Source organism: Tasmannia lanceolata, unplaced genomic scaffold (assembly GCF_043159265.1).
Source record: "Tasmannia lanceolata isolate RefF3 unplaced genomic scaffold, GAP_Taslan_0.1 ptg000015l, whole genome shotgun sequence".
Classification (NCBI taxonomy): Eukaryota; Viridiplantae; Streptophyta; class Magnoliopsida; order Canellales; family Winteraceae; genus Tasmannia; species Tasmannia lanceolata.
Genome location: NW_027518692.1, coordinates 35275618 through 35419796, shown reverse-complemented (window position 1 = coordinate 35419796; position 144179 = coordinate 35275618). Strand labels below are relative to the sequence as shown.

At 38.6% G+C, this 144179-nt stretch overlaps 7 protein-coding genes across 13 annotated transcripts; 4 read left to right on the top strand and 3 right to left on the bottom strand.

Moving 5' to 3' along the window:
- Window positions 1–9092: 9092 nt before the first annotated feature.
- Window positions 9093–12158, bottom strand: LOC143846872 (Leucine-rich repeat protein kinase family protein). The gene is made up of 2 exons (XM_077355466.1): window positions 10609–12158; window positions 9093–9743 (listed from the first exon to the last, which is right to left on the bottom strand). Exons 1-2 carry the CDS (start codon window positions 12008–12010, stop codon window positions 9181–9183), a joined length of 1965 nt encoding a protein of 654 aa, XP_077211581.1. The 5' UTR covers window positions 12011–12158; the 3' UTR covers window positions 9093–9180.
- An 11327-nt stretch (window positions 12159–23485) lies between these two features.
- Window positions 23486–39032, top strand: LOC143846869 (uncharacterized). 6 transcript variants are annotated; one of them, XR_013234874.1, is made up of 4 exons: window positions 23486–23715; window positions 35370–35741; window positions 36567–36665; window positions 38248–39032. XR_013234874.1 is itself a non-coding variant. In XM_077355464.1 (3 exons), the coding sequence occupies exons 1-2, from the start codon at window positions 23590–23592 to the stop codon at window positions 35733–35735; spliced, it is 492 nt and encodes a 163-aa protein (XP_077211579.1). In that variant the 5' UTR covers window positions 23486–23589; the 3' UTR covers window positions 35736–35741; window positions 38248–39032. The 6 variants fall into 6 exon arrangements, 4 of the variants coding, with proteins under 4 accessions (XP_077211579.1, XP_077211578.1, XP_077211577.1 ...); XR_013234872.1 differs by having other exon boundaries at window positions 36567–36911; XM_077355464.1 differs by lacking the exon at window positions 36567–36665.
- A 10476-nt stretch (window positions 39033–49508) lies between these two features.
- LOC143846868 (RNA-binding (RRM/RBD/RNP motifs) family protein) lies at window positions 49509–69822 on the bottom strand. The gene is made up of 10 exons (XM_077355460.1): window positions 69435–69822; window positions 61690–61752; window positions 57714–57798; window positions 57517–57591; window positions 56514–56589; window positions 56241–56295; window positions 51833–51945; window positions 51664–51733; window positions 49825–49907; window positions 49509–49720 (listed from the first exon to the last, which is right to left on the bottom strand). Exons 1-10 carry the CDS (start codon window positions 69783–69785, stop codon window positions 49675–49677), a joined length of 1017 nt encoding a protein of 338 aa, XP_077211575.1. The 5' UTR covers window positions 69786–69822; the 3' UTR covers window positions 49509–49674.
- A 1678-nt stretch (window positions 69823–71500) lies between these two features.
- LOC143846867 (SUMO-conjugating enzyme SCE1-like) lies at window positions 71501–96633 on the top strand. Its single transcript, XM_077355459.1, has 5 exons — window positions 71501–71691; window positions 71802–71885; window positions 95880–96032; window positions 96177–96290; window positions 96387–96633. Exons 1-5 carry the CDS (start codon window positions 71620–71622, stop codon window positions 96447–96449), a joined length of 486 nt encoding a protein of 161 aa, XP_077211574.1. The 5' UTR covers window positions 71501–71619; the 3' UTR covers window positions 96450–96633.
- Window positions 96634–98936: 2303 nt separating this feature from the next.
- On the bottom strand, window positions 98937–111774 carry LOC143846860 (CBS domain-containing protein CBSX1, chloroplastic-like). Its single transcript, XM_077355454.1, has 8 exons — window positions 111407–111774; window positions 105233–105320; window positions 105078–105142; window positions 102219–102267; window positions 101182–101234; window positions 99607–99722; window positions 99446–99503; window positions 98937–99346 (listed from the first exon to the last, which is right to left on the bottom strand). Exons 1-8 carry the CDS (start codon window positions 111635–111637, stop codon window positions 99266–99268), a joined length of 741 nt encoding a protein of 246 aa, XP_077211569.1. The 5' UTR covers window positions 111638–111774; the 3' UTR covers window positions 98937–99265.
- A 5444-nt stretch (window positions 111775–117218) lies between these two features.
- Window positions 117219–130930, top strand: LOC143846859 (polyadenylate-binding protein 2-like). Of its 2 annotated transcripts, XM_077355453.1 has the most exons (10): window positions 117219–117434; window positions 117584–117835; window positions 121061–121179; window positions 121314–121970; window positions 122062–122139; window positions 122238–122327; window positions 127270–127407; window positions 129392–129568; window positions 129653–129832; window positions 130522–130930. In XM_077355453.1, exons 2-10 carry the CDS (start codon window positions 117586–117588, stop codon window positions 130765–130767), a joined length of 1935 nt encoding a protein of 644 aa, XP_077211568.1. In that variant the 5' UTR covers window positions 117219–117434; window positions 117584–117585; the 3' UTR covers window positions 130768–130930. The 2 variants fall into 2 exon arrangements, with proteins under 2 accessions (XP_077211568.1, XP_077211567.1); XM_077355452.1 differs by having other exon boundaries at window positions 117219–117835.
- A 6703-nt stretch (window positions 130931–137633) lies between these two features.
- Window positions 137634–141433, top strand: LOC143846858 (putative inactive receptor kinase At1g27190). Its single transcript, XM_077355451.1, has 2 exons — window positions 137634–138506; window positions 139804–141433. The coding sequence occupies exons 1-2, from the start codon at window positions 137846–137848 to the stop codon at window positions 141015–141017; spliced, it is 1875 nt and encodes a 624-aa protein (XP_077211566.1). The 5' UTR covers window positions 137634–137845; the 3' UTR covers window positions 141018–141433.
- The last annotated feature ends 2746 nt before the right edge of the window (window positions 141434–144179 follow it).

Genomic DNA, 144179 nt, shown 5'->3' with positions numbered 1-144179 from the left:
TACTTAAAGTAACCCCAAAAGAAGTTTTTAAGAGTTTTTAAGGCACTCTAATTTTTGTTTATGCATTTTGGCAGAAGAGAAACCGATGGATTTATATTTCTAAGCAACCCCAAAAAAACTATAATCACACTTGGGACTTGGGACCCACATCTGCCACTTGTATGTGATCGAGTCTGTTGATCTTGTCGTGCGTTGATCCTTTCTTGATCTGATGATCTACACCCTTTGATCTGTTAAGCCTTGATTAGCAGAATCATTGATTTTTATAAGCCCTTATTTTATGAATGGGTTGTTTTTTCTTAGCGTTTTATCTTAAATTAATAGCTAATGATGTTGGACACAGATCTTTGAAAATATTGCAGTCATGGTATCATCCATTTGAGAGCTGCGGTCAAACTCCTCTGTTTTTCTTTCTATGTTAAAAATAGTCCCACAGACATTTGAAGGTGGGATCAATCGATCTAATCATATGTGATAGTCATGGTTCCTATCCGTAAGATGAAGGCCTACAAAAATCAATGGTTTAGATTTTCTTTGCAAACCCCTAAATGAGGCTTGATGGATCAAGGGTGCATTTGGATTGCTGGAATCACGTGGTGGAATCAGTATCCTTTTCCGATTCTGATGTTGGGTTCAAAAAGAATCAACGAGCGGAAATGACACTAGGGTGGAATTAAGGGTGGGGAAATGTCGGAATCTTTTTATGCGGCCAGAGGTGAAATTCTGATTCTGCCCCGCTTAGAATGATTTTTTTTTTTTTGTTAAATCTTTTAAACCTTTTATTTTAATATCGTTTCATTCCATTTCCAAGATAATTTGAACAGGAATCAGAATAGGATACCTTCCTGATTCTTGATTCCCGCAATCCAAACTCACCCCAAAGGCAAATTTTCTGTAGGCCTATCGGATGGATTTTACTATCGTCGCAAACTCAAGCAGTCCAACGGATTCGATTATATTATTTTAAAATGGAAAAAAAATGGGTCTAGACACTAGTTTTAATTTGACGGATTCTTTATAGATCTATATTTCAAGATCCGATATGCATCCGAAAAATTAGGGTCCGATGAATTACAAAAATGTTGTAACTTTTATATGTGGTTTATTATAAGGGAATTGCTAGCGACCATCACAAAAGGCTTGTGGCTGGTCCGTTGAATATCAGACCACCCACCTCGTTAATGAAGACAACAGCTTTTATCTCTATTCACGAGGTGGCTGGTTTTACATGCAACACAGACCAGCCCTGAAAAGCCTTCTGCGATGGACCTTAGCAAATCCCTTATTATAAATTATAAGACTATTTTGTTAATTTTACATGTTTTGATAATTTCACTAACTCTTCTCATCTTTTCTTTTTAAATTGGCTTTTGAGAACTTATAATAACAGTTTGGGAGCTAGTTAAATGATTAAACACAAGGTGAGTTAGTGTAACTATTAAAACATGGCAGGGCCAACATCAGTATCCTTTTATTATAACATAGTTTAGTACATGGAAATGATATATTCATCCCTTTTTCTTCCTGTGGCCACCCACTGCAGCGTAAAAGAGTAGGCATAAATACGCTAGAGGGGGTGCCCAGTGAAGAAACAGGGGGCCTATATATCACTTTCCTTCAGTATTTGCTAGGGACCATACATTTTGCGGACCGGTCTGTTGCATGAGAGAGCAGCCACCTCTGCTGAATTAAATGGAAAAGACAAAATCTGTTGAAAAGTGAGAGTTGAAAAGTGAGCCTATGTGGCTGCGTATCATGCAACAGCCCTCCCACGAAATGTCTTCTGCAATTGTCCCTAGCAAATCCCTATATTATACGGGCATTTTATTAAGGGCGACGATATTTTCACCCACTTGTAGTACGCATGTGCCCCCTTACAACATGATTTGAAGTCAAAAAGTGTTAAAGTTGCCCACTTTTCACGGCATATCAAGTTATAAAGACCTTATAAAGGGGGCGCATGGAATGCAAGGGGAGTGAAAATATCATCTCCCTTGCTAATGATATTCCCACTACCAAGTTTTGTCAACAAGACAAACTCACATTGCGTCTTATAATGGGAAGTGATATATCCGCCCCTTTTGATTACCAGGAACACCCCCAGTCAGTGTTTGTGGCAATCAGGAGGCATTGAATTCTTCTGACACAAGTACAACAACCCCTCTTTAGTCATTGATACGCTGACAAGGGGTGTTCCTGGTGATCAAAAGGGGCGGATATATCACTGCCCTTTATAATTGGTCTGTGATAAACCGACCCCCTAATATCTCTCTCTCTCTCTCTCTCTCTCTCTCTCTCTCTCTCTCTCTCTCCATGGGGTCGATTTAAGATACATGGTAGTCTATTTATCACTGCCCATATTATTTAACCAGCTCTCAAAAGCTATTACAATTCCCAAGAACTCTGCCAATTGAAAAGAAAGGACGAGGTTATTTTTTGTCATTACCAAATCATGGTAGTGCAGATAAAGTATCCTTTAATAATGGGTAAATTACTGTTTCGTGTCGGAGAGTTGAATTGTTGACATAAAAATGTCGCTTGTTGAGAAAAAACATATAAATGCTGATTTATAAAAAAAAATCAAAATTTTAGGACCAAAATGCCCCTCAGTACATTTATTCTTCTTCCCTTCTTTTTACAGTTTTACTTTTACCGATTTTGTTCGAACCCTGTTTTTAACCTAGTTGAAGTACTTCTTCTTCTCCGACGAAACCTACTCTTTTCTCCGGTAATACGTAAGAAGGTAAGCCTGAAATCTCATTCTCCTTCTCTCTATATTTCTATATTTTTTTTCAAAACTCCATCTAACATCATCTCCTTCTCTCTCTCTCTCTCTCATTCATTTTTTAGGGTATTCAAAGGTTTTTTTTGCTTGAAATGCACAAAATTGGACACATCGGCCTTCTGATTCTTGAGGACCGAATATTACCAGTGATTGAGATTCGTCTTCTATCAACACCACATCAACCAAGCCTTTTCCTTTCCCATCTACGTCCATATAGGAGACTCCACACTTCTTCTTTAGGAGCTCCAATTCCATCTCCACCATCTATAATCGTGCTTCTGTTGCTTCTCTTCTTTCTTTTTCACGGTGCAGCTCCTCATAAACAAATAATACCAATGGGCCATGTTGCTCAGTAGACGTGTCAGCCAGATATTCCTAAGTAAAATCACAATTCAAGTTAGACACTATTATTCCTAACCCAAATAAATTGAGGAATATGATATCATAACAACCAACACATACTAGGGAAGGCTCTGGATGTGGAGTGGGCAGGTCCTCTACACCTTCAGTTGGAGGTAAATGGGCTACCTCCGTCGCTAGTGGTGCAAGCCTCTTCACCACCTGTAGAGTCATTTTTGAATTCGTTCAGCATAATGTGTTAACATTGTAATTTTTTAATCTAAATGATATATCATACATCACCTGAGAGGGCTTCAACTGCTTCTCCTTTTAAGGCCATAATCAAATCTGTTTGGACCTTTGTCTTCATTTTTAATTTGGTTGTCCGCTTAAACATACATGGAAGAGCAGTAGGGTCATTGCTGGTCCAAATTGTAGTATGCTCGAATACCCATGTCTGACATCAAGAAATTTTAAATAAGCATCAAATAATTCTACCAACTAAAAATATTATAAATAGATAATTACCTGTAGTACTATTGCGCATCCGGCTAAGTGACCTTTCAGATTCCTCAAAAGTGCATTCATATAATCTACGACATCGGAGTATATTCAACTGGCCCACGCAAAGTTGCTTATGTTATCGAGATTCTCGATGTAGGGGAAGAGGGAACAATGAACTTTATGTTCAGTTTGACTAAACAAAACTGTACTAAAGAGTAGCAACAATAACAACTTCATTGTCAACTCTGTCTTCTCATCCTCATCAATATCCACTAACTCGAGAATCTTCGCTATAATCTGTTCTTTTGAGGCTGAGGGTTTGTCGAACATCCAACCCGCTACCTGTTTAGTACGGCTTCTATTATAGGAAATTTTTGCCCCTCTCGCGCTTAGGGCCAAAGCTAGGGCCACGTCCGATGCATCAAAGGTTACTTCCTCTTCTCCCAAAGTAAAACAATTATTCTCAACGTCCCACAGATTAACTAGGCATGTCAAAACTATCCTGTACACTGTGATGCCTCCCAACTTATCAAATAAATGTCCAAAATGAGTCTTATTTAAAAGGTCCAAATGTCGAACATGTAGCTTTTTCTTCAAGTTATTCCATTCCTTGTTGAACTAGAATGGAGAACATCTCACCATAACATCTTCTATTTCCTGCAAATATAATTGGACATCAGTTACTAGAAGACGATTAGTTTATCAATAAACCGACAAATATGCGCTAAAAGATTGTATGCACCTTTATTTCCGTTCTACTTCCGTCGATAGTTGCTCCTTTAGTTGTTGCTCGAGGTTTGGGATGCTCCTTCTTTTTTGTTGTGCTTTCATCGACAGTTGCTCCTTTAGTTGTTGCTCGAGGGGTTGTATGCCCGCTCTTGGTTGTTGTGGTATGAGCGGCGGTTGTTCTTTTACTTGTTACTCGGTGGGCTTTAAGCTCTTTTTTTGTTGTTTTCGTACCATTTGTTGTTCTTTTTATTTTTGCTCAACGACCGGCCATTTTTCAAGTGAAGATAAATCAAGTGGGACTTATAACGTTGCTTCATTAAGAAAAGTATATCAATTGATTGAAACAACAACCTATCAAAAATAGTAGAGAAAGAGAGATAGAGGGAAATGTGTAAATCTATTAAAAGCAGAACAAAAACCAAAAGAGCCCTTCAATCCTTTGTTAGAGGAATTAGGTCAAGCAAGAGGTTGTTTGAAGCATTACACCCAAGGTATCTAATTTGGAATACCAAGTTTGTTGCCTCCAGCCCCTATATATAGATATACACTAGGTTAATGGGCTTTAGCCCAAATAGGCCCACTACACCGGTCCATTATCTTATTGGGCTTATATTAGAACATAATAGGGTTATATTATATACCCAACAATCTCCTCCTATGTTCTACATATAGCACAATCCAATAGATAGATAATGTGATGTTCAAACAAAATGTTGAATCATCCATAGCACCATATCAAAAAAGATCTGTAATCCAACTGAAAACAAGAATACTTTTAAGACTAACTAAGAGTTTTAGAAATAATCTAAACTCAAACGAAAGCAGTTTCACATGTAAGTGAACCCCACTGATCTTAGATGAATTCATTCATGGGTTATGATTCTCATCGAGATCCAAAATAAAGTTCCACAAAAAAGTGAACTCTATACATACTGAAATGAAAGCATAGTCTTTATGACTTTAGAAGATTTACTCATCAAGTAAGTCATCTTCATCAAAATCCAAATCAGGACAAGCTCCTCCTTTTTCGTCAATTCCTGTGAATTACCAAATATGGATTTCATGAAAATAAATCCAATCATTTGTGTAAAACACTAAAGTATCTTGTTCTACCTGAAGAAGAACTTAGTACAAATCCATAATTCACGAAAGTATCTAGTTCTACCTGAAGAAGAACTTAGTACAATCCAAAAATGGCTGAAAAAGTATCAGTATCACTCTCACCATAAGCATCATTGTCAAGTTTCAATAAAGAACAAGACCGAATGCGTACTGCAGAGGGGTGGAAATATCATCTCCCTTAGGGCCCGTTCGGATGCCGAGAAGATTTGGATTTGGATTTCTCATATTTGCAGCCCTTTTTGCATTGTAATTTAGATCGGATGAAATTCTTGGATTTCTAATTTAGCAGCTAACAGTGAAAAAAATTCAAATTTCTAAATTTGCCGTGCAAATAAGAAATTGGAAATCCACAGATGTGGCAGTTTCCTTCATCCTCTTTGGTCCTCAACCTCTCCCCTCCACTAGACCTCTCCCCTCCACTAGGAAGTACCCTCTTCCCTCTCTGTCTCCCTCTACATGAGCTGCCGAATCTATTCAATTTGTATTCAGAACTCAATTCCAAATCCAAATACAAAATGGGAGGTATCCAAACAGGCCCTTGCTTTATTGTTGAATCAGGGACGGTCAGACTAATGATCCAAATCCGAGTGGAGTTAGATTCAAACACTGAGGATATGATGTGTGGAATTCTACAATTATGATCCGAGAGAATCGTGACTTGGACATGATGGATCCTATCTAAATCATAACTTTTTATAGGCAGTGATAAATTCGCACCGCATGTAGGATAATTCGCACCAGTTTAACGTGAATTAACGTCAAAAGGCACTAAAGTCTGCCACATACCCTCCTTTAAAAGGGTGTGAATTATCCTACATGGGGTACGCGCGAATTTATCATCCCCCTTTTCTACTTTCTTGTTGAATCTTGGACGGTCCAACAATCTGAATCCAAATATCCAAATACAGTTAGATTCAAACACCGAGGATAGGATCCTAATAGATCATGACACTGGAAATGGGTGGGCCAGCTAGGATCCAAGCAGATCACGGCTTGGACATTGGTGGATCCTATCTAAATCCAGACCATTGATACACCTAGTTTTGGGCTGTCTCAACTTCAGCTTAAGTAGTTTTTTTTTTCTTCCTTTCTTTTTTTCTTCAATAAGGCTCTGTTTCTTTCGATGTAAAACTGGGCGTAAATTTTGTTGGAAAAATGAACATAAAACTCGATATATATATATATATAGAAAACGGTTCCTACACATATGTGTAGAGAGCTCTCTACACACTAGCTTAAAATACAGTGGGGGCCCACATTGTTTGGGTGATCCAAGCCATCCATTTTAAAGGCCCTCACATAGATAGGGTGTCTACAAAAAATCAGATCCATAGGATCATCCCAACCCTACGATTTGTGGAGGTAAAATGGATGTCTTTAAACCTTTACAAATTAGTCCAGTTTTTGCCTCCACAGTTCGAATGGTTAGGATGACCCTATGGATCTGATTTTTTGTGGACACCCTATCTATGTGAGGGCCTTAAAAATGAATGGTTTGGATCACCCAAATAATGTGGCCCCCACTGTATTTTAAGGTAGTGTGTAGATAACTTATCTACACATATGTGTAGGAACCGTTTCCTCATACATATATATATATATATATATATATATATATATATATATATATATATATATATCGAGAGAGAGAGAGAGAGAAAGAGAGGGAGAGAGAGGGAGAGAGTACTAATTAATGCAGGATGGTTTGGATCAACCCGTGATGTGGTCCATACAGTTCTTTGTCGGCCCGTGCATCGCACAGTGTTTTTTACTAGTATATATATATATATGAGAAAACGGTTCGTACACATATGTGTAGATAAGTTATCTACACACTAGCTTAAAATACAGTGGGGGCCACATTATTTGGGTGATCAAAACCATTCATTTTTAAGGCCCTCACATAGATAGGGTGTCCACAAAAAATCAGATCCATAGGATCATCCTAATCATTCGAACTGTGGAGGCAAAAAATGGACTAATTTGTGAAGGTTTAAAGACATCCATTTTACCTCCACAATTCGTAGGGTTAGGATGATCCTATGGATCTGATTTTTTGTAGACACACTATCTATGTGAGGATCTTTAAAATGGATGGGTTGGATCACCCAAACAATGTGGGCCCCCACTGTATTTTAAGCTAGTGTGCAGAGAACTCTCTACACATATGAGAGAGAGAGTACTACTTAATGCAGGGAAATGATTTATGTGCCCCTTTTTCTCACTTGGACCATCCCCTTGTAGTGTAGCCAAACAAGCCACACATCACAAGGGCAGTGAGTTTCTCCCCCCCCCCCCCCCCCCCCCCCCCCCCCCAAACAGAAATCGTTAGCTTTTATGCTATTGGAGTTAACGGCTGCTTCTCCACCCCTTCGTAAAAGCTAACGAAAACTGTTAAGGAGAGGGGGGTGGAATAGCCATCAGAGGGGGGGGGGAGAAATATCACTGCCCTAAAGATAACATGAAAATGTTTCTCCACTTAAAAGTTGACAGATTGCCACAATAATTCATATCCATGTATTTTCAGGAAGATCCAAATGCACCATAATAATTTCCTCTAAGGTGGGCCCACTTGTAATTCAGTGGCGTTACAAAATCCTAGTCTTATATAAAGTAATTAAAGGTAAAGAAACAAGGAGCTTCTCATAGTATCATTCTAGAAAAAGTAAAAAGCAAAAAACATGCTTTTTATGCCAAAAATGAAAGTGAGACCAATCAGATAATCGTAGTGGTATCTGCATTAGGGAATTGATATCAGCACTCCCTTGCATGAATAATTTAATGCAACATTCTTTATACATTGGGATTTGCTAGCATCCATCGCGAAAGGCATTTTGCAGATGGCCTGTTGCATGTGAGAGCAGCCACACAGGCTCACTCTTCAGCAGATTTTCTCTTCATCCGCGAGGTGGCTGCTCTCACATGCAACAGAATATCCACGAAATGCCTTCTGCGATTGACTCTAGCAAATCCATAAATCTAATCCTTAGATGTGCAGCTTTTGATATTGGCTATCCTGCTTGGATAAGTTTTTCTCTAAATTCTCTTTTGTCTTGACCAATTTTGTTCTAGTAAATATTTAATACATGAACAAAAGTAACAAAGGATAGCATATCCAAGAAGGATTAATAAAGTCAAGAGTGCTGTTACCAAAACAAGGGAGTGGAAATAATCAGAAATAATATTCACACTCCCTAATTATTTGACAAAGGCTACTGATACTGACACTACCAGATTTTGTCAATTGCACTAACTCACCTTGTTTTTTATTTTGAAATTGGCTTGTAATGACTTTTTAGGAATTGCAGTAACCTTCCACAGCTGGCTAAATAATAAGGGATTTGCTAGGGACATTGCTTAAGGCATTTCGCGGCTGGGCTGGTGCATGTGAGAACAGCCACGCATGCTCAGATTTTGTCATATTCATTTAAATCACCTGAGGTAGCTGCTCTCACATGCCCTGAAATGCCTTCTGCAATGGTCCCTAGCAGATCCCGTTAAATAATAAAAGACAAGGTGAGTTAATAATAGAGTTATCAAAACATGGTAGTGCCAATATCAGTATGCTTTGGTAATTGGGTTTTAAAGGTGTTACAATTCCCAAAGGTGATAATTAACATCCAATTAAGTAAGTAATTAACAAGGTGAGGAGTGCCATTACCAAAACATGGGTGTGCGAATATCATTTTATACAATGTGAATTATGATATCTCAGCGTTGTCTTCCACTTGGCTCTCCTTCACCTCTTGAATCATCTTCAAAACCTGCCAAGTAGTCGGCCTCTGCTCAGGAGACGACCGGATACAGCCGGTTGCAATATCCAAAAGCATAGCTAGCCGGTTCTGCTCGTTCCCTTGCTCATCCCTAGCCGAAGACAAAGCCCAGCTCGCCAAATCGGTGACCTGTACGGACGGAAGCTGCAACGGGGAACGGCCGGTCAGAATCTCTAACAAGAGCATGCCGAAGCTGAAGACGTCCGATTTCGTGGTGAGTCGTTCGCGAGTCGATTTCCGAGTTTCGGGAGCGGCGTAACCGGACGAGTCGGAATCGTAGGACTCGGACGAGTCGTTTAGGAGTGGGGTGAGGCAGTAATCAGTGAGGCAGGCTTCGAAATCGGGGCCGAGGAGGACGTTGGAGGATTTTATGTTGCCGTGGACGAGTCTAGCTGGAGACTGGTGGATGTGGGCCAGTCCTTGAGCTACGTCCTCTGCTATTTTCAGGCACGATGTCCAGTGAAGCGGTTTTGCCCGAGTCGATCGGGTACCTGAGTCACGACTCACGGGTCAAAGTTGATAATATAATATAAAACGATGGGTGGAGAATTTTAATGCAAAAATTCCCATTTATTTGATTTCTGTTTCTATTATAGGAGAATTTTTCAAAAAGTAGTGTACATATTATATCACTGTGTTATCCAAACCGTCCATTAGATTTTCCTCTGTAGATTGGAGGGTTGTGATCATCCTATGGAAATGATTTCTCGGGCATAACCTATTTAGGTTGTGGCCCATCAAATGGACGGTTTGGATTATCCTGAGGTAGGCCGTACAGTACTTTTTGAAAATTCGTAGTGTAGATAACATTAAAAAAAGCAATATGGGAGGATGGCGAATTGAATGCGCTTGCAAGATTTTGAAAATCCAAGCTAATTCAAAAAAAATGAAAGTTTTCAAAGTTCAAAAAACATGCATAAATTTCAGGGTTTTTTCAAGAAGTTTGAAATTTATAGGAGAATTTTGTAACTATGGAGTGAAGTGGGGTAAATGCAGTATGGATATCAATTCTCTGAATGAATATATTCAAACCTGTACTGATATTGGCACTACCATGTTTTAATATTTGCACTAACTCAGCTTGTCTTCTTTTTTTAATTGGCATCTAAGAGCTTTCTGGGAACTGTTATAACCTTCCACAGCTCTAAGTTGGTACAATTATCAAAACATAGTAGTGCTAATATCAGTGACTTAATAGCCTTTCAAATCGGGTAAAGAAAGGAGTGCCAATATCAAAGAACCAACTTAGACTTACGAGCCACTGAGTAGATATCTTTTACTTTTCGATCTCTGCCCACTGAGTAGATATCTTAACCGAGTGGAATCGGACGAGTCGAGAGTGAGTTTTGAGCTTACCATGAATGAGAGAGAAGAGACTGCCATTAGGTTGGTAATCATAAACGAGAAGCCGTTCTTCCTTGGCCTGAAAATAAGCTCTGAGAGGAACCAAATTAGGATGCCGGAGATTCCCCACCGTTTCAAGATGCATCTGAAACCCATCCCTCGTCATCGCCGGAGAAATCTTCCCGGCGTCCAAACGCTTCACGCCGACGATCAATTGATTATCCAGAACAGCCTTATAACTCGTCCCCATCGTCCCTCTCCCTAACATTTCCGCTGAAGCCCTCATCAATTGCTCCACCGTATAAATCTGAGGCTCCCCCGCACAAAAAACCAAACTCCCACTCTTCCCAACTTGCATTTTCCCAGCCTTTGTTTCGGCCGGAATTGATAGTGGCCCATCTAAAAATAAAGCATTATCATTATCTGTACCAGTTGGTTCAGTCTGATGTATGCGGTCCAATGAATCAGAAGTCTGTAACTGTAACGGTTTATGATTTTGCATTTTCTTGATTGATAGAGACACACCTAGAAGGAACCCAATTACGAGTAAGACCCCGACGGAGAACCCAATAACGACGGCCGTCCTTTTGGGTTTTTTCTTGGGAGAAGGAGGGGGCAAAAGAATTCCCTCCATTTCCTCTCCGCCCCGCGGTGGTGGGGGAATCAAAGAAGAAGCAAAGAAGGCGGAATGGGATTGACATTGCTTATGGATAACCTCTCCACAGAGAGCGGGATTGCCGGAAAATGCTGAGGTGTCAAAACCCAAGAAAAGAGGGGTGGCCGGAACGGCGCCGAAGAGATTATTTTCCGACACATTGAAAATTCGGAGAGTAGATTGGTTGAGAGGAGGAATTGTGCCATTAAATTGGTTCCTTTCGAGGCGGAGATAGTAAAGGCGGTCGAGGGCGGCTAGTTGGGTGGGGATTTTTCCGGAGAGATTGTTGTTAGAGAGATCTAGGGTTCGAATTCTATGAAGAGAGAAGATTGAATTTGGGAAATTTCCTTCAAAGGAGTTGTGATCGAGGAATAGGGTTTTGAGATTGAGGAGTTTGGAGAAGTCAGGAATGGGTCCGGAAAGGGAATTGCTTTGTAAACTGAGGACTCTTAACTGATCTAGGCGGGTTAGGGTTTTTTCCTCAAAGGTTCCTCTTAGACCTAAACCTTCTAATACGAGTCGAATCACTTTACCTTCTGCACATTTTACGCCATACCATTGGCAGTAATGGAAACTATTTTTCAGGGAAAAATTGAGTTTGTTGTCTAGGTCTGAGGAAGCTTTGAAAGCAAGAAGGGCAAGAGCGTCAGATGGGATTAATGAATTGAGAGGAGGGGGAGAAGAGAGCGTAATGGCAGAAACTAAAAGGGGAAGAGAGAGTAAAGTGAGTAAGAGGTTAGGGTATTTTCTTGTCTGCATTTTTAGTTGCAGACGAGAGAAGAATGGGTTTTTTTTCTTCTTCTTCTTCTCTGTTTTGATTTGGGTTTACGGAGAGAGGAAAAGGTTCCTGAGAAAATTTCCGTGCCACAGTGCAGAGTAGCTGTCAGTGTGCAAACTCAGCGTCACGTGAAAGAGAGAAGGTGGGGAAAATTGAAAATTAAAACGATTTGAAAGATCCAGTAACTATAGCGGGTAAAAATAATGGGAGTATTAGATAGAGGTAAATCTAAGGATAAAATTTTTTCACAGGAGACAATGGAAAAGACAATTTTTCTCAGTGAAGTCAGTGCTGTCTGAAGAAGCATATTTTACGTGGGAGCTAGTTAGAAAATAAGGAAAATTATTTAAAAAATGTAAAGTTTTGCTGAAATTGTGAATCAAGGGCAGACTTTTGAAAATCATGAGAGAGGAGTTGTCAGGTGCGCCAGATATGTTTTAGGACAAGAATACCCTTCTTGTTTTTCCCTTCACTTTAGGCACAAATCCAATGCCATTTCACCTACCATTTTCGGTGTTTATCTTCTTCTTCCCAAAGCCTTCCAAACAGTAAAACTCCATACCCATTGTCATTGCCATTAGCGAAAAAACTCCATTGGCTCTCTTTATTTTGCTTTGGATAATAAACCCGGTGAAATGTTATCAACACTACTATATTTTGATGAGGGCACTCCTCACTTTATTAAAAATATGGTATGGCCCGCACCATAGGATGATCCAAACTGTCCATTAGATGAGCCGCGGCCTAAATAGATTGTGCCCCAAGAATTATTTCCATATGTTAATCCTAACCCTCTAACACTATAACATTCAGATCAGAGGGTTAGGATCAACCTATGAAAATGATTTTTGGGGCACAACCTATTTAGGAACCACTCTTTTGATATTGGAACCACTCTTTTTATGATGAAAAAGCCACTATTTTCATACTAAAACCACTATTTGATATTGGAATCTCTTTTCATACTAGAACCACTCTTTTGATATTGGAACCACTCTTTTCATAATGGAATCACTTTTGATATTGGAACCACTCTTTTCATAATAGAACCACTTTTGATATTGGAATCACTCTTTTCATAATGGAACCACTTTTCATATTGGAACCACTCTTTTCATCATGGAACCATTCTTTTCATATTAGAACCACTTTGTTCGGGAGTCCGAATGACCTTTCGGACTTCCGATAGGAGTCCAGTAGTTTGTGATGGAAGTGGTACTCAATTGAGAGTCTGACGGAAACAATTGGAAGTCCGAGTCGGTCTGTTGCAAGTCAGACCAGCTACCTCTTGAATGAAGACCAAGGTTTTAAATTTCGACCGAAATCCAAAATTTCGGTCTAAAAGTTTGGGTTTCGGTGGAGAACAAAATCGAAATGTGGTAAACTCGAAACCATAGAAAATTTTGATTGAATTTCTTCCTGAAATTTCGGTCCAAAATTTCATGAAAATCCCAAAAAATCTGCAATTTTAAGATTAATTAATATTCTCTTAAAATTTCGGGCCCGAAATTTAGGGCGAAATTTCGATAATTTTGCCTTAAATTTTAGGAAGAGATAAATGACTTAATTTGTTTCGACTGATTTCGCCCAAAATTTCAAAATTTTGACAAAAATTTCAGTTTCGGTCAGGAACGAAACGCATTCCGAAACCGAAATTTAAAACCTTGATGAAGACAACAGTTTTTGTCTCCATTCACGAGGTGGCTGGTCTGACGTGCGACAAACCAGCCGCGAAATGCATTTTGTGATGGACGGTAGCAAATGAATGTTGCTTTTGTTTCAAAATTATCTTAACTACTGTAAAAAGGAATAAAATACTACATCCAATTACTATGGAATTGTGTTACACCTTGAATTCAAATTTTTCATGATGAATCACTGTTGATTGCAAATGGAGGAGTGCGGTTACAAAATCGGTTAGACAAAAACTACTAGAGCTAAAGTGTGTAAATAAAGGAGAGGAGCTAAAGTGTGTAAATAAAGGAGAGGAATTTCAAGTCTCTCTCCTAACATCCACATATAACTTGTATCCTTTTCTTTTATCTCGGAGAAATTATTAAGATAGAGATCTTCTTCTTCTCTTTATTCTTTCTTAAACATTTTGACTATACATTGAAGACATCAATGGACATTGTCTAGTCTCGTTCTTTGATAAGTTTCTTTTTCTTTAACACCAATCGAATTGCTGAAGTCCTTGTTCACAAGGCAATCGAACTAACAATTGACTGATCATAGTTCGTACATTACTCGAAAAATGAGTTACATCTTTAATTAATTGATAAGGCATTTAAAACCTTCGATCCAAGGACACATCTCTTCTTGTGTAGGATTTTTTGCACCAACATGAATAAGCGATAATACCCATTAGAATAAGTGGCAATATTTACCAGAGTAATAAACAATGTTGGAAAAGACTATTGGTAGTAGGAACCACTTTAATTATCATTAGAAAAGCACGATCTAAAAAAATAGATTTTTGCAAAAGACGTCTTCTACTTTGCTTTATTTCTAAAAAGGGTCTTCTGGTTTGACAATTTGCAAATACAGCTACTTTAAATCATGGGTGTAGGTAGGAATATCATTTCTATAGATACTAGCATTCTTGGCCCATTCTATGCATGGGTGTAAACAATGGGCCCACCCCATCAAAACACAAAACATGAGGTCTAAAATAGTGGGCCCTACGCTATATATGGGCTCGGATGGAGACCATGGGACCTACTCCATCAAAAGTGAGGTAAAATGGTGGGCCCCACCTGATGCATGGTTTTGAATTGAGTTAGTGGGACCCACCTTATCAAAGCATATCACTGAGCATGATGGGTATTTTGGTCTTTTTACAAGGTAATTTTATGTCTTTTAACATATAAGGTCATGTTGGCCATTTATGAGTACAACGGTCTAGGATGGGTATTTTGGTCACAAATTGATCGCATGACCAACATTCACTCAAACATGATTACTCTATTTGTAAATTGTCAAACTATTATACTAATTTTTTAAATTTAGCAAAGTAGAAGACTTCTTTTGCAAAAACCCCAACAGATAATTGCAAAAACCCACAATATAATTGTGTTTGAAATCATATATATGCTTTTGAATTTTGATAGTACAAGCTTTCTATTTAAGTAATGGAAGTTTCATTCTGAAGCAATTGTAATCACTATTGGGAATTAGTTGAAGTGGGACTGATTTGACTCATATCAATTAATACTATTTACTATAGTTCTACCACAAAAAAGAATATGAAGAATGAGTGCCAAAAAATGAAATTTTTTTCTGAAAGTCCAACAGAAAACGAAGAGAGATGAAGAAGAATATTTAAAAATGAAGATAGAAGAGAAGAAGTAGAAGCACCAGCAAGTTTTTAATAGGAAGATGTATGAATTTTCTACCTGGAGATTGAGATGTTTGATAGAAGGCCAAAATATTTAAGGTTGAACGAATAAACTTTATAACTGAAAATATCTCAGTTGCCTCCTCTCTTCACGTGACTACTGAAAAAATGGGCAAGAAATGCAGAAGGATATGATATCTCTAACCCCTTGTTTTGATATTCACACTGCTCTCCTTATTTTACAAACTTTGGTTCTTAAAGGGCACGTTTGGCTACCATGATTTGTTTTCATGATAAATCAATGTCTCCAAGTGGAGATTAGGGTGAAGTGGCTCAAGATCAGGAAACAAATAATAGGAAACTAGTGTGTCCGGTGATGAGAAGTGGTAAAAAATCAGGAAACAAAATACTCTACCCAAAATTCAATCTGTTGTTTTCTGATTTTTTGTATGTTTCCTGATTTTTTGCCGCTTCTGATCACCGGACACACTAGCTTCTTGTATTTTGTTTCCTGATTTTTAGCCACTTCACCCAGCCAAACCCTCTCTCACCACTAGGATACACTAGATAACTATGAAAAAAAAAAAAAAAATCATCGTATCCAAACGTGCCCTAAGTGTATGATGTGATAAACCAGGGTTCTTGTATGTGAGACAACGCCTAGTGCGGCACAATGGGTCTCACCATTGGACGATCCCAGCCCTCCATTTGATAGGCCTTGCATTTGATCTTGAATAGCATACAAATTCATGTGATACAACATCATAGTTTCCATTAAGAAATCTACAAGATCAACGGTTTTGATTTCAGAAGTGACTCTCCATTTGAATCTACACTATACAAAATCGGAAAAGTTGGATGACCTCAAGGTTAGATAAAACCTTCTAAAGGGAAGTGATATTTACACCCCTTTTGATCACTAGGAACACCCAGCACCAGTGTATCAATGACTAACGTGGGGCTAATGTACTTGATGTCAGAAAAACCCAGTGGGTTTGATTGCCCCGTACACTGGCGCCCCTGGTGATCAAAAGGGGCGTAAGTATCATTTCCCTCTAATAAATGTAAAGTTTCCTTTAACTATTAAGTGCCTACCTAAGCGTGTTCACATCTCACTTTTGAATGAGAGAACAACCACCTGAGATTAATTAAATGAATAAGACAAAATCTGCAAAAAGGTGAGCCACTGTGGCCTTTCTCACTTGCAAAAGTGAGCCGCAAAATGGCTTTCCACAGAGTTGTGTAGCAAATCCCACCTCATAAATATAAATTTCTTAAGAGTTAAGCTTATCTGAGCTTGAGCGTCAAAAACTCATATGGGCCCACATTTTTGGTGTGATCCAAAGCATTCATTTGGAATGCCCTTACAGAGATAGGATGTGTACCAAAAATCAGGTCCATACGATTATCCTAACCCATCCAAAAGTGGAGGGAAAAATAGACAGATACTGTTTCTCCACAGATTTGCCCATTTTTTCCCTCCACAAAATGTGGGCCCACATGAGTTTTTGAGCTCGAGCTCAGAAACACTTTCCTTATTGGGTTTTGCTAACGAGTGAGGAGCATTTAAAGCACCTATTTTCATGCACCCCACGCATATATCCTCAAACACATTTATTACTAGAGCAACGATTGTAGTCAAGATTTTATTTCCATAATTACAATTTCAACAAAAGAGGCTTGGGTTTGGTTTTTACAAAAATACCCCCACCATGACAAAATAACAAGAATACCCTTATCTCATAAAAGATAACGAAAATATCCCTACTTAAATCTCATGAAAAATGACAAAAATACTTATATCTCATAGAAAGTGTTAAATACACCTATCTCTTCGGGGAAAAAATAATAATCTCTCATATATCATGGAAAATAAAAAGACCCTATCTCATAGAAAATTATCATAGTACCACTCACTCATAAAAAATGACCAATACACTTATATGTCATAGAAAATAATAAAAAAGACCTATCTAATGCAAGACAATTTACATGGTGGACGGCGCTGCACTTATGTGCAACCCGAAAAAAATACTGGTGGCCGCATTTTTTTGGTGATCCAACCATTCATTTTGTTGGGCCCTGATTTTATTCTCTAATTCAGATCTAATTTTATTCTCTAATAAAATCTTCTCCATAGAATGATCTTAACCCTTTGATTTGAGAAGGTTTAAAATGGACACCGCAATATAAAAAAACTACATAGATCGGGGTTAGGATTGAAAAATATTTTATGGGCATATCCCCAACAAATGAAAAAAATACGTGTGCCGACATTGTTTGGGTGGGTGATCCAACCATTCATTTGTTGGGCCCTAATGTAGATAGTGTGGGCCCGTAAAATCTTCTCCATAGAATGATCTTAACCCTTTGATTTGAGGAAGTTTAAAATGGACACCACAATAAAAAAAATGCATAGATTGGAAGGTTAGGATCATCGATCCTATGAACAAAATACACTATCTCATAAAAATGACAAAATACACTATCTCATGAAAATGACAAAAATAAACTTATCTCATATAAAATAATAAAATATTTCAATCTCATGGAAAATGGGTTAAGGTACTTTGGCTATTATCTTTTATGACATAGGGGTATTCTTGTTATTTTCTCGTAATAGAAATGAAATTGTGGGAAACAGTTCTCTAATAATAAATGTGTTCTGAGGATAAAAGTGTGGGTACATGAAAATAGGTGCTTTAAATGCTCCTGAGGGCACTCGTTAGCAAAACCCTTTCATAGCTTTTAATTATATCTTATGCAAGTAAATTTCTCTATAGCTATTATACCTTACAAATGCAAAACAAACATGTTGGTCCAAGTGAACTCAGAGCTCGCCTGGAAAGGAGCCTTTGGTAGTTGGCTTATTCAATTATTCAACTGGATAATAAGATCAGTCAATAATGCTTTAAAAAATCCCACTCTGCCTCTGTTGCGTTGCAAATGGGACTCTACCCAATGAGTTGAATATTTAGGAAACTGGTATGGGAGTCGTGTTGATAATGGGACTCCTCACTTTCATCGAACACTTTTCTGATTGGCCAGTGGAATGCTAATATAAAGGGCACCCTTGCAAAAAACAAGCTATAAGGGCTATCCATTGGACCATCTAACTAAAGTGCATTTATTTTTCTTTTAATTTTATATTTTTCTATGCCATTATAAATGCTCTTCAGTGTGATTGTCCAAATAGGGGCACCCTTCTAGCTGTTCTTTTTTTGTTGCAAAGGCACCTTTCACTTTAGCATTCTTCTAGCACTTTTCGAATTAAGCCCAAGGATAATTTGATGAATAAATGCATGCTCTTAACGTTAATGGAAAGGATATGAGCACAATAGGTGCATCCTAATGGTGTCCATTGGGTCCATATCCTAAGGTCCAAAATTATTTCAATCGTGGCCAAGATAAAGCCTCAAAATCCAATGGAGTGTCCTATAAGTCTAGAACCGAATGAAGGGGGCAATTTCTCTCTATATGAAAATAACCTTTATGTTTTAGTTCATTTTTGTCTATTCATGACGGGTATTTTTGTAACATTTTTAAACCCTACTAAAAATGACAAAAAATATTTCATTTTTCCCACTTTTAATTCTCATGACAATTCTCTTCTCTCTTGGGTTTCATCCCTTTTCCCTCACTTAACCCGACACTCCCATGGATGATCCAATTTAAAATAGTCGTGTTGATAATGGGACTCGGATCGTGACCAAGATATAGGTGGATCCGAAGTGGATCTATGAGAAAAAGAAAGAGAGTGATTGAGAGAGACAGATCAGGAATTATTTTCCCTTTTTCTTGGGGAAGGGGGTGTGAGAGGGTTGATTTGTTCAGCCTTTGGAATCAAATAAGGTATAGTCATGTCCCACCAAAGTTTTGCTTCTTCTTATGGTAACCACATAATGATAAACTGGCCACTAGAAACAACTTTTGGTCGCGAAAAGTTTTTTTTTTCTTTTTTGGTAAGCTGGGATCGACCCCGCGACCTCAAGGTTGAGATACAAAGCTTCAACCATTGAGCTATAGGCTCAACCCCGTCGCGATAAGTGTTGTACTGAGGGCAATTCATGTAGAAAACTTCTTTTTGTCTGCCTTGCAAACCAAATCAGTGGGACCTTAATCAATCTCCGCCCTAATTGGACTAACAACAAGCTAGAAAATCACCAGAGATGATCTCTCATGTCCAATGGGCAATAAAGGATTGCATCTAATAATGTTCTTCTTGTACCCTGTCGGGGGTAGAAACGGTGGCGCCTAACTCCTAGCACTTGCCCTAAGTCCCAAGGATGAAGTCAGAGACAACAGGGTTATAGGAGGGGAGGGGTCTCCTCCCACCTCCTAATTAAGCAGCCATCCGATCTCCAACATGGCCCACAACCAAAGGCGTGATGAGCGGTCACCATCTATCAACCCCCTATGTCCACCTCCTTGCAGAGCCATAACGCATGATCTTGTCCACTACCTCACCGGCACACACCGCCCCATAAGAAATGGGTCACATCACCTAACCGCTAAAGAAGGCAGGAATCTTCTAATTGCCCTTAACCATTGTACTAGCAGCATCAGAGATCGTGCCTCAGTCCCAGGATGTCCAATCAACATGTACGACGACAATACACCATAGAAGGTCATTATCACCTTCCAACAAATAGCATCACGACACATCGCCATTACACTGAACTAGGTAACACGTCTTTTCCCTGGCTAAGTTCTCATTCTATTGATCTCTTTACGGACTTGAGCGTCGGAGAGTTCCTCTGGATTGAATGCATGCTTTGGGTGGACCAAACAAGAAATTTTTCCACATAGTGAAAAAATGGCAGCCGTGAAGACCTTGCACAGGCGACTTAAACATTCTAACAGAAGAGTCTTGTCTTTTTAGGTCATGTTTGGCAATCATGAATTTTTTTTTTACGATAAATTAGTTTCTCAAGTGGTGAGAGAGGGGTAAAGAGGGTGGGAGAAGGAGTGATAGGGTTTGGTGAGGCAATGACAGGGTCTGGTGAATTTTTGGTTATCAAATTCTGTGCCACCATCACATTGAAAAATTTTGGTCTTCATGCTAAATTGTGTTTCAAACGTAGTAAGAAAATTAGTAAAGCATTCCACCGTTTCATTCTTTCTAAACAAGGGAAACATCCATGAAAACCTTGAAAATCATCAACCAACAAAAGATAATATAAGTGTCCAGCTCTAGAAGTTACAGGAGTATGTCCCCACAAATCAACATGAATAACTTCAAAAGGTGAGACAGTCACATAAATAGATGAAGTAAAAGGTAACTTACGAGATTTGCCCTCTAAGCAACTAGGACAAATTTTATCGAAACATCAAGCGACTTCTACTAAATGGGAAACAATCCATTTCTACTCGGCCATGTGAGAAGGGTCTTCCCTGTCGGTCAATCCTTAATGCAAAAACCAGATGCATCAAGCTCAAAAACACAATCATTATCTCGAACAAATTGCGCCAGATAACAAGTTTTTCTTGATTTCAGGCACCTGCAGACATTATTCAATTTAAATGTATGAGAGGGTGTGACAAGTGTGGAGTTACTAGTTCCAATGATAGGTAGTTTCATACCATTTCCAATCATTATTTGGTCAATTCCTTTGTAGTTAGAATGATTTGCAAGACCTATTGCGTCAGCCATGATGTGGTTTCTAGCATCGATATCTTGATACCATGCACCATCACCTATGTTCATTGCAGCGAAGGATGACAGAACGTCATCCGCGTGATATGCTTGATTCCACTGATTATTATTTCTTGCATGACAGTTTTGGCAAATGGGACGACCAGAAGTGAATCCTCATCCTCCATAAGAGTTGAAGTGCCCACCTCGACCTCCACGGTTGTGGTGAAATCGTTGATATCTATTTCCTCCGCGATAATAGCCACGATTGGTGTTCAAGGAGTAATGGCCACCATGACCACGATTTTCACGACCTCTTCCTCGTAAGGTGAAAAAGGCCGTAGAATCAGATGAAGGTATGTTCTTTTTAGACATAGCTTCCAATTGCATTTCATGATTAACCATTAATTCAGATAAATCATAAAATGAGGGCAGGCCATCTGACCTGGTAGTGATGGAAGTATAAAAACTGAGATACTCTGGACAAAGTCCATCCAACATGGACCAAATCGTTTGAGGATACCAGCTGTATCGCAGAAGCCAATGCGCTAGACAAGCTCTTAGGACGATCAAGATATTCAATCATTGGCGAGTCTCTCTTGTTAAGCTTCACGATTTGTTGTTTCAGATTAAGCACGCGAGTTTCTGATGTAGAAGCCAGCATTCTTGACAACGATTCCCAAGCTTCCTTTGCTGTGTCCAAGCCAATAACTTGAGACAAGACTTCTTCCGTGAGAGTAGCATTTATCCAATTAAAGACAAGTTGGTATGTTCTTTTCCATGTTGTATACTCTGGATTGATGAGATGGCCTTCTTTATCATGGATGAATTTTGTTGGCGCGGGAAACGATCCACCTACAAAACGATACAGATCTTGTGCGTACAGAGCTAGAACTATCTGAGACTTCCACAACAGATAGTTACTTCGATTCAAACAGACAGACACCAAACTTGCAATTGATGAGATGGAAATGGATGTCATTGCAGGGGGTGCAGAGATCTTTGATGATGTATCCATGGCAGTCCTCTCGGAAACAATATACTCAATAACTAGAGGATCAGACTACTCATCAAGAGAGTCCTGAATCAAACAAGACAGAATGTTAATGCTACGATACCATGTGAAACTACCAATTACTCCAAGAGCTTAAGCTGTTGGAGTAACTTGTTGTCTCACAATGAGACTTGAAAGGGTACAAATGAGTAGAAGCTGAGTAAGTGGCTAAGAAATAAGGGAAAAATCAATCTTTTGGGTAGAGTTTTTTGTTTCCTTATGTTCTAGGCTTTTATGACCCTCTCCTCAGTCTCTCTCGCGTCTATCCCTCTCCCATCCTCCGTCACCGTTGGGGCTGGGCAGAAGGGGCAGCGGCCCTTGCGGATTAGTTTTTAAGAGATACACACATATGAGTGATGGGATTTTTGCATCAAGGAAATGATATATTCATACCTGTTTCTTATTTGGGCTGCACATTTGTTGTGTAAAAAGGTAGATCACTATATCATAGTTACCTCTCAACGCCACGTTTGAGGAAGAATATACATTCTCGTGATTTGTATCCAAAGGTAAATTATAATTTGAATAAGCAAATTGGATTATGGAATCGCGAAACATAATTTTTTTTTGGAGTTGGATCAACCGTTCCTTTTGAATAACTTGTGGACAACGAATATGAGTAATGTTATTCGATATTGATAGGACATTCAATATCCTTAGACTTGAGGAGACATATTGGTATATAGGTCCGCTCTATAGTTTCGGTCAACCCCACCATGATTCTCCAAGAAATTATATGGTGTAAGCCCTTGTAGCTAGTCACGTATTTTTCTAAACATACTGTAGGGCCTGCACCATAGGATGATCCAAACCGTCCATTTGATGGGCCATAACATAAGTAGGTTGTGCCCAAAAAATTATTTCCAAAGGATGATCACAGTTCCAATGTGCATGCCGTACGGTTCTTTTAGAAAAATACCGGACTATAAGGGCTTACACAAATAAAATCTCTGATTCTCCATCAGAAATCATATTCATCTAGCCATGGGGCTGTACCAACCATGGTTTTAAATTTCGACCGAAATCTGAAATTTCGGACCAAAATTTCGGATTTCGGACCAAAATTTCGGATTTCGGTGGAGACCGACACCGACACCACACAAAACCGAAATGGTCATTTATTTCAGCCGAAATTTCAGAATTTCGGTTTAAATTTCGATTTTTCCGAAATTTGACACAAAAAATCTGTTTTTTTTATATTAATTTAATATTCCACCGAAATTTCGGTCCAAATCTGGTACCGAAACCGAAATTTTAAACCTTGGTCCCAAGTCCCAAGGAGGACAAGGGGGTGAATATATCACTTTAACTTTTAAAAAATAGTAAAAACTAGGAGGCTTTCTTTACAAATAACCATGAGTAAGGGATGATTTTGTACATAAAACTTGAAAATAGGGGCCCTCTTGCAATTAAATTCCCTATATATTATGATATGAGAGCCTATAGAGAGGAGGAATCTGCTAGAAAGTAGAAACATCGCAAATGCGCGGCCATTAAAATTAGGGGTGTGCCATCGGAGAATTTAGTCGGAATCATGGATACGATGGAGATGGAGACTGCAAGAGGTGAAACGTCAAACCCTGACGAGAAAATTGCGGGTTTGCTCTCGTTGGCTCGGCAGCTCATAAGCCAGGGAAAGCCTTCTCTAGCTCTGCAAGCGGTAACCCAAAAAAAAAAAACCTATTTTTTCCTCTCTCATCTTATGCTTTTCTTACGATTTGGGAAATTCCAAGAATTGGGTTCTTTCTAAAACGTGATATCCTGCATTCTTATCTCCTGTTTTCATTCACAGCTCCCTGCATCTGAATTTGGTAATAGATTGTTTCCAAGATATTTTACTCTATGATTTCTTGATAGGATCTGTTCTTTGTTTATTCTTGGATATTTTTCATGCTAATGAAGGCATCGGTAGAATTACCCCTTTTGTTTGGCTGACAATCTAAGAATGACTATAAAATTATTGTCTATTGGCTTTCCTCAGACCTAAAGAGTTGGAGGTAACCCTTCCCTTTAATGTTTCTCAGCTGTTTGTAATTACATATGGGTTGGTGACAGTTCTTGAAGAAATTGCTGTGAAAACACCCACACGCAAATTACCACTGACATGTGAAAATTGTAGCATGTTGTGTGAGGAAATTCCGTTGTATGATATAAAGAAATGTAAATGAACACACAACAAATATCTAGCGCTAATGGAAGATTACTATATTTCATGAGTAATAGAAAAAGATCTCTGAATATTGTGTTGCAGCTAAATTCCAGCCGTCGTTGTCGTTGAAATGGCACTCGGGACGAAGGTCTGCAACCTGTGAGCACGAACGAACGTCAGAAAACCACCCGGAGTTTGGACTCCGAGGAGGCTCTTTGATGCTTAAGTCAACAACGGCAACATATACGGAGGCTGAGCTATCTAGAGGGTCAGCGAAAACAAGAGAATGGTTTTCGAATCCGTACCTTTGAGCCTTGATCCCCGTTATACAGAGCAAGTCCTGGTCAGTTACGAAAGTTTCCTCTTCGGGCTCTTTTCTAATTAGCCGACTTTCATGGACATCCAAGTTTCCAAGTTGATCTGTCACGACTGCGTTTCAGAGCTGCAGCTTTAGGCTTTCACTTAGGGTTTCTAGGGCTTCCACAAGAGCTGTGAAATTACCCATTTGCTCCTGCGCATTTGGGTCCGCATGTGCCACATGTCCGTCCTGATTGGGCACTGGTTTTTACCCCCAACACATGCCCCCCCCCCCCCCCTCCTACCCACTTCATTAGTATAGAACCTTGGCCGACTTGATGGAGTCGAGGTAGAGACCTTTCGGAAAGAAAAGCATCCCAATCAAAGTAATACGAGCTACTTTTGCTGACATGTACTGATGAAGAGATTTCGTAGAGCTACGTGAACCGAGGTGTTTGTATCCCAAACCTAGCGTCAGTGAGATACCTTGGCCAACCTGATGGAGTCGAGGTAGAGACCTTTCGGGAATAAGTTCTGAGCCAACCTACCAAGGCCGAACTGGAAGCTAGCTTCATTCACTAGCCAATTTCCATCATCAAGCCGACTTGCGGGGCCAAGGTGCACTATTACTTCCTTGGCCCAAACCGACCAAAGGAAGTGGGGGGCATGTGTTGGGGGTAAAAATCGGCACCCAATCAGAGATGGACATGTGTCATGCATGGCCCTGAGCAACCCAGAGACAGAAGGGTAATTTCACAGCTCTTGTGAAAGACCTAAAAACCCTAAAACTACGACTTCAAATCATAATCGCCATAGAATAATCTTGAAAATTGAGATTCCAAGAAAGCCAGTCAATTAGGAGAGTCCCAGAGAGGCAACTTTCATAATTGGCTAATGACTCAAAAACTCAATGGTACGGATCTCGAGAGCCATTATTTGATTTCGTTGAGCCTTCAAAGAGCTTAGCCTTTGTATTCGTTGCCGTTGCTGACTTAAGCATCAGAGAGCATCCCAGGAGTCCAAACTCCGGGGGTTTTCTGACGTTCGTTAGTGCGCACAGGTTGCAGATCTTCGTCCCGGGAGCCGTTTCTGCCTAAATTCAAAATTTCAGCGGAAACAATTGGTGATGTTATATCATAATTCTCCATGGTAAATTAGTTTCTGGTACGAGAATGAAGTTGCTCTCTCTAGGATATTGATGATGAAATATCTACAAAAGATTCCACACTATGTGTCATAGTGATCATAATGGCACAAGGAGGGTGACAAACCAATATAACGTGGGTGTCATATAGCCCTGCTAAAAAACGGGTTGGAGATCAGATGTTGATAGGAAAGTGACAAACATGGGCTAACTACGATGTTGATTTCACCATTTTTTCACAAATCCTGATGCTTTGATAATGGGTTTGATCATATTTCTCAACAAATCAAGGGGCCTCAATTTTTTGATAATAGATTCATTTTGATGAATGGAGTAGATTCTGAGGTCGTAAAGATCCACTCAAAAAATGGACCGGAGGTCCAATGTCTATGAGAAAATGACAAACACGGGCAAGCATGATGTCTGTTTCACCATTTCTCCACAAACGAGTGAGGCCCAACTGCTTCGATAGTGGATTTGATCATGGTCCTCAACAAATCGAGGGCCATATGTTTTGGCAATACTTTGATTTTGACGAACGGAGAAGTTCGAAACCGTAAAGCGCCGCTCAAAAAACGGACCAGTGGTCTGATGTTGATAGGAAAGTGAGAAGCATAGAATAACCATTATGTCAGTTTTATCATTTTTCGACAAACCGAAAGGACCCAGATGCTTTGATAATGGGTTTGATCATAACTTTTGACAAACTAAGGGGACCTGAATGACTTAATTATAGATCGATTTTGACGAACATAGTAAGCTATGATATTAAATTCTTCATAGTTCTGATGACCTAATAAGTTCTGATTTTATGGGCAAGGTTGATTGCATATCTTTGATGGTTAAAATGAAAGGTTGTGATGAAGCCTTGCATTTAGCAATTTTGGTTGATGAGGATGGGGGTTGCATGGTTCCCAGGGTATGTCATTGTTTACGTGAAATAGTTTTTATGTTATAAATTTCATGATTTTAAAAATTGAGAAAAAATAATTTTTTCGAATAAAAACTAATCATACATGTGTGAGTCTAATTTATTAGACTACTAATATCGGCAATACCATGTTTTGATAATTGTACAAACTCACCTTGCCTTTGAGAATTTAACCAGTTGTCAAAGGTTATCACAATTTCCAAGAAAGGTCCCAGAAGAAGAAAAGAAAAGGTGGGTTAGTGCAATTATCAAAACATTGCAGAGCCAATATCAGTTGCCATTTGTTATATGTAAGTTATTCCTACTTGATCTAATGAATGCCAAAGTCAATTTTTTCCATTTTAAAAATGAGTTATTTTAATTTCATAGAAAATCCTTTAAAACAATGGCTAAGCTATATTTGCAAAAAAATGGCAAATATATTTTCATGTATACAATATACATGTTAGCTTCAATTAATTTATATGTCATTATGGCCTAATTTTCCATTTCAAAAATTAGTTATTTTATTTATTTTTGTTAGATAGGGAATTGCACACCTTTTCTACAATGTTTTGATAATCGCACTAACTCACCTTTTCTTTTCTTCGTAATTCGCTTATGGGAGCTTTCTTGGAAATTTTGATAACCTTTCACAACTGGTTAAATAGTCAAAGACAAGGTGAGTTTGTGCAATTATCAAATCATAGTAATGCCCATAAATAGTAAAAAACTTATCATATTTTATTAACTTCAAAGATAGGTAAGCAGTCCCCGATGCATTAGAGGGGATTTCAACACTATCCGTTTTGGGGGAGAAAACGGGTCCGAATAGAGTTTCCATTAGTATGACAAGGTTCTCCGTCATTAACAAATTAAGGGTGATTGATCCTCTCTTGAAAGGCACGAATTGCACTTGGACTAACAATAGACCACGTCTTGTAATGGCCTTGATAGATTTTTCGTTTTTCATGGATCGGGAGGATCACTTTCCAAATCTGTTTCAAGGGGCTTATCCTTGGCCTATATCGGATCATTCCGTGATATGTCTTAATCAGTTTGTGGCTAGAGGCCTCCTAGCTCCTTTCAAATTTAACAATGTTTGGTTTCAAGGACTTGTGGCGAAAAAGTGACTTTCAAGGTTGGGAAGGATTAAGATTAGCCAAACATCTTCAATTTGTTGAAGGTAAATTTGAAGAGTGGAAGGTGTCTTCTTTTGGATCCATTAAAAAAAAAGACGTGCTTGAAACTAATTTAAAGGCCATGGATGAGGAAGCGGAAAGGGGGCAAGTCGTTGAAGCTCTTTTCGCTAGACATGCTAAGCTATGTGCGAAGTTTGACAAAGTTATTGTTTGGGAAGAAAAAAGCTGGAGGCAAATGCTTCAAAGCCTTGTGGCTCAAAGGAGGCATAAATACTTCTTTCTTTCATAGCTAGATAACAGGGGAATACTATTAGAGGAATTTGGGCAAATGGGCAAATTATTGAGAAAGAGACTAGAATGGAGCTAATCATTAATTTCTACAAATGGATGTCTCATATTGATAGTGGAGGACAGCCTTAATTAGTGGGCTTTCTTTTAAGTGCTTGTCTTTTGGGTGGTTTTCTATATAAAATGTGACAAAGTGCTAGGATTTGACTGTTTTACAATGGATTTCTTCGAGGATTTGTGGGCTCTCGTTAAGGATGACTTAATGAAGGTGATGGGGAAGTTTCATAGATGGGGTGAGCTCAATCTATGTCTAAAAGCTACTTTTTACTGCCTCGATTCCCAAGATTAATGGGGTTAATGGGGTGAAACACTTTAGACCTTCTAGTCTTCCTAATGGTGTGCATAAGATCATAGCCAAGACCTTAGCAGATCGCCTTAGGAAATTGACGAGCTCGATTATTTCACTTTTCCAAGGAACCTTTGTGAAAGATAGATTCTTGATGGCATGACCATTTCCAATGAATATTTGGAACCTTGGAATCGGGAAGGAATTTCTGGTGTGGTGTACAAAGTAGACACGGAGAAAGCTTATGATCATGTGGAGTTGAATTTAGTTGACTATTACTACGTTGAATTTCCACTTTGGCTATTCAAGTTTCTGAAAGCTGAAGATGTTTTAAGAGTTTGTTATTGTTTCAGACCTCTTCGGTTTCTGAAGTTTCAGTAACTCCCATTCCTGAATTAATTCCAGATTTGAGTTAAGCTTCTCTAATGGGCCTGCAGTGAACTCCAACAGTTTGGTAATTTCTTGTCTTAAGATCATAGCCAAGACCTTAGCAGGTCGCCTTAGGAAATTGATGAGCTCGATTATTTCACTTTTCCATGGACCCTTTGTGAAAGATAGATTCTTGATGGCATGACCATTTCCAATGAATATTTGGAACCTTGGAATCGGGAAGGGAATTTCTGGTGTGGTGTACAAAATAGACACGGAGAAAGCTTATCATCATGTGGAGTTGAATTTAGTTGACTATTACTACGTGGAATTTTCACTTTGGCTATTCAAGTTTCTGAAAGCTGAAGTCTCCTATGTTTTAAGAGTTTGTTATTGTTTCAGACCTCTTCGGTTTCTGAAGTTTCAGTAACTCCCATTACTGAATTAATTCCAGATTTGAGTTAAGCTTCTCTAATGGGCCTGCAGTGAACTCCAATAGTTTGGTAATTTCTTGTCTTAAGGAAGAGCCGGCCCACAAAATTTCTGCATCTGAGATTTTCTGTGTCAGAAATTTCTTCTGGAATTTTCCTCTCTGCAAGCTATCTGAGTTCTTGGGAAAATATTAATAGCGTAGATGTGAACTCTATGCATTGTGTAGAAGAGCAGTGTAGACCGGAGAACCTACCCATCTTTCCATTTACTGCTTGTATACTTGATGGTTTTGAGTAGGGGTGCAACTTGTGTCGGGTAAACCCCGACCCCCATCGACCCGACCTGAAAATAACATAGGTCGGGTTTAGAAATCATGGGTCTTTGGTATGGTCGGGTTTAAAGGAAAAAAACCCGAAACCCGACCCGACTCATATAGGTGTAGTGTAACTTTCTTGAATATCTCTTAAATAACATAGGGAAACAATCCATAGGGTCTTCCTTGGCATGTTTACAAATGATAGATTAATGAAAAAGATTGAGGAAATAAACTTCAGAATGAAGCAACACCAGAGGTAGACCAAATCTACCTTCTAAAGAAAGAGAAGGCCAAGAAACAAGAGGGATTAGAGCAAAGAACTAGCAATGTTCCTATGTAATTGTAAACAACTTTCTGTAAAAAAAAATCTCTTATATTCTAATCAAATTGATGTTTGTCTTAAAAAAAACCATAGCAAATTATTTCTCCAGTGATATAGTTGTTTTCATTAAGGTGATCATGTTTGTGATGTGAAAATATAGTTTCCTTAAATTTATACAATTTATGACTAAATTTTAGAGATTTTTGGTGTCAAAATTTATTTTCTTGGTATCATTCAAAAACAAAATTTGTTTTCTTGGTACAATCTTTAAAATTAGTCACTATCCTACGCTAAAAATAAAAACCAGACCCGGCCCGACCCAACCCAAGAAACTATCTTCGGTAGGGTCGGGTTGAGCGCCTTAAGGCGCATTTGGTTGCCAAAGGTTATACTCAAACCTTTGGCGTGGATTATGGTGAGACGTTCTATCTGGTTGCAAAAATTACATCTGCTCTTATTCTCCTCTCTCTTGCTGTCAATCATGGATGGGCCCTACACCAGTTAGATGTCAAGAATGCCTTCCTTCATGGTGAACTCACGGAGGAGGTGTACATGGAGCAACCTCCTGGCTATGTTGATCAGGGGGAGATGTCATCATCCGTATGCCGGTTGAAGAAATCCATCTACAGCCTGAAGCAGTCCCCTAGAGCATGGTTTGGGTCCTTTGGGACGTTTAGTGATGCTATTATGCGCTTTGGCATGAAGCAAAGTGCAATTGATCACTCTGTTTTCAGCCATCAGTCTGCAGCTGGTTGTGTGCTATTGATAGTCTACATTGATGACATTATCATTACTGGCAGTGATTCAGTGGGGATCAAGAAGTTGAAGTCTTTCTTGCAAAAAGAATTTTCTACCAAAGATTTGGGCTGTCTTTGGTACTTCCTTGGCATTGAGGTAGCGTATTCCACCAGGGGTATCTCCCTCTCATAGAGGAAATACGCCTTGGACTTGCTTGAAGAGAAAGGTTATCTTGGAGTGAAACTTGCCTCTGTCCCATGGACTCGAATGTGAGACTACTTCCTGAAGAGGGAGGCTTATTAGATGACCCTGGCAGATACAAAAGATTGGTCGGTAAACTTATATATATATATATATATATATATATATATATATATATATATATATATATATATATCTCACAGTCACTCACCCAGACATCTCCTTTGTTGTTGGCGTTGTCACCCAGTATATGAGCCCACCTCGTACTTCACATTGGGAGCTGTACTTCAAATTCTTCGATACTTAAAAAGTGCTCTAGGGAAAGGTTTGTTGTTTAAGAAGTGTGGGCATCAGAAGATATAAGGGTACAAAGATGCAAATTGGGGAGGATCTCCAACTAACAGGAGATCTACCCCAGGATATTGCACCTTTGTAGGAGGCAACCTTGTGTCATGGTGAAGTAAGACGCAGGATGTTATATATAAATCCAGTGCAGAGGCCGAATATAGAGCCACGGCCCACACAAGTGGAGAGCTTATTTGGTTATGCTCTCTTTTGTCAGAAATCGGTTTCCCCCCATCATTTCCTTCTCAGTTATATTGTGACAACAAGGCTGCGATCCACATTGTCACAAATCCAGTCTTCCATGAGAAGACCAAACACATTGAGGTCGATTGCTACTTTATCTGCCATGGGATTCAGAAAGAGGAGATATGCACAGTGTTTACTAGATCTGTGGACCAGTTAGCTGATATGTTGACCAGACCATTAGCCAAAGCAAAATTGAGTGACATTTGTAGCAAGCTAAGAATGTTTGACATTTACATTCTAACTTGAGGGGGAGTGTTAGATGTATGTTTATGTCATGTAGATGTCTAAGGGCATAGTGGTCATTTGTAATGTTCTCTCTTTATATAAATACATTAGTGAGGGGGAGTTTTCTTCCCTAACTCACTGCTTCTCCTCTCTCTCTCTCTCTCTCTCTCTCTCTCTCTCTCTCTCTCTCACACACACACACACACACACACACACACACATATAGAGAGTGGAGAGAGAGAGAGAGTGAGGAAAAGGATTGTGCGCTCAAGCGCACCAAGCTTAGGTGCGCTCGAGTGCCCCAAACTCATGTGGGCCCACTTTGTTAGGATGATCCAAAGCATTCATTTGAAAGGCCCTTACATAGATGGGGTATGTACCAAAAATTAGCTCCATAGGATCATCCTAACCCATTCATTTGTGGAGGTCAAAATGGACAGACTCTGTTTGTCCACAAATTTGCCCATTTTTTCCCTCCACTTTTGGAGGGGTTAGGACGATTCAATGGACCTGATTTTTGGTACACACCCTATCTACGATGGGGCCTTGCAAATGAATGGTTTGGATCAACACAAAAAATGTAGGACCCATGTGATTTGGCACTCGAGCGCACCTAAGCTTAGGGGCGCTCGAGCGCACAATCCTTTTCCTCATATATATATATATATATATATATATATATATATATATATATATATATATATATATATATATATATATATATATATGAGGAAAGTGTTGGTGAGCTTAAGCTCACCAAACTTATGGTGAGCTTAAGTGCCCCAATCACATGGGTCCCACATTTTCTGTGGTGATCCAAACCATTCATTTGCAAGGCCCTATCATAGATAGGGTGTGTACCAAAAATCAGCTCCATAGGATCATCCTAACCCCTCAATTTGTGGAGGACAAAAATTGGCAGATTTGTGGACAAATAATGTCTGTCCATTTTGAATTCCACAAATGGATGGGTTAGGATGATCCTATGGAGCTGATTTTTGGTACACACCCCATCTATGTAAGGGCCTTTCGAATGAATGCTTTGGATCATCCTAACAAAGTAGCCCCAATGTGATTGGGCGCTTAAGCTCACCATAAGTTTGGTGAGCTTAAGCTCACCAACACTTTCCTCTCTCTCTCTCTCTCTCTCTCTCTCTCTCTCTCTCTATATATATATATATATATATATAGAGAGAGAGAGAGAGAGAGAACATTTCCTACACACTTGTGTAGGTAAGTTACCTACACACTAGCTTAAAATACAGTGGGGGCCCACATTGTTTGGGTTATCCAAACCATTCATTTGAATGATCCTCACATAGATAGGGTGTCCACAAAAAATCAGATCCATAGGATCATCCTAACCATTCAAACTATGGAGGCAAAAAATGGACTAATTTGTGAAGGTTTATACACGTCCATTTTACCTCCACAAATCGTAGGGTTGGGATGATCCTATGGATCTGATTTTTTGTGGACACCCTATCTATGTGAGGACCATTCAAATGAATTGTTTGGATCACCCAAACAATGTGGGCCCCCACTGTATTTTAAGCTAGTGTGTAGGTAACTTACCTACACAAGTGTGTAGGAAATGTTCTCTCATATATATATATATATATATATATATATATATATATATATATATATTATTTTTAAATTTTTATTTTATTTAGAAATTACCGAATCCAAATCCTACTTTTGGGGTTTGCCGAATATGACACCTCGAATCTGTGTCGGATCCCGACACACGAATCCGAATCTATGCAACATAGAATGTAATCAAAATGAGCCACAAAGAGGAGCTTGGGTCCATGAGGGTTAGCATGGATATTATGGACATGATTTGGATTCTTGTGAGTGATATTGCTGTATCTTTTGTCATGCTATGTGTAAAGCCAATTATTTAACAAACACTTCAGCTAGACAAGTGTAGGTAGGCAAGTTATGTGGTGGACATCCTCTGTGCTTGGTATAATTTTACTTTTTTTTGTTTCATTAATAATATCCGTTTGTAAATATAAACAGTGTGACCATTCTTGTACTGAGTATAAAATAAATTGATTATAATGCATTGTTAACCCGATGATACTAAGGCATTTACACATCCAAGTTTACTATTGGCCTTGCCATGGAATTGGTTGCTTCATTTTGTGTTCAATTTCTATGTTTGGCATGCATGGGCATTTTACTCTTGTTATAGTGTGGGTTATACTTGTAATTTTTGCATATGTGGGCTTACATTAATAATATTGATTAAGGGCTGATTAGAATCATTAATCACTTTTCGCTTTCTCCTTAATACAGTAGTACTTTTTCTTTTCCTTCTTATATCCATTTTCCTATTTTCTTATTTCATCTCGATCCCATGTTTATTTTAGGCAGGTAAACTTTAGGTATTTGATAAGAACCAAACACAAGAATTAAGGGGCAATTTGGAGGTTGGTCAGTCAGATCATTCAATCTTCTTACTCACACTGTGTATCCTTTTGTCATCTTGTCTCAGATATGGAAGGAAATAGATGATGATCATTATTCCAAGATGATGGGGCACCAATAGGGAGGCTAAAAAAGTATAAGGTGCACGATTTTGCATGGGGCTGTGGTGAGAATGACACTTGGTGGAGTAAAATCTCATGCGATTATTTTTTTTGAAGATATATGGATTCCAAATTCAGAAACAATACAAAAACAGAACGTGGTGTCCTTGATATAAATAAAAGTGAAAACAGAAAAATATAAAAGCTGAAACAATAGGAAAGCCATTGCTGATGGTTATGAAATCTGAAGCAGGCTCGATTCCTTCCTTAGCCAAAAAAATCCGCCTCTCCCCGATCTCAGACGATGATGCAGGGAAGGGTTGCTCGCATTGCACAAATCTACAATTTTGAGAATAATTGGAGCTAGACGCCTGGCTTTTTCAGTAAGTGAAATCACGTTCCTTGAGTCGCCTTCCATGATGCAAGTGCCTCCGAGTTGTTCCTTAAAAATGTGTAAACCCATGAGAAGGGGCTGTGCTTCCGCTTCATTTGCATCCATCACATCACACGGTCAAGAGAAGCATTTTGAGTTCCTCTCCTGAATGGTTTCGAAAGATACCTTGAAGCTCTAGTGTATTATTTCTAGGAAGGTGGACCAAGAGAAAGTCCTTATGGAAGGTATCTAAAAATGTTCTATTAAGCTCAATTTCTGGAGTAAGGAGAGGTCATACTGCACTTCTCAGGTCTTGTTAGGGATCAAATATTATAATAAAGCAGAGTAGATCTCTAACAGAAGGTTGATGGCCTTTATCTTTATGTGATAGACTAGATGGGGCGTTACTATTGGCTTAATGAAAATATTCAAATGGGCCCCAAAGAGTAGATTGGGTCCATGGAGGGCAGCATGCATATTATGAACGCAATCTGAGACCTTGTGACTTGTGAGTGATTTCCGTTTCAATTTTTTGTCACACCACGTGTGAAATCAGTTACCCGAGAGCGTAGACAAGCTGTAAATAGGCAAGTAACTTATTTGGAACATTCTTTACCGTTAGTGTAATTTGTAATCTGTTTTTCTCATTAATAAAATCTTGTGATAACAAAAATTAAGGACACACTTTTGCCAAATACCACCTTCAAAAGGATTAGAAGCTGGCTGCAAGATTTCAAGTTGTCTCTCTATCAGTATCCTCTTTACATTATTTTCCACTTTATAGGACTTATGTAAGACGGAAATTCGTACTTTATAAATTGGCTATCTTTCAAAAAAAAAAAAAACAGTCCTTGTTAGAGGATATCTAATGCATTCGGATGCTTTGCTTTCAATTTCTCCTTGCTAATATTACTACTACCCATCTAAACAGGTGGTGATGGCTATGAGATCTAGTGGTGGAGATACTGCTGTTTTCCAAACCTTGCACCGCGCACGCGAGCTTTATAGAAACAAATTGCAAGCGAATGCTGGCGCCGATGAGCTAGCTTCCTTGTTTGCCGAGTGTGCCATTGCTGAAGCCCAGCCTGTAAATTCTGAAGTAGTGCCATTTGATACACGGGGCACATCTCCGATGCCTGATGCTGATGGAACCTCTATACTCGCAAAAAGTGGCAGACAACAAATAATGCTGGATGCTTTTTCGGATGGAAGCAGCTTCATATGCTTACAATGTGGTGGTCTTGTGAGTAATCAGCGCAAGGATGAGCACTTGGCATACTGGTGCTGCCAAATCTGATCACAGGTACATCCTCTACTTATTTGAATACTTATGTAAAATCACTCCTCTTTTTCTTTTTGAATAGTTAAGTAAAATTACTGTGAGAAGTCATATGTGATTATCATGTTGTTATAATGTGTTGCTTGACATGTTTAACAAAATAATAATGTTTTGCTTGAGTGGTTGTGTGGTCGATCACCAACATTGGTCGGTTATTTTGAGCTTAAGCATTACATGATGTTGGTTATTTTTATATCCAATCTGATAGCCGCAAATACATCTGATAAACGCCTTTCAGTGGGGGGATCATTTTTATCGGCATGGAATAGCATCTATAGTTTCAAAACTCCCGTATGTCATCGTTGACTCTCCCGAGTCAACTCCCTTTTACCTTGGCTGTGTTCTCTTCCGAATCTGTGTCTTGCACTCCAAAGTCCAAAGTCAATGGAAAATTATGACTCCTGAGTTTTGACCACATCAACTGATTACATGATCGTGCCACTCCGAGTTGACTAGGATTTGCTTTGGCCAGTTTTTGACCTGCACCTGCGTTTTGAAACAATTTGTGAAACAACCAGTTACTCGAAAAGCTTAACCTGTTGGAGAAGGCGTTATTTAGTCTTTTATACTTTAACACTCCCCCGCACGTGTGGCCCCTCTTTTTGGTTGGCCTACACGTGGCACATGGGGCCCCCTCTTTTGGGTTTGCATGTGGATTTCTGATACCACCACATGAAACAGCCAGTTACTCCAAAAGCTTAGCACCATATGATGGAGATTATAAAATGTTCAAAGTTTGATTCCAAGTTTCTCTGTCTGTTTCTGATGAGGTAATTTTATGTCCAGCAGAGATGATACATTTCTATTGCTCATGCCATCCTCACCATAGCATCCAATCTGGTGGGTCCCATTGTAGATGATTTACTGATCAAAATCTGCACCAATCAGGTGATGATTTCAATTTTTAACCACCCTTCTGATATCTGGACTGCAAAGAAATGAAAAATGTGCATAGTTCTGCATTTTCTGGTGCAATTTTGGGTTGTGGGTCATCCACAGTGGGACTGAGATGCTCTGGATAGCTACCTCTTGTGCTAGATACAAAACCCCCTCTTTAATGAATTGGGGTTTATCGCATTCATCCTCCGAAGAAAATCATGCAAATTTGGAGGGCACATCAATGGATTTCACAAGGTATGCCGGGCATATGTGGTGATCAAGGCAGATGATCTACTAATCTACTGTCTACCATTGACCTTGGTATCATGCTGAATAAAGACCCCTTCTACTTTTCTGGGTCATCAATGATATAGAAATTGGGCTCAACCTCTCGACTCGCAATTGGGTTGGACTCAAATTTTATAAAACTGTATGAAACACTTTAAAAAACTCCCTAAGTCAATCGTCAATTGTTCGTTGAGTTTAAAAGGCAAAGAACAATGTTAAATGAACCGTTCTGTGGAAACTTACCAAGCTTTCCAAAAGCTTAAGCTGTTGGAGAAAGGCAGTACTTAATCTTTTATACTTTAACACTCCCCCTCATGTGTGGCCCCACTTGTTGGGGGCATGTAGAGGCATGTGGATTTTTTATAACAAGGAGGTTTGAACTCGAGACCTTTGACTCTGATACCATGTGGAAACTTACCAATACCGTCAGAAACCATCAAGATCAATCAAGTCTCTTTTTTACCCTCTTGCCCGAGTCGACTCCGTCTTACCTGGGTTAAATTGAGAATGGTTGGATCTACTGGATATAAACAATGGAGGTTTGACTTGGAAAAGGGTATTTTGATCATTTTTTTTAAAGGAAAAGAAATTTTGATAACTTCTTAAAATAAAATAAAAAAGCCATCAGTTAGGTTGCTTCAAAAAGCAACATGACAATTGGCACCTTAAAAATCCGGAGTAGAGTTTTTTTTTTTCGCTGTTTTTTTAGACTCAAATTTAAGTTTGATTTTGATCTCAAAATCCAAAACAAACAGGGCCTTTGGATTTGGGGAACGGATTGAGTTCAAAACTTTCAATTTTGAGTCCAATAATCAGTTTTGGACTCACATTCATGGCCTAAAGGTTTTTTTTGTTCTGAATTTTGCTCATGAAATTTACAAATAATATATGAGAAACTTATAAATTATTCATCAAATTCACGTTTTGTTATACGTCTGTGATTGGATCGATTGGTTCCTATTAGGGCTGCAACTTGGGTCAGGTTTTACCCGACCTGAAAATAGTTTGGGTTGGGTTCATGTTTCTCGGGTTTGAAGGGGCCTGACCCGAGTTGCAGCCCTAGCTCCTATCATATATATATATATATATATATATATGTGCCGCATTGATGCAAAATCATGTGGGTCACCCAATGATCTCTAATAAAATTACCTAAATACCCTTACTTTGAGGGTAAATTTTGGGAAATGTTATCAACACAACCATAGATTTTGATATTTGAGCAAACCCAGCTGTCCTTTTCTGCTTTAATTAGCTGGTGAGAGCTTTTTGGGAAATTTAATAACCTTTTTCCATGGGACAGCCGACGGCCAATTCGTAATGTGCCAACTACAAGGGGTGGCCCTGGGAAGATAAGGGGCAAATGTATCATTTTTCCACTCTTCAAAATCCTAATCATTAGTCGACGCAGGTGGCATGTAGAAATAAGAGGACAAATAGACAATCACTAATAGCCCAACTTTGCCTATTCCACTTCTTCCTCTCTCTCTCTCTCTCTCTCTCTCTCAGAAACAAAATTCCAGTGTTTGGAAAAGACCCAGAAGAGAAAAAGATGGTGATGCATCTAGTAGCCATGGCAAAAGTACCCATAATCCATTTCTTGAAGTTTTGTCCACTCTTATGGCCATTCAATCTCTGCCTTCCTCTTCTACGCCACCTCCCAAGCACCTGCACCACCTGCACCCTCTTCTTCTTCCGACTTCGCCGGATCTTCTCCGTCTCCGACCACCTCCAGCGCCGGAACCCTAGATGGCAACGAGCTCTTCGCCTTCTCTACCGGGAACTTTTCGTCGGACCTCGCCCACTCAACAACCACTCCAACGAAACTCTTCTTCTCACACTTTCTCTATGATTGAAAGGTCTTAAATCCTGGTTTAATTCATGGCTCTCTTTTTTTTTTGTTGTTGTTGTTTTTGTGCGTGGACTATTTGGACGGTTGGATGAGGTTGTCGTGTGATTTGAGTAGAGATTATTATTACTCTAATGTTGCGCTCTTCTTCTTTATTCTATTCTACTCTTCTTGCGTGTGTATTTATTTCTCTGTAAATTTTCCAAGAGTGAAAGAAAACTCTCGGGTGCAGTTTTTTATTGGGATGTGTTATCAGCTCAACCATGTTTTGATATTTACCCTAACTAATCCTGTCTTTTCTTTCTTAATATGATTCGGTGAGCTTTTTTAGGGAATCGTACCTAAAAGACAAGTCGGGGTAGTGCAACTATCAGCAGCCTATCATTTTGTCATTTTGTTATGGGCTCGCCCCTACAGTGTATCTATGAGAATTGGCAAGGAGGGACACAGTTTTGAAAAATTCCCGTAATATCATCAGCCCGTAATATCATATAATACTCTTTTAACCACTTGTCAAAGGCTATTCTCATTACCAGAAAGCTATCACCAGCCAATCAAATCAAAATAAAAAAGGTGTAAATAGGGTAATGTGGACGTAGGTGACCTGTATATACGTGATGTCTGTCGTTGTCTGATATAACTTTCCAAAAGCTATTGACAGCCAATCAAATACGTACATAGAGTGAGTGGGTAGGGCTGCAACTTGGGTTGGGTTTTACCAAATTAGCATCAAGGTGGCAAACAGGCCGTGCACCATGCCACGGGCGTGCCAGTACGCCACTGATAGCTACAGTGACGCGGGCCATGCCGGGCTTGATTGGGAGGCTCGGTTCTCCACCTCCAAAAGTTATTTCAAACGGCTAGTTTGGGGGGTTAATGACTCCCCTACTTTATTCCTTACTCTCCAAGTCAATGTCGCACAACCAAACACTACCTACCACTACTCTCCAGGGTAATTCCTGGCAATTCAAATCCAATGCTCTTTTTTTTTGAAATAGTAATATTATAAATGATGGAAAAACAGGAGACCGAGATGGAACTCCCATATTTACAATAGAATACAAGAAGACAAAAGAGTCGAAAGATACAATCAACGGCACACCACTCCCTAGAAAATAGCCTCTTTTTTCCTTGACAAGACAGAATTCTGGTGTTCACTTCCTTTCCAGGGAAAATAGAATTACGCATGTGGAATTTCTACAATAAGTCAAAAAATGACATAGAAAAGCCCATTTCCCCCCCTTTAGGGATTTCATTTCCGACCAAAAACACTCGGATTTCGTTTCCCGGGAAAACTAGTGCAAATAGAAGGGCAAGCAGTTTCCCTGGAAACGTTTTCCTACGCAAGTGAACAGTCTCGAAACAGTCCAGGGAAACCTTTTCCTGCACAGATTCCCTGGATTTCTTTTCCTAATGCCACGTCAGATTCCCGGGAAACATTTTCTTTTCCTTTCCTGTGAAAACAAGTGACAGAGCCTAAAGGGTGGGAAAATGGGCTTTTCCTGTCATTTTTTGCTTTTTTGCAAATATTCCACGTGTGTAATTCTATTTTCCCTCGATAGTAAGTGAACACCAGAATTCTGTCTTATCAAGGTCTTGTGTGGGAAAAAATAAGCTGTTTTCCAGGGATTTGCTTTCCTGGGAACGCAAGTGAACAGAGCCCAAGGGTAAGTTAGTAAAAAGAAATAAGCAACAAGGATCACTTTTGCCAAATTTCCTTCATCCATGGGTGAGATCAATAACTTCACTAAAAAGCAAAATACAACTTCTATCGGGTAATGACTCCCCTACTTTATTCCTTACTCTCCAAGTCAATGTTGCGCAACCAATGAAAATCCAAAATACCCTCCAAAACTAGTTGGTGGGGGGGGGGGGGGGGGGTGTATTTTCATAAAATCCTAAAAAATACCCCCCAACAACTCTTTTTGGGGGTATTTTGAGAAGTTAAAAGCTTTTTACCAAATTACCACCCCCAACAACTAGTTTTGGGGGGTATTTTGGATTTTTATTGTTTAAATCTTTTACCTTCCCTAAATACCCTCCCAACAACTCTTTTTGGTGCATATTTAAGTCATTTCATGTCTTTTACTAAATTAACCCCTCCAACAACTAGTTTTGGGGGGTATTTTGGGAAGTCAAAAAATAACCCACCCAATCCTATAAATACAACTTTCCACCCCCTCCATTTCTCACCAAAGCTCACTCTCTATTATCCAAACTCTCCAATTAACCTCTCTCTCTCTCCCAATCAACTTCTCCCCCTCTCTCTCTCTCTCCCAATCAACTTCTCCCTCTCTCTCTTCAATCTACTTCTCTCTCTAGTTAGTAGCACTAACTACTCATCAAAAGGGCGGTGATTGGCGATCAACACGAGAGCGGTGATTGGCGATCAACAAGAGGGCGAGATTTTGCTCAAATAGGTTGAGGTTGGTACCCATTTAAATATTGAATTGTAATTCTCCTTTCACTAATTTTTTATACCTCTCTTAATGGCCGATTCGGAAGAAGTTTTCTACCCAACATTGGCCATGACAACAACCAAGTCATGAGCAATGATGAGTTAATGGAAGCTTGTTTTGGAGGTCAGTGAAATGAAGACGAGGTTGAATTTGAAGTCCAAAATGAACACAACCTTAGTGTTAGTGGGAGCCAAGCTCCGTCTCGCTCTAAAGTTAAAAGGGGTAGAACTTCAACTGTTTGGTCTACCGGCGATTGGCGATCAACACGAGGGCGGTGATTGGCGATCAACAAGAGGGCGAGATTTTGCTCAAATAGGTTGAGGTTGGTACCCATTTAAATATTTAATTGTAATTCTCCTTTCACTAATTTTTTTATACCTCTCTTAATGGCCGATTCGGAAGAAGTACAATCAAGTTATAAGCAATGATGAGTTAATGGAAGCTTGTTTTGGAGGTCAGTGAAGTGAAGACGAGGTTGAATTTAAAGTCCAAAATGAACCCAACCTTAGTGCTAGTGGGAGCCAAGCTCCGTCTCGCTCTAAAGTTAAAAAGGGTAGAACTTCAACTGTTTGGTCTACCTTCACTCGTGAAGAGATAAGACATCCCGATGGGAAAGTAGAAGTTAGGGCAATTTGTAAACATTGTAAAAGGGATCTTACTTGTAATGTTTCGAGTGGAAAGGGCCACTTAAAAAGGCATGCTGACGCTTGTGGTAAAAAGCATGGCCCGTTATACCCTAAGCAAACCTAACTAAGTCGCACGTCTAGTTCAATAGGAACATTTTCCTACTCACATGATAATAATAGAAGAGAACTAGCCGCATACGTTATACACTCCGAACAACCATTTGTTTTTTGAGAAGATAAACGTTTTGAAAAATATGTTAAACAAGCTTTAAATCCTGCTTTTAAAATGGTACCTAGAAACACTCTAAAATCAGACAGTTGTAAACTTTTTAATGAACGTAAATAACAACTGATTTCATGTTTTGAAGGATTTAATGGGAAAATTGCACTTACTTTCGATATTTGGAGTACCAAAAAGGGTTATTCATATATTTGTGTAACCGCACACTATTTCAACTCTAATTGGCTTATAGGAAAAAAAATTATTAGCTTTAGTCTTATTGATTACCCACATACTGGAAATATTATATCAACACATATTTTAAATACTGCTCGTGAATATAATATTACAAAAAAAAAAATTTATAACTCTAGATATGCTAGTAATAATACTTCCGCAGTAGAGTTATTAAAAAACTGAATTGAAACCTATTTTAAGTGAAAAACTTTTTCATATTAGATATGCATGCCATATTTTAAATTTGGCAGTGCGAGATGGTTTAGCTCTTATTTACCTACAAATAGAAAATATTAAAACTTATATTACATTTATCAATTCTTCAATGTTAGAAGACAAGAATTTGCAAAATTATGCAACAGCTATGGAAAAGAATTTTTTAAATTCAAATTAGATGTTAGACATAGGTGGAATTCGACTTATTTAATGTTGAAACATTGCCTCCCATATAAAAATTTAATTCAATCATTTGGTAATGAAAATATACCTCAACCTCTCCGTTACACTATAGGTCTCCCAGATTGGAACACTTGTGAGGGTTTTGATGAGTTTTCTTGAAATTTTGTGCGCTGCAACTAATGTTTTTTCTGCTGTTTACAAACCAACCTCAAACATAATTATGAGTAACTTATATAACATCACGCTTACTTTTAAAAAAAAATAGAACTGAAAGACATGAACAAATAATTGAAGTCATAGAGGCTAAATTTAAAAAATATTTTAATGAAATTCCACTTTTATATTCCTTCACTACAGTAATGGACCCTAGGTTTAAGTTACAAGGTTTAAAAGTCTTGTTAGAAAAGTGCAATAACAACCTCGGTAATGATCATGAAGATTCATGGAATATTACAAATGAAATTAAATCATTATTAAGGTCTATGTATCATATATATGAGGTGGAACATGGACAAAGAAGACCTAGTTCTTCTACGAGCTCGGAGCCTAAAAATAATCCAATTTTTACTTTAATAAACCTAAAAAGATCAAAACCTAGTAGTGTTGGTGAAGCATCTTGCAATGAGTTATCATTGTATTTGAAAAATAAACATTATATCAATCCCGAAAGAATGGGAAACTTTTGAAATTTTGCCTTGGTGGAAAGCAAATGAGAAAACATATCCAGTGATATCCGTCATGGCAAGTGATCTACTAACCCCTCCCCCCCCCCCGGTGTCTACAGTAACATTGGAGTCCGCTTTTAGTGCAAGTAATAGGATTTTAGAAGACAAAAGAACCAAAATGTCATAAAAAACAATGGAGGTATGTGTGTGCTTGAAGAACTGGCTTGATGCAGATGCTAGGATATAAGGAGTGGAAGGCTCAAGCTTATCATCTAAAGATTGCTGAAGACTTTTAATTTAGAAGTTATTGTAATTTCAAAGTTGTATTTATTTTTTCTCTTTTCTTTCCTTTAAAGCGTTAGAGGCAAGGTTCTATGCCCTCCTCTGCTCTTTTTTTCTTGTTATAATATTTGATATTAATAAAATTTAAAGGTCCCACCCGGGTTCCTGGATAAATATTCCGGGCACAATCGATCTTTGTTTCTAAATCACTATTATAAAGTAATTGTAAATGAAATTGACAAAAGAGGGACCAAGAAAATTGTAAACAAAAATTGAAAAAGGGGACCAAGAAAATTGTTCACAAAATTTGAAAAAAAAATTCTCAGAACCCACGGAGTTCCGAGCAATGTTTTAATTCAAAAAAAAAAAAAAAACACGGGCCAGCACGGTACGGCTGGCCTTGGGCCGCGGACAGTGCAATGCCGTGCCTCGAGGATTTCGGCCCGGCACAGCCCATGAACCCTTCCATGCCGTGCCCGGCCCGCGGGCCTATCCAGGCCTCATTTGGTAATGTCGTGCCGGCTCAGCACGGCACGTTTGCCACCTTGAGATTAGCATCGACCCACCTGGGTTGGGTTTAAAAAACATGGGTCTTGGGTAGTGTAGGATTTAAGGTTGAAAAACCCGACCCAATCTTGGGCCGGGTAGGGTTTAAAGGAAAAAAACCCAAAACTTTACCCGACTCTTATAGGTGTACTACGACTTTCTTGGATATCTCTGGCAAATTATTTTCTAATATGTTGATATAATTGTTTTTGTTGGGTTGATCATGTTTGTGATGTGAAAAAATAGTTTCTTTCTTAAATTTATACACATTATGATATAAATATAGAGATTTTTGGCGTGAAAATTTATCGTCTTCTACAATCTTTGAAATTAATCATTATCCTCCGCTAAATAATAAAAACCCGACCCGAAGCAACCCGAGAAACTATCTTGGGTAGGATTTATGAATATTAGGTTTTCTCAAAGAGAACCCAACCCGACCCCAGATAATTTCTCCGGCTGGGTAGGGTTCTAGAAAACCCGAGTTGCAGCCCTAGTGCTCTCTCTTGCAATCGGGTGATCAAGGTGTTTTGGACGCACATCTAATTATGTTTCCCGTTGGGAGCAGAAACGCGAAATCACTTCATTGAAACCCCTTTCGCCTTCTTTAGTAAGTATTGAATCCTTCTGTCTCGTTTCCAACATTGGTTTTTGTTTTCGCTCAGCAAAGATTCCTAGCATAAAAGTTCGCGGGTTTTGCTTGGTTTTGGATTTAGTAGGATCGATTTCGTTTACAACTGTTCTTCATTTTTGGTTGCTGCTACTTGTAGATTTTCTGGGGAAGAGGCGATTTCTCTGTTATTGTGACACTTTCTGTCAAAGGAAATGAGTTATGACGATTAGTTATGCTCTCTCTGTGAAGCAGTGGAGTTGAGTTCTCATGTTTTGCCCAGCTATTTTGGTTGTTGATTATGGCAACGTTGGAAGTGAATTAGTAATGAAACAGGGCCTAAAATTGCTTATGATTATTTGAAAATAATGGTTACAAGTGTTTCATAAATGATATAATCGATGACTTCTTGGGAAGCCTTAGGGCCTCTTTAGATACTTTTAAGAATGGTTATAATAATTTTAGAAATGATATAGTTAATGGCTTCCAAAGAGGTCTTAATTTCTCATGTGTAAATAAGATTAATATGTGCCAATTAGACCTAGTATTGGTAGCATCCAAAGATAATGTCCCATTCTCAAATAAGATTTAACTTTAAATAATGATATGTGCAAATAAGGATTGATTTTGATGGCATCCAAAGAGACAAAAGCTGCAGTTTGACCTTGTAACATTGGCGCCTACGTCGGCATTGGTGGTAGTAATGGGGGTAATCAGAGTTCTTGGACAAGTGTGTAGACAAGTTATCACACACTAGCTTAAAATACAGTGGGGGCCACATTGTTACTGTTTGGGTGATCCAAAACATTCATTTGATGGGCCCTCACATAGATAGGATGTGCCCAAAAAATCAGCTCCATAGGAGCATCCCAACCCTACAATTTGTGGAGGTAAAATGGACTTGTATAACCTCCACAGTTCGAATGGTTAAAATCATCCTCTGGAGCTGGTTTTTTGGGCACGACCTATCCATGTCATGGCCCATCAAATGTGCTTTGGATCATGCAAACAATGTGGCCCCCACAGTATTTTAAGCTAATGTGTGGATAACTTCTCTACACTAGTGTGTAGAAACTCTTTGACTCTCTCGAGTCATGACCACGTCAACCTCATTCTTGGCCGCATCCGTGACGAGTTGACAAGGCTTTTTCTTGGTCGCATTTTGATCCACATCCACGTTTTTAAATACCAAGTTACCCGTATCGTTAACAAAGCTAAAACTTCGGAAATCCAACCAAAAATGAAGGGTCGAGAGGGATTCAAGCAACACCACTCTTGTCAGTGTTGGTCAAAAGGGGAGCCTGTGTTCCAAACATAATGGATGACAGACTATGCACGATTGTGAAGTGACATTACTAGCGTGCTTAGGAGATTTAGAAGTGCTAAAAGAGTCAACTTTCTAGGGAATATATTTGCCACATGGATGTGATCAGATCCGTTGATAGGGTCTGATAACAGAAGTGTGGCCCATTGTCATTGACCGCATCTTGTTTGAATGATATGTGGCACTATTTTTGTAGTCGTTTATCTCTTGGATGAGATGCCCGTTCAACGTGAGAGTCGGACTGTGTTGGCCGACTCATGATGGATAAGAAGATTAACTGTCTTGATTTAGATATCCCATGTGAGGCCCAAAAATTGATGGCTAACATTGATTGATGGTATTGATTACTTTAGTGTCTTTGGATCATTTTTAGGAAAAGGGTGAAAATTAACATGTACTTAGGTCTTCTACTCTCTCGCAGGGTTTTAAATTTCGACCGAAATCCGAAATTACCGAAATTTTAATAATTTTAGCCAAAATTTTAGGACAAGATAAATTATCACTTTATTGATTTCTTCTGATTTCAGCCGATGCCTTTTGCGATTTACGCTAGCAATTCCCTAAAAAAATGGCTGTGTTTTTTTTTCTTAGTAAAAAAAATCTCAAGGTTTTAGACTGAGTAAGACTAAGACTAAGAATATATGAAATGCAACTTTAGTAATGTAAGGAGACGGGACGAGAATGTAGTAAATATGACTGGACAGGAGGTACTTAAGAGGTATATTTTTCGCTATCTTAGTTCAATTCTACATAAGGAATGAGAGATTGAAGAGGATGTTAACTATAGAATAAGAGCGGCTTGGTTGAAGTGGAAGCTTGCCTTAGGAGTTCTGTGCGACCGTAAAATCCCTACCACGTTGAAAGGAAAGTTTTATAAGATAACTGTGAGGCCAGCATGCAAGTTGTACGGTTCAGAATGTTGTGCCACCAAGAAGCAGCATATGCATAAGATAAGTGTAGCGACGAATGCTTAGATGGATGTGCAACCACACAAGGCTAAATAGAATTAAAAATGATGACAGTCGTAAAAAGGTGGGAGTGGCTCCAATTGAGGAGGAGATGAAAGACCATCGCTTAAGATGGTTTGGACATATCCAACATATGCCTTTGGATGCTCCGATGAGAAGAGGCGACTCGTGCCAAATTGATTAAGTAAAAAGAGGTAGGGACAGACCGAAAACAACTTAGATAGAAACGATGAGGAAATACTTAATAGCTAAGAACATAACAGAGAACATGATCTTGGATAGGATAGAATGAAAGAAAATGATCGACATAGAAGAACCCAAGTAGAACTAGGATTAGAGCCAGATAGATTCCATTTAGGGTAGATTCCTTTTACCTTCTTCATGAATTTTTCCTAAAGTATTCATTTAGCCGACCCTAACTAGTTTGGGACAAGGCTTTGTTGAGTTGAGTAAAAAAAATCTCACCTGTTCCAAAAAAAAAAATGATAGTCCAATAAGGTGATTTGCCGTTATGGATTATTATTGCTTAGCGATAGTTTTGACACTTCAAGTCTTCTTTTAGAAAAAACTAAGGCCCTGTTTGGATTGCAAGAACATTTTGGAAGAGTTTGTAAAGGAAAAGGGAGATGATATTTTCACTCCGCCTGCATGAGCTCCCCTTATAACGTGATCTAACGTGAAAAGTGGGCCAACTTTAACGCTTTTTGACATCAAATCAACGGGGGTATTTCCGTAATGCGCGCGGGGGGGGGGGGGGGGGGGGGTGAAAATATCAGCGCCCAAAGGAAAAATATCACTAAATTTTCTTACTTTTTACACATGAAAAATGATAACTTGAACCAAAACTATTCAATTTTTATAATATCCCTTTAAATTAACCATAATCAAATCATTTCCCTCTAAATCGTGAAAAGAAAAAAAAAATCCAATAAAGATTTTTGTTGTTAGAAATGTTTTTCTTGCCATCCAAACAGGCCTCAAGGAGCCAACCATCCGCCTCGATTGATTGATCAATCTTAATTGATCAATCTTAATGCCCCCAGTTTAAGAGATTCATAGATGTATGACATAAAATCCTCTTACGTACCTGTTTTTAGGAAAGCATTCTCCCCCTCCTTCGTCTCTCTCCAACCTCTCCTCTTTTGAGTTTTTTTATTATTATTATTTTGAAAAATGATATGAGAACCAATAGTTGCACACTATATGCCCTCAAAATTGAGATGTTATTGGGTAATTTCTTTGTTTAACTTGGTATAAGCAAATATTATCAGAACTTTCTCCAGAGGTGGTCACATAATATCATTTTGATTTTAGTACACCGTGAAGGTACTATTGGTGTACACTTGGATGAACAGTATGATAACACAGACCCACCATATGAATCACGCTGACATGGATGACGCAAGGTACAAGAAAGTAAACCTACCAAGCAATCTCAACTCACCACTCAATGGCCTTCCAATGGGCAGGTTCGATGGTCTAACTGATTTCTTTCTAGTGTTTTTGGGTTTTGAAGTAAGTCTGCCGATTGTATTTTTTGTTTTATATCACTAAAATATAAGGTGCATGCCCCGGTGTTCAAGATAAATTTCGGGTTACAAAAAACTTGGGTTCCATGGCTTGTTCATGGTATGATCTATCCAGCATTTTCCAAGGGTACCCGACTATAGAACTTCATATATCACTGCTAATGCAGCGATACCTTTGGACTCCTAAAAAGCGTGCCCTCTAATAAAGTGCTTCAGACATCAGAGAAAAATAGCAGCTACCTCGATGTATTGGCCAGCACTTAATCAATGATTAGGTTTGCAGCTCAGGCTAGGATGGGTCGGGTTAAGGCCAACCCTAGCCCAACCCAAGGTAGCATTCCCTCAACGCTAACCTAAGCCTCGGATCGAGGAGGGTCAACCCTAACCCGCCCTACCTCCAAATCTCTCAACCTTAACCCAACCCCGTCTAACCCCTTCTTCTTTTTCCCAAATCGGTTCAGGTTGAGTTGGGTTGAGACGAGGAACAAATAAAGAATAAAATAAATAAAATAAAATATAACCCCAAGATTTTGAAAATGCTAATGATATCGGCACTACCCTGTTTCAATAATTGCAAAAAATCAGCTAGTCTTTTATTTTTTAATTGGCTTGTGAGAGCTTTTTAGGAAGTATAACACAACCTTTGATATCTCTTTAAATAATAAAAGACGAGTTTAGTGTAATTATCAAAACATGGTTGTGCTGATATCATTTCCTTTTGAAAATCGCCATAAAATCAACAGACGGGGTCAGGTTTAGGTTGGATCGGGTCGCCCAAGTTCCCCAACCCTAATCCAACCCAACCCGAGCCGAAATTGGGAACTTGTCAGGTTCGGGTTCAGACCGGCCCTACAGAGCAAATGAAGAATACACTTCAATTATAAGTCATAATCACAACCATAATGGCAAAGTGCAGTTACCTTAAGTCAGAGAGAGCCCATAGACCATCCAGAATGGAGAGTTTAACAACCATGAACAATACAAGTTAAACAATGTTTCTCTTTTCAGCTGCATCTCTATGTCCTTTCACGTCTACGCAGACCCATCCTCGTCCGAGCATACCTGATTTTCTCGTTAAGACAACTTAACCATCACTTTGGATCAACCACCACAAAAATTCAAAGACAAAATTGAGGGAGTATATTGAGGTTTCTTAAAAAGGATACTCCAAACGCATGGGCTCACCGACAGATGAGTAGAGAAGGGAACCCTGCAGATGATTTAGAGCTCCAGTTGAACAGGTAACATCCTGCATTAGGCAACTTCTTGATAAAAAAAATGGTGGGTGGAAATCTATGAAAAACTCTAAAAAAAACATTAAAAAGAAGAAGAAACAGAACTCAACACCGGCCCTGTTTGGATTGTAAGAAATTTTTCAAAATGTTCGGAAAAGATTTTTTTTTTTTTACAAATTCCCTACTTGTACATTGTTTCATTGAACTACTGCAGTTCGAGTTTTATTTAGAGGGACCTTCAATTTATAATGATATCAATTTAAATAAGCCACAACCATATCATTTTCCTCTAAATCTTGGAAACGAAAAAAAATCTGCAAAAAAAATATTCCTGCAATCCAAACATGGCATCAGTGAATAACATTTTCCCATTGTTTAACTTACTTTTGGGCACATCATAGCACTCTATGAGAAAACAGGGCACCACTTGCAAACATTTAAAAAAAAAAAAAAACAGAGAGACAGAGAGAGAGAGAGAGACCACTACTCACTAGCCTACCAACACATTGGAAACTGTTAAATATCTTAATGGAAAAAGGGGCAGTATGTAAGCAGTCCCATACATTAGGATCAACCACATTCCCGTTCGTAACTGTTCCGATACCATGGCACAATGGAATGCTGGTTTATGTTTTCCCTAAACTAAAGTAAAAAAGAAGATGGAACCCTAGGGAACAGTAGGAGCACTGCAATGGTTTGGTGGTCCTATATACCAGCTTACCAGTTTTGATGTACCCAACGCCAGAAATGCCAAATCGGAAAGGGAAAGCTGGCCTAGTTCAGTGTTCCACAATTCTTTCAGGGTTTCCTCATTTTCCCCATAAAAAGGTAAAATAATAATTTCCAATTATGAAAGATTAAAAAAACTGGCTTTAGTTTTAACGTTAATAAGTTGAACACAATACTACATTTATTAAATGGTGTGTCGCTAGTTGGGACATATTGAAAAGTAACTTCAATATTACTTTGAACAATTTTAAACTTCAAATTTAGTGCAGCATAAACTATCTAAAGTACTCGCAATTGGAAGACAATTGTGGCACTTATTGTCAATATTGTAGCTTTGTAAAATTAGATGTGACGGACATGATGAATGCTTGGGAACTTTGATTCATGAAGTTGTGCAGATGCTGTCAACTTTTTATGTTATTTATATTCATTAATTGAAATGAATATTTTGTCACTCCATTCCGTATAAGTTTATTTATTCTATCAGTGAAATGTTAAGAAAATCAGAGTTCAAAACTACTTCTACACCAGCATACCATAGGAAGTTAAATTATTCAAAATTTGTCTAACACAAGATGGACATATTATATGGTATCATGCGTTAGACACTTTTCCTTGGGCCAGTGAACTAATGTAATCTTGTAGATATCAGGAATGCATGTGATCCGGGCCGTTCATCAAATGGACCTCATGGGTGAACAACACCCCAAAAATCACATTGACCCTAACCTTCCGATTGGAGGGCTTCTGAGGATTATAAATGTATGGAAAAACAAAGTAGACAAAGGATTTGTATTCAAGGAGGTAATCGGATGATTAAGACTGTCCATTCAATCAGAGATTTATGTTTTATCAAGCAACTAAATACTACGTATCACATCTTTGTACTAATTCAATGACTAATACATAATGAATTTATGGCATCCAAATAGTTTCTTTTTTGGATGGCATAAATTCATTATGCATTAGTCATTGACTTGGTACAAAAAAAATGAAGATACAATATGCTAATAAAAAGTAACAAAGCAGGAGATGATTAACCTGAAAGTCAACGAAGGCAACAGGAACTCCATGTTTATTCTGCATTTTAAGTTTCAAAAACCCTGGACATCTATACACAAAGGCAAGTAAACATAGAAACTGATAAAAAATTTGTAGCGGGCATTGCAAATTCAAAAATATAAAAAAAATACAAATAATTTCTCCAAACCTTGAAAATACTTGAGTTAGCTCTTCCTCAGAACATGTCGGACCCAGATTAGCCACGAAAAGTGTAGCACATGGAATAATATTTTTGGGAACATAAGGTTTTGAAGAACTATTCTGTCGATGTGAAGAAATGTGAGTTCCTTAACCATACAAGGAAGAAACAAAATGGTCAAATGCATCACATAATGAGCATGTAACCCTGTAAATTTAGCATAACAACGCATAAGTGGCTATGAAAAAAAGTGAATAGGTAAATCAAAATAAGTGAAGAAATAAATCAAAACTCTTGTATGTTCTAGTCCACACCATTCAGATATCAATCCTAGTGGGAACTCTCAAAGTCAAAAGCACAAAAACGGCCATATCTTTTGGTTCAGCGACGCATTACTAATTTTAGAAAAAATAAATGTCAACAGTACAGTAAGAGATAGTGCCAACTGCTCGCCAATCAGAAATTGTTTCTTGTGCATAATACAAAAGACAAATTAGAAGATAGAAAGAAATATAGATAAGATTGAATGAAAAAGAGAACGCAAAAAAGTTGAAAATATTTCCTTCTAGTTGCTAAGGCTTGACAAACAATGATGCCCATATACAGGTTCGAGTGCAGACCTTTTTTTAAAGATAACAGTTTTATTAAAAACAAAACAGCTACATACAACGGGGACATCCTATCCTCCCTGCTATGGTTAATCGTCACCATCTCTTCCAACTCCCCAGCTTCCTTGGCCAATATGTCTGCTTGTTCGTTTGCCGATCTCCTCATATTAAGCGACTCCGGGCGGAGCCACAAACAAAGGTCTCTCATCTCCAAGATGATATCCTACTAGCCCAATCAAGAGCATCTAATGAATCTCCTTCGACAATCAATGGGTTAAAGATTTGATGAATCTCCTTCAACAATCTCCTGCAACAACTTCATGCTTCTTACTTTTCGAAGAGATAAGAAGTCTCTAAGAAAAAAATAGAAGCAAACAGTAGATCATCTATTAGTGACATTACCAGCCAATCTACATTAGAGTAGCTCACAATTAAAAAAAGGTGGCCCAGTGCACGAGGCTCCCGCCATTGCGGGGTCTGGGGAGGGCTAGTTGTATGGAAAAAACTGAAAGGAAAGAATAATGATTAGGAAAGAAAACATTGCAAGCGTTGAATGAGTAGAGAGATGCTGCCATAGTGGAGACCGGAAAAGGAAACAAACTGACAAACATGCACGGCAAATGTGATAGACATTAGGAGAAGCTCGATAAACAAGAATGTAGACCATTTCTACAGATGATAAGATCAAGCAATGCTCATCATCGATAAGATGAAGCTTAACATTTAGCTTTAGACATGCGTCAGCAGTCTTTTCATTAGTTAGACGAGCATGGCTTTTGAGATTAGACCTAAATTAGCTGAGATAGAAAATCCTCGAGCAGAGTACATCATCCTAAGTCCAGGAGAACAGCAGAGATATTGCAAATCCTTATCTTGAATTGTAACTGGAGTTGTTTCGTGAGTAGCTTAAGTCTAATGGAATCATCACCAGTGACAATCGTATCATCAACATACAATGATAGAATAACTTGACCACAAGTACAGAACAAATATAGCTAAATCATGCTCCCTACAAGAGAACCACTATGCCTTAACAACTCTATTGAATTCTCAAACCAAGCTCCACGAGCCTGTTTGAGAGCATACAAGGCATGACAAAGGCAGCCCACTAGATGTGGAGAAAGAGTTAGGCAAATCTTCATTTAGGAAGAATTCTTCACATCTAATTAAAATATTGGCCAGACGAATGGAAGCTATTTGACATAGGAACATGCACAAATGTCATCTTTGCGAAACTAACAAATATTCCCTAGTAGTCAATCCCATACTCTTGTGTAAAGCCTTCAGTGACCAATTGGACTTTACAATGGTCACAAGATCAGAGTGATTTTTACCTTGTAAGCCCACCTGCACTCAATTGCAGTCTACGTCTCTAGAAGAGAAACAATATCCCATGTAAGCATCTGGTCTGACACTAATATTTCTTCTCCCATCGATCAAGAGTTTTCTTCCATTTGGATTTTTATGCTCCTAATGTTTCGGAGCATCCCGACAATTATATGCTTACCAATCCAATCCCGCCCTCATCCAGATCCTAATTGGCTATCTGTCTCAACTTTGTCGGGCGAATGTTCCAAGATGGGTCAGGTTCTGATAGCCATGGATTTAAATTTCGGTTTCGGTTTCGGTTTCGGCCTTAGCCAAAACCGAAATATCAGCCGATAACCCGAAATTTCGGCCGAAATCTGGTAATAAAAAAATTAGTATTTATTATTTTCGAAATTTAGGAATCATACTATATTTTTAAAAAATATATTTCAATTTGTCGAAATTTCTCTCTCTTATATGGATTGAAAGAAAGAAAGGTATAACTCTGCTTCTTTCTCTTCCCTCTTTTTATCCCTTCGATGAATTTTGGCTATGGACCAATTCCCCACCTGGCTGAATAGGCGTAGTAAAAGGCTCATGAAAGGAATGAAATGCTGCAAGGACATACATTATGGAAAAACATCATCACAGGATTGACAAAGTATGATCATTGCAGATGTCGATCGTCAACAAGGGAAGATGGATTTATATGCAGAGAAATATGATCGAAAGTTAGGAGGTCGGTATGCATGATTCAAGAGAGAGAGAGAGAGAGAGAGAGAGAGAGAGAGAGAGAGAGAGAGAGAGAGGTTGTTTTGAATATATATCAATTTTTATCAGTTCTCCTTGGACGGAATTTGTGATAGTGGACAAACAGTTTTAAAAAAATCAGTAACAGAAGGCTCACAATGGAGGTTTTAAATCTCAATTTTGATATGCATGTCAGGCACCGCATAAATGAAAATATGTCAGTTTCAGTTGTAGAATTCGGTGGAAATCCTATAAAATGACAGGATTTTATGAAAATGCATGCAAATGATGAAATTTTAGGATGAAAATTCAGTAAATGCTAGAATAAGCACAAATACACACTAACATAAGAAAAACAGCCACACAAAATGGTTTATACGTTCTTGCACGTGTATGTCAATTCTAAACTGGAAATATATACAACCACATATACATATGCTTCAAATAAACAAAAATGTAAGAAAAAAACACTCTACTGATCAATTTAAAAGAGAAGAAATGCACTAAAAAACACATATATATCATTGTTTTGAGACAACTGAATATAGAACGATCAAGGAAGTTGGATCTTCAGCACAACTGACAGTTTCGAGAATATTTGCATTTTCCTTATCCGATACTTGGGGACATGCAGTAACTTTTACACTATGGTTTGCCTCTACTTATGCTTAGATATCCAACTTAGACAAAATCTTCAGATTGAACGAGCCTCCATTGTTTTGACTTCTTTCATTTAATGATGGTGTTGTTGGAGTTGTTGTTCACGAACTTGAAGTTGTAAAGGATCGTGACGCTGTTGTTGGATTTCTTCAAAGTTTGAAATTTGATGTTGGGATTTTACTGAGTGCTCCCGCATTGCACATGACATCTTTTTTTAGACCTTTACGGAGTTTTTTTTTACTTCTAACATAGACTTGATATCAGTCAAATTGTTTTGTCATCTTTTCTTTTTTTGGTTTGGCTAGCGGAGAAATCATGTTTTACAATTGTTTGGGTTCTTGCAGGTAGCATTATGAGTCATTAGCTATTCCAGAACCAACAATTTGGAAATCAGAATTCCCATATTGATGGTATTTAATGTATTTAAAGGAGGGAATGATCTTCCCCTGTCATAAGGAAATAAAACTATCCTTCATTGAATAGAAATCATTGAAATGGATGAACTTTAATCCATATAGATTTAAAACTTCGAGAGATTGATGTGGGTCCCAGCCCTTTTAGCTTTTTTCTATCATATTTCAACTTTTATACACGCATTGTACAACTTATGTTTCCTCTATCCCTTTTTTAAGGATGGTTGAACAACCCTTGAAGTGAGAGAGTGATTCTGATGGGAAGTAGTCAAGTACACCATCACTCATGCAAGCAAAGTTAACATTGACCCCTATTAAGGTTTCTTCAAAAAGAAAACATGTCTCTCAAATTGTGTCAAAGCTTCTTATTTGGCTCCTAAGAGTATTTCTACATCTTCAAGAATCTTGAGGATGAATATGTCTTTAAATTTAGAAATCCCTATCATAACTTTAGTCATGGGTTTTGCAAACCACTTTTCCCCCTTTTGCTTTTCTCTTTTACTTTTCCTTGGATTTAGGAATTTCATTTTTTTTTATTCTTTTTTTTTTACTTTCTCGGGTTTTTGGTAAAAAAAATTTAGCTCAACACTGTCTTATGAAAGTACAGAAGATGAAGAAAAAACAGAGAAACGGACAAACATGGCCACGTCAAAGAAAGTCATGAGAAGGTAACCTCACCAATAAATTCTTAGGGTCCATAGCATTCAGAGCTTCATTACCAAAGTTTCCATGACTGAAAACATCAAAATAGGATGAAAATTAGAGATAATGAAACACAAGGAACAACCTAGAGCAATGCTCAATTGCACATTTATGAAACAAAGGCATGCATTAGCTGCTTTTATAGGGCCCTTAACCTTTGTGGGGGAGAAATTGAACAGGGAGATAATGATGCCATATGTGAAAATACTCAAATTCAAGAAAACTTGTGCACAAGTAGTGTGCATTGACCTTTGTGTAGATGAAGAACCATTTGTGTTGTAAGCAGAAATAACCATTCCAGGCATGTGAATATTGTTGCCAACACCTGTTAGTGTGAAAGTGTTCCAGACATGTGCAACATGAGCTTTTGAAGAAAAGTTATTTTCATGCAATTAACTAACTACTTGTTATCAATATGAAGTTATGAACAGAAAAACAAAGAGACAGAGAGAAAAAATAAGGCCAAATTAGTGAATTTTGACAAAAGTAACAACAGCAAATATCCAAATCTCACCGCCATTAACTCAAACTTGAGAAGCCATAAAAGCAATGGAAGCCATAAAAGCAATGATTCAGGGATGAGCTACCTTGAGCTATGTCACAAATGTTTTTCTCAGGAATTTCTCGGCAAGGGAAAATCTCGGGATACATTAAATTATTTTATTTTTTTCAGGTTTATATCAGAAAAAATGGGAAAATAAAATTATTAAAAATATTTTTTATTCAAAAAAATATTAAATTTAAGAAAAAATATAAAATAAAAATATCGTAAAAATACTGGGATAATATCGGGATATTTTATGATAAAAATGAAAATATCGCTATATTTTTTAGAGTTATGCTAGACTCACAGCAGCCTTTGCAAAAAAAGGGGGTAAAGGACTCGCCCATTGGACAGTTTTCATTTAAGATGGAACAAAAAATTACGATCATAACTGCCTTAAATGAAAACTGGCCAATGGGGGAGCCCTTTACCCTCGTTTTTGCAAGGGCTCCTGTGAGTCTAGAATTCCTCTATTTTTAAAACCTCGAGATTAGTTCAGGATTTTGTTGTTTTATCAAAATGTCGCGATAAAAACGTGATATTTTGATAATATCGGGGATATTTGTGAATAGACCATGAGCAGTATAAACTACTTAAGCTCTATACAGTCCTACAAGAAAATAGAGAATTTTATCCCACTGATATCAACCCCCGTCCCAGGAAACACTACAAGATGTCTTTGTCATTCTGTTGTGCAGATCATCTTACCAGAATCGGAAAGGATTCTCGAGAATGCAACAGATCCTCTGACTCTCTTATCTGAAGGACTATAACTTGTGTCATCTGATTGTCAAAAGTAACAAGTTAAATTTAAAAAAAAAAATTACGTAAGGCACCCAATGAGATAGGAATTGAAGATAAAAAGGAAAGATAGAGAAGAAAATTTTCATGTAGTTGCAACATACCCGTTCTTGAACGCTTGGACCATGAGTTGGACTTTGCAAGATCAATGTATAGAGTAGATTCCTTCTCGAAGTCAAACATGAGTCCCTGACAACAAGTTTTTCAATTTGAAAGAGATGAATACAGGGAAAAGGTAGTCAAAAGGCAAGGTAACTTAAATTGCAGGAGAAATAGTTGCCTGAGTTTATTTTAGCGTTGAAATTCTGTAACGACAGAACACAGTTCCATGCCTGGTAAACAGAACAGTGAAATTTCAGGAAATGATCCTTTTGTTTTAAAACTGCAAACGGAAAATGGTTTCATCAATCAGAAGTGTGTTTTCCTAATGAGGGACCCACAATCCTCCCTTAAATTCTCCTCTATTATTCTGCTAAATCAGTCTAGCCTATTAATAGTGTCACTATGCTCTAGAAGGATTTAAAAACTATGAAAGAGGAACAAATCCCAAATTACGCCAAACAATCAATTTTGCACCATTTCCCTGCGTTTCCAGTCTCTCTGCATTCTCATTTCTCTTCAAATTGTACTGTTTCTAGTTTCCCGCGAAATGGCATACATTCAACACAAAAAGGTACTGTACAACGCGTCATATTGGAGCTGAATAGTACACACCCCCATATCACCTTTAATTAGTATTTTTCATCTGAGACACTTGGCAAATACACAAGCCAAAACAGTATGATGGGCCATGTGCATATGACGCATATCTCAGACGGTGCGAAAGCATGTTTGGAAACCCCATTTATCCAGTATTTTTTGTGCTTCAAAGGAGGGAAGCTTTGCAATTGACTTTTGAGCACTCTTTTCTCAAATCATTGAAAGAGGAATCCACAGATCAACTCAGAGTTTTACTTGGCTGACATATTTAGCAAGGCTATTGCTTATTAGGGGCAATAAATTGTGCATTATTGTTGGCAAGCAGGGAATGACTGGATTCCATGCTCCAACTTTAGAGGTAAGTTTGTGATTATGTGTTTTATTTAATAAAAAATTCTACAATCTTTGTTGATAGGGAGGGGGAGGTGTTGGTCATAATGGACTGAATCTGAACTATGGAAAGATTTTTTGCAAGCAAATGTTTTGAAAAATCTGAATCAAATCGTAAATTGCAATAGGGGCTGAATCGTATCAGATCTGTGTGTGCGTGCGAGCGTGCATGCGTGCGCGTGTGTGAAATAAATCAAAGAATAATAAAATAACTAATTATTTATTTTCACTCAAATCCATTAATTTAAATAGAAACTACCATGATTAGTTATTCAATATCATAATATGATTTATTTGCTGCCGTACTTATCATATATTAATCATCTATTTCTCATCCAAACTCATGCATATTGGATAATAATCTTAAAAATAATAAAATACACAAGTTCACATCAATCATCAAAGTCTCAAACACCAAATGACAAATACCAATTATAAACAAGCAAGTCACAGACATTGTTCCCGTTATAGCCATCACCCTCTTCAATGTAAGTAATGCCCTCGAGCACGTGCACTGTGCATGAATAGTTCAAGCTGATTTGATTCATTTGAACTCCTCCTCCTAATTATAAACAAGCAAGTCACCGACGTTGTTCCCGTTATAGTCATCACCCTCCTCTATGTAAGTAATGCCCTCGAGCACGTGCACTGTGCATGAATAGTTCAAACTGATTTGATTCATTTGAACTCCTCCTCCTCTGTCTTCTTCCTTCTCACAAAAAGGTTTACAAAGGCTTCTTCTAACACAGAATGGGAAGGAGATATTTCAAAAGAAATTCCTATTTTCTGTTATACAAATTTTAATTAGGATAAATCACATGAATCATATGTGTTAACTTACCAACTTCTCCAAAAGCTAAAGCTGTTGGAGAAAGGCGTTGTTTATCTTTTATACTTTAACACTCCCCCGCACGTGTGGCCCACTTGGCAAACACGTGGCACATGTGGTCCCACTTTGGGCCGACCATCGCATGTGGATTTTTGCTATCCGGGAGGTTTGAACTCAAGACCTTTGGCTCTGATACCATGTTAACTTACCAACTTCTCCAAAAGCTTAAGCTGTTGGAGAAAGGCGTTATTTATCTTTTATACTTTAACAATATGGATGATCGAGTAATATTTAATCAAAAATCACACGATTCATATAAATTACGAATCAATCATGGGATTCAAATCGAAATCCATAACACTTGATTTGAATAGTATATCATAAGATTTTCAAAACAATGTTTGCAATCACTCGATCTTCAACCTGCTACGGTCCTGCCTGGATGGTTATCTCCCGGTGGCGGCATCGCCTTCAAGCACAGCCCCTCTATCGACAGACATAGCTTGGTTGCTTTGATCTCTCAGCGAGCGATATAGACTATAGTGCATCACTGATTCCTATCATTTGAAGGAGCTTTGGGGGCGCTGGAATGTGGAGATTAACCCTTTTCTGTTTCATATAAGTTGAGATCTGAAAGTTACAATGTATCCGAAATGGGGCATCAGGGGTCAACCATTATTGGGTAGTTGAGAGTCTTGAGACTGACTGTTGAAAGAGGTAATATCGTAGGGGTTGGATTGTGCTGTATGAAGTTTGTATCGATGGGAGGCCTTGTCCCCGTGTATGTAACCTAGATTACAGCGTTAATATAGTTGTTACCTTTCAAAAAATCTGGAAGTGACAATACTAGGGTGTGTTCGGCAAGGCTCACTATATGGGCTTCTTCCGATATGATTGGTGCAGAGAATGAAAAACGGAAAGAATCTTAGATAATCACGTTCGGTTACGCGACCCAGCAAAGCCCGTTTCTTTATTTACACTTTTTTCACCGCCTAAATAGAAGGATTCTTCGAAGCAACTACGAGTCGCTTCCGAGATTCTCATCACTCCGTTTTTGTCCGGATTTTTGGGAAAGAATGGGAAGCCTAGCCGAACACGCCCTTACACTCTTAGAAACTATTCCACATTCTTCCTTCATCTCGGCTAACAGTACAAAACCATTTACAATTTCCCATGTTTTAACTGTCTATGTTTTCTGTTTGCACTTTGCTGACAATTTCCAATAGCCATGTCATTCATTTGTAGAACCTAAACTAACTCATAGTTTGAAAACTCCCCCGCATTCACGTCGACTCCGCCGAGTCAACTCCCTTTTACCTTGGCCGTGTTCTGCAGTTTACCGCCACCGCGTTCAGCGTTTTGCCACAGAGTCAATAAAAACTCATTTGACTCTCCTGAATTATGGACGCGTTAACCGAGTACTTAACTGCATCAACCAAGTCCTCGACCGCGTTGTGCCAAGTCAACTAGGATTTTCTTCGGCAGCATTCCGCGCCGCATCCGCATTTTTAAACACTGAACTAACTAATACATAATAAAACATCAACATTGAAAGGTTTTCCTAGGTATCTGTGAATTGAGAAATACTCTCATCAGCTCTAGAAAACTAGGAAACAACAAAGTCATAATTTCAGTCCTATGAGAAGCATAATGGCTAACCATGGTCCTCTCTACGCCTCCAAAAAACACAATCTTCGAAGCTTTCTCGATCCAATCGGAAGACAAGAAATGTATTTGTCTGGATTATAGCTTTACATTTATAATAAACAATTTAAGCATCCATTAAAAAAAAAACAGGTTAAGCATGATTACTAAATGAATGATAAGTGTTTATCCTTTAGCATTTCTTAAGCATCAAGTTCCAGAGCCAAAAATCAATTTCATTATTATGAGGCACTTCTTCAGGCTCAAAAACATATTCATTGCATGCGATATCACTTTAATAAATTGAAATCACATGATCCAAGAGTTTTGTCTTATGTTATGATCAAGACCTTCTGTATATATCTGCATTTAATAAAAGAGAACAATTTGTCTCTCTAACATTAAGCATGTAAACAAAAGAATATAGATGAGTTAATAAATGTCAATATTAATAAGATCAAGATCTTCAAATAGCGATATGTGTGTGTGTGTGCGCGCGCGTGCATGAAAGTTCATACATTCAGTGCATGCATGGCAGCGATCGCAGACTGTTGATCTGAGAAGACAGCAAATGCAAATCCCTGTACAAGCACAAGAACAAGTTAGAATGCAGCAAGTGAAATAGGCAATGAGAATGAACATAGGCAATCGATATCAGCAAAGCTCTAAGCTGAAGTTTCATAAATAGAATATATTCCGAGTTATGTGGAGTAAAAATAATTATCCCGTTGAAACAATGGACCTAACAGACCTCATTCATTAATCAGAAAAAGTTGATTAGCATTATTGTCAAGTCAACTGAAGTGGACAAAAAGAAAAGAAAAGAAAAGATTAATGCCAAACAAATAGCAAACAGAAGAAAGATGAGCATTGCTTCCAAGCCACATCAAGGTTGAAAAGATGTTGTATTGCTCAATATGGTTATTGCATGGTTCAGAATAATAGGTGACATGTGTCATATCCACCAATACATGCCTAAAATTACGGGATCTGATTATTTAAAACCCATTTACCATACCTGACAAAAATAACAGGTATTTCGAGTTCATGTCAAGTATCAACTGTAATGCCCCTATATGGTTCTATATCCTGTATCAGCTGATATGGCACCAGTATGGGTGGTATTTGTGTTGTGAATACGTAAGTTTCCTGGATCCCTAGGTCTGCAGAATAATGCAACCTGTTGAATGACCATATCCCACTAATATTTGCTCAAATCAAACATTAAAAGTCGAACTTCAGCGTGAATCAAAGAAATTGGAGCCTAATCAATAGATATAAGAATTTCTTTTTGATGCAAACGGTCAAATTTTTCACTTTTTTGTTAGGTATTAGTTGTAGATCATCAAAGACACACATGACTCATTGAATATGAATGCTTTTTTGGTGAGATTCAATGAGATTTGCTGTTTATTTGTGTATTTCACTATTTTCTAATATTTCATCTTTTAAAAAAAAAAAATTCTTCATTGTCATACATGTTTTTGAGGATTTGATTTTCAATGAGATTTGGTAGTTATTTGTGTATTTTACTTTTTTTCTAATATTTTAAAGTAGTTTTGATTTTTTCTTCATTGTCGTACATGTTGATGATGATCAATCTGCATATTTTTCTTCTCTCTATTTACTTTTTCATTTTCTTATATTTTAGTTTTATTTTCCATTTTCATTTAGTGGATGTGAAATTTTCACTCTCCTTGAGTTAGATCATTATGTCTTCGAGTTTGATCCATGCATCTATGAGTCAATGCACCCATTTAGCAGCTTCTTTCTTTTGCATTTTTCATGATATTTTCATTTTCTCATATATATATATATGAGGAAACTGTTGGTGAGCTTAAGCTCACCAAACTTATGGTGAGCTAGCTTGCCCAATCACATGGGTCCCACATTTTGGGGAGTGATCCAAACCATTCATTTGCAAGGCCTTATCATAGATAGGGGGTGTACCAAAAATCAGCTCCATAGGATCATCCTAACCCCTCCATTTGTGGAGGACAAAAATGGGGCAGATTTGTGTCTGTCCATTTTTGTCCTCCACAAATGGAGGGGTTAGGATGATCCTATGGAGCTGATTTTTGGTACACCCCCCATCTATGTAAGGGACTTTCAAATGAATGGTTTGGATCATCCTAACAAAGTGAGCCCCCATGTGATTGGGCAAGCTAGCTCACCATAAGTTTGGTGAGCTTAAGCTCACAAACAGTTTCCTCTCTCTCTCTCTCTCTCTCTCTCTCTCTCTCTCTCTCTCTATATATATATATATATATATATATATATATATATATATATTTTATTTTATTTTTTGAAAATTGACATTTTATTGAATAGTGGCTGGACAAGTTGTCCCTGCCATATTACAAAAGTGGATCCAAGTCCAAGTACAATCCTTGAAAGGATTACAAAGATGTAAGAAATATCGTTTCCTCCTTTAGGACTCCTGCTTTGGCTAAAACATCCGCCTCTTCATTCGTCGATCTTATCTGGTGCTCAATTCTAGGGTGAAGCGCCCTTATGAGATCAACGACTTCCGCTATCACATTCTGAAGACGCCAGGGCCCTTTTGAAGTACCCGAAGCCCAACCCACTGCATTAGTCGAGTTCCCTTCCATTATTAAAGGTCGCAAGTTGTTCTCATAAGCCCATCGTAGGCCAAAAAGAAGAGCCTTGACTTCTGCCTCATTCGCATCACAAATTCTTGCTGGACTCGAGAAGGACATAATGATCGATTGTTTATCAACCCTGATTAGACCGCCAATCGCAACCCTCCCCGGATTTCCTACCAAGCTTCCATCAAAATTAAGTTTGAGCCACCCACTTGGCGGGGCCATCCATTTAGGTTTAGGTTTAATTCGGATCGCTCTATCCCAGATGATCGCCCACCAGTTCCTTATCAAGTCCCCCACACCATAAGGTAATTTCTTTTTATTCTTAGCCCATGTAATAAGTTCTACCTTAATATCAGTCGCCAAATGTCCCAAGGTACTACTTTGATCATCAAAGATACGCCTATTTCGCTCCTTCCAGATGTTCCATACGATTGCATATATACACATACATACATCCAGACATTTAATGTGTGTACTAGTAAAAAAACCCGTGCGATGCACGGGCCGACAAAGAACTGCGTTGTTGTCCGTAATTTCCCTACAAAACTTTACAACATAATGAATATTATTGCTAGCTTCTTTCGGTACTTATTATTGCTAACCACCTTTCAAGAAATAGTATTTACGTGCAGTTTTTCACCACGTCTAATAAGACAAATCTCTGAACATATACAATTGCAAAGGATGGGCGAGACGTAGCCTTTGGAGAAGGTGGCTAGCAAATAATGATTTGTTTTTTCAAATAATTTCGAAAATGGGTAGGATTGAAATTATGTGGCTTTAATGGGTGCCTTTGTTAAAAAGCATAAAAAAGGGGTAGGATTGAAAATATGTGGGTTGAATGGGTGCCTTTGTTAAAAAAAGTCAAAAAAAGTGATGTGTAATTCTCATAGGTTTTTGGGAAAAATTCAAATAATTCTCTCATTTTCTCTTCTGCTATATAGTATATAGATATATGAGGAAATGGTTTCTGCGCTCGAGCACAGAAACAGGGTAGGGCCACATTTTGGGTGGGATCCAAAGCATTCATTTGATGGCCCTTTCATGGGTAGGGTGTCCACCAAAAATCAGCTCCATTGGATCACCTTGGGGTGTCCATTTGGGGGGCCAAAAATGGACAGATTTGTGGACAAACAGTATCTGTCCATTTTTTGCCCCACAAATGGACACACATTGGTGATCCAATGGAGCTGATTTTTGGTAGGCCCCCCATCCATGATGGGGCCTTCCAAATGAATGGTTAGGATCACCCCCCCAAGGGCCCCACCCCCCTGTTTCTGTGCTCGAGCGCAGATAAGCGTATCTTATCTGCGCTCGAGTGCAGAAACCCTTCTCTCTCTCTCTCTCTCTCTCTCTCTCTCTCTCTCTCTATATATATATATATATATATATATATATATATATAGAGAGAGAGAGAAAAGGATTGTACGCTCGAGTGTACCTAACCTTAGGTACGCTCGAGTGCCAAATCACATGGGTCCCACATTTTTTTTGGTCATCTAAACCATTCATTTGCAAGGCCCCATCATAGATAGGGTGTGTACCAAAAATCAGCACCATTAAATCATCCTAACCCCTCCAAAACTGGAGTGCAAAATGGGCAGATTTGTGGACAAACAGTGTCTGTCCATTTTGACCTCCACAAATGGATGGGTTAGGATGATCCTATGGAGCTGATTTTTGGTATGCACCCTATCTATGATGGGGCCTTGCAAATGAATGGTTTAGATGACCAAAAAAAATGTGGGACCCATGTGATTTGGCACTCGAGCATACCTAAGGTTAGGTACACTCGAGCGTACAATCCTTTTCCTCTCTCTCTCTCTCTCTCTCTCTCTCTCTCTCTCTCTCTATATATATATATATATATATATATATATATATATATATATAACTGAAGTTGAAAATAACACATCATGACACATTGAAGATTAAACAACAAAGAAAAAGAAAATTAAAGGTGTGAAAGCAACAAAAAACAAGAAATGTGTCATTGAGAAAATTACAAATGCATGCAACAAAAGAAAAACAAGAAGATAAAACACAATTAAAAGGAGGGAAAACAAAGGGAAAAGGAAACAGAAAATTAAACAAGCAAAATTATAGACGCATAGATCAATGTTATAGAATGCCCAAATATATTGTGGCAAGTTTCCTTTCTTACTACGGTGTGGGTGCTTTGGAAAGACAGAAATGCTAGAACTTTCAAGGGATCCTCTAAGGGGGCTTATTTCATCTTTAATAAAATGATTGCCTTAACCATTTCTTGGATGAAAACATTACAAGATTCTAGATTTGTATCAGCATATGATTTATGGCATGGTTGGAAAGAGATATGTGATGGAGCTAGTAATCAACCTAGAGTAATTCAAGCACGGTCGCCTCCCTGTCGTGGGATCCTAAAGTCGGATTTCGATGGATCAAGTTTGGGGGATCCCAGGCCTTCTGGCATTGGAGGTCTCTTGAGGAGTGAAGAGGGAGAGGTGATTTGGGCATTTAGAGGTCATCCCAGCCTACATCAGGTCCGATTGGGGTAGCAGCTGCTAATGAGGCGGAAGTTAGGGCCGCTCACCATGGGATAAAGCTAATTCAAAACGTGGACTTGAACAAGGTGGTGGTGGAAGGGGATTCTCTTAACGTTGTTAGATGGCTAAGAGAATCAAAAGCGGTTCCTTGGAGGTTTGCCTCATTATGTGATGATATCCATAACAGAATTGGTGTGGCATCCATATCTTTTAGCCACATTAAGCGATTGACAAATGGTGAGGCGGATAGGTTAGCTAGAGAGGGGGTTTCCAGAGAGAGTGTTGAGCTCTTTGACTTCCTCCCTCCCTGGTTTTTTTCATTTCTCTATTTTTCATCATTCTTGTATTGTATGCTTTGCTTTGTAATCCCAGGGTCCTCCTCGGTCCCTATTCTTCTTTAATGAAATCTTATTACCATTCAAAAAAAAAAAAACAAGAATGTCCAAATACAAAAAGAATGTTAGATGCCTACATAAGTATGTAAGTACATATATAAAGAATAGAACCAGTGATTGAGATATGATGTCATATACATACATATAAATATACATTCATAAGAATAGAAAAATTGATTGACATTTTTTTTTTTGGCCGAGATACAGTGCTTGTGAATGAAAATACTTTGACCAGGCAGTGATCGTCAAAGAGGGTAAGGAGGAGAGAGAGAGAGAGAGAGGGAGGGATAGACGCGAATGTAGAGACTGTATGGCAACATGCAGAATCAATTGATGGGAATAGGCTCTAAGTGTTTCATAGAATTGTTAGTTGGGTTATTAGCCAATAGCCAGTTGAATTTGAAAAATAATTTGGCACATGAAAGAGGCCAAGTTACAGGGCATGAAGTCGTAACCCGAGAAGTGAGAGCAGATCAATAAATAAGTCAGTGGCATGCAGACAATGAACTACGTAATATAATTTACTGTCACTGATGGCTTACTGATTCCTCCGACATTGAACACATCACATACCTCTTTGGAATCATCGATCTCATATGAATCCTATGAATCAAGTGATCCGATGTGATGATTTTATCCAAAACATCCATCCAACAAAATAAGAGAATACTTGAGGCCCAAGGACATCCCATAAATTTGACATAGGGGCGGAATCAACATTAGAGATCGGTTGTCTCGTATTAAATGTTTGATTGTACCAATCTTACCTTTTAGAATTATATGTTGGAATTCTAATGTGCTTTAAGGTAACTAATCATCATTATTTGTAATTCTCTTTGACTAAAGAATATTTCACTCGCCAAATCAACCCAAAAACAAATAATAAAGAAAGAAAGTGTTTCAAATTAAAACCAATTAGGGACAATTAGGAAATTTGTTGAAGTGCCCCAAAGCCAAACTCGTAGAAAAATCTAAAAGTTTAAAAAAATCAAAGCTTCGGTCGAATCAACTAAAAAAATTATCCAGGTCGACCGAGTCAAAAGCCATGTTTACACCTCCTATTATTTTCCCAGCCCCCTATACAATCCATTACCACGCATTATCAAGTCATGAGTAATCGTTTTCCCAGACGGAACTCAAGAATTGTTAAGGCGTGAAATTATTGGACACTGCCCAAGTAGGTAGCTGCCAATTTTTTCACTTTACCTCCCTGAGCCCAAAAAAATGAAGCCCCCTACACATCTATAAAATGGAGTATGCCCTCATCAATAGGGTGCAACTTGGGTTGGGCTCAACCCGAACCCGACAGGCTCAACCCGATTTTGGCTCGGGTCGGGTTCGCTTTTCCTCAGGTTGGGTTTGGGTTGCAGTTGGGAAAAGCCAATCCGATTTAATTTTGGGCTGGGTTAGGGTTGAGGCTTTGGGCAATCCGACCCGAACCCAACCTCTGTCCTCTAATTTTATCGTGATTTCTTAGGGTTATGTTTTGTATTTTACTGTTTGACCCTTGGTTAACCCGAACTCAACCAGACCCAATTTGGAAAAAACATATTAGATGGGTTGGGTTAGGGTTGAGAGATTTAGAGGCAGATTGGGTCAGAGTCGACCATCCTCGACCCGAGTAGGGCTGCAAATGAACCGAGCCGGCTCTCGAACATGTTTGGGTTCGGCTCGTTAAAAGCTCGGCTCGGGCTCGTTCGTTTACTAAATGAGCCGAACCCGAGCCCAAAAATTAGGCTCGCCAAAATAAACGAGCCGAACTTGAGCTTTGTATAGTTCGGCTCGAAAAAGCTCGTGAGCTTTTTGTGCTCGGTTCATAAACGAGCCGAGTCGAGCCGAGTTTTAAAGCTTGTATTATATTTTTTTATGTATAAAATAAAAGAATGTGGGTTGTTTATTACAAATGAAGGTTTGGCCAAGTGGTTGAGTCACTAGATTTAGAGGGGGCTTGGGTTCAAATCCCACATATGTATGTTTTTATCGTTCTTGAGACGAGCCGAGCCCGAGCTTTCTCGAATATTTCACGAGCCGAGCCGAACACGAGCCTTCTTAAAAACTAAACGAGCCGAGCCCGAACACCCCAAAGCTCGGCTCGGCTCGGCTCGGCTCATTTGCAGCCCTAGACCCGAGGCTGGGGTTGGATCGGGTTAGGGTTGATGGAATGCTATCTCGGGTTGGGCTAGGATTGGCCTCAATCCCGTCCAACCCGACCCAAGTTGGACCCCTACTCATCAGCAATAACCAAAGCTCCATTAAACCAATTAACCAAATGAAAACTTCCCAAATGAAGGCCTCTTCAATTGACATCGCTACCTAACTCTCCCATTACCAATAATTCCGAAACCAAAAGGTTCTGATGGGTGAACTATGTAGGAGCTTTTGTCCACCAGCAAGTCAAGAACAAATTAGATTTTCCAAGCATCCAATTGGAATCAAATTATTCAAGGGTTCCAACAGATAAACGGAAATGGTTTCAGAAACACATTAGTTGAATATTACATCACGTAGGCCCAAATTAGATTGCAGGAATCTTCTAGAAAATTTTAACACCAGAAAAAAAGATAATTTGAACAAACCCTATTCAATTTTTTTTACTCAAGATGAACCTTTAATACATATGATAATATCCCGCTAAATTACCCATAATCATATCATTTCCCTCTAAACTGTAGAAGCCAAAAAAAATTCCTATTCAAATAGAAGAATAAAAAAAATAAGTGCCCTATTTTTTTACCTGTGATGTTTTTTCGGAGGTTCCGAGCTTGGAAGACTGATAACCTGGGAATTCCCTGAAAAGGTTGTAGATCTCGCGGGCCTTGACGTCGCCGGGAAGGCCCGCGATGAAGAGGGTTCGGAGCTCTTCATGGGGAGGTTGTGGCGTAGGGAAAGAGAGCGGGGGCTGATTTTGATTTTGATGTTGATGTTGGTGGTGGTATGATGGAAGGAGGTGGGGTTGAGGGAGTGGTGGGGCCGTGCCTGGAGGGGGTGGCGGAGGAAAATAAGGGGGGTAGATATTAGGAGGAGGATGAGGGGGAGGGTTTTGGAAAGTCGAGGGTGGATGGTAGTATGAAGACATCTCTGCCATGGAAGAAGAAGAAGACCTTACTGGTTTATGTAGCACAAGATTTTATAGGGTGTGTCATGTGTGGGCTTATAGTCTAGCAATTTTAAGAAGTGCTGTACGGGTTACTCTGTATGATAATCCAAACCGTCCATTTGTGGGGCACAATGTAAATGAGTTGTGCCCACAAAAATCATTTACATAGGGTGATCCTAGCCCACCATTTAATAGAGGGACTACACGTTATTGAAACTTCTACAGATGGGTGGGTTAGGATCATCCTATGGTAATTATTTTTTTGGGCACAACCTATTCATGTTGTGGTCAACAAATGGACGGTTTGGATCTTCCTATGTAGTGGGTTGTACAATACTTTTTCAAAAAAACACTGGCTTGTATGGCCACACACCATATATGAGAAATTATTCTATAGTATAATCGTAATCTACATACGAAAAGTACCGACACAGGTACGGGCCATACCATACATTTTAATAGAGTGAGGAGTGCGATCGTCAAAATACGGTGAGTAGTGCCATTATAAAATATGGTAGTGAGGACATTAGCACTATATATAATTTCAAACCGTTGTTGTTACTTGGATGTTCCCACGTAGGTCGGGTTCAACCTGAATTTGGGTTGGGTTGGGTTGAGAAAAATCAACCCCAATTGGAAATCGGGTTGGGTCGAGTTGAGTTGTCGAGCAACCCGACCTGAAACCCAAATTTGAGTTCCATATGAAGTAGTTATGTATATTTGTGTTTTTATTTTTCAACATTGAAATAGTCTCCATAGTCCAAAATTGACGGTTTGGATAATCCTACGGTGTGGGCCATACCGTACTCGAATAAAGTGAGGAGTGCGATCATCAAAATATAGTAGTGAGGATAATATTTTTCCTTTGTTAACTGTTAGTCCCTGTTTGGTTAGGATTTTGAGAACCGATTATGAGTTAAAAACTGATTATCGGTGAGTCACTATTGGTTCTCAGAATCCAAAACAACCCGGCTTGAGTTGAGGTGGTCAACAATTACTACCATATCAAATCAGTTCAGCTCGTCGTAACCTAACTCGAATTGGGTCGTGTTGACACCCAAGTTGCACCCCTAACAATGATGAAAAAATTATTTTTCCTTATTCACCATGTGCGGGTCAAATTACAGAAATGTTGATATTACGAATGCAGAACACCTGTAAAAATGTTGACGAATTCTGAGTATCTTAAGAGGAACAACAATCATGGAAACCTCTATAGATTGGAGGGCTAGGATTAACTTATGAAAATGATTTTACGGGCATAACTTATTGATGTTGTGTTCCATCACATGGACGGTTTAGATCAACCTATGATGTGGTATGTACAATTTTAAATGGTTAGCACGTACATTTTTACTAATAGCTTGTAAAATTCTACAATAAGCTGGATTTTCCCCTTACACGAGATAGAAAATAAATGCGAGAAAGTCATTGACATGTCAGCCCGACCGGAAATGTAGAATGCCTCAGATGGCAACCAAACAAAGGGTCAAAAGAAAATTGAAGAAAAAGGAGTGTTTGCGTGGTGGTGTGTTACGCTTGATTGAATAGGAGCGACCGTCCATTTTTTTATGATTGAATATCAAAATGGGACCCCAAACTGGAATAAGTGGGTCCCACTACAGCGTGATTTCCACGCATTAATTTTTATAACGTGGATTGACTTCTTACTCTTAATATTGCGGCCTCCGTTTTTCACTCTTTTCTCTTTTCTTCCCAAGGAAGGAAACACGTTATAAATACGACTAGTTCTGTAATATTCTCCTCTTTTTTTCCACATCTGCTACAAAAAAGACGAAGACGAAGAAGAAGAAGAAAAACCATGTCTGGAGGAGGCATAGCTCGTGGTCGTCTTGCAGAAGAACGAAAGGCGTGGCGTAAAAATCATCCTCATGTATTTATTACTCTCTCTCTCTCTCTCTTGATCGATCATAGCTATGTAATTTCTCCTCCATTTGCCCTAACTTTGTTCTTTTTCTTCTTTTTTTTCTTTCTCTGTTTTAGGGTTTTGTTGCGAAGCCAGAAACTTTACCTGATGGTTCAGTGAATCTGATGGTGTGGCACTGCACAATTCCCGGAAAGCAGGGGGTAATCTTCTACTTCTCATTTTCCTCTCTCTTTCAAAACCTTTTTTTTTTTTTTTTTTTGTGTTTTATACAGTTTAGGGTTTTACTTGCTTTTATGAGATTTCTAACTTTTGGTTGTCTCTAGTGCTATTAGAAACCCTAATTTGGGTGTTTGGAGGATTTGGTCGTTTATCAGGTCCTATCCTTTTCTGTTATGGGTTTGATTGTTCTCTCAATTTGGTGTGACTGTTAGATTGAATTGGGGGTTTGCATTTGGAGTGTTGAATTCTTCTTTTGTGATTTCTGTTTTCTTTTATTTTGTTACTAATTTTTGCTTTCATGTTTCATCATTTGGACATCTTGGTGTTTTCCTCCTTATATGCATTAATCTTAAAGCATCCATTCTTTATGGTTTGAACAATCACCAATAGAACCAACTATCCCATAGAATGTATGAGGGATAAAATATAAATAAAAGTCTCACTATTCTTTAATAGGAAAATGCACTGATACAGAGAAGGCAATCTTGGCCCAGAATCATCAGTAAAAAATTTAACATACTGACCTCGATCTCACCAAGATATTGAGCATCCTCGCATAGTGAATCCCACACTCACTGAGGTTGGGTGACTCGGGAAAGAGTCCACGGTAAGGATTAACTTTTAGAATTTTCCGGGCTAAGATATTGAATATATATTCTAGAAACTTCTATGGTTTCCAAATGTATTAGGACTGTATCCTAGTGATAAAAAGTTATAATTTTTAATTCTAGATAAGTTTCTATGGCTCAAGAGGTGGTGTTATATAGCTTTGTAGTAGGCTAAGTTATTCAGTCATCATTTTCCAAAAAAGTAGTAGGCTAAGTTATATTTTTTTAAAATTAGAACAAGGATTTATCATTGTTGTTTTAGGTCTACGTATAAGGTATTCTTACGTGAATTTTCCGTCATATTTAATGAGTGATGAATTTTTTGTTTAACTTTTGGAATTCTTTTTCTTGTTGGCCAAATTCAATCAATTTGCAAATTTATTTGCTTCTTCAAGCTATCTTCTCAACTATGTATGTGATTGAAACTCATCTGCTCGTGTGTTATAAAGAGTTAGCTGCCAGCTCACCTTAAACGGGAACTGGATCAAATCAATTATGGATCTACCAAAGGTCCAAAACCCATTTTCCGTGCCAAAACTAGGAATTTTCTACAACACTCCAAGGAATCTTAACCTTGAGCATCTAATAGAGGCCAGCGCGGATCCTCTCCAAGTTTTGTTTTGAACTGATCAATTCCCAAGATCATTGTTTAACCAAAGTCATCATTGACTCACCCAAGTCGAATCCCTTTTACCTTAGCCAAGTTCTAATATGAGTATGAGTTGTTGCCCTCCAAGTCAATCAATACTCCTCTGACCCGCCTGAGCTAGTGACAATGTGACTACCCTGGCCGAGTTCTCGTCCAAGTTCGAGTTTTGAAGCATTGCTCTAGACAAAATGCATTCCATTGTATGATATCATCAAAACTACCTACTGACTATCTCCAAATCGTCGTAATTAAGCTTGCAACAGTCAATTCCCAGAATTTGGATACTAAATGACACTTAGCCTCTGGCTTGCAAAACTTCCAATTGACTCTACATATCTTTCTAACTTATTCTTGCTAGTTCCACAAAATTATCAACACCTTTTCTATTTTTGAGCTAAGTCCTTTTGAAAATTTTGAGCCACTCACAAATGTGTTTTTCCATTAAAAATAAAATAAAATTGAGGCTCTCATAGTGATGGATTGGACTAGCATTTGGATTGAGCTGACGAGCTTTGCTTATCTAGCCATGTAGGAACTTGGTCTTTCACCACAGTACTACTCCAGTCCTAGTTCATGATCAGAGGGTCGAGCAAACTTCTACTTTATCTCCCTTTTAAGAGAGCTTCTAGATAGAAAGAAGGATGAAATCCAGTCATAACACCCTAGGTCAAGCAACACAATCTCCTAGTTCTATCATTGGTTTTTCCAAAGAAGACTACTGCTGACCTATATTGATCACTCTGGCAAAAGCTTTGGAATAGATTATGATTTATGACAAACTTTTCTTGGCTGGTTCGTCTTCGTCTCCCCAGCTAATGCACGAAACCATAAGGTCATTAGCATATATCAAACAAGAAATAGAGGTCATGTGTGGACGACATCATCTCATAGTCCGTTCATCTTCCCTAAGAAAACTACTTCTAGATATGTTGATCGCTTTACCATAAGCTTTGCAATAGATCTTGAGCTGCTTTTTCTCATCGTTTTGAGTTTTTTTTTTTTTTCTCTCCGTACTAAAACTATGACATTATTAATATGCTTCAGATGAGAAAAGGGGGCCAATGGGGCATGTGCTTTGGGCAGGAGAATCTTAACTCCGTTGATCACTACCATCTTTCAAACTAATTGTCAGGGCTTCGACTGTAAGAGTGAAAGCACATGGAGATAGAAGATCCCTTGCTTCAAACCTCATATCCTCTTCTTTAATTTTATTTTTGTAAATATAAGAAATTTATTAATAAAGTGAACACTGTTACAACGATAAATCAATGGGTAATAACTGCTCAATGTATAGTTTGAGTCTTGAAACACCTGGTTTGGCCAGTTTATCATCCAGCTCATTAGAGTTCCCATGGATATGTGATTGCATTTCTCAATTTGGTTCCTACATAACTCAATGATCTTGCTGAAATACTGCCCAAGTTTCCAAGGCCCCAGTTTGTAGCCCTTCATTCATTCTATCACAATTTAACGAGCCCTCGTCTATCAGCAATCTCCCATTCAAATTTGTCGTAAATATTCGATTTCTATGAGTGCACAGACCTCTGCATTCGTCAAGTCTGTACGACCATTTGCCCCAAGTAAGACAGTTATACAACAACATCACTTTTTGAAACACCCCCAATACTCGTTGGTCCAAGGTTGCCTACCATTTTTATTTTTTTATATTTTGAATGAAGATTTTATAATATTTAAATTGTATATTGTTTATTCTTATTCTTGTTAACAGCCCCCCATTACTTTTTTATCTAGGGTTGCCAGCATTTAAAAAAATAATAATTAAATACTTCTTATTTTTCAATCATTTTATTTTATTTTTTATTTTTATTTTTCACCCGCCTCAAGGGCAGAGGGAGAGATGGCGCTAGTGAAGAGGAAAAGAGATGTGTGTGAGGAGGTTTTTAGGTCGAGAGAGGATAGCCCGATTGTGATTTGATTGCAAGCGAAGTCAGAGGAAATACAGTAGGTGTCATTTTCGTTGAATTTCAAGTCAAATTCAGCTCTCTTTAATATGGATTCGGTTGAAAATGTGCTACCCAAATCATGTAAATCAAGTACATGAAAAGAAACATTGATATGTCCAATCCCTCCCTCCCCCCGTGTACACACACATGCACACACATTGAGTCATTTATAGGGATCAGTTTAAAATGTTCAATTGATTGCCCTGATTTGGTTGGCAGGTCAGTTTAACATGCACAGACGTTGATAGCGATGTGCTACCCAAATCCCCTGCACACACACACACACACACACTCAAATAGTTCCCACTTCCTTTATTTCAAAATGATTGCCCAATAATCTCTTGGGGTGAAGTCGATTCCATGTTTCCGATTTTTATCTGTGTATGACTTATGGAATGGCTGGTAGGAGGTGTGTATTACTGTGGAGCAGAAGTCATAGATTGTGCAAGAGTGGGTGCCTCATGACCCTTGGTTCCTGAAGTTAAACTTTGAAGTATCTAGCTTAGGAAAACCAGGTCTTCCGGGCATTGGAGTTGTTTTAAGGAATGAGTCAGATGAGGTGATTTGGGCATTTGTGGGTCCCATCGGGGTGGCAGATGCTACTGAGGCTGAGTTTCTTCGATGAAATGCAAGATTGGGTAGGATCTTCTTCATTGTTTTCAAGCATATCCGTAGATCTGCTAATGGGGTTGATGATGGCCTTGCCAGAGAGGGGGTGTTCAAGGAAGATCTGGCATTGTTTGATTCCCTTCCCCCTGAGTCCTTTTCTTGTCCTTTTTTTTGGCCTGTATTGCCCTCTTTCTTATCATTGTTAGGCTCCATTCCCTTGTATTGACCATCTCGGTCCCTCCTTTCTTGCAATAAATTCTGCTGCCATTAAAAAAGAAAAACATGTTCGTTCAATTGAAGTCATTCGAGTGAAACATGCCCAAGCTCTTGGTTCTAAATGTCATGATTAATTGGGGCCCACATAAACTGCCTGATGGGAGACACTGCAAGAAAAAGTGGCAAGGGATTTATTTAAAAAAAAAAAATTCTCAAGTAGGGCCCCGCATGGGTCATCTACATCCTATTTAAGGCTATAAAAGGTGATGGAAGGAGATGTGTAATTTTGTCATTTTGATTGATTTGACCATGGTCAAGGTTTCAAGTTTCGGTTTAGTATTTATTTCGACTGTGATGGAAATGAAAATATGTCGGTTTAGAGGAAATTTAAGTAGAAATTGTGTAAAATACGAAAATATATGGACACATGTGCAATTTTTTTTCTTCTTTTGAATGGCTGGAAACATATGCAAGATGGACAGTCTTTTGAACCTATGTGCAAATGATTGGACATTTAAGATAAAACTTCAAGAAGTGCTAGAATAAGTACAAATGCTCACTTAAAAACCATTAGATAAGCAAAAATCAAACCGTGATGGTTTAACATCTAACACCTAGTGACATGCGTTGTTACTTATGCAAGGTTTCAAATTTCAGTTTCGGTATGCATTTCGGGCATGATGGAAATGGGAACATAGATGGAAATTTTGGTGGAAATCCTATAAAATTGCATTAATGTCTAGACACGTATCTAGTCACATGCGTTGTCGCTTATGCGAGGTTTCAAATTTCAGTTTCGGTATGCGTTTCGAGTATGATGTAAATGATAACACAGATGGAAATTTTGGTGGAAATTCTATAAAATTGCATTAATGTATAGACACGTATCTAAATAATGGACATTTAAGATGCAACTCCAGGAAGTGCTAGAATAAGCACAAATACACACTAAAAACCATCACGCAAGAAAAAAATCGCCCATAATGGTTTAACAACATCGAATGGGGATGAAAACATTTCACATATAATTCATATAAATATAGTTCATATAGTAATGCAAGGAGGCGGGACGAGGATGTAGTAAATATGACTCGACATGAGGTACCTAAGAGAGATATCTTTCGCTATCTTGGTTCAATTCTACAAAAGGAAGGAGAGATTGAAGAGGATGTTAATCATAGAATAAGAGCATGTTGGTTGAAGTGGAAGCTTGCTTCGGGAGTTCTGTGCGACCGTGAAAGTTTTATAAGACAACTGTGAGGCCAGCCATGCTGCACGGCTTAGAATGTTGGGCCACCAAGAAGCAGCATGTGCATAAGATGAGTGTAGCAGAGATGCGAATGCTTAGATGGATGTGCGGCCACACAAGGTTAGATAGAATTAAAACTGAAGACTTTCGTAAAAAGGTGGGCGTGGCACCAATTGAGGAGAAGATGAGAGAGCATCGCATCGCTTAAGGTGGTTTGGACATATCCAACGTAGGCCTTTGGATGCTCCGGTGAGAAGAGGCGACTCGTGCTAAATTGATGGAGTAAAAAGAGGCAGGGGCAGACCGAAAACAACTTGGGTAGAAACAATGAGGAAAGACTTGATAGCTAGGAACATAACAAAGAACTTGACCTTGGATATGATAGAATTGAAGAAAATGATCCACGTAGAAGAACCCAACTAGAGCCAGGATTAGAGTCGAGTAGATTCCTTTCACGTTCTTCATGAATTGTTAAGGATTCATTTAGCCGACCCCAACTAGTTTGGGACGAAGGCTTTGTTGAGTTGAGTTGATTTGATTAATACATAATGCACACTACATTTCACATCCAATTCATATAAATATAATTATGTAACACATAGTGGTGTGGCATACCACTAATACACTTGTGTTTTTGGTTTCGCTATGTGTTTTGGTTTCGACACATGCTTCGGTGGGGATGAAAATAAAAACATTTCGGTCTTTTCATGTTAGTTTTCGTAGAAATTTGAAATTTTGTGCGCATGTATGATAATTCAGTTTATACATATCAATCCATATGAATATAATTATATAACACATCCTTCTAAAAGGTTTCACTGTGCATTTTGGTTTCAGTATGTGTTTTGGTGGGGATGAAAATGGAAACGTATTGGACTTTTCATGTTGGTTTTTGTGGAAATTTAGGACTATGACCATGGTTAACCAGTACTCAACTCAACTCAACAAAGCCTTTGTCCCAAACTTGTTGGGGTCGGCGACCATGGTTAACCAGTCCGATTCAAAATTCTTTCTTTTGGGGTTTTCGTACCACAAGGGGGGGGCATATGAGGGGGATTTATTGTTTAGGTTAATTTAATTTTGAATAAAGAATCATAGATTCTATTTATGGTATTAATTGTTTTAGATTTATTTTCCAATTTAGGGTTTATTTTGGGCGATGATCCCCCCCCCCCCCCCCCCCGTGCGCGCGCGCGTGCCTTCTGTAGGATGATGCGCCCCCCTTTTAACGTGATTTGGCGTAAAAAAAAAAAAAAAAAACTTCAAGTCTGCCCACAATTCACGTTAAAAAAAAAAAAACGGGGGGCGCACCATCGTAGCCCGCGGGGGGGGGGGGGGGGGGTGGTGTTTGGGAGGGTGAAAAAATCATCTCCCATTTTATTGATTGAATTTAATTGGGAGAAAGTTAGTAAGTTAGGACTGCTTGTTTTAGGAAGTTAGAGTGTTAGCAGAATTAATTAGTAATCCCACCCAGGGTCGGAATATGCCAATTTGATCAGTTCCTTGTGGTTCTTAATAATCCCAGTAATGCCAATCGGATTTGGATTCCTGATGTTGGATCTATAGAAGTTCAGCTTAATCTACCTTAGGATGCAATGCCCACCTAGGATCAGGGGCCTTTGTGCAGGAGCATCCTGTATCCCATCGGCATTCGGCATTGCTCCGTTAGGGTAGGACCATATCTTTTCATTAATCTACTTGTGTTAGTAGGGGAAACATGGTCATTTTGGTTCTTTCTTATGCCCTTTTATGTCATTTCTCTTTTGTGGTGGCATTTTAGTCATTTTACTTTAATTAGGGGTAGTTTAGGCATTTGCCTAGTTATTCATGGGTTTTTAGGTCATTTTGATTGAGGGTGTAGAGGTCATTTTGCAAATGTAATGGGCTATAGATGGCCATTTTCCCTCTTTTTTGTATTAGATTAGAGACTTTGATTTTAAAATGAAAATTTGAATTTGAGCTTGGCTTTTGGATCTAGATCTAGGGTTTCAACTCGGAGAGAACATTTCCCTTGGAAAATTTGTCCATTGGAGGAAGAAATTTTGAGTTTGAATCTCAAGTTCCATGTCTTCTTCTCCAATTTCTACCTTGAATAACAAGGAACCTTCAGTCATTAATGGATCGACATCCCCTTGTTGTATCCTGCAATTAATTTGGTGAAAGAGAAGAAGCCTAATCGTAGAGGATCACTGTTTGTGCAGGGTTTTGCAAGAATCGCCAGAATTAGTGGCAATGTCATGGAGCTCCAAGAGGTTTTCATCTGAGATTTTCGGTTTATTCCTCTCTTCAGTATCTTCTCGGTTTTATCCTAAGAAACGTCCATTAGCTTCCTCCAGATTTGAGAGTTTGTTGTTTTCTTGGATCTGAGACTAAGCTACAATTGAATAGCTCTGTAAATCCTATTTCACTAGCCTCCAATGTCCAACAGAACTTCCATATTGTTTGCATTTTGGCATAATACGCAATAAAGAACTAAAATTTTGGGAATGCTAAACCTTTCCTAGAACCTTCCAACACCAGCTCCTTGGCATAGAGATGTTAATCCACAAGGATCTGATCTTGTGGACTAGCTAATGGCAAAATTGTGCCCTAAGGTGGAAGCCATGTGATGATTATGTGTAACGACCCGTTTTCCGTCGAGTCGCTACGAGCAAAAGAAAGTAAAAATCATGGAAATATTTTTTTTTTTTTTTTACAAGCATCAACCACGATAGAATCTTATTACAACTTGAATATGTCTTATCATAACAAAGTATCGATAGAAATGGTAAATGACGCAAGGCGTCAAAATGCAAAGACTCCAGGAATAAACTCTCTGATCACACAGTCCCTTATCCCATGGTTCCTTCATTTGCAAATGCTCCGCCTTCTAATGCCTCAACCCCTGTGGTGGAGGAATCAACGTCAGAGCAGGGTCATCCAGAGACCGAGCAAAGTAAAAGAGACAATAATAACAGTGCATACAATATAATCCACATCCTCAATAATGTCTAGAAACAATATCATAAAGATTACAATGCCCATGGCAATATAAATAAAAGCAATGACAATAATTTCAATTTATACTATGTATGCAACAATTATGAGACAGCACATTCCCCAGGTACATCCGGCTTTTCCCCCATTTATTTTTCGGTCAGTTCTTTTCTGACTTTTTCATTTTATTTTTCTGCCGGTGTCCTTGCCGCACGACTACCCACTACCCCTGTCTGAAGGTAGTGACGTTATGGACTTGGATTACGGTCTCGCATTTGCCGAGCCGGGGATACTATCCCTCGGGGATACTTTCCCTTTTTGGTTGGTTTGCCAACGAAAGGCAGTACACGCTTCTCGCGTTGGCCTTTGGACCTTAGGTCCCAGGATGATTCCACCACACCCTTAAGTTCCCCTTCACTCTACCCCATGTATGCAACATGTATGGAATTACTTACCTTTGCCTTTCTTCCTGCATTCATTTGATTCCAGGCAAGCGAGTATAAATTCACTAAGCAGGTATTTATCAAGCAATTTATAAGCAGAGCTATATTGCATAGACAATTATATTGAATACCATTACAAGACAAGGTCTAGCTGTCACCTGCCTTTTCAAACTTGGAAATGTGAGTGAAATTAGAACCTGAAAAGTCCCAATAGAGTAGGAAATGATTATCCTGAAAATAAGACCACACATACCATTATTTGTATAGTGGTTTATGCGAATACTTATACCCCATTTCTGTCAGATTTGGATTCAAGAATTACTACACCAAAAGCTCATAAATCTGGTATGTTTGGAACCCAAAAACACCCACACGTACAGTGTATAAATCTGTCCTGTTTTGGGCTCGGAGATACACACACATACAGTACATAAATCTGTCCCGTTTTTGGATTCAAGAATTACACACCCAAAGCTCATAAATCTGGTATGTTTGGAACCCAAAAACACCCACACGTACAGTGTATAAATCTGTCCTGTTTTGGGCTCGGAGATACACACACATACAGTACATAAATCTGTCCCGTTTTTGGAGACATAAGATGCTCTCATTTTCAAACACAACCTGGCCCACTTTTGGTCCTAAAATCTTCGACCAACAGTGTGAAAATCTGGTCCCATTTGGACCTCAATACTTATATATATATATAGAACATAAATCTGGACATATTTGGTGATCTCGTTTAAGGTACAAAACAGTACTAGGATTTAAATTTTATAATTAAAATCTATAGATATATACGTACATGTAAGCACAAATTAAATATATACAAATTCCAGGTTTAAACCTAAGTGTATATGCCCATGTAATACAATAGATATTTCAGATTAAATACGGTAAATCAGGCACATAATTTCGCATATATCAATGTAAATATAATTTTTTTTGATTTAACTATATAACAGTACGCACGTATTCATATGGTTAGGTAAGTCTCCTCCTTCTTCTTTTCTTTCTTATTTTCTTATTTATTTTGTTTTGAACGAGTCTCTCTCTCTCTCTCTCTGCTGAAATTTTGGGCGTGAGAGGAAAGAGAAGACAAGGTCACGATTGTATATGCCCCTCCTTTTGCCTAGTTTCATTTGTTTACAACAACCTTAATTATTTATTTTTAACAGAGATATGGGTTTTGCATATGATGAAATCGTGAGATTTGAGCATGGTTTTTGTGATACATGAGATGTGGAAATCCAAGAATTTAAAAATAAAGACACTTACTTGTTGTAAAAGAATGATGGAGGTTGAAGAAGAATAGAAGGACTAATGGTTTCTTCTCTCTATTTCCTTACTTCTCTTTTCTTTCTTTTCTTTTCTCTTTTTTTTTTTTTTTTTTTTTCTCTTTCTTCTTCTTCTCTTTCTCTATTTATAGATGTATTTTCACCTACTATTCTCTTAAAATAAGATTAACAATAATGATTTCTCCCACCATCTTCAACTACTCTAAGATTAACAATAATGATTTCACCCACCATATTCTTAAAATAAGATTAACAATAATGATTTCTCCCACCATCTTCAACTACTCTAAGATTAACAATAATGATTTCACCCACCATATTCTTAAAATAAGATTAACAATAATGATTTCTCCCACCATCTTCAACTACTCTAAGATTAACAATCATAATTAATCTCATTAATTATTATTTTTATTGGTAAGTGCAACTACTCATAATGATAGTGGTTGTGGCGTGACCCGCTATTTGTGGGTCCTGCTTGTTGTGGGGCCCGCTGATGTGGGACTCGCTTGTGTGGGACCCGCTGATGTGGGACCCGTTTGTGTGGGACCCGCTAATGTGGGGCCCGCTTATGTGTGGCCCGCTTGTGTGGGACCCACTGTAAATAGTAATTTTTGAATAGTGACTATTTGGTAATGCCGATGATTACTCACCTATATATTTTTACCGGTTATTACATTCTACCCCCCTTAAAAAAATTTCGTCATCGAAATTCCTCTTTATCACTAAATAACTAAAAGCGTACCTCCAAATAATTCTGGAAAATTTTTCTGGATATCCGATTCTCGCTCCCAAGTAGTCTCATTAGCGCCATGGTGACGCCAAAGTACTCTGACAAGGGGAATCGACTTGTTCCGCAAAACTCTATCCTTGCGCTCCAGAATGCGCACAGGCCCTTCCGAAAAGGACCAATCACCCTGAAGCTCCACCTCGTCCTCTTCTAGCACGTGAGAAGGGTCGGGATGATATAGACGAAGCATGGATACATGAAATACGTTATGCATCCTATCAAGGTTTGGAGGTAATTCCAACTCATAAGCTCGAGATCCAACTTGTTTAGAGATGCGATAAGGCCCGATGTAACGAGGGCTCAACTTACCTTTCCTGTCGAACCGCATAACCGCTTTGAAAGGCGAGATTTTAACAAAAACCATATCTCCTTCAGCGAACTCGAGTTCTCTACGCCGCTGATCGGCATAGCTCTTCTGCCTACTCTGAGCTGTCTTTAACCTTTCCCTGATCAAGGTTACTTTCTCAGAAGTTTCTTCCACCAATTTCGGCCCAAGCAACTGCCTTTCACCAACTTCAACCCAACACAATGGTGATCTACAAGCACGACCATAAAGAGCCTCGAAGGGAGCCATCTGAATACTTTGCTGATAACTGTTATTATAAGCAAATTCGACTAGGGGCAAATGACGCTCCCAGTCTCCCCCAAAATCGAGAATACAGGCTCTCAATAGGTCCTCCACAATCTGGTTAACCCTCTCGGTCTGACCATCCGTCTGAGGATGATAGGCCGTGCTAAAATTTAGCTTTGACCCCATATATTTATAGATTTTAATTATAAAATTTAAATCCTAGTACTGTTTTGTACCTTAAACGAGATCACCAAATATGTCCAGATTTATGTTCTATATATATATAAGTATTGAGGTCCAAATGGGACCAGATTTTCACACTGTTGGTCGAAGATTTTAGGACCAAAAGTGGGCCAGGTTGTGTTTGAAAATGAGAGCATCTTATGTCTCCAAAAACGGGACAGATTTATGTACTGTATGTGTGTGTATCTCCGAGCCCAAAACAGGACAGATTTATACACTGTACGTGTGGGTGTTTTTGGGTTCCAAACATACCAGATTTATGAGCTTTGGGTGTGTAATTCTTGAATCCAAAAACGGGACAGATTTATGTACTGTATGTGTGTGTATCTCCGAGCCCAAAACAGGACAGATTTATACACTGTACGTGTGGGTGTTTTTGGGTTCCAAACATACCAGATTTATGAGCTTTTGGTGTAGTAATTCTTGAATCCAAATCTGACAGAAATGGGGTATAAGTATTCGCATAAACCACTATACAAATAATGGTATGTGTGGTCTTATTTTCAGGATAATCATTTCCTACTCTATTGGGACTTTTCAGGTTCTAATTTCACTCACATTTCCAAGTTTGAAAAGGCAGGTGACAGCTAGACCTTGTCTTGTAATGGTATTCAATATAATTGTCTATGCAATATAGCTCTGCTTATAAATTGCTTGATAAATACCTGCTTAGTGAATTTATACTCGCTTGCCTGGAATCAAATGAATGCAGGAAGAACGGCAAAGGTAAGTAATTCCATACATGTTGCATACATGGGGTAGAGTGAAGGGGAACTTAAGGGTGTGGTGGAATCATCCTGGGACCTAAGGTCCAAAGGCCAACGCGAGAAGCGTGTACTGCCTTTCGTTGGCAAACCAACCAAAAAGGGAAAGTATCCCCGAGGGATAGTATCCCCGGCTCGGCAAATGCGAGACCGTAATCCAAGTCCATAACGTCACTACCTTCAGACAGGGGTAGTGGGTAGTCGTGCGGCAAGGACACCGGCAGAAAAATAAAATGAAAAAGTCAGAAAAGAACTGACCGAAAAATAAATGGGGGAAAAGCCGGATGTACCTGGGGAATGTGCTGTCTCATAATTGTTGCATACATAGTATAAATTGAAATTATTGTCATTGCTTTTATTTATATTGCCATGGGCATTGTAATCTTTATGATATTGTTTCTAGACATTATTGAGGATGTGGATTATATTGTATGCACTGTTATTATTGTCTCTTTTACTTTGCTCGGTCTCTGGATGACCCTGCTCTGACGTTGATTCCTCCACCACAGGGGTTGAGGCATTAGAAGGCGGAGCATTTGCAAATGAAGGAACCATGGGATAAGGGACTGTGTGATCAGAGAGTTTATTCCTGGAGTCTTTGCATTTTGACGCCTTGCGTCATTTACCATTTCTATCGATACTTTGTTATGATAAGACATATTCAAGTTGTAATAAGATTCTATCGTGGTTGATGCTTGTAAAAAAAAAAAATAAAATATTTCCATGATTTTTACTTTCTTTTGCTCGTAGCGACTCGACGGAAAACGGGTCGTTACAGTTGTGGTCCAAAGCCTCATGCAACCCATGCCAAAACTTAGAAGTGAACCTGGTGTCCCTGTCTGATACTATAGAAGTAGGTACTCCATGCAATCTGATAATTTGAGCCACATACACCTCAGCCAACTTGTTCAAAGTCCAAGTCTTTTTCATGGCAATAAAATGTGCAGATTTGGTGAGACGATCAACAATTACCCAGATGCTATCACAACCGTTCTTGGTTTTGGGCAAACCCATGATGAAGTCCATAGAAATGCTATCCCACTTCCACATGGGTATTTCCAAAGGCTTTAGAGTGCCTCCAGGTTTCTGATGCTCAATCTTTATTTTTTGACAAGTCAAACATTTCGAAACATAGCTAGCCACTTCTCTTTTCATTCCGCTCCACCAGAAGTTTCTTTTCAAATCATGATACATCTTGGTGCTACCCGGGTGAATGGTGTAGCGAGACTTATGAGCCTCATCCAAGATACTCCTTCTGAGATCTTCTTTAGCTGGCACACATATCCTGTCTTTAAAGTACAAGAAACCGTCTGCCCCAATTGAAAAGTCTGATCTGGAATCTACTTCTTTCTTCAACTTGACCAACTCTGCATCATCTGCTTGAGCCGCCTTTATCGACTCCAAAAAGTCTGACTGAACTCGAAAATTTGCTAAGACTGATTTTTCACCCACTTTGCAAATATCCAGAGTCAAATCTCTAAACTGTTCAAGAAGTTTCCACTCTTCCATCAGCAAGCATGCAAGTTTAGCACATCCTTGCCTACTGAGAGCATCGGCAACCACATTGGCTTTACCTGGATGGTAGCTCAATGTAAAATCGTAGTCTTTTAAGAACTCAAGCCACCTCCTCTGGCGCATATTTAATTCTTTCTGATCAAACAGGTATTTGAGGCTTTTGTGGTCCGTAAAAACCTCAAACTTCACACCATACAAATAATGACGCCAGATCCTGAGCGCAAAAACCACAGCGGCCAATTCTAAGTCATGGATAGGGTAAGTTACCTCATGCCGCTTCAACTGCCGTGAGCCATATGCAATCACCTTCCCATCCTGCATAAGTACACAACCTAACCCCTTTATGGAAGCATCGCTATAAATAACAAAATTCACTCCTTCAGAAGGGAGGACAAGAACAGGCGACGAAGTCAACCTCTTCTTAAATTCCTGGAAACTGAGCTCACACTCCTCCGCCCAAATAAACTTGACATTCTTTCTAGTCAACTTGGTCAGAGGACCAGCCAATGCCGAAAATCCCTCAACAAATTTTCGGTAATAACCAGCTAGCCCCAAGAAACTCCTGACTTCAGTTGCGCTAGACGGCTGTTTCCAATGCAACACTGCCTCGACTTTAGCTGGGTCCACCGAGATGCCCTCCTTAGAGACCACATGACCTAGGAATGTCACGCTCTTTAACCAAAATTCGCACTTCGAAAACTTGGCAAACAAATGATTCTGCCTCAAAGTTTCAAGTGCTCTTCTCAGATGCTCTGCATGATCTTCCTTGGACTTAGAATAAATGAGTATATCATCAATAAATACTACAATGAACTGATCTAAGAAGGGTTTGAAGATCCTGTTCATTATATCCATAAAGATAGCTGGAGCATTAGTCAATCCAAATGGCATTACCACGAATTCAAAATGACCGTATCGGGTCCTGAAAGCTGTCTTGGATATGTCCTCATCTTTGACACGAAGCTGATGATACCCTGATCTGAGATCAATCTTAGAAAAATGACAAGCTCCCTGCAACTGGTCAAAAAGATCGTCGATCCTAGGCAAAGGATAACGATTTTTGATAGTAACCTTATTCAGTTGCCGATAATCGATGCACAAACGGAGGCTGCCATCCTTCTTTTTAACAAATAGAACAGGAGCACCCCACGGCGAAGAACTTGGCCTGATGAATCCTTTCTCGAGCAACTCAGACAACTGTTCCTTCAATTCCTTCAACTCGGCAGGGGCCATCCGATAAGGTGCTTTGGAAATGGGTAAGGTTCCTGGCTCGAGAGCAATGGTGAAGTCGATCTCCCTGTGGGGAGGCAACTCCGTGAGATCCTCTGGAAAAACATCAAGGAATTCACTCACCACGGGAATATCAGCTGTTGATAACCCTACACCATCATCTTCTTTCTTCACATACGCCAAGAAACCTTCACATCCCTTACTTAACATTTTCTGGGCCCTTAATGCAGCAATAATTTTGATCTTGCCAGGGCGCTTCACACCCTCAAACAAGAATTCTTCCTCTCCGGGTATTCTGAACACCACTACCTTATGGAAACAATCCACACTGGCGTGATAAGACGCCAACCAGTCCATGCCTAAGATGACCTGGAAGTCATTCATATTCAGTAATACAAGGTTTCCCAAAAGCTCCCGGTCCTCAATTTTAATTTTGCAACCCTTACATACCAAGTTAGTAATTACTACATCACCTACTGGTGTGACCACTCTCAACGGATGTAATAAGGGTACAGGAGATAAAGCTAATTCTCGAACAAAATCAGGCGATATAAATGATAATGTAGAGCCAGAATCAAATAAGACATGAACAGATATACCATTAACGAGAAGCTGACCTTCGATAACTGCATCAGATGCTTCAGCATCGCGCTGACTTAAGGCAAAGACCCGATTGATAGGAGCTTGGGGTGCATTTCTTCCTTGAACTGGTATGAGATTTGGGTTTCCCCTCCACTGATTTTGCTGCTGCGGCTGGTATGGAGGTCTAGGAAGAGCCTGCTGTTGCTGCTGATATGGCTGTCTAGCATACTGCTGACGCTTCTTCTTAGGGCAATCCCTCTGCTTATGGTTGGGATCTCCACAATTGAAACAGACATTCATTGCTTTCCAACACTGGCCTGAATGGAATTTTCCGCAAAGAGAGCACAAGGTCTTGGATTGCGAACCACCATCCGTCCTCTGCTTTTTGGGTGGGGGTCCCTGATTCCTGCTAATAATAGATTGAGATCTAGCTGCCTGTACTGACTTCTCACAGTCTTCCGCCACTTCGGCCTTCTCACAGGCCTCTGCCAAGGTCCTAGAACCAAGGTTAACGATACTCGCCTTAATGGAAGGACGAAGACCGCTAACAAATTTTCTAACCTTATCATTTTCTGTCGCTGCATAACCCGGGGCATAGCGCGACAAAGCCCTAAACTTGGCCCCATATCGAGCCACCGTCAACGTTCCCTGCTTCAGTTCTGCAAACTGTCCTGCTAACTGGTCCTTAACATGCGAAGGGAAAAATTGATTGTTGAATCGTGATTTGAACTGGTCCCAAGTTTCGTTCCTAACCGTCGGGTAATTTTCTTCTACTGTTTGCCACCAAACACCGGCATCGTCTTTTAGTTGGAATGATGCAAGGCGGATCCTTTGAGTATCAGTGCAATTCATCACTGCGAAGATCCTTTCCATTTCAACTAACCAATGGTCAGCTGCTAAGGGTTCTCCTTCTCCATTAAATTCAGAGGGATGGTAGTCCCTGAACTGTCTATGGACTTGAGTGGTATCCTCATGATATCTTGGCTCCTGACGAGTCCCAATGCTCGCCGCAATGGCCTGAAGAGCTGCTTGATTTGCCTCTTGATTTGTCCTGAGGATTTCAGCCAGTAATTGTAGGTCATCTTGATTCTGATCCTGAGTTGGGCCCTGGGTATTGTTGTCAGGCGCAGGAGCTTGGTTAGTGTTGCCATTACTGCCAGTTTGCTTCCTTCTTGAATACATCTATAAGATACAAGAATACATGGAATGAGGAGAAAACTATGGGTCAGAACGAAATCTCTTTATTTCACAACTAAATTTCGAGGTACCATGAAGTTTCTAATCAATTGTTTACTTACTAAGGTTTTTAGGGTAGTTCTCCTATCTCGTTCGAATTCTCGGTTGACCTTAAAGGTGTGACATATCATATGTCACCTATTACCTATCTAACCCAAATTAACGACTCAACCCACAAGCACCAGATTTTCCGTAAAACCTGGCTCTGATACCACAACTGTAACGACCCGTTTTCCGTCGAGTCGCTACGAGCAAAAGAAAGTAAAAATCATGGAAATATTTTTTTTTTTTTTTTTTACAAGCATCAACCACGATAGAATCTTATTACAACTTGAATATGTCTTATCATAACAAAGTATCGATAGAAATGGTAAATGACGCAAGGCGTCAAAATGCAAAGACTCCAGGAATAAACTCTCTGATCACACAGTCCCTTATCCCATGGTTCCTTCATTTGCAAATGCTCCGCCTTCTAATGCCTCAACCCCTGTGGTGGAGGAATCAACGTCAGAGCAGGGTCATCCAGAGACCGAGCAAAGTAAAAGAGACAATAATAACAGTGCATACAATATAATCCACATCCTCAATAATGTCTAGAAACAATATCATAAAGATTACAATGCCCATGGCAATATAAATAAAAGCAATGACAATAATTTCAATTTATACTATGTATGCAACAATTATGAGACAGCACATTCCCCAGGTACATCCGGCTGTTCCCCCATTTATTTTTCGGTCAGTTCTTTTCTGACTTTTTCATTTTATTTTTCTGCCGGTGTCCTTGCCGCACGACTACCCACTACCCCTGTCTGAAGGTAGTGACGTTATGGACTTGGATTACGGTCTCGCATTTGCCGAGCCGGGGATACTATCCCTCGGGGATACTTTCCCTTTTTGGTTGGTTTGCCAACGAAAGGCAGTACACGCTTCTCGCGTTGGCCTTTGGACCTTAGGTCCCAGGATGATTCCACCACACCCTTAAGTTCCCCTTCACTCTACCCCATGTATGCAACATGTATGGAATTACTTACCTTTGCCTTTCTTCCTGCATTCATTTGATTCCAGGCAAGCGAGTATAAATTCACTAAGCAGGTATTTATCAAGCAATTTATAAGCAGAGCTATATTGCATAGACAATTATATTGAATACCATTACAAGACAAGGTCTAGCTGTCACCTGCCTTTTCAAACTTGGAAATGTGAGTGAAATTAGAACCTGAAAAGTCCCAATAGAGTAGGAAATGATTATCCTGAAAATAAGACCACACATACCATTATTTGTATAGTGGTTTATGCGAATACTTATACCCCATTTCTGTCAGATTTGGATTCAAGAATTACTACACCAAAAGCTCATAAATCTGGTATGTTTGGAACCCAAAAACACCCACACGTACAGTGTATAAATCTGTCCTGTTTTGGGCTCGGAGATACACACACATACAGTACATAAATCTGTCCCGTTTTTGGATTCAAGAATTACACACCCAAAGCTCATAAATCTGGTATGTTTGGAACCCAAAAACACCCACACGTACAGTGTATAAATCTGTCCTGTTTTGGGCTCGGAGATACACACACATACAGTACATAAATCTGTCCCGTTTTTGGAGACATAAGATGCTCTCATTTTCAAACACAACCTGGCCCACTTTTGGTCCTAAAATCTTCGACCAACAGTGTGAAAATCTGGTCCCATTTGGACCTCAATACTTATATATATATATAGAACATAAATCTGGACATATTTGGTGATCTCGTTTAAGGTACAAAACAGTACTAGGATTTAAATTTTATAATTAAAATCTATAGATATATACGTACATGTAAGCACAAATTAAATATATACAAATTCCAGGTTTAAACCTAAGTGTATATGCCCATGTAATACAATAGATATTTCAGATTAAATACGGTAAATCAGGCACATAATTTCGCATATATCAATGTAAATATAATTTTTTTTGATTTAACTATATAACAGTACGCACGTATTCATATGGTTAGGTAAGTCTCCTCCTTCTTCTTTTCTTTCTTATTTTCTTATTTATTTTGTTTTGAACGAGTCTCTCTCTCTCTCTCTCTGCTGAAATTTTGGGCGTGAGAGGAAAGAGAAGACAAGGTCACGATTGTATATGCCCCTCCTTTTGCCTAGTTTCATTTGTTTACAACAACCTTAATTATTTATTTTTAACAGAGATATGGGTTTTGCATATGATGAAATCGTGAGATTTGAGCATGGTTTTTGTGATACATGAGATGTGGAAATCCAAGAATTTAAAAATAAAGACACTTACTTGTTGTAAAAGAATGATGGAGGTTGAAGAAGAATAGAAGGACTAATGGTTTCTTCTCTCTATTTCCTTACTTCTCTTTTCTTTCTTTTCTTTTCTCTTTTTTTTTTTTTTTTTTTTCTCTTTCTTCTTCTTCTCTTTCTCTATTTATAGATGTATTTTCACCTACTATTCTCTTAAAATAAGATTAACAATAATGATTTCTCCCACCATCTTCAACTACTCTAAGATTAACAATAATGATTTCACCCACCATATTCTTAAAATAAGATTAACAATAATGATTTCTCCCACCATCTTCAACTACTCTAAGATTAACAATAATGATTTCACCCACCATATTCTTAAAATAAGATTAACAATAATGATTTCTCCCACCATCTTCAACTACTCTAAGATTAACAATCATAATTAATCTCATTAATTATTATTTTTATTGGTAAGTGCAACTACTCATAATGATAGTGGTTGTGGCGTGACCCGCTATTTGTGGGTCTTGCTTGTTGTGGGGCCCGCTGATGTGGGACCCGCTTGTGTGGGACCCGCTAATGTGGGGCCCGCTTATGTGGGGCCCGCTTGTGTGGGACCCACTGTAAATAGTAATTTTTGAATAGTGACTATTTGGTAATGCCGATGATTACTCACCTATATATTTTTACCGGTTATTACATTATGCTATAAGTAGTACTGCCATGACATCTGATTCTAAAGAATAAATAATATCTGGAATTAAATGAAGCAAGCTCAATCCTCGCATTCAATTTGGCTTGAAAAGTAGCTTGGCTATTCAGAGTGTTAGATGCAGAAGCTTAAAAACAAAGCTCTAATGAGTTTTGATATTTGATTTCCACTATATTTTGCATTGTCAATACATTTTGAATTCCATGGTTGTTCATCCACATATTTTGGAAGTATGGACTATGGAAAACCCTCCGATCGTCTCTACTTGTGAATTTGAGATCGGTCAATCATTTTGGTCAGATTGGGATAACCTTGTTTACTCATTGCTCTTGGATCAGGCATAATGTTGAATGAAATGCTATAGCAGAGAGTTGTAATTGTTTTAAATTTCGGTCGAAATCGATTGGGACCAGAATCTGAAATTTTTGGATTTCAGCCGAAATTTGGTTGTGTTGGCCGAAATTATTATTTTTTTAAAAAAAAAAATCGGTTTTGATGGGGTCTGAAACTGAAACCAAAATTTAAATCCATGGTTGTAACTACAACATTTTATGAGTTACGACTTACGGGCATTTCTGTTTCACTCCTTGGCTTGGCTATTTCTGTTTTGAGAGAACTTTCAATTGGAAGCTAATCTTAGTATATGCTAAAGGATATCCTAAAATCATTGCCAGTTGTTAGGAGTTTTGTCTTATCATCATTTGAGCTTGTCGTCCATAGACGTTTACTTGGAACCTAGAACATTTTGTCTCCGAGTTCCATAAACCAAAAGCTCATTTTTCTATTACATAAATTGTGAGTTTGGCGACCAATTTCAGTCAATCACGCATCACTTTAATTGGGCCAACCATTACACATCGTATCCCTGCAATCATACTTGCATCAACTTCGCCCACTGAGGAACGCAATTAAAAGTCATACATTTCTAGCACGCAGTGGATCTCACCCTGCCTATGAAGATCCTGTGGTTGTGTTCCTTCCACACAATCCCTAAAAGAACCTCAAAGTAGTAGTTCCATGGGACCTAACATCAGCAAAGACCATGACGACGACGAAAAAGGCCCGAGAACCAATCAGCACCCCAACTATCCAAGCATGACCCCAGAGATCCTAAACAATCGTATCACGTTGGACCAGAGACCATAACGTCATCTGCAAAATCCCCAATGCTGGAATACACCAACCTGATCAATCCCTCATGTTTCCTAATAATCTCAGTAATGCCAATCGGATTTGGATTCCCGACGTTGGATCCTGTCAGAGTTAAGAGGCAAAGACCATCTAGGATCAGGGACTTTGTGTTGACACTGAATTGTTGATATGTCCCAATGACGCCTCAAATCCCAGACCTAATGTCAAGAAAAATGGAGGGAGCTCGCCCATGGAAAAACACAATTGAAAAGCCTCAAATCCAAGACCTAATGTCAAGAAAAATGGAGGGAGCTCGCCCATGGAAAAACACAATTGAAAAGCATACATTTCTGGCACACAATAGATCTCACCCTGCCAATGAAGATCTTATGGTTGTGTTCCGTCCACATAATCCACAAAAGAGCCCAAAGTTGTAGTATTTTCAAGGAACTTATGAAGAAGCGGTTATAGCTTTTATGTACTCAATACTTAATATGCTTTATTGACTTGAGGGGAAGATCTTATATTTCTACCCTTTAGCCTAGGCATCTTATTTTGGACTTTTGGACTCAAAAGTGATTCTTCTTGAGCCTTGACATTATGAAGATAAGCCTGAATCTTTGCGTCCAATATTTGAACTTATTAAAAGAATTTCTTTTGCTAACTTTACAATGGTTTCAAAATCAATCGTACCGTCTTCACGTTATCTTGGACTATGTTTAACTTCTCAATATTCCATTTCTTGAGATTCATCTTCAACGTCTTGAGTTTTCTTTACAAAATAAAAAGTTGACGACCCTTGGCATTCTCAGGCCCTCTTGATCTTAGTGTCTCCACGATGGATTTGTCAATGGCCCACGAATCCAAAACCTGAAGGGTGTTGGGATCAAGTTGGTTCAAGAGCAAGACAATATCAACTATCAAGTATATTATCTGGAGCTTCCTTTACTAGGTATTCCATCTGAGCATCAAGAAGAATTCTTCTCATTCTATATCATATAGAAACTTTGTCAAGTCTAGCTAATATCATTTTCCTTCTTGTTTGATTTTTGGATCTGGTTTCTATAAATTTCATCCCCAGAAAATGTATTCTGTAAGGCGAAATTATTGAGGTCCCTTGATGCTCTTTTCTGTGGCCTTTTGCCTATCTTTTTTTCTTCTCCTGATGCACTACAAATTGACATTGAAATGCAGTGATCAGGGTAATTCCTTGGATATTTAAAAGCTGGATCTCTCCAAGCTGCTTTCTTAGTTCTTACCAAATAGGAACAATTTGTATGTATTGTAATCAAAACCAATTGATGTCATCTCTGTTTAATCTTTATTGCTGTGTATTAATCATTCATTTTCAGCAAATTGACCTTCCATTCCTTCCTACTCCACTTCGAGCAAATTATCTTTTTTTATGTTCGTTTTCTTATGGATAAAATATTTTATTTTGGAATATGAGATGTGCTAGTTGTGCTCCTTGAAAGAGAAAGCTAAAGAACCAAGTACAAGAAACATACCCTAGAAAATTTGGTTGTGGCTGAGCCGAAATTAGACAGTATTAGTATAAAAGAAGATATATTTCGTTTAATAAAATTTTCTTGGATTTATTAATTCTTCTTGAAAAAATAACTCGGGGCTATTGTTTTCTAATAATTTGGCAGTGTTTTTAGATTTAATTGGACAATAGTCATGATGATATAGATTATGGTTGGGCTGCAATGTTATAGATTATGGATGGCTCAAGGAGTCCCACTCGCATCCTTGGGGTTTTGCGTCATTCTTTGATGAGATTCAGGATAGTGTTTGTGGATCCAATTTATCTTTTCTCCACGTTCGTCGGTCGGCCAATTCGGAGAACGATGCTCTAGCTAGAGCTGGGGTGTCTAGGGAGGAGGTGGAGTTATTAGATTTCCTCCCTATGATTCCTGTTTTGTTTTTTGGATTCCTGTCGTCTCTCGGCCCCTAGCGGGTTTGTATTGTTTCTTTTTCTTTTTCTCCTTATTCCTTGTATAGACCTTCTTGGTCTTTTGAAATCTTGGAATGAAATTTTTTACCATTCAAAAAAAAAAAAAACCCAGCAATATTCATAAATCATGTGACTCCATCAACTCATAAAACTGCCCAGGGGCCTGTGCTACGCTGTGTCGAATAGAAAATCTCCCAAGTCTAATAACTTGATGGGAAATTGTTCGAAGCAATGAAAAGATGAACATCCAGGAAAATGTGGTAAAAGGTAGGAGAAAAATAGTACAAAACTTTACATGCCAAATAAATTTTGGCACACATACAACCCAACCGTATGATGGAATAAAAAACACATGAATCCTAACTATTAACTTTTGGTTCATCGAATTTAACAAAGCATTTTTTAGCGATGATAAAGTTGGATGAGTCGATTTTTACTTTGCAGCTGGCAAGTTTTATAATTTTTTTAGACCCAGTACTTATGATTTTGTCATTTTATTTGTAGTGGTGGTATCCTGTCTTTGATTCTCAGCAGCAGATTGTGCCAGTAAATTAACTAGCTTCTCAAAATGCTTATGACTATAAAGGATGTGTCCGTAAAAGCAGGAAAGGGCAAAGTGCCATATTATTAATCTAATCCATTCATTTCTTAGTTTCCTCTGTTGATGATCATAGCCTTTTGGTCTTTGGTGTGATGCCTTGATCCCTTCCTCATATAAGGAGCAAGAAACACGACAGTAGGATAAATATCCTCGTATACTACTTTTTAACAGAGATCGATAATGACAGGGAACAGAAAGGCCTGTCCTTTTTGTGGTTGGTGATATTCCCTATGGTTACCCATTTATATGGAACCTATAACTCAGTGTTAGCACATGTGGCAGTACTGATTGTAGTAGTACATATTACTATGTCCTTTCCTAAAAGAGAATGGGTAGTTACTCTTGATTTCTTAATAATTTTGCAGACTGACTGGGAGGGTGGCTACTTCCCTATTACCCTTCATTTCAGCGAGGACTACCCAAGTAAACCTCCAAAGTGCAAGTTCCCTCAAGGTTTCTTCCACCCAAATATCTATCCTTCTGGAACGGTATGCCTATCGATCCTCAACGAGGACAGTGTAAGTATATTGCTTTTCATGACTGCGAGTTCTACCAACCTTTTTTTTCTGTAATAACAGCAAGTTATGCCAGCTTATATTAACTGTTTTTAAAGGGAACGCTATCCTTCCTTGGCTGAAAGATGTTGCATTATGTGGTGACAGGGGTGGAGACCAGCCATTACTGTGAAACAAATTCTTATTGGCATACAAGATTTACTGGATCAGCCGAACCCTGCCGATCCTGCCCAAACAGACGGATATCATCTCTTCATCCAGGTCTCACCTTTCAAGATCTCAATTGTCTGTTGTATCTATACTTTCTAACTTCTTGCCATTGTGTTATTGCGTAATGTGGGTTTGATGAATTTTCAGGAACCAGTGGAGTATAAGAAGAGAGTTCGTCAGCAAGCCAAACAGTATCCACCTCTTGTCTAGTGTTGCCTGAATTTGCTGTGATCTCTGGGTACCCCCTTGAACATTGAGACATTTTAATACATGTGTGTGTACAGTCTAGAAACTAAATGTCGGACATTATCTGGTCCAGAAGAAAGTCTATTGTCAAGTCATCTCTTGGACTTTTGTTTGCAGATTGCTTAATTAAAACTTGGTTTCTCATTCTCATCGGTTTACTCTACATTTTTTCACCTTAAAGGTAGCCAGGCCTACCACACCAACCACCCTTCGCTGTAGAAGAAGGGATTTGGCGTAGGGAGGCAGGTAAATATTTTGAAAATGTGAATTTTGTAGAGGGATGGTGCCTTTAAAATCCCAATTTGGTGATACCCCAGTTTTCTCAATCTAATGTTTCCTGTTATATATGCGAAGGCTCCTTTGTGCCAATGGTTGGTTGATGGTTTCCCTGCATCAAGTGAACTCATAGTGAGGGAGGAAAATGGTGAAAATATGTAGCCTTTGTTAGGAAGAGGGAGGAAACTGGAGGAATGTGTGCTTACAAAAGGGATTTGCTAGCGACCATTGCAGAAAGGCATTTCACGGTTGGATGTTCCATGTGAGAGCAGTTTTTGCCTTATTCATTTAATTCATCCGACGTGGCTGCTCTCACATGCAACAGCCGGCCACAAAATGCCTTTCTGCGATGGTCCTTGACAAATCCCTTGTACAGAAGATGCAGTGTTCTCTAATTTTATAATGGTTGCAAAGGGTCCTCTACAGTTCTAATCTCGCTTACCAATTTCCCACAAAATTTGATTATGCGAGATGAAATTTCCAATGGGTATGTTTGGCAGCCATGAAAAATTATTTCTCCGAATATTAACGGGAGCATGAAAAATGCCTGAAATACAGAGAAAAACCCAATTTTAAATAGCGTATTCGGTGGAATGATTTTTCAATTGTGCCAAACATGCCCTATATGCATCCCTTCTGATGGAAGCTTTGGACATTTTCCTCATCAAATCAACTACATTTTCATTTCTTCTCTTGGGGAAAATAAAACTGCAGTTGCCATTGAAAGCTGCGAAGACTGCCGTCCCAATAGTTTACTAAAACCAGAGGTTTATAGGCGGGAAAATAAAATCACGATTTTAGCTTAGGGGCCGTTTGGATACTCGGATTTTAGAATCCAAGTTTTTAGTTTGAAAACAGTGTAAAAGAGGGTTCATGATCAAGCTGCTGCCGCTGTTGTGGTAGCGTTTCATGGATTTTAAGCGAGAAAATCAGGTTTTAAAAACCTCTCCTGCATCCTAAGATTTCTAAAACCTGGAAATATGGGAAGATCTGCTTCTCTTAAGAAGGGCAAGAAGTCAAAAACGACGGCTGGTCCGCTTCTTCTCTTCTCTTAGCAACAATTTTGAAGAAATCCCGGAATTCTAAAATCCAAGGTTTACATGCAGGGGAAAAAAATCCATTATTTTAGCTTAGTTTTTCTTCTGAAAACAGAGGTTTACAGGCGCTAAAAATCTCATGATATAGTGGTTGAAAAGTGGTAATCATTTTCTGTACCGATCTCTTCTCAAAGCCTATTTTGCCCGACTTGTTTTTTGGGGTGAAATGGAGTCACTCCAGAAAGAGCGATTTTGAGAATTCATGAAAGTAATCAATTAAAATGGTTCTGGGGAATGCTTCTCAAGATTTGGTAGATGAGATTTTTGTGTTTGTAAGGATAAATTTGTTGAAAAGAAGTCTAGGCTTTGTTTCGGTAACCATTTTCTAAAGTGATTCCGATTTTTAGAGTTCGTGAGCGATACATCAAAAATTTTCCCTACCTGCAAATAAAAACAAGAGATTCCATACATATAGCCAGCAAGGTCCATAACAAGGAACTCATGATCCAAACAAGGGAAACAGTTCCATTCTTCAGTAGCTATTTGGTAGGGGAAGCTCCAGCGAAATAGCTTTGCGAAGGGCATGTGAGGTAGTTCAGCACTGAGAATGGCTGTGTGGATTAGTTTCCCAGACAGAGTAGAAAGTGAACCAAAAAGATGAATCTCTTCGCCATACCAGGGAACTGCAGATCTTGGATTAGATCTTTCAAGTCTCCATTGATCCATAAACCCAACAACACACTGGCGGTGTAGGAATAACAGGAAAGTTAAGCCAACTCAGAAGAACAGTAATTAACAACACTCCAGCCCTGGCGATAATGTCGAGCAGAGACATAGTGCTTCTCGACATGGAGATGAAAACCCCCATTAGAAGCCTAAAGCAGCAGTTAATATGTAAAGGGAAATGATATTTCCACCCCTCAACTGTCTAATGTGTTCAACTGATTGGAATTGTAACAGCAAATGAATAAGAAATCTAAATAGGGGGCCATCAAGGTAACAAAACAATGGGAAATGTCAGCTCCCATTGTTAAATTTCTTACTTCTCTGGGCTCAAAAAGATACTTGACCTCATAAGAAAATACACATAAAAGCTACCAGTCCAAGCTATCTGCTGCACGAAAATATGAAGTAATAATTCAACATGAAAAATTTTCAAAAATGTGATACTTGAAGTTTTTTCTTTCTAGAGTTATAGTGAGTCCCAACAGATTATCGTAATTCCCGGTTTAAATTACACACCAACTTTTGTCCGTCTAAACCAAGACGTATTAAAATAAAAATAAAAAAAATCATACTTACCAAATGCCCATAAAATTGGGATTTGTACATTCTCAAACCAAATCATCTTAACTTAAATGTGAGACAACAACATACTCTCCAGTCGCTTTGTAGTTGGCTGTTGGCCTTCCTAAATACTTGGATATGACCTGCATCGATGTAACCATATTGCAAAAATTGCCTCTTCTACTCTTGGGCCATCTTTTCGATCACACGCTTTATTTGAAGGGCAGCTCTAACAACATTTCCCCGGGTAATAATCCCAACCTTTCCAATAGAAAACAAATAAGTGAGAAGGAAAATGGAAGTCATGGCAGCAGTGAAAAAAAAAAAACAAGAAAACAGACAAAGGAAAGTATGCCTTACCAGCTTACCAGCACTATCTACCACGGGAAGTCGCCGGTATTTTGTTTCAAGCAATAATCTGCAATTAAGAGAACATGATTATAAGAAGTTTTGGCCTGGAAGTAAATCATTTTACTTGGTATATAAATGGTACATAGCAACTAAGATAAAAATATGAGAACCTTGCAGCATCTTCAAGATTGGTGGTCTCACGGACAACGAGAGGGGCAGGTGTCATCACATCACCAATGACTTTCCCATTGGTTTTACTAAGCAGTCTCTGTATCTCATTGAATGTCTGCAATGGGCAAACATCAGCACGAGACCAATTTATGGTAAATTAATAATTCAAAGCTAATACAATCTTTGTTACTAGTTTGCACAAGTATTAAATAATTTTGGGGAAAAAACAGCAATCACAATAAAAGAAAATTATCCTTAAAAGAGAATAAAATATAAACAAATTAATAATCAATAAAAAAAAGGGAAAAGATATCAACACAACCACATTTTGTTCTATGCACGTTTCTAGCTTGTCTTTTCTTTTTTAAGTGGCTTGTAAGAATTTATTGGGAACTGTAATAACCTTTGGACAGGTCTTTAAATGCTAAAAGACATCATAGGTGAGCGCATATATCAAAACATGGATGTGCTGTTAACATTTCCCTACAAAATTGCATCAAGTTCAATTTCTTCGTAAAATGAATTTTAGTCAAAATCTCTGTGAAGCCACCTCAGAGCTGAGAATTCAGCTCAACGTCTAGAGGCTCATCTCTAGTGCACAACTAAGTAGAGCGAAAGTGAGATATACAATGACTTTAATGATGCCCACATCCCAATCCACAAGATAACATTTTTAAGGGCCAGATTTCCTATTCCTTATTTGATGCAACTTCAAGGATATCTTTAATGGTAATGCAGATCATGACTGTGTGCAATTTATAGTCTCAAATGAAATAATCATGCAAAGGATTGTTGTTCTAAATGGGTTGTTTTTGCATATTGAAAAGTTTGGCATTTATGTCTTAAGTGAAATAATCATGCAAAGGATTGTTGTTCTAAATGGGTTGCTTTTTCATATTGACAAGTTTGGCATTTATTTTATAATTTAAAAAAAAAATTATTTTTATCACTCAGTGATTGGTCACCATGAGAGTTACGCCACACCTTCTCATGCATAAACTACATATGCTCACAGGACCATCCCTTGTCTCTCTTAACTATCAACTACCATGGTATAAGAGGACTTGCATAGTTTTTTATTATGTTTCCAAAGATTTTTTTCATGCCAAGTATAAAAAGAATTTGATACTTTGAGTTTCTATAACTAGCACAACTTTATAATTACATCTTCCCCACTTCGTCAAAGGCCCATCTTTCACCTGTGTTAAATTACCAACTTCTCCAAAAGCTTAAGGTATTGGAGAAAGATTTTTTAAATCTTTTATACTTTAACACTCACCCTCACCTGTGGCCTCTCTTTCTTGGGTTGGCCTACACGTGGCACATGTGGCCCCTCTTTTGGATTTGGCCATTGCATGTGGAATTTTGCTATCCGGGAGGTTTGAACTCAGGACCTTTGCTCTGACACCATGTTAAATTACCAACTTCTCCAAAAGCTTAAGCTATTGGAGAAAGGTTTTTTTAATCTTTTATACTTTACCAACCTGTCACTAACAAAATGATAAAATGAACATAATAATATGGAAATTATAATCGATAGAAAAATGCATGCAACTCGGATAGATCTTACATACTTTCCAAGTGCTATCAACTTCTGGAAACAAGCTTGTATCATTCCGTCCATTACCTAATCACCAAACAAAGGAAGTGTTAAAATTTGAAAGAATCAATGACAATTAAGATACTGTTCACCTTACAACTTCCAGTGAATAATTATCTTTAGCACAAAATCCATAGTTTTATTCAGTGAAAGGGTTAAATAAAGGTGAAACAAAAGAAATAATTGCAAGCTATTGCAGACATGCACTATAGCCACAGAAACTGAATTTGCGATAGGTAGCAAATCAGTAAACAGTAACCTATTTTAAGTGCTTGAAGTGGGCCCCTATTTTAAGTGCTTAAAGTGGGCCAATTGCTCCACAAATAGCACCACCAGCACGCCTGTCCTATAGAAACAAATCTACTGAGGGGAAAATGACACTATCAATCGTAAAATCCAGAATTTTAACCACTGGAAATTCAAGAAATCTTATCAAGACATGAAAAAGATGCAATGTTAATGAGACAAGAAGGTGGTGCTGAGGCAATATACACAAAATTTAGAAGGAAAATACCAGCACTAAAATTTGTCTCTAACTGACCAAGAAAATAAAGAACTATAATAGGGAAAGATTATCACTCAACGGGTGGAAGGTTCAGAAATCAAATGATACCAAAAAGAAGCAACCACCAAGCCAGAAATTCATTAATAACTGTTAGGAAAATTGGAAGACGTCAAACTATCTCAAAAAGGGTTCACTTTTCCTTCTAGCTCTTGCTAAGGAGCACATATAGTCCTGAGCGACATTATAATGAATTGATGAATTCAGAGATGTTTTCACTGACTTATAAGTAGAATGTGTATATCCTGTACCCTTCAGCCAATCCTCCCAACGATTTTGTCAGACATAATATTCGAACCCATCACAAAATTATATAACCCTTCCAACAGTAAAAAAAATATGCTGGATGAAAAAAAAAAAGAAAAATTAAAATGGAAATGGAAATGATATGTCTTCCTAAATCAATTGATATGACAAGGTTGATTTTGACATTAAAGTTATGATAAAACCTGATATGGAGTCCAGTGCTAACAAATCATAATCCGAAACTAGTCCAACCTGCAAGAAGAAACAATTCTCGATTTGATAAAATAGATTCAAATTAGACCCACTAACAGCTCAAGATAGGAAAGGATGACTTATAGGAAATTACTCAAATATACAAGCAAGGGAGGAAGAAGTATGTAATAGATCTTGGCTACAAGAAGTGAATAGGGCAGTGATTTCACTAACATCCTTATGATTGATAACAGCCTGTAATGTAATGAAGCACAGGATAGCTGCTAAATGGCTAATATGGAATAGCAATCAAAATGCTACCGGGAAATAGGATACGGCAATTTATACATATACAAAATCCTAACAGATGAAGACAGATAAGACGTGGAAAATAATTCATGATTATGATAGAGGATTCACAAATGACATTTTCATAAAGCTCTCATACAAATCCCAAAGCTGGTACTCAAAAGGGTGTCTATTATTTGTAAAGTAATGCAATGCAAAATCAAGATCGGGCCAAGCCCAAATGAAAAGAGCTTAGATGCCAAAAAAGGGCAAAAGGGGGCTGAGTTTTGGGGGAGAAAGAATGCTTCCTCATTCTTACGACCATTTAGGATTTTTTTAGATATTTTTTGCAAGAACTATGGGGCCATTTTAGTAAATTAAAATATGTAAAAGAAATTCATGAAAGAACGTGAATAGTAACTTCGGGAATCTAATACTCTAGTTTAGTTTCTGTTTCTGAGTCTCCTTAAGTCACTTGGAAAGGTTTAATTGGCACCTCCAATTAAGGATTGAAAAAGACTACTATGATAGAAGCACGCTTTACTTTTGGATAGATGTTAGTTTTGTGGGATTCTTCAATAGAATATTGGGTGCTTCTGCTATGCAGATTTGAGAACTTTAGCTCAAAAGTTAATCATATTGATCAGCATTTCGCTGGTTTCTCTTGATCTTTCACTGCTTATCCATCCTGTAAGCATCTTAATTTGCATTATTTAGTATCATAAAAAGAGGGCGAGCCTTGGCGCAACGGATGGATAAGCAAAGCAGGGGTACGACTGCGTACATCTATCCCTCCCCAAACCCTGCAATGGTGGGAGCCTCGTGCACTGGGCCGCCCTTTAGTATCATAAAAAGTTCTGATCCTTGGAGGATCATAGTATGAGGATTGCATGACTGCCATGAGGAGACCAATAGGACAAGATTTATTTTTATTTTTTTTGAAAGATCCAATTGGACAAGATGTTGCAGATCAATAAGTGTGCAAAGACAGAGATATTCAGTAAGAGGCTGTCACACCCTGAGAAAGTGGCTCTCTTTCCGGTTCCTATTGCATGTAGGAGTGAACCTTGATGACACCTCATGTAGCACAAGTCCAAATTGGCCCAACTTTTCCAACTTTTTTATGAAAATGAGTTGTTTAGAGTAACTGAACTCTGGAATGAGATAAACTTTCTTGGAGAGCTTATATGGTGGCCGCATGTGTATTTTTGTGGAAATACACATGACAAAAATTGTATAATGAGGCCCACCGGATTGGATGATCCAAACCATTCATTTGTCGGTCCCTGTTGTAGATAGGCCAGGACCCAAAAATCGTCTCCATGGGATGATCCAAACCCTTTGATATGTGAAGGTTTCTATACTATTGTTTTTGAACTTTCTAAGCCGTCCATTTTACATTAATTATAATGGAGGGTTATGATCATCCTGTGGAGAAGTCTTTTCGGGCACGACCTATCTATGGCGAGGACCAACAAATGAATGGTTTAGATGATCCAAATAGCTTGACCCCTAAGTACTTTTTTTTGCTTGTGCATTTCGGAATACATACACCACTACCCTATAATTTATCACTTCCTTGAAGATTTATTTCCCCTCGCGGGTCAACGCTCACTTTTTTGAGACCTATTTCTCATTTTTTCACCAACCTAGAGCCCATGTGCATGCTGAGATGCCTTTTAGCTCTTTTCTTCCTCTGTGTCGCCACTGTTTGAGCTGTTGGTGTTTTCCTACAAATAGCTATCCCTACTCTTAACAGGTTGGGGGTGATATTGCTATCGTCGAAAACATTGAAGAGCCCATATAGGGTATTTCTATTTGTGGTTGATAGTTGATACTAATGCTCCATGCCTCGATCTTCAAATCAGGTCCACGGGCAGGTAAACGGCCATGGTGGAAATATCATCTGTTGGCTTCTTTGACGAATCCTAGGATGGATCTGATGGCACACAGTGAGAAAACTATTGCGAATGGGGAGGGAGGCTCATTTATTATCCCTAAGCAAAAATCTTTTCCCCCCATATTCTGAGTGTTGTCCTCATGGTTTTAAATTTCCACCACAATGGAAACGAATGCCCAAAATGTTTTCGTTTCCATCCATACTGAAATGTATACCGAAATCGAAACGCATACCAAAACCAAAACCGTAAGGGTGTCTGTGTGTGTGGGTGCGCGCGCGCGTGCGCATTACATTATTTCGGTCGAAACTTGGAAATGCCTACTATCTGATTCATCAAGCAGAATTTTTAAATTTTATCAATACCTTCAAGTTAATACTTCCTCTAATCAACTATCTTAAACATGATTTCAAGTCACTCTAATATCATTTATCTCCATTCTCCATTAAAGATGTCCACCTCCCAACAAGTATATTTCAATCAAAACAAATCGCCATGTAAATATGTTTTGCAAAAGTCAGAAAAATAGAATCAGATTTCCATTGCCAAGGGTCCAATTACCATAAAATTGCTTGATGATAACAGAAAAATCAAATGAAAATCAAGTCAAATAATTAGGAAGCATTTTAAAACCACATAATGAATGCAGAAAATAATCTTAGAAGAAGACTATTGAGTACGCACCAATTTCCAGTCATCATCAATCACAGGAAAACCAGTAATCCTGTTTTCCACGAGAATCTCCAATGCTGTTGGTGCCAACACGAGCATATAAAAAAGGGGAAAAAAACAAAGTGCAGTCTACAAGGCACAGAAAAACTACATACAGTTCCCAATACCTTCATCAATAGTGGTGCTAGGCTTTACAGCATGTAAATCCTCCTTTTTAGTCATAAAATCACCCACTGTGTATAGTCCATTTTTGGGCTGTAGATCACCAAAAAAGATAAGGCAAATATAGAAGATGAAGATTAAGAGAACCAATACCTCAAAATAAATGCATTCAAGGCAAACAACCAAAACTTTCACAAGTATAATAAAAGCTTTTGGACTATTTGTCACTATACCCCATCAGCAGAGGAAGAAGGTTCACCTTCTAGAAGTCACAAAGGTGAAGGTACCTACACCTTTCTGGTCTGATTGTATTGTACTGCATGTTCTCTGATTAATAGCATACCCTCTCGCATAATTTGACACTTAGATATAGTCCCCTTGCATAATTTATGGAATAACTGTCGTACCATGAGGTAATTTTATCCTTGCCAAGATAAAGATAATCTCACCGTGCCAATGCATGTCTTGAGAGATTAGTCCAGAAATTCCACCATCATTTGGACAGTTAAGTCTTTGTATTTGAACATAGTATACAATTTATGTACCCTATCCAAAAATTCATCAACAAGCAAATCTCGATGAAATTTTGAGATACCTTCAATTTCGATTACCTCTCCTAGTCCAATAATTGTAGGATATGATCTAGGAATTCATCATTAACTAGGGCCACCTGTAGTTCGTTTGAACTATTGCATGGATGATTTCCCCCCACCAATTTATCTATGATCTCCAACTTCATTCTAGAATCCTTCCATGTTGGAGCTCCCCCACTTGAGTAAGAGAGTTCTCCCATGGATTATGCAAGTCACATGACCAAGTTCATGAGTTGATCTGCCTATCCTAAAAGAACTAGAATAATCAGAGCAATTGATTGGCCTCTTTTAGAGTTGAAACTTCTAATGCATTTTGAGATGTGTTAGTCATATGCATGTTCAAAAAGACGATGAATATCCCTTAAACCCGGAGTTTTGATACCAAACGGGTACACACTAGAGGGCTTGAATTTGAAATCAGTCCTTTAACTCGTTGGATAAACAAAGATAATAGGACGTGATGTGATTTAATTCTAGTTTACTTGTTATTATTTGAATGATGATTTTAGTTTACTTTATTTATGGATTTTTTATTGTCATTATGATTTATGTGTTATGTTTTATTGGGCCTAGGTGTGGGTGATGTCTACATTACTAACCTAAGACTCATTTATCCATTCCTCATGGCCCACATGGCCCGTCACTTCATACAAACGCATTTCCAAAACCTATTTAAACACATGGCACATCACTTAATACAAACACATATGCCCCTTTCTCTCTTCCCCACCCATTTTCCCTTCCTCCCCTCCTTTTCCACATCCCCACCTCCTTTTCTCCTTCTCTTCACTTCCCCATCAACTAAATTTCCTTTCCCTTCTCTATCTCCTTTCTCCTCCTTCCCTCTTTCCCCTAACTTTCCCCGTTTTCCTTTCTTTCTTCTTCTCCTCTCTCCCATCAGTCCCTCTTTATTCTTTTGCTTTTCTCCTTTCTTCTAGTCTCTTTCCCACTATGATTTGTGGGCACGGACACGGAGTGTCAGACATGGCAAACTACCAAAACTTAGAAACGGGGACACGGCTAAAATAGAAAGTACATATAGTTTTGATTTGTGAATATAGATTTTTGTAGCGAGTTTCAACACAGATATGGGGTGTCTGACATGACAACCCCTAAAAAAAATAGAAATAGTGGCACGCCCATACACATACATACATATCCAGTTACCAACACTTCTAGCAGACAATTAAAAGTGTCGAAAAGAGTGCAACGCGTGGGGACACGGGTGTCATGTCGGACACGACACGTGTGTCAACAATAAATTCAAAGTGTCGGCCAAATCATAGCTTTCCCACCATTCTAGCCCTTTTTTCATAGCCCAACCTTCCCTTAAATCCACCACCATCCTTCCTTGAATCCAGCCACTACACAGCCCATCAAACCAACCTACTTACCCCTCGTTTGAAATGCAGAATAGCCTCCCCTCTTCACAATTTGAAACTCGTTCTAGGGGGCTGAGATATTTCAGACCTTATTTTTAGTTATTTGGGCATGATCTGAACTGATTTTTGTATGGTTTGCTTCGGTTATCATAGATACGATTTGTTGCACTCTCCTTAGATTAATTACTAATTGATATACATACTCAAAGCTATCAATTTAAATAAATATTCTAGTTGTAATTGATAGTTATGATCTTATGATTTGTTTAACTTGTTTGGAATTATATGTTTATTGCCCTCAGTGACGCAATTCCCATTATTACTGCTAAAAGTCCTCTGGAGTTGATTTGTGAACCCTAGATTTGCATTAAGTTAGTATCAGAGCCCAGATTTTTTAATTCCTAAAAGAGCCTTTTTTTATACCCTCTAGGTGTTCCTTAGTGTCGTTGTAAGTTTTGGGAGTCGAATTTAGTGTGTTTTTCTGCCGGTAAATTGTTATTTGAGATGTTTGGCGCATAGTTTTAAAACTCCCCGGCGTCTCGTCGACTCCCTCGAGTCAACTCCCTTTTACCTAGACGGCATTCATGTCTGAGTCCATGTTTTGCCCTAAAAAGTATCAAAACACCTTTGACTCTCTCGAGTTATGGCCGTGTCAACCAACTGATCGAGTACTCAGGCTGTTTCGTGCTGAATCGACTAGGATTTGCTTTGGGCCGCATTTTGACCAGCATCCGCATTTTGAAACATTGGTTTGACATTTGCCAAAGTGTATTGTCGTCTTTGCTCATTGAGTTTTCATTGTCGTCTAGAGTTAGTTAGAGCTGTCCTGCATGATAGGAACTCATCTTTTGACCCTATGGCAAATAGGGCCAACTTTCCACATCCAGGGCAAGGTCGAGGACAACCCCAAGGGGCATGACAACAAAAGCACCCAAGCCACATCAGACCAACACTTGGATAGGTTAGTTGAAATCATGGTCACACTAAATTGCATCAGAGAACACATTGGGATTGGGGTTCCCAAGAACACCACGAGCCCTAGGAATACCCATCCAACCTATCCGCTAATTTAGGGCGAGGTGAGTAATAGAGGGTTAGGTCTAGAGGAGACCTCAGAAGTGGGTCAAGAATTATTTTGAGGATAGGTCAGTGAGAGCTCTCGAGAGATCTAGAGACTTTGGGTTTAGAGTAGATGTCTGGGATTTTGAGGGTCACCTCAACCTGATGAATTCCTTGAGTGGGTGGACATCATCAACCATTTCTTGGAATGGAAAGAACTCCTTTAAAAAAGAAGAAAGTTAAATTTGTTACCATGAAACTAAAGGATGCCCCCCTTGCTTGGTGGAAATAAATTCAAGTTGCAAGAACTCAAAGAGACAAGCCCAAGATTGACAATCGGGCCCAGATCAAAACAAGGGTTTCAAAATAACCAAGTTTTTATAAAACCTAATTCACACCCCCCCCCCCCCCCCCCCCCCCCCCACTCTTAGGTTGCCTAGTCTATTTTTAGAATCTCCTTTGAATCTTTTCCATTCTTAGCACGATACTCAATGGACATTTGAAGACTGATAACTTGTAAATTGGGATGTTCGCCAACACCGCCTTAATCAAGGTAAGTCTACCCCCCTTTGACACCAGATTCCTCTTCGAGAATCAAGCCTCTTGTCCACTCTATTGACAATTGGTTCCCAGCTATCCTTCTTTGGTTTACCTACCCCCAACGGTAGTCCAAGGTACGAAGAGGGGAAAGAGTCTACCGAGCACCCCATAATACCTACCAACACCTTTAATTTCTCATCTATATCTTCGATTTATAGAAAATTGTTCTTTGACCTGCAATCATTTCATAGCACCTTATTATCGCTTTAAGATTCGCCACCTTTATAAGATCTGACGAGCTAAACAGTGAAGTATCATCTGCGAATTGAAAGTGCGAGATCTCTAATTGATCCTCTCCCACTTCAAACCCCTTGATTAACCCTTCTAGCTTACATTTTTCCAATAATCTACTTAAAAGTTTCTGCTACCAACACAAAGAGGAAAGGGGATAGGGGATCACCTTGTCTCAACCCGCTAGACAATTTGAAGAAACATTTTGGTGACCCATTGACTATCACGGAAAACCAAGCTGATGAGATACAATTCTTCATCCACAATCTCCATTTAGAACCGAAGCCCATACGCCCAAGCAAATAGTCTAGATACTACCATTCCACCCTATCATATGCTTTCTCCATGTCCAGCTTACACACAAATCCTTCCCTAGTCAATTGTTTTATTGGCAATCAAAGAGCAATCTACAATCTGCCTCTCATTGACGAAGGCACACTGTGAGGGAGAGACGATTTTTGGAAGCACCCTTTTTAATCTTTCAGCAAGCATCTTAGCTAGCACATTGTATAAACACCCCGCTAGACTAATAGGTCTACAGTCAGAGACCTTTAGTCCACCCTTTATTTTTGGCACTAACGAGATGAACATGGCACCTATACTTTTGTCTAACTCCAACCCCTGATGGAATTCTTTGAAGAATCGAATAATGTCCTCTTTGCTGAAACCCAGCACTCCTGGAAAACGCCAAACAAAAACCATCTAGACTAGACGCCTTATCTCTTCCCAACGAGAATAACCCTCTCTCAATTTCCTCTTCCTTAAAAGGTTGTTCTAGGGACCGGCAATCCGCTTCCAACAAGCTGTCAGAAGCGACTCCCTCCGGGTAAGGCGGACCATCCTCTCAGAAGAAAATAGTAACTAATTAAAGTCAACGATTTCTTTAGTTTGCTCCTTAGTCCTCAGTTATTTGTTCATTCATTCTTAGCGCTTCAAAACTATTCCCACTTCTACCCACACTTGCCCTAGAATGGAAGTATGCCGTATTTTTATCTCCCTCTCTTAACCACTTCACCCTTGACTTTTGCCTCCAAGAAATCTCTTCTTGAAGGACAATACGATTATGCTCCTCTTTTAGACGACCAACTTCCTCAATTTCAACATCACTAGCCATACCGCTTTCCTCCTTACATGCTATTTCTTTTATTCTATTTAACAACCATTCCTTCCTCACGGATGATTCCCTCTCCCCTCCACCTTCCATTTTTTGAGTTTCATTTTCACATGCCTCAATTTGCAACCAAAGTGGTCATAGTATTCTGAGAGATAAAAAAATTCACTCCCTAATACAAACGTAGAGAGGCAGGAGTGGTATAAAATGCAAGACGCGATTGAGAGCACCAATCGGGAATGGGCACGTGGCACCAATTGAGAGTGGACGTGTGGCGGGCATCCAATCAATGGAAAGTAAAGACTAATCCCTTCTCTCTCTCTCTCTCTCTCTCTCTCTCTCTCTCTCTCTCTCTCTCTATATATATATATATATATATATATATATATATATATATATATATATATATATATATATAAAGCACAATCTCCAATGTACTGGACTTTAATCATTTTTACACTCATTCAATTCCAGAGTTCTTATCTGAGAGCTCATATTACTGCTGCCCATTCTGACTTAATCACCGGAGAGACTCCCCGGAGTCCAAACTCCACCATTGGCATGTGGGCACGGATTACCTTCTCAGGCATGCTTTCGGCTGGGAGCCATTCAACCTTAGGCCCTGTTTGGATTGCAAGAAAAATATTTATGACGAAAAAAAAGTTCATATTTAGAGGGAAATGATACAATTATGACTAATTTAGAGGGATATCAACATAAATTGAAGGTTCCTCCAAATAAAAATCGAATAGGATTGGTTCTAGTTATAGTTTTCCTTTCCGAATTTATAAAATTTAGAAATATTTTTCCTTTCCGAATTTTTCTTTTTGTTTAAGGGTAAGCTGCGGTTTAGTGGGGACCCCTACCGGTTTATTAGATAATGAGAAAGATGATACAGTAAAAGCACAAAACCAACCCTAACTCGGAACATGCTGACAAGCCCCCGCCAAAAAAAATAAATAAATAATATTTGCAATCCAAACAGGGCCTTAGGTCAGATGTCAGCAGCAACAAGCATCAATAGGAACGAGCCCAATAGGAATTGTAAGATTAGTAGATGCTAAATAATGAAATTTCAAACAAGAGATGAGATGATGCTCTGAAGAATGATAACACCAAAAGACTCCACCCATCAATTTATCAATCAATTGGAAAATCACACATAGAAAAAGAAAAACATGGAGCGGGATATAAGAGACTAACAGGAGTGGAATTGGGCATCAAGGCAGCCCCTCTGGCTACGAAGGACAGCCTGCGGGATCTGGAGATGAGTTCCGATGGATTAGCGCGCGACTGAGAGAGAAGACCAGTTTTGGGCGTGGGAGAAGAGAGGAGAGGGAGATGGATCATAGTAATAAGAGGAAAATAGGAAGTTTTAGAGGGAGGAGTGAGACGAGAAATGAGGGGAGCGTCGGAGAGACAAAGAGAGTCCATAGATGATAGATCGCTCGCTCGCTCTCTCTCTCTGCTCTGTGTTGGTCACTCCGTCGGGCAAGAGAAAGGGTTTTGTGAGAGAAGAAATACAAGGCTTTGGCGCGGATAATGCATGACTATAACTTTTAGGTGACTAGGGTCGGTGGTGTTGGTACTTGTAATTAATTGATTTACACTATAACTTCTTTTTGCATGACTAAAATTCGTCGTTAGAAATACGAAGGCTGAAAGGCTCCATTCAATTTATATATTAGCGAGAAGGAAAAATAAACACCCTGTCCATCAAAACTCCGTGAAAAGTAAGTCTACTGAACAAAGCTGAAAGGAACACACGGTAGAAAAGTATTTATAGGCAACAATTCATTTCAACTGCAAAATTATTCACTGTAGAGAGATATCTTGTAGTATGACAATCTAGAGTTGCTGTTTGCAGGGGCGGAGCCAGGAATTTACAGTTGTGGGGGGGGGGGGGGGGGGGGGGGGGGGGGATTAATTTACACTTGTCTTCATTGGTCATTGTGGGGGCCATGGCCACTAAACTAGCTTGGCATGCATGCATAGCCATGCACCATATAAAAGAATTTAGCAAGTCATGGGGGGCCATGGCCCCCCTCAAGCTCTATGTGCCTCCGCCCCTGGCTGTTTGCATGGTTCTGCAATGTGATTTTTTTTCAAAATTACTGCATTCTGTAGATTAATATCAAAATCTGATTCTACAACCCTCTTCTTTTGTATGATTGATAGCCTGATATTCCCAATATTTTCTAAAACTTGATTTCTTTTTTATAAAAATGGAGAATTTATTCATTCATCATCATTAGAGCCGTTAGCCCGAGGGTTCAACAGGCACTGTGTAAACCTGTGTTTTGATGATCAGCATACTTGATTTTATTGCCAATCTTATTATATTGGACTAATGCTTTAATGTGTGAGTGAATTTGTTAATGCCCAGAGCTTGGTCAAAGTTATCTCGAGGATACCCAAATCAAAGAGCCAAAGTTACAGTCGAGAAAGGTGTTCACTATGCGGACAAAGGACTAGAAGCCGAGGCGGGGACTTACGGCAAGATCGAAGTTCGATTAAATGTGAAGCACCAAAGATTAGAATATGTTTTCCTTCGTTAGAATGTAAAACCAACTCCCCTTAGTAATATGCAAGTCCATGGCACATTAAAATTGTTAACTTTATCTAAATGGACATAGAAACTCAAGCCGCTTCAAGTCCGGTAAGCTACTGAGGTGTTCAATAACATTAGACTCCACATAGCACTTTGGTCAGTCGACCAAAGGATTTCCCAGACGACCAGAGCAAAGAATGGGGGAATTTATTTTAAAAAAATCCAGAACTATTTGCTTGACCGATTGAAGGTTTCTTCGAAAGATCTAATTCCATAAGTCGATTTTTTTAAGAAATTTCAGTACCCTTCCTTGGTTGACCAAGGCCCTGGTTGGTCGACCAAACAAGTGTCTGAGCCAATGGTTTGATAGTTTGATCCCAATAGTCATATGCTTGGGCGACCGGCGATCCGTCATACCTTCCAAAATGAGCATGTTTCGAGTTTCTATATAAATAAGAGCATGGGGATGATTCAAAACAACTTCCAAGGACTTCCAATGCTCATCTAAAAGCTCAAAGCTCTAATACTCAATTCAGAATATTCGAAAAAAGCTTGAATATATCACACTCTCATGTGTCATTGATCTTGCATCTACTTTGAGAGGCTAGCATAGGCTTATTACTTGTCTATCTTTGAAAGTGTGAGGATGTTTATTGTTCATCAGCCCATCAAGAGGCAAAGTATTATCTTGTATTCTTTCTTCACTGTATCGGTGAGAGGTACACCGGGTCGACCCTTGGTATGAAAGGAAGCGTGGAGAACATCGTGTAACACTGTGATCTCTACCCGGGAAGGGATTAGAAAGTCGGTGACTTGTAATAGCCATAAGTTAGTGACAGCTCGAGGAGGGGATTCCTCGAGTGAGTAGATGTGGGCTAGATTGGCCGGACCACTATAAATCGTTGTGTGCATATCTCTCCATCTATTATCTTCTAGTTCACTGTGTGGCTTGGTAACATTCACTTTGATTATTTTATTGCTTTCAATAGTTAATAGTATAAATCACTTTGCTATCAAAGATTAATTGGAAAAGTTTTTAAAACCCCAATTCAACCCTCTCTTGGGTTGCTCCTGGGATCACAAGAGCAACTAATGATATCATATCAGATCAATCTAAACAAAATGGGGTATCCATAGTAAACAGAGGGATCAGATAAATCAGTTAATTTGAGTTATCTAATTGGGTCCAAATGATATTTGATCGAGAAACAATGGTTTTAATAGTTTGGAACTTTGGATATCATTTATTTATAGCACTGCATAATAGAGTGTCACTATTTTTGACATTTTAAGGCTTAAATAGGTCCTTTGGAGTTTTTGTGTATTTTTGTATCATTTTTAACAAAAAAAAGATCTTTCTCTTTTATCTAGGACTGGAATTCAGTTATATATGTACTTGAATCTTTATTGGGATATTTTTTGTAGTACTGAGTTGATGACATGTTTGAAGAATTGTATTTCTTGTGAAAATTCCTTTTTGCTATTAATGTCGACGCTACTTCGTTTTAATAATTGCACTTACTCGTCTTGTCTTTTTACTGTTCAACACAACTGTCAAAGGGCTATTGCAGTTCCTAAAACCCTCTAAGAAGCAAGATAAAGAGGAAAAGGCAAGCTGAATTTGTGCAATTATTAAGAATGCGTTGTACTTATATCAGTAGCCTTACTTCCATGAAAAAATTAATAAATATTTCAGGATCTTAAGAAGGGATTTGCTAGGCAATTCCGTGGAAAGCAATTTTGCTGCTACCTTTTGCAGGTGAGAACCGCCACATAGGCTCATTTTTTATTAGATATTTGTCTTATTCATTTAATTCATATGAGGTAGCAGTTCTCTCGTGAAAAAAGTGACCTGTGAAATGGCTTTCCGCAAAATTCCTTTTAAGAAACTAGTTAAAAGGTGGATGAGCAAGTGCTGCTCAGTGCTCACTGTTAATGGAGTTATTTGAACTCATAATCACTTCCATTAGACACCTCGAATAAAAATATGAATGATCATATTTACTTAAATTTGACATGTTGTTCAAAAGATGTGGCGAAATTCCAAGACAACTCTTTGCAATTTAACCATCAAAATCATTTTTTCTAAATACAACTCACGTTACAACAAAAGTTGCATCATTGGATTCCTTAATGAATATTATGATAATATGATTAGGTCATTGATTTGAGAGATTTTTTACGGTGAGTGCGAGCCGAGTTCTTATTGTTTTTTTTAGAAAGTACAGTGGGTCCACTCCATAGGATGATCTAAACCATTCATTTCGGGGAATGATATTCCCACCCTACGACAGATAAAATCCCGCTCTTTAACGTTACTAGTTAAGTTTTAAAGGCAGAGAAAAACGTTAACAGGGTGAATTTATCCTCAAGCAGTGAACCATCCTCACCAAAACCGTTTAAGGGGGGGGGTTTTATCCGTTTATGGGGGGAGTATCATTTCCCTTCACTTGTTGGGCCATTACATAAATAGGCTGTACCTTGTAAATCATCTCCAGAGGATGATCCTAACCCTTCGATCTATAAGGGCCCGTTTGGATACCCCTTGGATTTGGATTTGGAGGTGAATTTGGATTTTTAAATCCAAATTAGGCGTTTGGCAAGCCTTTATGACATGTGGATTTGGTTTGAGTGAAATCCACAAGATTTACAAATTCCTCATGTTAAAGTAATTTTTTGGATTTATAAATATTTTCTGCGAGAGGTTATTTATAAATCTAAATATGACCCTTAAGGGGTTAAAATGACCAAAATATACCTACAAAATGTTAAATGACTTAAGTACCCATATGACATTAAAAACGGATCAAAATATATCGTATTAAGTAAAATGACTAGAAAACCCCCCTGAGTCAGGCAAAATGACTGAAATACCCCTATACCAGGTAAAAATGACAAAATACCCCCGAGTCTTGCAAAATGACTAAAATACCCATATGACATAAAAATGACCCATGACTCATAAAAATGACCCATGACTAAAATACCATCATGAGATAAAAATACGCCATATTAGGTAAAATGGCTAGAAATACCCCTATATCAAGTAAAAATGACAAAATACACCCGAGTCGTGCAAAATGACTAAAATACTTTTATGACATAAAAATGATCAAAATAACCTCATATAGGGTAAAAATGACTAAAATATCCCAAGATCATGGGAAATTATCGAAATACCCCTATATCAAGTAAAAATGACCTACGGGTCATGAAAAATGACTAAAATGATAAAAAAATACCCTCATGAGATAAAAATAAGCCATATTAGGTAAAATGACTAGAATACCCTCGGGTCATGCAAAATGACCGGAATACACCTGTACTAGGTGAAAATGACCAAATACCCTTAGTTATGGAAAATGACTAAATATAAAAAATGATCAAAATACCCCCATATAGGATAAAATGACTAGAATACCCCTAGATAATGGAAAATGATTGAAATGCCCCTATATCAAGTATTTTAGGGCTTTTTGGTTTTGTTAGATTTCAAATTCAAATCCAAAGAGCATCCGAACAAAAAAATAATAATTTAGATTTGAAATCCAAATCTATACGTGGTCATCCAAACGGCATTATTTATAAATTTGTGAATTTAAAAATTCATGATTTCAAATCCATGGATTTTAGAAATCTAAATTCACTTACAAATCCAAATCCAAGGGGTATCCAAACGGGCCCTAAAGGTTTCCATAATGTACAGTCCCTTTGCAGATTGGATGGTTAGGAATTAGGATCATCCTATGAAGATGATCTACGAGTACAACCCATTTGGCCCATTAAACAAATGGTTTGATCATCGTGAGAAGTGGGGCCCACTGTACTTGGGCGATGATAAATTCACACCCCCTAACGCTTTTTGACGTCAACCTCTGCCACATCAATACATGTTCACGGGGTGCGAAATATCCAACGGGGGGTGCAAATTTATCATCACAAAATACTGACCTTCACGTCCACACACCAGGTAAAATATCTTGATTTATTTAGAAATAGTTAGAACAAGGGAAGTAATATATTCGCCCTACCTTTTTTTTAAACTTGGGAGTTGGGACAGCCACATCTAGTGAATATACATTCATCGGATGGGGCTGTCCAAAGTTAAAAAAGGGGGCGAATATATCACTTTACCAAAAAACAGAAAGTTAAAAAGGATGGGTTAGGTAAGGTAAGAAATCTATCATATCTGCAGGGAGGTTCCGTTGACACTTGACGTCGTTTTGGGTGGGGTGCGCATATCAAAAAAAGAACAGATTGGATAATATAACGGCAGAACTAAAAACGAAATGATATATTCTCCCCCTTTCTTCTCTATCCCACCCATTTGGTGTAAAAGATAAGTCACAAATACACTAAAGTAGACTGTCCCAGATAAAATATGGGCAAATACATCACTCACCAAATAGAATTAGGGTTTTCACGGTCCGAACACGCGGGGAGGAGGGGTATTTAAAAGGCAATACGGTCTATCAGAGAGGGTTGCGGTGCAGTTGGGGCTGCGCTCCCAATCCTCTGAATTTTTTTTTTAATTATCGGTCTTCGTCTTACCTATCTCTCTCTGTCCTCTTTTATCTCATCTCAAAAGAAGAAAAAAAAAGGAAAAAATTCGAAAAAGAAAAATCCCCAAATTCCTTAATCAGTTATTCATACGGAGAAATCTCGATCGGAAGAGAGAAGGTAGGTTTTGTTGCGCAGAGTTTATCTCTTGGTTTTTTTTATCTCTTTGATTTTGTTTCATTTGAATAACAACAAGAGGAGAGGGAAGATCAAACCCTAAAAAAAAGAAAAAAAAAGTTAGGGTTTTTTGTTGTTGTTGTTGTTTTTAGAAATGGCGGCACAGGTTCCGATCCAACCACAACCTCCTCTTTCGGGTCCTAATGGGGCTGGGAATAGTGGGGGAAATCAATTCGTTTCTGTGTCTCTGTATGTTGGAGATCTAGAGCAGAACGTGACGGATTCTCAGCTTTATGATCTATTTAGCCAGTTGGGTCAGGTTGTTTCAGTTCGTGTTTGTAGGGATATCAGTACTCGCCGATCCCTTGGCTATGCCTATGTCAATTACAGCAATACCCACGATGGTAACTTCCCTCTCTCTCTCTCTCTATTGATTTATTTTTAATTTTTTTTGATTTCATGTATAAGATTGTTAGTTCTCTCTCAGTATCTCTCTGTTTTTGTTTTTGAATCTATGTATAATATGGGTTTTTCCTGATATAACATGTTTGCTTATGCCTTTTCGTATTTTGTCTTGTTTGTGTTTTTTGGATGACATGTTCTTGTGAATGAGCAGTTATGAGCTTATGCAATTCAACAATAAAAACAAAGCAGTTATGGGCTTATTATTAGCTTGCAGGACATGTGTTATCAGATTTTATTTTTGTTAAGTGTGTTGACTGCTGTACAGGATCACACAGCTCTTTCTCTCTCTCTATCTCTCTGTTTTTTTTTTTTTTTTTGAATCCATTTATAAGATGGGTTTTTCATAATATAACATATTTGCTTACTGATTTTTCTAGTTTGTCTTGTTTGCGGTTTTTGGATGTCATGTGATTGTGGATGGGCAATTATGGGTTTATTAGTAGCTTGCAGGACATGTGTCATCTGATTCTATTATTTGTTAAGTGTGTTGACTGCTATACAAGAATCACATAGTTCTCTCTCTGTAACTCTTTGATTTTCTTAATCCATGTATATGATGGGTTTTTCATAATATAACATGTTTGCTTACGGCTTTTTCTAGTCTGTCTTATTCGCGGTTTTGGATGGCATCTGCTTATGGATGAGAAATTATGGGCTTATTATTAGCTTGCAGGACATGTTTTATCTGATTCTATTATTTGCTAAGTGTGTTGACTGCTGTACAAGAATCATACATTCCTTTTATGGAAAGGATCCTCTTGTTTAAGGGAACCCAAATGCTTGTTTTGTATGTTTCCATTTTTTATTTTTTATTTTTATTGTATTTCAGTGGGCAGTGTTTGTTGTTTTGACTGGTTTTGGATTTGAAACACCATGTCATGGTCCATTTTAAAAGATTTACGAGGTACACATTGTTTCTAGAATTTTTGGTTTTCCCAATATGGTTAGTTCTCTCTATGTATCTCTCTCTGTTTTTTTAATTCCTGGATAAGATGGGTCCATCCTAATATAATAGTTATGCTCAGGGCATTTTCTAGTCTGTCTTGTTCACGCTTTTTCGATGGTATTTGCTTGTGGATGAGCAATTATTGGCTTATTATTGACTTGCAGGACATTTGTTATCTGATTCTATTATTTGGTAAGGCCTTGTTCGTTTTTGTTCGTTTGAGATTGTGGCAACCGATTGTGGACCCCAAACCGATTACAGGATTCAAAATTACTTTTAATTTTGAATCTGCAATCGGTTTGGAGCCTACAACGGTTGCCATAATCCCAAACGAACAGGGCCCAAGTGTTTTGACTGCTGTCCGAGAATCACAGACGCTTGCTTTAGAATTTTTTGGTATCCCATTATAAATATTCTCTGTTAGATTTCATTTTAACTGTTACCTCGTTTTCATGTCAGGAGATTGTTTTTTCTTTGATGGTTTTGTGTTAGGATATATTCAAAGAAATTGTTGATTCCTATACTCACTTTACGTTTCATCACAAGAATCTTATTTCTAATTGGATGCCCAAGGTTTCTGCATAACCATAAATAGGGTTGCCTATAGCTGTGAAGGGTGCCGGGAAGCGTCTTGGAAGCTGGCCTTCTACCCTGCCCAGGTCATTGGCTATATACATTGGAATATGATTCGATGATGGCCAGGTATGGCGTCGCATCAGGGACTGCCGCTCCCTGCACACCCTGCAAGTGGGCCAGAGTAACCTGTGGGGTCTGGCTCTGGTTCACTGCAGGTAGTGGCAGTCCCGCCGCCCCCCTTTGCTTCTTGAGCGCTCCTCATATACATATACTTTGGTTCCTTTAACTGTATGCATGCCTGTGCATATAGCCCACATATGCGATGACATTGTATTTATGTACTTTGTCATGGTGTTAGCCTGCAACGGCCCCTAATAAAATTATGTGAACCAAGGTTTAAAGTCTCGGATATCTCCGATGTATATAACAGATAAAAATATGCCATAAAATTGTTGGAAATATCAGAAAATCATGTGAATTCGGAAAATGTGTTTTAGTTTTGACCATAATTTTAAAACTCTCCCCTAAGTCGACTCCCTTTTACGTTGGCCACGTTCCGTGTTGCATGGCATCCACATTCCTCGTTTTGCCCTATAGAGTCAATAAAAATTCCTTTGACGCTCCCTAGTTATGATCGTGTCAACCGAGTACTTGGCTGCATCAACCGTGTTATTGGTTGCGTCCACGGCGAGTTGACAAGGATTTTTCTTTGCCGCACATCCGTGTTTTTAGACACTGGTTTTGACATGTAATAGCCTATGTTGCATCTTTTTTATTTGCTATTTTATCTATTCTATTTAATCCCTTTTTATGTTTTTTTTCCAGTTTCTCAAAATTTTGAAGTTTTATATCATATCTTTGCTACTTAATAGTGATTAATGCAGAGAAGCACTACTGTTCTATTGTATACTATGTCTTTATTCCAGTATCATTTTATATGTGTGAGACATTCAGACTATGACTATGTCTACTAGAGGCTTGATATGAGTTATATCCAATTTCGAATCTGAAACACAACGCAAACTTTTTTTTTTGTTGCACGATAATAACATTTTTTTATTGAAAAGATTACATGTGCACATCGACGGGCAATCGATGCCTAGAATATACAGTTGACCTGGACACTCCATACTCAGCTAACTTATCAGCTAAAACATTTTTTCAATCATCTGGATGTGCAAAAAAGAAATCTCACTACTTCTGAGTCCTCACCCTCGTGAATAGTGTACATACGTATCTCATAAAATACCATGACCCTAAATACCACCATGAATAGCTCTAAGTTCTTTGCTAAGTTAATTTTGCTTATCTGTTGGAATATATGCTAATGTAATTTCTAGTTAATTTTTCTTATGCATTGGAATGCATGCTAATATAATTCCTGGTGCTTTGGGTGGTCTTAACATAATTTTTTGAAGACAATATTGGTTTTTTTTTTTTTTTATGTTCGGATCTGGTGTTTTTTTATATGCAAGTATATTATGATATTTTCATGTTATGTTGAACATGAGGCATTCTCTCCATGAAAAGAGAACAACACACCAATGTTTCTTATGATTTGTACCCTATAGCTTAGAAGGAAACTTCCTGCTATCTTTGTTTTTTATTTGTTGTTTCACTCCATTGTTAATATTGATGACAGCGGCAAGGGCACTGGAGGTGCTGAACTTCACCTCTCTCAATAGCAAGCCCATTCGAATTATGTATTCTCACCGTGATCCTACTATTCGTAAAAGTGGGGCTGCTAATATATTTATCAAGGTAAGTTTTTCTTATCCCTTTCTTTGAGGTTACATTGTGAAATTCATGTGGGTTCTAGATCTAATGTTTTTATACGGGATCCTTCATTTATTGGTTATTGTCTGAAGTGTGGCCTGCACCCATTTTCTTTGCAGAATCTGGATAAGGCAATAGATAACAAAGCACTTCAAGAGACATTTTCCACATTTGGTAATATTCTCTCTTGCAAGATTGCTATAGATCCATTCGGCCAGTCAAAAGGCTATGGGTTTGTGCAATTCGACTCGGATGAGGCAGCTCAAAATGCAATAGACAAGCTGAATGGAATGCTGCTGAATGATAAACAAGTTTTTGTTGGACCTTTTCTCCGTAAGCAGGAACGAGAGATTGCTACCAACAAGACGAAATTTAATAATGTCTTTGTAAAAAATCTCTCAGAGTCAACAACGGAAGAGGATTTGAAAAAAACTTTCGGCGAATATGGAACCATTACTAGTGTTGTAGTAATGAGGGAGGGAGATGGAAAATCAAAGTGTTTTGGATTTGTCAACTTTGAGAATGCAGATGATGCTGCTCAAGCCGTTGAAGCTCTTAATGGAAAGAAAGTTGAAGATAAGGAGTGGTATGTAGGAAAAGCGCAAAAAAAATCTGAAAGAGAGATGGAGTTGAAAGGGCGGTTTGAACAGAATATGAAGGAGATGGTAGACAAATTCCAAGGGGTCAACTTGTACTTGAAGAACTTGGATGACAGCATTAGTGATGATAAACTGAGAGAATTGTTCTCTGAGTTTGGCACAATCACTTCATGCAAGGTGTGTAGAAAAGTTCTTGGATTGTAAATCCCTGCTGTCCCTTTCTCTCGGAGGCCGCTTCTCAACTTTTGTTTGTTTGTAATTTGAACAGGTTATGAGGGATCCTAATGGAGTAAGTAGAGGATCAGGATTTGTTTCTTTCTCGACTCCTGAAGAAGCATCTCGAGCTGTAAGTTAACCTTGACAAATTCCTTTATAAAAATCTGACTTGACAAATTCCTTTATAAAAATCTGACTATGAACTAATTTTTTTTTCTTTTTTTATAGCTCTCTGAGATGAATGGGAAAATTGTTGTTAGCAAACCTCTCTATGTTGCGCTTGCACAGCGTAAGGAAGACAGAAAAGCAAGGTTGCAGGTAAATCTGATACAGACAAATCATATTTACATTAACATGCTAATTGAAGAGGATATGCTTGATTCACTTTTACCAGGAAAATTCTGTTATGATCATATAGGAAAGGTCGTGAATTCCATCCATGTAGAATTACTTGAGCAAAGTCTGGGTGCAAATTTATAAATGACCTGCATTAGCCACTCCACGGACACTGTATTTGGTTATATTTCTATATGATTTGTTTTCATATCATGCTATTATGGTATTGTTTCTGTGGTGGCTCATTTATCCATGCAACTTCTTACTTTTTCGAGCAGTAAAAAGGTTAAAGTAGAAGTGGAGTTCTTTATTTTCTCCCCCCGTCCCCCCTCCCCCCTCTTTCATTGTCTCCACCCTCTTTGGCGATCAAGTTTAGGGACGCTGGGTTTCCTCACGGCATCTGTGTCATGGGAATTGGAGGCCCCATTCCGCGGGGGGATTTCTGCCTCTTGATCCTTCTGCTTTTCTAACCATTAAAGATATTATAAAGGGTGCTTTGGAGAAATGCTCCAGCCCTCATTCCTTAACGGAGATGCTGGTTGGAAATGTCTTTGGCAGCAAGGATATCCCTTTGTACACGACTTGTCACCTTCTAGACATTCACGGAGTGGGTGTCGGAAGGGAGAGAAAGAGGGAAGGGGAGGGGGCGGCGGCGTTCTGATTCCACACACTTAAAAATCAAAGAGTCCTGTCCAACACCTTTAATGAGGTGTCTAACACGATATTACCAGGTCAGTTTCCTATTAAAGGAAACTGTTTCTTATAATATACTTGTATTTAAGTTTAGCATGTTCTAAATTTAATAACATATACATGTCTTAACATGGTCTAAATTGAATAATGTATGCATGTTCAATGGGTAAATATTTGGATGGATTGCTACTGTCTAATCAACATCTAGTGCTGATGCCAACACCAATAGTATTCATTGAATGTCTGAATCATTATCATGATACTTGTATTTTTGTTATGACATGTACAATTCCTTTTCATTTGGGCTTTTAAACTTAAAGGACGTGCTCGTTTTGGAGTTTGAGAATTGATTTTGACTCAAACTTAAATGCATTTCGGTCCAATAATCAATTATGGACTCTAAAATCAATTCTCAAAATCCAAAACAAACATGGCCTACATTTGAAGCAATTGTTATTGTATTTTCGTATTAATCAAAACTCAAATGTTCATTCTAGAATGATTCAATGAATGTTTGGCATGTAATATGTGGAATGAAATAGGGCAATCTCTTTCTTGTTGGTTATTATATGTTATGAATTACAATGTTATCTAATACAGTAGTGATTTTTCATTGTTTACCCACCACCGAGTGTTGTCTGTTGAGAAATAACTAGTTTAGAAATTTTGTTGCTTTATAATATATGTTAGTAGTTATTACTTAGTAGTTTCTTAGTTTAAATTTTCATTTTAGAAATTGCTCGTAGTCAAATTATTGAATTAGAAGCTTAAATTTTTTGATAATTCATAAGATAATTAGTAAATCAAACTCAATAGTTAAAATGAGTTCTTAAATTTTTTATTATTTATATTTTATTAATTGGTAGCCTCTAAAAGAGCTTGTAACAACTGTCGTGAAGGCCGGAATGGGGCAAGGGCAGATGGACAAGGAAGCTTGCCAGATGCTAGTTTTTGTCAGGGCATTTTCTTGATCCTCGATTGCAATTGAGGAGCTGATGCAACATGATTGATGGGAGGATCTGGACGTGTAGCTCTGATACCAAACCGATGTAGGGCAAACCTATGGAAGAGACGTTAAGGGTGAAAAGGATGAATGGAAATTATGTTTTAGGATTCTAAAATATGTGATTAGAGTAGAAAAATATTTTTATTCGGTGTAATGTAGGTTTAGAAGGGTGCAGAACTGCAGATGTATGACAGTAATGTGCAAACGTATGTCAGGAAGGTACAGATAAGGGTTTCCGGTCAGACTAAGGGGGGCATGGATCAATGAATAATGTTGAGATTAAAAACTGAAAATGAAGAGGATTAAAACAAGAAATTCAAGAAAAATATCAGACTTAGAATTGCTCCACATCTTGCCTAGGCATCACACCCGGGTTTTCAAGGCTTTGCACACTGAATAAGAAGGTTGTGTTAGAATCCCACTAACAATCCCGAGGCGCCGCACCAAGGAAACGGTAGGCATCACACTAAGGGGACAAGGCCATGGTTTTAAATTTCGGCCTGGGGGGCCGACATCGGCCGAAATTTCGTCCATATGTAATATTTTAAGTTTTTTTTCCTAAATTTACTTTTTTTTTTCCAAAAGTTCTGGTCGTAACTTCCGAAACTTCGGCCGAAATTTCGGAAATTTCAGCTTAAATATATGAAATTTGTTTTTCTACCGAATTTTGGCTTATACCGAAACTAAAATTTCAAACCTTGGTCAAGGCCTCGTACCTTGAGAAAGTAGACTTCACATCCATGATTTGCAAGAAAGCGATAAAAAATTGATTTTCATCCATTCGTCCATTATAGCATTCATAGCAAAAAAAGTGCCTCAAGGCTTACAATATAAAAGAAAAAGAAGAGAACTAGAAAGTTCTAAAACCCTCACAAAACATAACACATTTGGACTAAAATACTTTCTAATGACTTAAATACTCTCCCATATTTGCAATATGTGTTGATCCTATTTAAAGCACTCACAACTCAAAAAACTTTAGTGGCTTTGTGATGTAACTCAGCGGAGGATCAGTAGAAGAAAAAGGAAACAATTGGGCCTACAATCCGCATCATTTTGATGGGAAAAGACTCTACTACCCCCTATGACTTAAAAAGTCTTAAGGAACACTCTAAAAATTAAATAAAACTCGTTTTACATTGACCGAGCCCCATGTTCTTAACTCAAGTCTCTAAATGATAGCATCATTAATCAATGGGCTTCAAAGCTTGGTATCATTGCCCCTAAATCTAGCGTGAACACTCACTCTTCAACCAGATCAATGGGCAAAACAGCCCAATCCATTCAAAATGTTAAATCTCTTGTGGTAGATGGCCGTTGTTGATCCAACTAACCTATGGTTCATTATCTTATCTAATGTCAATTCTCTACTTCCCCTGAATGGATCTTCCTTGTTTTGGGCTATCAAACGCCCATGGTCTACCATGTGCACCACTGGCCTTGGTGTATGGCTAGAGACCTTAACGTTGACAGATGGACTGAGGAGAAATCTAGTGGTTCTTTTGTTTCTGCAGCTTCTGCTGCTGTATCCAAGTTTTCTGATTTTATTTACAGTGACAACCTTGTTGACCTTGCTCGTAAAGGACACAAATTTACTTGGTCTAACATAGATGTTCCTCCTATATTATGTAAATTAGATATTTTTCTTATCTTATCTTATCGGATTGGTAAGAAAGCTTTCCCAGGGCTTTCCAAAGGCTGCTCAACCCATCTCTGATCATGCACCTTTGTTCTTTCGTACGGAGGATGATTTGCAAAGGCAGATACCTTTTAGGTCTAGGCATATCTGGTTAAATTTGTGAGTCTAAACCTTTTGTAAGAAATTAGAGGTAGTCGCTTGAATCGGAACGGGAGACCTGAATTTCGACTTTTTCACAAACCAAAGGCTTTAAAACACGCGCCCTTTGCTGATTGGAACCATGGTCATTTTAAAAATCTTGCAAGTGGAAGTGTATTGTGAAAGATGAAATCGATCAATTTGATAGGAAAGACGAAGTAGGCTTGCTTTCTATTGATGATAGTAGAGAGGGATTCCTTAAAAGAGTGACTGGGTCAAGGTGGTTTTTTTTGGAATGGTGAGTGGGTCAAGATTGTTGATCAAGAATTATTCTGAAGGCGATGATCTTCAGCTATGTGGTTATTTGCTAGTGATTGTAATACAGGGTTCTTCCATGAATCGTCAACTTTCAGAGGGAGGAGGAATCTTATTTGCAAGCTAATTGTCTGGTTAGGATGTTGAAGCTAGAGCTGGTCTTAGGAGGAAATCGTTAAGTGCACTTCTCCAAGATGTTCAATTCTGATTGGAAAAGCATGCCTTAGATATTTGGTGATTTCTTTCAAGTTCCTGATTTGGAAATGTCCCTCCTTGAATCTCATTTTTCTAAAGATGAGGTGTGTAGAACTGTCTTAAGTTTTAATAACTTCTCTTTCGATTAATTTCGAGGATTTGGCTAGATCAATTTTAAATGTTTTTAGAAGCAGAAATCATTTGCGATTGGAGCACTTACTTGTGGAGGAGGGCCAAGACTCTGGCAGGTTTGCCAAGCTTGTACTTCAATTTCATTAATTAGGTTTGCCACGCTTGTACTTCAATTTCTTTCTATCTAAGATTCATAATACCATCTAATGGCTTATATTGTTTAATTTTGGTTTCATGTTGTTTACACGAGGGAGATTCATGGAGGTATTTAGTTGGGGGCAAGCCTAATGTGGAAAAATAACATCAGTAATGTTTCTATCAAAGATTCATAATATCATCTAATGGCTTATATTGTTTAATTTTGGTTTCATGTTGTTTACACGAGGGAGATTCATGGAGGTTTTTTAGTAACCATTTTGTTATCATGGCATTGGAAAAATTACCTAGCAAACGGTGGGAATGATTTTTTATTTTTATTTTAGACTCTTGGCCTTTCTTTGGGTCTCATGGGAGTGTTGGATTCACTGACTGTGTTGAGTAGACAATTAGTACATTTGCAACTTTTAATTTTATTTTGAAGTTTAGCTCCTTAAATACTTCTATTGCGAGTTTGTGTTATAGTAGTTTTGTTTTTCTCAACTTGATTGTATGGAACTTATAAGTTTCTGAATTTTGTTACATTTCTTTCTTAATATATTTTCTCTGACTAGTTGGTGCTCATGTTCGCTTCTGAATGCCTTATTCATAGTTATCTTGAATTACTTCCTAGCTAAGATTCCTTATATTCTTTCTTCTTATCAATTAAGGCACAATTTTCACAAATGCGACCGGTTACAATTGGGCCTTCTGTTGCACCTCGTGTCCCCTTGTATCCCCCTGGTGGTCCTGGACTTGGACAACAAATATTCTATGGTCAAGGTCCTCCTACTCTTATGCCACCACAGGTTAGTGCTTTTGTCCTATCTATTTTATTCATTTTTTCTTGTTTGTTTTAACATCTAAATGTATATTATTGAATTTGATAATTAACTTAATAGGAATGATGTCTTTGTTTTTCATGACTTCTTGTGATGAAAAGCTCTTATCTGAGTAGTTTAAAAGGTCGTTGATGATTGACCATTCTTCATAAAGATCACTTTTCCTTGTTTGGGTTTCAAAAACTGATACACTTAACTAGTTCACGACTATACTACAGCACACAACTTGGAGTAGCTAGGTCTGGACATGTTTTAACGTTACAAAAAAATACATACCTAGACAGCACTAGTAAGTCTGGACATGTTTTAACGTTCCCAAAACAATGTGTACCGAGATGGTGCTCAAGTGTGGACATATTTTAATTGTCCCCTTCCCCCCTCCAAAAAAGAAAAAGAAAAACCTGAACAGGCTTTTTTTTTCCATATGTAGTCTTGTAACATGTGTATTGGCATGTTGGAACACATTAAAAGATCGGATTGAAGTACCTCAGATTATGAGTGTTCCGATTTGTTTAGGCCAATGATATTATCACTACTATGTTTCATTGTTTTGATGATGGGCGAGTCGATGGAAGATAAAACCTGGTCAACTTAGAGGAGTTGATGATTGACTTGTGGGATTTATATTGTATTGTTTTGCTTGGTTTTGAGATTCTTGAACACTTGATATTGGAATTCTTCTTTGTACTTGCAACCAAAATACATCAAGTCTGTGTTTGTCATTTGGGCACATGGGAAGTTACGTTGATTATGGATGAAATCCTTGATTAATGAAGTGATATTGATATATCAATTTCATGTACGTAATATAAATCAATGATGTAGCTGATTTGTTAGCTAGAGTGGGTAACTTTTCTTTTAAGAGCATTTTACTTGTGCATAAAAGAGGTTTTCTTTCGTATCTGATATGAAAATTTTGTCATTATATTTTTTTCATAGAGGTTTTATATTGTGTGCGCTTGTGAAGTCCAGTATTGTTTAAAAAGTACAGTGGGACCCGCTTCATAGGAAGATCCAAACCGTAATTAGTTCGGCCACGACATAAATAAGCCGTACCTCGTAGATAATCTCCATAGGATGATACTAACTCTCCTATGTATAGAGGTTTCGGTAATGTGCAGTCTGTACAGATCATATAAAAACCAACCAATCTCAAAAGAAAGTGAACATCCATAGCTCTTGAACCATCTTATCTCCTCATGACAGCTTTAAATATTGTCACAAATCTATCTTTGGTTATTTTTGTGCTTTCTACCGGAGTGTGTTAAAACCACTGTTTCAAGTATCCCTGCGACAATCGTCGACTCGCCCGAGTCTGACTCTTTTATTGTGACCAAGTTCTTGTCCAAGTCCACATTCTTCCCTACCAAGTCAATCAGAACTCCTTTGAGTCTCCTGCGTTATGACAGTGTCAGCCGAGTACTCGGCCATGCCAGCCAAGTATTTAGATGTGCCAACTGGCTACTTCGCCGTATAAAATGAGTACTCAACCGCTTTGAGATTATTAAAATTTGCTGTGGATATATTTCAGATGGAAAGAGTGAGTGCACAAACTTGTATCGATTTGTACTGTACTACATGGTCTGTCCAGAAGCAAATAAAACGAGCGGTGTCATGTGGGTAGGCTGGGCTATTTTGCACCAATCCATGATCTCTGGAATGAGTTTCCTGTTCAAGTACATCCATTCACATTTCTGATATTTCAATGCACAAAGGAATCAAATCACTTGTGCTGTGTCTCACAATTCATGTTAATAGATGGATTGTTCATGCAGCTTGAAATTAGACTTCACTGTGCTTTGTGATTACTATTTTGGTATGCTGACAACTTTTCAAAGATTATATTAAACGTTACCCTTTCTGAACAATTTCGGTGAAGGTGAAACCCTGAACCATTGACATTTGGATAGAGTTAACAGCCTTGTTTCTCTTTTATTGATAATTTTGACAGCCTGGGTTTGGGTACCAGCAACAACTTGTTCCTGGAATGAGGCCAGGAGGAGGTCCAATGCCAAATTTCTTTGTGCCGTTAGTTCAACAAGGTCAGCAGGGTCAACGCCTTGGTGGAAGACGTGCGGGGGGTCAGGTGCCACAGAACCAGCAGCCTATGCCAATGCTTCAGCCGCAGGTGGGTGGTGATCCCAAACTATCGTGTCTTACGATTGTCTACTCTGTTAGCGAGTGTTTTATAATGTGAATGTATGTATGGCAGATGGTTCCAAGGGGACGTGTCTATCGCTACCCACCTGGACGTAACATGGCCGCCGAGATGCCGGGTGTAGCTGGAGGCATGCTTCCTGTTCCATATGACATGGCCCCAATTTCTCAGCCTATTCCAATTGGTGCTTTGGCATCTGCTTTGGCAAATGCATCTCCAGAGCAGCAGAGAACGGTTAGTCTCTTTGCTCTGGCTTCTACTTTTGCTTTCACTCATTGTGTAAATTTTGACTCAAGCAATCATGTTTGCCCCCGGACTATTTTAGCAGGGTGCATTTGCATGGTTTTAAATTTTGACTGAAACGAAACGAAATGAAATGACTGAAGTATTTCGATATCGGTTGCCACCGAAACGAAATCCACTTGGATTTGGAAAATTACTGGATTTTGCTCGAGATTTCAAGGTTTCGCCCGAAATTTTGGTTTTTCATTAGTGTTTTGGTCGAAACTCGAAATATTTGAAACATGCAACTTTTCATACAAAAAGAAGAAGCAGCAAAGTTTATGTCGAAATGTGTCGACCCTGAAAAGAGAAGAACAATGAGATTCTTTTAAGATTTTTCTAAAAATACGTCAAAAAATATAAAGAAAAAGCAATGAAGAATAATCTTACCTGGATTACGGCTGTGATTTTGTAGCGAAATGTTTCCGTGATTTTACCAGATTTCGGCCGAAATTTCGTACCGAAACCGAAACTGAAGTTTAAAATCTTGCATATGCTATGGAAGTGCAGCCTCATAGACATCCTCATAGACATGTAGCCCAACTTTTAGTTACCCTACGAAGTTATAAAAAACAAAATATTTATGGGCCTTTGATGCAATTGTTAATCCTCTGTCTTGATTTGGTGGCTTGCGTGTGTAGATGCTCGGGGAAAACTTGTATCCACTTGTGGATGCTCTGGAACATGATCTTGCAGCAAAAGTGACGGGCATGCTTCTGGAGATGGACCAGACTGAGGTTTTACACCTGTTGGAGTCACCGGAGGCTTTGAAAGCGAAAGTGGCAGAAGCGATGGAGGTTCTGAGGACTGTTGCCCAGCAGCAGCAAGGTAGCCCCCCAACTGATCAATTGGGGTCTCTGTCACTGAATGACTCCCTCGTTTCCTAAGTAGGTATGATGCCTTTGCTTTGAATCAAACATATTTAGGAGTGGATTTTGAGACAATGCTTGAGTGAAGAGATATTTGACTTTTGTTTTGGTTACATTGTTGGTGAATTTTCAGACATTAAGAATTTCTTTATGAACAGTATTAGGAATGTTGGAATTGCTATATCTGCCTCATTCTCTAGATTTGCCTATATCTTCATCTCTTTCTTGGCTTTGAGCTTGCATATTTGAAATGTAGCAAAAATTTAACTGTCTTTTTTAATCCCCTCACAAAGCCAATAATCCAACTTCCAGATTTGAATGTTCGGCGTGTCTTCTTTATTTTCATTGCCTCCTTCATCTTCTCCCACTTCTTTAGACTACAAAGAACCCTGGTCCCACTCTCATTGAATGATTTTAGACCTTTGATCAAACATGATGACAAAGATGTCCTTTTAAGATTTCTTTTTCGAGCTGTTGAATTTTGCATTCCTCAGTCTTGCCAACGGGATCTGCATTCAGTGTTGGACCTTTGTTGCATTATGGCCTATCAGGGGTTTTGATCAATTTTGTTCATTAAGATTTAGATTGGCTCTTCAATCGCTCTTATGGGGCTGTTCAGAAATTTTTTTCATTGGGAAGTTAGTTTTCCACAACATTTTATAAGGAATTTATTTGCAAGAATTTTCCCCTGGATTCAAACTGGCCCTACATATAGTTGCATAACATTTGAGGAGATTATATTTATTCTTGAATGGAGTTTTTTCTTTTCCTAATTTTCAGGCACTTCTCACCCTCTCCTTGCTCATGCCCTCTTAAGTCTCTTCTTCACTCACCCTCCCTACCACTCTCCTACCACTTGATAAATCAATATTCCATGGAAAAAAACTTTCATTTCTACCAAACGTTGCCTTCAGGGGCCTCTTTGTATGCCACCAAAATTCTCTCTTGTTAACTATATCAATTTTGAGAAATTATATGATAGTTGGGGCACGACCTTCTACGGTTGGGACAAATAAATGAATGATTTAGATCATCCAAATGGTTGGGCAGCCATATTTTTTCATGTGTATTTCAATGAAAATAAACACATGGATGTCATATAATATCTCCTTTATGCTGGCTTAATTTCTTTCAGCTTAGGGGACATATGGGTACAATCTCTTCCCTTTCTGTAATATTTGGAATCCATATTTTGAAATGAAATTTAATAAAAATATCATCCACCTGCTTCTCTATGATTTCACTTCTAATGCAAGGAAAATATCAGTCTCTCTTTTCTGAATCGGAATACATCCTCTATCTTGCATCCTCCTACTGTTTTTGCTCATGCCATTTAACAGAAAATTCGTTGGGTAAGTGAAAAGTAATAGAAAGATAATAAAGATGCAAGCACACACCTGCAAATAAAAGATATATGTGCTTTGGGATGCGTAGTTGTGTACTTTCACGGGCGAGGGCGAGATCCGATCTTCCATTATGATAAGAAACAATCCAAATATTACAATGGGATTTTAATCCAAAACCCAGAAGTTGTAACTTGTTTCCATTTATCTTCTCTATCAATGAAGACCATACACTTTTCACAGGAGAAGTAACCAAGAAAAAACCCATTCTTCTTGCCACGAGAAAAACATAGCATCTCACAAGAAAAAACTAAGAGAAAAACCTATCTATGAAAACCCTTTGTTGGACCCTTGTGTCTTGTGTAGTGCCTTTTAAGGTTTTAAGTAAGACCTTTACATAAGGTTACTTCCCAAACCAATCATTCATCTCCCTCAGCTTTGACCAATACCCCTATCCTAGTCAAACAAGGAAACCCCTTGGGAGCGTCCTTGTAACTTAGCAATCACACAACACATCTCTCTGTCTCCTATTCAAACAAGGAGACCACAAATGAGGGTCTCACTCTTAGTCAAACTAGAATGGGCCAACTCAATGTGTAAAAAATGAGATATAATCCCAACAATCTTCAACTCGACTTGTTTCCAACCCACCTGAACATTTTCTGTCGGCATCTCTATCGGCCTGCTGCTTCTGTAAATATCATTAGCCTTTTGAAGCACATCGAACCATCCTTGTCCTGACTCAGCCTTGATCAACACAACCAATGCATGTAAAGTTATCATGAGTCAACTCAATTACTCAACTTTAGAGAGGGACCTCGATTCGTCCTCCGTATCATCTGCATCCTGAAAACCTGTCACATTTGTCTATGCTCCAACAACAAAAGAGACCCTACGTATCCACTTGCAACTCCATGCACTCTGCTTCTAGCTAACCATTGAAACCACGTGAATACTCTTAGAAACCACAGTCCCCAGTTAACAAAAAAATCTGCCGTACTTCTTTCCCATCATAAAAATCATGTAGCCTCCTGTGATTTTCATGAATCCATTTGTAACTGAATACCTGCAAATCCTAGAGTCCAATTGGGCAAGAAATATAAGATTCTTCTGTATCTTTGGGAGATTCACAATAACACCTTAAGTACGGCCAACTTTATTGAACATCTAGATCTTCATTCTAATTCTTGTGATATCACAAGTAAACCCATCAGCCAAGGAGCCAAGGATTCAACCCCTTCCTTTCTCTAGTGGAGTATATCAAAATTTTTCTTCTTGGAGCAAACACGAACAAAACACCATGAATCTAAGACTCCAATCATCTCCTCTCTCAAAAAAGAATCCAATCATCTCAAGAAGTGACTTAACCTGTGGACACTATGAGGACACTTCAATCGTCTATCTTTGCTCATCCATCATCGACACCACCATATTTTCAACACCACTATCTGAGTTGTCATCTCACTTAGGATAATCCGACTGACGTGAGTTTAACCCTCGTAATGATAGAATTATACGCCTTTACTGCTGAGCCTGGATCTCGACTGCCTTTCCCAGATTACATGTCAAATGACATTACTCTCTAAGATCAATGAGGCCATGATCTTGACCACCCTCAATATTGGGCTTTTTTCTAATCTCATTAGATAGATAGTCACCAAATTGTTGTACAAAATCATGAAGAGGCAATAAGGTGTCGTCTTCTTCATCTTTTCATCAACCTTGTGGATCTTATTCACAAGCTCGTTGAACACTGTCATGAGTTTCAAAAGATCCCTGCCTTCTTACATCTTTAGCCTCTACGACTGCTCAGTTACAATCGATTCGCTAAGCTTTTCGATTTTCGACAAGTGAATCTTTTCTAGCTTCTCCAATAATTTAGATGCCCATTCTTCTGACATAACATTGAACATAAAATTATCTGCCATGCTTATGTTAACCGCCTCAATTTCTTCTCACTCAGCATTCGTCATCTTCTTTAACTTCCTATCATTTCCTTTTAATGCCTTGCTAAGCATTGTTGAACCAGAATGGTCTAAGAGAGAATATCCATTTAAGCTTTTGAAAACTAACTAATCTTGCAAAAGTTTTTAAAGAGGATAAATTTTTTAAAGACACCCAATTCACCCCCCTCTTTGGCTGCCTATTGGAATTTCAATGGCCTTCACACTTCTCTGGCAAAGAGTGAACCTCCGCTTTCCATTGAATTCTCAATTTCAAATTTTGAGGTTGATCATTTTTCCGCTATTTTAGTTAGCCCAACACTTCAATTTCATACTTTGTAAATTTGGCCATCCCACACAGCAGAAACCTGGTAAAAGTAGCATTAAACTCTCTCTTTCACAGAACAATCAATCTAAACAGCCCTAGATTGATTCAACAATCCCAATTTCGGAAAGATAACATAGATGCAAACGCAAACACAATATACCTAATCCGACGAGGCAAGTTCTACTCTTCCGCTTATGAGAAATAAAATATACAAGGATTACAATAGGATTATCCAAAAACCCATAGTTTGTGACACTTTCACTTCTCTCTTGGAAAGTTGAAGATACAATCAATTTTAAAATTATCATAATTATAAATCATAATCAAAACTTATTTTGATGTAATCTAAACCCTTAGATCGGCTCTTAGATCTTCATAGATTAAAAAAAATAAAAACAGGTAAAAGCCTTCAATCTCATTTTATTTTATTATTATTTTTTTTTTTCAAATTATAAGATATTTAGTTCTTATAGAGGAATTTGTATTTAAAAGATATGTTTGTCATGAAAAGCTTTGCACTTATAAAATTTTGAATAACTTTCAGGGTCAAACAAAGTTTTCCAACCCTTGAAATTCCCTATCAAATCCGTAAATCCGTAGGCATGGAATAGATTGATGGTCAAAGAAGGAATTAGCATGCACTAGTAAAACACAAAGTGGGGTGGGTTCACGCTCGTCAAAGTTGAATATTATTTCATAGGATTTGCTAGGGACCAGCACGGAAGGCATTTCCTGGGCGGGCTGTTGCATGAGAGAGCTGCCATATGGCTCAGATTTTGTCTTGAGGTGGCTGCTATCTCATCCAACAGCCCGCCTGCAAAATGCCTTCTGCGATGGTCCCTAGCAAATCCCTTATTTCATAGAACAAATAGGCAGATTGTGAGTCGGACCTTTTGGAATTGATAATGACATTCATAACTGGGATTATATCTCATAGTTAATTGCTATTGTATTTTATTTTAGAGTAATCTTTTATGTTTAATAAACTATACACTTACTGATTACGTGTATTAATCGATTGGACGAGCTTGATGCCTAACACCCGCGAGAAGTCTATTTTTCAAAAAAGTGCTGTGAGCCCAACTTTGTAGGATGATCCAAACCGTTCAAAACATGACCCAAATCATAAATAGGGTGTAAGCCGTAAATCATCTCCGTAGGGATGATCCTAACCCTCCAATCTATAGTGGTTTCTACAATGTGCAGTCCCTCCATAAATCGGAAGGTTAAGAGATAACCTATTTATGTTGTGGCTCAACAAATGAACGGTTTGGATCATCCGATGACGCGGGCCTCTCTTAGCATTTTCTACTTTCTATCCGCCCTCATCAAGGGTCTACTACTTTGGATGCCCTTCATAGAAACCCAAGAAAAAAAATTAGGTGCAACTAAACGAGCCTACATATTTAGATGATATAAATTTGGATGGCTCCAGCATAGAAATCCTAACCCTGAAGTTATTGGCAAATATTCTTAGAGGGAATGATAGCAGGGTCTGGTAGGTTTCTTCAGGCCCTATTATGACTTTAAAGAGACCAGAGCTTTGGTGATGGAGCCTGGTTTCCTTCCTATTGAGTGTAGGGATTAATTTGGCAATAGTGGAAGGAGATTCATTAAGGCCCTCTCTGAGTGGCAAGAAAAACAATTCTCGAGAAAAAATTTTCTTTCCATAATTTAGAGGAAAATAATATGATTGTGCTTAATTTAGAAGGATATTATCATAAACTGAATTACTGAATGTCTTTTAAAAAATTAAATAGGGTTGGTTAGGGTTTTTTTTTTTTTTTGTGTGTTTAAAAAAAATTTAGGAAAATTTAGAAATATTTTTCCTTTCCAAAATTTTCCAAAAATGCCTGCAATCTTAGGCCCTGTTTGGCTACCATGGTTCCCCCCCCCCGAGATGGATAAGATATGAGAGGGATGCGTGCAGGAAGAGTAAGAAAAGCTTGGAAACAAAAAATTCCACCGAAAATATGATTTTTTCTCCTTGTTTTTTAGCCACTTCTTACCTGCTCCCACCTGCGCTACTCGTCGTCTCTCACCACTTGAGAAACTAATTTATCATGGAAAAAAATCATGGTTGTCAAACGTGTCCTAAATGTTACTCGTTGATCGCTGATGAACAGCAGAAAAGATTTTCCTTGGAGGTTTGCGGATGCGCTAGAGTAAGCTTTGGACCCTATCGAGGGTACTCCAATATTTTCTGCCACTCAGCTAATGACCACAATGGCTTAGTTAGCAATGGCATTTCCTTAGAGTACTTACTTTTTTCTCTAATGTGTAAGATATTTAATAGCTATAAAGGAATTTGTATTCATAAGATATTTAATAGTTACCATTCAAAAAACAGAAAAAGGAAACTTTGCATTTAACCTGGTGGGTAACCCAAGTTTTCCCATTATATATTAGGATTTGCTAGGTAACTTCTCGGAAAGCCATTTGGCGGCATTTGCATTAGAGATCGACGTCAGGAGGAATTAAACGAATGAGCCAAAATCTGCTAAAAAAGCGTGCTTGTGTGACTGGTCTCTTCTTCTTATACATCAGCAGGATCATGATAGGGAATTTCATGGCAGACTCTTGCGCAAGAGAACAGCCACTTCATATGAACAAGATAAAATCTGTGGGGGAAGTGAAGCTGTGAAATGCCTTCCACCCAAATTTCCTAGCAAATCCCGTATTAGCATAGAATAGAGAGAAATTATAAGGTGGCCGGTCCCAAAATACAGTGGGGCCCGCATTGTTTTGTGGGCCCCACTATATTTTGTGGCCGGTCAAAGAAAGGAAATAAGAGGCACTAGTAATCCTAATACCCGAGGTAGGCTGACTTAGACTCTTCTTCTTCAACATTGAATATTTATTGGGAAATGTTATCTGCTCTACTGTATTTTGAATCTTTGATGAGGGCACTCCTCTGTTTCTTAAAAGTACGGTATGGCCCCCACCATAGGATGATCCAAACCGTCCATTAGATGGGCCACAGCTTAAATAGGTTGTGCCTCAAAAATTATTTCCACAGGTTGATTCTAACCCTCCGATCTATTGAGGGTTAGATCAACCCTCTAACCTTCAGATCGGAGGTTTAGGATCAGCCTATAAAAATGGATTTTGTGGCACAACCTATTTAGGTTGTAGCCCATCTAATGGATGGTTTGGATCATCTATGGTGGGGCCATACCGTACTTTTAAAAAACAAGGGAGTGCCCTCATCAAAATACAGTAGTGCAGATAACATTTCCCTATTTATTTCATACAACAATTGAACAAAGCAAGCAGAATGAGTCACACCCCTAAAAATTGATAATGCCACCCCTCCAAGTCAATGGCCTCTCCACCTTCTTCTTCCCCCTTCAGCCCCCCCAACCACTCCTCTCTCTCTCTCTATACCAAAATAACTTCCCTCTCTCTCTCTCTCTCTCTCTCTCTCTCTCTCTAGTTATGAGAGCAGATTAGTCCATCTCCTTCTTCTTCATCCATCCACCATGGGAGGAGGAACTCAAAGAAGACCATATGTGTTTCTTCTCCTTCTCCTTGCTATAGTTGTGATCTTTCTTCCCATAGCCACAACTCAAGCCCAAGTCGAAGACGATGTTCGTTGCCTTGAAGGCCTAAAATCATCTCTCCAAGACCCTCTCTCCAAACTCGGTTCCTGGAATTTCTCAAACACCTCCTCCTCTAATTTCATCTGCGATTTCCCCGGTGTTTCCTGTTGGAACCAACAAGAAAGCCGAATCATTGTCCTCCAACTCACCTCCTTCAATCTCTCCGGTCAAATCCCCTCTTCCCTCCAATTCTGCAGTTCCATCACAACCCTAGATCTCTCCTATAACTCCTTTTCCGGTCAAATCCCTTCCTCCCTTTGTAACTGGCTCCCTTTTCCTGTTAGCCTAGACCTTTCCCACAACAAATTCTCCGGTCAAATCCCGCCGGAGCTTTCCAATTGTAAGTTTCTCAATACCCTACGAATCAATGACAATCTTCTCTCTGGCCAGATCCCTTACCAGCTCTCTAACCTAGACCGCCTCAAGACGTTCTCCGTGGCCAATAATCGCCTCTCCGGCGTTATCCCTCAGTCATTCTCCTCCTTTGACCCAGCTGGTTTTGAAGGCAATGATGGTCTCTGTGGCGACCCTCTCGGATCAGGTTAGTAATTTGATTGTTTCACCATTGTCTTTCACCTCAGCTACTCCTGGGTTCAAAACCAGATCTGATTGGAGAGAGATATAAAAATAAAATGAAAAAAAATCCACAAGTTTAGCACAAAAACTCGATTTGGAAGCTAAGTTGTTCTCGCTTCCCAAATTTAGGGGAAACTTCCCAGTTTCTTCCTAGGAATTGAAAACTCATCTTAAGTTTCTAATGAAAATTATGTGGATCTTTATGCACAGAATTTAAAAAAAAAAGTGCATTTAATTGAAAAAGTGAAAATTATCTTAAGTTTTGAATGAAAATTCTGTGGATCTTTTTCCCAGAAACTTAGCACTAAATATATACAAATAAAATATGTGTGTAAATTCTTAAAATTTGTAATTCTAAGTAGTCAGTAAGTCTTGTATTTCTACTTGTAATCCTTCCTCCCTTACCAAATACAATCCTATTCTTTTTATGTACTTCTTGTTCTCTTCCAACGAGGCTTATTACATGCTTCATGTTGACTTTCAATGACAAATCATACAAAATTTTTATTTACTTTCTATAGAGCTTTTCGCTTCCCATATTTTCTCTATTCTAAACCCTTCGCTTCTCGCACCGGCAACTATCGTATAACCAACCCAAAAGAGGGGCCACACATGAGGTAGAGAGTGTTTGGTTGCACAAAATCTTGGCAGCCGTTGGAATTTTGTTTGGATTTGGGATGCCATTCCTCGTTTGGTTGCCAATATTGCATTGAACTCCTTGGTGACTCTCCGGGATGTCTCCTAGGTAATTATTATTGCATGTCCGGTGAGGTGACATTCTTACTCCTCCTTATAACTTTCAAACCAAATTTCACAAAAAGGTGGAATTTTCCTTGAAAAAATCATGGGAATGGTGTCTATCCATTTTTGCCCCCACTTTTGGAGGGGTTAGGATGATCCAATGGAGCTGATTGTACACACCCTATCTATGATGGCGCCTTTCAAATGAATGCTTCGGATCATCCTAACAATGTGGGTCCCTTATGTTTTGTGAGAGCCACCTCATATAAGCTATATGAGGGCACCCTTAGGAACTCTATTCTCATATATATATATATATATATATATATATATATATATATATATATATATTTCCCTACTCTCCGAGTCTATGCCGCGCAACCAAACACTACTTACAACTGTTCTTCGATGCAATTCCAGGCAAATCTAATGCTTGTCTCCTCCCTGTTGACTACTTATAAATGATTAAATAACACCAACTATAACAGCTTAAGCTTTTGGACTAACTGGTTGTTTCACAGGTTGCGGTCGCCGTCTTGGCCGAAGAAGCCTCATCATCATCATCGCCGCCGGTGTCTTCGGCGCAGTGGCCTCTCTCCTTCTCGGTTTAGGGCTTTGGTGGTGGTGCTTCGCCCGCTCTGACCGCCTTCGCCGCCGCCACCGTCGTCGAAAAATGGCCGCTGGGTATGATGACAGTGAATGGGCTGAGAGGTTGAGACCTCATAAATTTGTTCAGGTGTCCTTGTTTCAGAAACCCATTGTCAAGATCAAGCTCGCCGATTTATTGGCGGCGACGAACAATTTCCACCCCGAGAATATCATCAATTCCAGCCGGACGGGGACCTCGTACCAGGCAGTTTTACGGGACGGATCCGTGCTTGCCATTAAACGTCTCCGTACCTGCAAGCTCTCAGAGAAGCAATTCAGGTCTGAAATGAACAGTCTTGGGCAGCTCAGGCATCCAAATTTGGTTCCCCTCTTAGGTTTTTGTATAGTCCAAGATGAGAAGCTCTTGGTCTACAAGCACATGCCTAATGGGACTCTAGCATCCCTGTTACAGAGCAACCTTGGTGATACTAATAGTAGTCAATTCGCTCCGATGGATTGGGCTTCTAGGCTTAAGATCGGTATTGGTGCTGCGAGAGGGCTTGCTTGGCTCCACCATGGCTTCCAACCGCCATTCCTGCACCAGAACATAAGCTCTAATGCAATTCTTCTTGATGAAGACTATGAGGCAAGGATCACGGATTTTGGACTGGCGACGCTAGTGGGCACGTTCGATAGTAATTCGAGTCCTTTTGTCAATGGTGATTTTGGAGATTTGGGATATGTGGCGCCGGAGTATCCGAGCACACTTGTTGCTTCACTGAAAGGGGATGTTTATGCGTTTGGTGTGGTTCTTCTTGAGCTTGTGACAGGACAGAAACCTCTTGAAGTCACTTATGAGGGGGAAGGATTCAAGGAGAACTTAGTAGAATGGGTCAATCGACTCTCTGGGGCTGGTCGAATTAAGGATGTTATTGATAAATCTCTCTGTGGAAAAGGTCATGATGATGAGATTCTTCAGTTTCTTACGGTAGCGTGTGATTGTGTGGTTGCTAGTCCCAAGGATAGGTCTTCCATGGATCAGGTTTATCAGTCACTGAGGACCATTGGCGAGGGATATGATTTCTCAGAACAGTTTGACGACTTTCCGTTGATTTTCGGAAAGGAAGATCATGATAAAACACAGTAGCTTCACGGCTGGTAAACGATAGAAGAGCTTATGATGATTCATGTCATACTTGGAGAATCTTTCAGACATAATCCCTTGCATCTTTAGGCTGGGTTGTGGCTGAGCTTGTTAAGTAAATGGTATGATTTTCTTTTCACTTGGGCTTTTCTGATGCAATCCTTGATTCATGGATAAATCTGTATAATACATTCAGTAGTCTGAACTGTAGACTCTCCCATCCACGAAAACTACTTGTTTTTCTAGTTCTAGCAAGCAGCCTTTTGAGGCTCCTTCCATGTTTGTAATATGTCCCCTTCCATTGAAGGTAACTAAATGCATGATTGCATTCTCACATCTCACATGGATACGGCATTGATGTGAAGCTTATTTCTTTTCTTTGTTTACCCTGTAAAATTAGTGCTTGCTTTGATGTGGAATTTCCCCCTTCTTTTATCTAACCATGGGATGCTTCTGTTTTTTATCTCGCTTATAGAGCTAATGCATCCAGCTAGCTGGTTTTATTTATACGAGGGAGTTTGTGACTGTTTTGATGATATTGTTTTTTCTTTCTATCTATCTACATATGTCCACATGTGTATAGTGCATTTTTAGTGTATGGTTAGTGTGGTACTAGAACAAGTCTATGTTGTCTATAATCTTGCCTAGAGATTGTTTTACGTGCTTGAGTCTCTATGTTGTCTATGTTCCTTCTTTGCATAAATTCACTATGCGCTTGTTCACTTCACTCGTAAGATTAAGGACATCTTTATATACCCTTTTGGACCTTTAATTTGTTGAAATTCTTTTCTCATTGCTAATTTCTATTTCCATGCATTGATAATTTGGTATTGCGTATCTTACCAGCGCACTGTATGAGCTTTTGAAAATGTTCTGTTACTTGTGGTTGATGACCGTTTGGTAGTTTCTATATCAATTAATAGGTAAAGAAATAAAAATTAAAGCATATTTAATTACACTAGGAAACAATATCAATTTTTTTAATGCTGAAGAATTTCATTTAATTTTTTTTTTGAAAATTGACAATTTCATTGATACTATGAAGATTACATTGGGGACCAGGGGTCCCAACTTGCATTACATAGAATCAATTAAGGGTGGCCAGGAGCATACTCCTAGGCCAGTAAAAACCAAAAGAAATGTTCCTCTGGGCCTTCCGCTACAGTGAGATCCACACTTCTAAACGCTGCCACCATTCCCTGTTGAATCCTTCATCTAGTACCATAGTTAGTGATGCCTTCACCGCTCCCCTTCCTTTCCTTTACACTGCCCAATAGACTCAATTGAATCAAATCCAACAAAAAGTGCCATATTAGTGGGCCCCATCAAACAAGCCTTTTATCAAAACAGACTTGTCATCACCTTTTAGATAGTCATTTACTCTAGGCAAGTCGTCAAAACCGAAGGAATCTCTTCCATGCTGTGTTGGATCTGGGATTTTAGCAAAGAAAGCCCCCAGAATCATGTTAAGGATTCCCAGAGGTTCGCTGGTCTTAGGCATTTCTTCCACCAGTCGGATACCCACCACCTTATTCTCAACCCATTTTTGTCTCCATCCAACCCTTAATCTGAACCCCAAAGTCCTGGGAAACTTTCAGAACGCATGAGGAAAGAAAAGCCGATGTCCCAGGCAAGATTGTTCTCCTGGATCATCAGGGGGAACCATTCCTCCTTTGTCGTGGGAGCTCCCTTCAAAATAAGAGGATGGGGAACCTTTTAATATCAACCCAAGACCTTAATGGCCTTGAAGCCTCCGCTCCTAAAAGAGAGTGCAAGGAACCTGACAAGACAACTTCCCAACTACTAAGGATGAAAATTTAATCTATACATCCACTAATGCTTTAATTGCTATAATCTTTTATCTTTTTTAGACTCAGGATCCTTTAGCTACAGTTTAGCTAAAATTTGAAGAGCTTAGTAGACTTGGAATAAAATTTGAAGAGCTTCAACAATCTGCTATTCTTTTTCCTTAATCCCGGTTTAGAACCCAAAATATTCCCCAAGTTATACGTAAGGAAATTTTCATGATATCTTGACCTCCTAATTAGATAATTTAAACCATTGTAAGAACCGCCAGGGGTACGACAGTCGAGACTCTTCCTTGCACTAGGATGAGAGTAACACGAAGCAGCCAACGAAGCAGGTTTTCGCCTAGGGGTAGGGTTAGATTTCTTGGGACTCACCAAAAGTCCAAAATGATCAGATTTCCTCTCATCGGGTCCCATCACACCTTTTTCGAAGCCGACTAACGGCACAATCTTAGGCCCCCCAACAAGAAGATTTGAATTTGAATTCCCAAGGGGGCCCAACGGCTCACAAGACAGAGGCCTTGAACTCGCCGGAAGCCGATCCGCCGGCGAAGGAGGACCCGAATCCGGGATAACGGAATTTTCCTTCGAGAGCTCAACCCCAATAGTGTAGGACTGGTCAAAATTTTTGAGTTTAACGCAGGAATTAGGGAAAAGCCATCGGGGGGCTAGAATCTTAGCCGAAACGTAACTCATACAATTCTGGTGGTTGCCCTCCATTTTGGTTTCTACAACCTTATCAAAAGGCCCCCTAAAGCCTCCACCGTTGAAACAAGCCCAGGCATGTAGAGGAATGCCGTAAAAGTGAACCCAAAGAGCTTCCTCTCCTTGAATATATTCCTTTTTCCATGGTGAGAGGGAAAACAGATGGTTATCCAAGGCCGCGGGTCCCTTAGCAAGGATCTGTGATGCTTGTGATTCGGATTCAAACATAAAAAGAACTTCATTTTTTGCCAACAAAGAAGGACAATGTAACGAAGGGATTTCCCAGGACACTTGTGCCCAATTCCAAAGCTCCTGCAGAGTCTCATTAAGGTTTTTCTTTTTCCCTATCAAGCAGGATCTTAGGGAGCCTATTCACGCATCCACTTCCTTGCCCGAGATTGATAAAAGTGGAACCTCTAAATTTTTGTGGCGATAAATTTTGCCCAAATCAGGCCAAAGATCATCTTCACTACCCTTAGATTCTAGTCTAGATGAACTAGCACGAGGGACCCATTTTAAGTGTGATTTGATTCTATGACACCAACAACATTTGTCCCGCCATCTAAAGTTTAGATATTGACAAGGAGAGCAAAACCATGCTCCAAGTCTTCTATCTCCGTCTTGCTTAGGTCTCCCTAAGGGTTTCCCTTCT

What these genes read in the sequence shown, in the direction of transcription:
- LOC143846872 (XM_077355466.1), bottom strand. Translation starts at nt 12,010, where the DNA reads ATGCAGACAAGAAAATACCCTAACCTCTTACTCACTTTACTCTCTCTT. An exon ending in TCTCTTCTCTCTCATTCATG is followed by an intron (nt 9,744 to 10,608) that starts GTAAGCTCAAAA and finishes GTCGTGACTCAG; the next exon opens with GTACCCGATCGACTCGGGCA.
- LOC143846869 (XM_077355464.1), top strand. Translation starts at nt 23,590, where the DNA reads ATGGATACGATGGAGATGGAGACTGCAAGAGGTGAAACGTCAAACCCT. An exon ending in CTTCTCTAGCTCTGCAAGCG is followed by an intron (nt 23,716 to 35,369) that starts GTAACCCAAAAA and finishes CCATCTAAACAG; the next exon opens with GTGGTGATGGCTATGAGATC.
- LOC143846868 (XM_077355460.1), bottom strand. Translation starts at nt 69,785, where the DNA reads ATGGCAGAGATGTCTTCATACTACCATCCACCCTCGACTTTCCAAAAC. An exon ending in CCTCCGAAAAAACATCACAG is followed by an intron (nt 61,753 to 69,434) that starts GTAAAAAAATAG and finishes GTGCTTGTACAG; the next exon opens with GGATTTGCATTTGCTGTCTT. An exon ending in GAGAATCCTTTCCGATTCTG is followed by an intron (nt 56,590 to 57,516) that starts GTAAGATGATCT and finishes TCACACTAACAG; the next exon opens with GTGTTGGCAACAATATTCAC.
- LOC143846867 (XM_077355459.1), top strand. Translation starts at nt 71,620, where the DNA reads ATGTCTGGAGGAGGCATAGCTCGTGGTCGTCTTGCAGAAGAACGAAAG. An exon ending in GGCGTAAAAATCATCCTCAT is followed by an intron (nt 71,692 to 71,801) that starts GTATTTATTACT and finishes TCTCTGTTTTAG; the next exon opens with GGTTTTGTTGCGAAGCCAGA. An exon ending in GATATCATCTCTTCATCCAG is followed by an intron (nt 96,291 to 96,386) that starts GTCTCACCTTTC and finishes ATGAATTTTCAG; the next exon opens with GAACCAGTGGAGTATAAGAA.
- LOC143846860 (XM_077355454.1), bottom strand. Translation starts at nt 111,637, where the DNA reads ATGGACTCTCTTTGTCTCTCCGACGCTCCCCTCATTTCTCGTCTCACT. An exon ending in TTGATGATGACTGGAAATTG is followed by an intron (nt 102,268 to 105,077) that starts GTGCGTACTCAA and finishes TTCTTCTTGCAG; the next exon opens with GTTGGACTAGTTTCGGATTA. An exon ending in AATCTTGAAGATGCTGCAAG is followed by an intron (nt 99,504 to 99,606) that starts GTTCTCATATTT and finishes TCTTAATTGCAG; the next exon opens with ATTATTGCTTGAAACAAAAT.
- LOC143846859 (XM_077355453.1), top strand. Translation starts at nt 117,586, where the DNA reads ATGGCGGCACAGGTTCCGATCCAACCACAACCTCCTCTTTCGGGTCCT. An exon ending in GCACAATCACTTCATGCAAG is followed by an intron (nt 121,971 to 122,061) that starts GTGTGTAGAAAA and finishes TAATTTGAACAG; the next exon opens with GTTATGAGGGATCCTAATGG. An exon ending in CTACTCTTATGCCACCACAG is followed by an intron (nt 127,408 to 129,391) that starts GTTAGTGCTTTT and finishes TAATTTTGACAG; the next exon opens with CCTGGGTTTGGGTACCAGCA.
- LOC143846858 (XM_077355451.1), top strand. Translation starts at nt 137,846, where the DNA reads ATGGGAGGAGGAACTCAAAGAAGACCATATGTGTTTCTTCTCCTTCTC. An exon ending in TGGCGACCCTCTCGGATCAG is followed by an intron (nt 138,507 to 139,803) that starts GTTAGTAATTTG and finishes GTTGTTTCACAG; the next exon opens with GTTGCGGTCGCCGTCTTGGC.